At 50.0% G+C, this 141,776-nt stretch overlaps 2 protein-coding genes, 1 long non-coding RNA gene and 2 other non-coding genes across 16 annotated transcripts; 2 read left to right on the top strand and 3 right to left on the bottom strand.

Annotated features, from left to right (window-relative positions):
• Nucleotides 1-24,382: 24,382 nt before the first annotated feature.
• On the bottom strand, nt 24,383-28,724 carry LOC115636001 (zinc finger protein 251-like). 5 transcript variants are annotated; one of them, XM_030535555.1, is made up of 3 exons: nt 27,619-28,509; nt 26,456-26,572; nt 24,383-25,086 (listed from the first exon to the last, which is right to left on the bottom strand). In XM_030535555.1, the coding sequence occupies exons 1-3, from the start codon at nt 27,650-27,652 to the stop codon at nt 24,752-24,754; spliced, it is 486 nt and encodes a 161-aa protein (XP_030391415.1). In that variant the 5' UTR covers nt 27,653-28,509; the 3' UTR covers nt 24,383-24,751. The 5 variants fall into 5 exon arrangements, 4 of the variants coding, with proteins under 4 accessions (XP_030391415.1, XP_030391413.1, XP_030391414.1 ...); XM_030535553.1 differs by having other exon boundaries at nt 24,383-25,089; nt 27,619-28,507; XM_030535554.1 differs by having other exon boundaries at nt 24,383-25,089; nt 26,456-26,569; nt 27,619-28,483.
• Nucleotides 28,725-48,476: 19,752 nt separating this feature from the next.
• On the top strand, nt 48,477-119,861 carry LOC115635995 (gastrula zinc finger protein XlCGF8.2DB-like). 6 transcript variants are annotated; one of them, XR_003996764.1, is made up of 7 exons: nt 48,477-48,508; nt 59,064-59,152; nt 78,966-79,079; nt 79,441-80,626; nt 86,323-86,430; nt 91,367-91,455; nt 92,109-92,147. XR_003996764.1 is itself a non-coding variant. In XM_030535536.1 (5 exons), the coding sequence occupies exons 1-5, from the start codon at nt 48,501-48,503 to the stop codon at nt 80,565-80,567; spliced, it is 1,086 nt and encodes a 361-aa protein (XP_030391396.1). In that variant the 5' UTR covers nt 48,477-48,500; the 3' UTR covers nt 80,568-81,270. The 6 variants fall into 6 exon arrangements, 2 of the variants coding, with proteins under 2 accessions (XP_030391396.1, XP_030391395.1); XR_003996765.1 differs by lacking the exons at nt 91,367-91,455; nt 92,109-92,147 and adding an exon at nt 119,487-119,861; XR_003996763.1 differs by lacking the exons at nt 86,323-86,430; nt 92,109-92,147 and adding an exon at nt 102,616-104,441.
• On the top strand, nt 52,801-52,882 carry TRNAS-GCU. Its single transcript has one exon. It is a non-coding gene; the product is annotated as a tRNA-Ser (tRNA).
• LOC115636003 lies at nt 115,829-119,218 on the bottom strand. Of its 3 annotated transcripts, none has more exons than XR_003996769.1 (5): nt 119,047-119,218; nt 118,016-118,111; nt 117,295-117,379; nt 116,541-116,741; nt 115,829-115,868 (listed from the first exon to the last, which is right to left on the bottom strand). It is a non-coding gene; the product is annotated as an uncharacterized LOC115636003 (long non-coding RNA). The 3 variants fall into 3 exon arrangements; XR_003996770.1 differs by having other exon boundaries at nt 116,541-116,633; XR_003996768.1 differs by having other exon boundaries at nt 116,541-117,379.
• Nucleotides 119,862-127,331: 7,470 nt separating the features above from the next.
• Nucleotides 127,332-127,413, bottom strand: TRNAS-GCU. Its single transcript has one exon. It is a non-coding gene; the product is annotated as a tRNA-Ser (tRNA).
• Nucleotides 127,414-141,776: the final 14,363 nt, after the last annotated feature.

Raw genomic sequence — 141,776 nt, 5'->3', positions numbered from 1 at the left:
GGTCCTGGGGGATATAGGGGGTTTGTGGGGGGCACAGATACCTAGGTCCAGGCTGTCGGTGTCCCGGCGAGATTAGACGGTTCACTGAGGGCTCAGATACATCCAGGCTGGATGTGTCCCGAGGAGCTTAGGGGGTTCGTGGGGTGCTCAGACACCTGTGTCCAGGCTGTAGGGATCCCTGGGGGCTTAGGGGGTTCGTGGGGGTCACAGGTAGTTACGTCCAGGCTGAAGGGGTAATGGGAGTGCTTAAGGGATCGGGGCTGACACAGATACCTACGTCCAGGGTCTAGGGGTCCCGAGGGGATTAGGGGTTGAGGGGGGAACAGATACCTACGTCCTAGCTGGAGGGGTCCTGGGTGGTTTAGGAGGTTCGTTGGAGTCACAGATACCTATGTCCAGACTGTAGGGGTTCCTGGGGCGTTAGGGGGCTTCTGGGGGTCACAGATACCTACGTGCAGACTGGAGGGGTCCCGGAGGGCTTAGGAGATTTATGGGGAGCACAGATACCAACGTCCTGGCTGTAAAGGTCCTTGGGGGGCTTTGTGGGTTTGTGGGGGGCACAGATACCTACATCCAGGCTGCAGGGGTTCCCGTGGGGATTAGGGGATTTATGCGGGGCACAGATACCAACGTCCTGGCTGTAGATGTTCCTGGGGCACATAGAGGGGCTGTGGTCGCACATAACCCTACATCCAGGCTGCTGGGGTCCTGGGAAGGATTAGGGGGCTCATGGGGAGCTCAGATACCTACATCCAGGTTGGAGATGTCCCAGGAAGGATTAGGGAGTTTCTGGGGTGCACAGTCTCCAGGCTGCAGGGGTTCCCGTGGGGATTAGGGGATTTATGCGGGGCACAGATACCAACGTCCTGGCTGTAGATGTTCCTGGGGCACATAGAGGGGCTGTGGTCGCACATAACCCTACATCCAGGCTGCTGGGGTCCTGGGAAGGATTAGGGGGCTCATGGGGAGCTCAGATACCTACATCCAGGTTGGAGATGTCCCAGGAAGGATTAGGGAGTTTCTGGGGTGCACAGTCTCCAGGCTGTAGGGGTCCCTGTGGGCCTTACGGGTTCTTGGGGGCAGAGATAACTATTGCCCATCTTTAGGGGTCGCTGGGGAGGCTTAGATGGTTTGTGGGGGGGCCAAATACCTACGTCCAGGCTCTAGAGGTCCCTGGGGGGCTTATAGTATTCGTGGGTGGTGCAGATACCTATGTCCAGGCTAGAGGGGTCGCTGGGGGATTAGGGGGGTTGTGGGAGCACAGATACCTGACTTCAGGCTATAGGGGTCCTGGGGGTGCTTAGGGGTTGGGGCAGGCACAGATACCTACGTCCAGGCTGTAGCAGTCTTGCGAGGCTTAGGAGGTTTCTGGAGGTCACAGATACCTCCGTGCAGGCTAGACGGGTCCTGGGGGGATTAGGAGGTTTATGGGGTGCACAGATGACAACTTCCAGGCTGTACAGGTCCCTGGGGAGCTTAGGGGATTGTGGGGGACACAGATATCTATGTCAAGGCTGGATGGGTCCCTGGAGGGCTTAGAGGTTCATGGGAGCACAGATACGTACGTCCAGATGAGCTTTTCCCTGGAGGCAGCCTGCGCGCAGCTGCGATCAGCTGTTTGCTGGGCAGGCTCCGCTCAACTGCTACCCCCTCCCTGCTCCTGCGGAGACTGAGTCCCCTCCCCAAACAGCCTTAGGGGTCGGGGTGGGCGGGGGTCAGCAGCAGCACAGCCCGCCCCGCTCCCTGGGGCTGCCCCGCACCTCTCGGGCTGATGGCTCTGCCATGGCATCCGCGTGAATCGCTGCTCCCTGCCCCGCCAGGCTCGGCTCCAGCCACAGCAGCATCGGGTGCCCCAGGGAGCCCGGCTGGGCTGGGGCTGGGGCAGTGGTAGGTTGCGGGGAGGAGAAGCTCCAGATACTGGCAGGGGGGGAGAGGAGCCGAGCTGGAGTGGGGGAGGAGAAGCCCTGGACTGGGCTGGAGCCACGCTGGGGGGTGGGAGGAGGAGAAGCCCTGGGCCCCTGCAGGATCTGCAGTGAGAGGGGGGGGGGGGGGAAGAGCCAAGCTGGGGCAGGGGAGGAGAAGCCACGCAGGGTTGGGAGGCGGGGGGCAGAAGCCCAGACCCCAGCAGGTGCTGCACTGGGGGGGATGGAGGGGGAGAGGGGCCACCCTGGGGCAGGGAGGAGAAGCCCTGGACCCTGGCAGAAGATATGGGGCTGAAGTCCCCGGCTCGGGAGCCCCAGCCACCTTAGTGGCAGAAGTTGCAGGGCTGAAGCCCTGACCCCACTCTGTGTGCAGCTGCCCTGAGCCCCTCTCGCTCCCATCCCCCCTGTGGAGCTGGCTCCCACTCTCTGGCTGTGGAGAAATTCAGCCCAAATCTCCCCATGTTGGGATCTCCATTTCCCCCACCATCACCCAGCCATGAATGGATTTAGCCCAGGAGGCAGGCTCAGCATTGGCCCCATTTGGCAGGTGGGCTCTAGGGCACAACGAGGTGCAGTGACCTTCCCAAGGCTAAGCAGGGAGTCTGTGGCAGAGCAGAGACTCAGACCCAGAACACCTGAGCCTGAGTCCTGTGCCTTAACCACAAGGCAACCTTCCCACCGAAGGAGAGGGAACCTCCTCTGCCACTTTGAGTGTGTGGGTGGGAGCAGCCACTGGACAGAGGTGCCAGGAGGTGGGGGGGGTTGGATAGTTGGGCGGGGTGATTAGCGGGTGGGGGGGTCTCTGGAAGGGGTGGTCATGGGACAAGGAGCAGGGAGGTTGGATGGGTTGAGGGCTCAGGGGGTGCCTGGTGGGGGGTGGAGCGGGGTTGGGGCAGGCAGGGAGCAGAGGGAGTTGGTTGGGTCGGGAGTTCTGGGGGTCCTGTCAGGGGGCAGGGAGTGGTTGGATAGGAGTGGGAGTTCTGGTGCTCTGTCTGGGGGTGGGGGTGTGGATAAGGGTCAGGGGGACAGGTAGGGGGTAGGGTCCTAGGAAGGCAGATACAGTTGGGGGGGGCTCTCAGGAGGGAGAAGTCAGGGGACAAGGAGCCGGGACGCTTAGATAGGGGGTTGGGTCCTGGAGGGCAGTTAGGGGCAGGGTCCCAGGAGGGGGCAGTCGGGGGACAAGGAGCAGGGGCAGTTCCGAGGGGGGCAGCAAGGGGGGCAGGAAGGGGGAGGCAGTGGATCAGGTGGGGCTCCCTGGGTGCACACCCTAATGAAATGTGCTGCATACGCCTATGGTCACGGTGGTGAGCTACTTGCATCCTTTTCCTGTTTGTGCCATTTCTTTCCATCTCAAGACCTGATAACAATTCTCTCTAGTTCTTCCCCTTCTCTCTCCCCTCCCCACATGTGGCTAGAAAATCCAAGGAGATTCCCTCCTTTTCCCTACAATTATTGACTCTCTAGTCTCTTATTTTCTCCATAATTCTTAAATTCTCCTCAGATTTGGGATGTGAACTCAGCCCGTTTTATCTGAAGTAATTTGTCCTTAGTTGGGGCAATGACACAGGACAGCAAATTCCACCTAACGTAGGTGGTGGTTAGTAGGTGCTGGTTGGGGGAGCCCGCAGACATGGCTGCCTCTGGGGGGGAGATGGGGTGGCTGATCTCTGCCAGAAATAGGACATGACCGAACAGGAGGGGAAGGGAGTGCAGGGAAAGATCCCGGGGGATCGTGATGTGACATGAACTAAAGCCTGTTCTGAAATCTCCACAGTTGCCCTTCTCGCCCTGCCAGGCTGCAGGATGTCGTCCATGTTTCGCTCCAGCTCATCCCATCTTCCCATGGGACAGGGAAGGGAAATGGCTGCCGAGGAGCCAGTTCCAGTAGGGATTATTGAGAGGGGTGGGAGGGTTCTGGTGGATTCCTGCTGGAGGGGAGGGACACCAAATACACAGGAGGTGGGAGGCTTGGGCAGTCTGGATTGGAGGTTGGAATAAACCAAAAAATTCCCAGGGTGGAGAATGGGAGGAGGCCAGAGTGTAGCAAACCTGTTGGGACTGGTTTAATATGCGGCTTCCATTCTAGGAACAGATCCATGAGGTTAGAGGGTGGAAATGCTCTAATTTGTGGGACAGGAAACAACCCCTCTAGGTGGGGCTAGGAAAACGGACCAGACTCATAGTGCTGGAGCCCGACCTGATTAACCAGTGGCTGCTGTGACATGTGAGGGGGCACCCACCAGTGAGGCTTGGGGTTGGGGGGGTTCTTAACCTTTTTCTTTCTAAGGCCCCCAACGTGCTATAAAAACTCCACGGCCCTGCGTATGCCTGGTTCTCTGCATATAAAAGCCAGGGCTGGCGTTAGGGGTGGCAACCAGGGCAATTGCCTGGGGCCCCAGGTGACAGGCCCCCCCCACCCTGCAAAGCTAATTGTTCAAGCTTTGGCTTCAGCCCCTGGTGGCAGGGCTCATGGCCCCATGCTTCGGGCCCAGGCAGTGAGGTTTGGGCTTTCTGCCCTGGGCTCAAGCAAGTCTAACACGGGCTCTGCTTGGAGAACCCCCTGAAACCTGTTCACAGCCCCACAGAGGTCCAGGGACCCCTAGTTGAGAACCACGGCCTTAGGGGATGTGACTCTGCCCCATACTCAGCTCCAGGGCTGGCCTTAGAGAAAATGGCGCCCTGGGTGAACTTGTATTTTGGTGCCCCCTCACCTCTGGCCCTCACAGGCTCCCCACCATCACGTCCAGACCCTGATGCCTCCCTCTAGTGCTTAATCTGTATTGAAAGAGACGCCAGAGCTCAGCCCTGGCACAAATTCAGCACTGGCAGGGCGCCTCACAGCAGCGGCTGCTGGCCGAGCGCCCAGCTCTGAAGGCAAAGCCACCGCCAGCAGCAGCGCAGAAGTGAGGGTGGGCTGGAGTGTGGTGTATTGTGCAGCCTTTTATTTTATGTGAAGTGCAGTTTGTAATGCGGCATTGCACTGCCGCGGGGTTGGCTCTGGTGGCGACAGTGTCAAGCTTAACAGAGTGAAAGTCACCTCTGGTACTTGCTTCAAATGTACAGTCTCTAGGAACACACACAGAGCAAGGATAGTGACCATACAGACATTCACCAGCACAAGATCTGGTCAGTTTTACAAGTTTTATTAAAGTTACAGTTAAGGCTAGGAATACCCAAGCGCATAGACATTCTATAAAGACCTGTGCAAAAATTACAACTCTAGTTCTACTCACACCTGAACAATAGTGCTGGTGTCTGATGAGTCTCTCGTGGATTGATCACCAGTAGAGGGATGGTTCCTGCTGGAGTTTCCCATAGGGAGCTCCATTTTCCCGCTCTGGCCCCCCTTTTTATAACGTGATTCTGATTATACCTTATTAGCATTGACACACCACCTGTAGCCTGTGGTTAAGGCACATTTGGAAACAGAGGTGTCTTTACAGAATTTAATTTAAAATTAATCTTCTGGCTAATTGTTCATCCTGTTACCACTTGGTACCTCTTCTCCCATCGTCTTAGGGCATCAAGTTATTCCTCGGCCATTTACTTCTGTCAGCGTTTCTTAGCTCCAAGGCCTAAAATAGCGAAGCTAAAATCTTGCAGGTCTCAGCCTACAGGCCTTGCGTTTCAACCCTATTTACTTAGATACCTAAAATACATGATTATTCTCTCTGCATACTGATCAATCGATTCTCTATTTAGCATATAGTGATTCTATATGACATAACGTGTTAGTTATTTATAACACCACACAGTATATAAATGGTAAACTAAAATCACTGGCTGCCGTTCCCACCCTTACTCTTACGCTGCTGCTGTGGCTTGTGGTGCCCGGCGCTCTGCCTGCAGCCCAAGACGGGCTTTGCGCGCTCACACGGGAGCTGCCTCTTGCTGGAGTCCCAGATACCCTGCAGCTCTGTGGCTGCTCCTGGCTCACCAGGGGCCATTTCAGATTTTGGGCAGTGGGGCAACTTTAACTGTGATTCCAGGGGCTACTGATGCCCTGAAAACTGTAGGGCTTTTTGCAGAAAATAACTTAGAAATTCACTGACAAGCAGTGTATCTCATTGTTATATAAAGAAAGATCAATGTATACTGACTCCAATTACAGCCACATATTAAATTTAAGAGTAAATTTAGAACAATCAGGAGATAATACAGCAAGATATTCCCATCCCAAGCCTTGAGGTATCAGTTCTGGAGCTTTAATGCAGGTGTCAGAAACACAAGTGTGATGCTTTGCACCCTCTCTTTAGCAGAGATAAATAAATATAGAGAAAGGAAGCAGATTTTACTGAACAGACACACTCTGTGTTACTGCCGCCATCTCTTCTGTTTTAGTCAATTGTTTTTCACTCCACTGAAAACATATTTACTTAATTTTCCATACGTGATTAAGGTTTTTTCTCTTTTATTAAGAACAGGAATTTATTTTCTAGTTATTTTGGCATTTATGTTTACTAATCACAATCATGTATGTGGCTCACTAGCATTTGACTCCATCTTTGCTGTTAGTATCGTACTTGGAACTGCATTTATTTTCATAGAAATTTTAAGTTACTTTCCAGATTTAACTGTACCATGAAGTTTGGGGGAGTCAGGGCCTTGCACCTCCCCCACTTCCTGCCATTCACTCTGACTCTCAGCCAGCCAGTAAAACAGAAGGTTTATTAGACGACAAGAACACAGTCCAAACCAGAGCTTGTAGGTACAGACAACAGGACCCCTTGGTCAGGTCCATCTTGTGGGGGCAGGAGGCCAACCCAGTTCTGGTCTCTCTCCATTTCCCCAGCCAGCTCCAAACCAAAAAAACCCCTCTAGCCGTCTCTTCCAGCCACACCCCCAGGCTCCTCCTCCAGCCTTTGTCCGGTTTCCAGGGAAGAAGGTGTCACCTGGCCCCATCCTCCCCCGGGCTCAGGTTACATGCTCAGCTATTGTCCCTCAAGTGAAGTCACACCCTGATATCCCATCCCCAATGCAGACAGTCCCAGTAAAACTCCCCCGCAACATCCCCAGGTCAATCCTCCCCACTCCCTGCTTCATCACAGACTAAAAATACAATCTGAAGATAAGTGATCTTCATCTGCACAGTGTCGGAAGTTTTGAGTTTAGCTAATTTTTTTCAGTCAAGCCCTGCTAAGGTAAGTACAAGCAAAATGTACAGTCTGTTGTTTGCTAGTAGCATTTGAAATAATGAATGACAAAGCACAATACGGTAAGAACAGTAATAATGATAATTACTGCAGCCAGGAGAGGTGAGGCATTTTAGAACTCATTACTCAAAGAACTGAATTTAAGCATAAGACAGAAATAAAATGATGAAATGCGCAGACCAGTTAAAAAGCTAAACTAACAGCACTGTCATCCTGACCAAATGTGAAAGAATAAAATTAGAGACTATATGTACTTTGCACATTTTGACAGGAAGTAAAAGAAGTAATAAGAGTAATTGAAGTGTCTGTTGTGGGGGGGTGATGTTGGGGGAGGGTGAGACACAGCCCACTGTCATTTCCAGCACAGCGGCACTCACTAGTCCGAAGGCTCGTTCACACAGCAGCAGGGGCCAGCAGCTCCCCTCCTGACCCAGAGGCAGCAGCACAGAATCTTGTCCCCCCAGCTCAGCTCAGCAGAGACTGGGCACAGAGGCAGGAGGGTGGGACCTCCCCGACATCAGCAACCCCCCCTGCGCATCACACAGGAGGCTCCTGGGAGCAGCTTGGCAGGGGCAGCTCCAAGTGTGGGGAGGGGGCAGGGCTGCAGGAATAGTTGTAGGGCAGACAGCTGAAGAGAAGTGGGGGGAGGAGAGACAGGACACCCCTGCTGGAGGAACCCCCTCAGCAAGGCCCCCCTGGACCGTCATGTAGCCTGCCCCCCACTAAGTCTGGTCCTGTCCAGCTCTTCACAATGAGACCAGCATTGGGCTCCCTGCCAGCGAGCTCTCCCTGCACCCTGCTAGGGCCTCCATCTCCTGTATCCGTTTGTGGCTAGTAGGGGGGTGATGGATCTGCTGGGAGCGACAAGGGGCTCTCGCTTCGTCCCCTCACCCTGGCCTTTCCTGGCTGCTCTGAGCATGGTGGGGGTGGGACTCCTGACCGTGAGCCACCCAGAGCTTCCATTTGATTGGCTTCTCTCCTCCATGAATAGTGGGGCAGCAGGTCCTGAGTGTTGGACTCTTGCTCTTTCAGGGGTCGGTGACCTTTTAGGAGGTGGCTGTGTATTTCACCAGGGAAGAGTGTGATCTGCTGGGCCCCACTCAGAGGGCCCTCTACAGGGATGTCATGCAGGAGAACTATGAGACGGTGACCTCTCTGGGTAAGGAGTCCTGTCCCCTGGGTTATTAGAAGCTGTGGGGTCTCTGAAGAACCTGAGCAGTAATAACTTTATACCTTTATTCATCATCCAAATTTCCTTGCCCCCCTCTTTTGCCTTATCTCCCACCCAGTAGAATCATTTGTAGACATTTGTCCTCAGTCATTTTGAAATTGCGTTTAATGTATCCTTATTGGCTACATTAATAACTGTAGCTTTCATGCTGCTTTCGCATTTTAAGAGGAAAATATTCCGCCTGTAGAATTCTAAATTGAGTAAATAGGTGTGTGACTGACGCATGGCTTGTGTGACATTCAAATGAGCTCCTCTTCTGACAGAAGAGAGGATAATGTTGTCATTCAGGAGCCCAAAGGTGAAAGGAGAACAGAGCCATGTGAGACGAGGAGAAGGGGGGGAGTAGATAATTCTGGGGTGCCTGGACATGGGGAGAGTGTGTGCAGGATTAGAGGTAAGATGGAGCAAGGAGGGATGAGGTTGTGAGAGATGAGGAGGGAACAGAAGATGCTCTCAAGGCGCCAGGAGGTGGTGACAGCTGAGAGTAGTGGGAAGAAGGGGAGGGAAGTGTGGAGGAAAGGCACCCAGGAAGTGGGCTGGGTGGGTCAGTGGGAGGGAGGAGAGGTTTGGGGATCTAGAGCTGTGGGGGATCCCAGACCTTTAACCCCCAATCCCTACCCAAGCCTTGTTGTCTTAGAGCCTACACTCCAGTTTTCTTTCTGTTCAGTTTCACTTACATACATGTTTTCCCCAAATATTATTATTTTAACTCTTGACCTCCCTTTCCCACTCATTACGCCCTTCCCATATAACTTCCCCATCTCTATGCACAGCAACCCCGGCCACCGATCCTGAGTCCTTGCTGCATCCTCCCTCCCACAGCAGGGCCACTACCCAGGCACAAATTGGCACATTGTTGATGATGTCACAGGGTAGTGGTGTAGCCAGTGCAATTTTTACACTTATAAGATTACTTATTGGGGTACAACTTGCCCTTGTACTGTTGTACAGACAGAACTACACAGGATCTTTTCAGGGGGAAAGACAAAGATGCCACATTTATTATGATAATTTGATTTATGACTAATAACTAATATCTTAATTTTTATACACACACATTATACCTAATACCTATACACACAGACAGACAGACACACACACACACACACACACAAACACACATCCATCAGATGTTGTGCAGCTGCTGCATAGTTGCCAGTCCTGAAGATAGCTTAAGTTCATGGCTTAATTTTGCAGCTTGGGTTTGTAGCTTGTGGTGGCTAACTGGCCAGGAAAGCCGGGCACAAGGACAATCTGGGTCTCTGTTGGGCCTGCGCCGATGTTCTCCCATGTTGGCAGCAGAATGTTACCCAGAGTCTCTCATCTCACCCTTCTTTTTTATAGGCTTTTAGTTTGGATTCAAAGTCTATAGGTCTTGCTGTGTCAGGCTGCCTCTGGGTTTGGATTGATCACCCGTCAATTGCAGGCTTGACTTTCAGCCTTGAACCTGACTTTGATCTTCCTTCTGTTGTTCTTTTGTCCTTTTCTTTTTAGGGTGGATGCTTCTTACTTTGTTTAGGGCTGTTGTCTAGGTCTTCAGCCATTGGTATTTGAACTTTATCTCACCAGGACAGGCTGGGGCTGAAGGTTGATTTAATCATCCATACGTGCCTCAGTTACACATCTAAACTAAACTAATAAGATTACAGCAGGGTTTGCAAAAAAATGAAGGTTGGAGGAAGCTTTTACAAAATAGAGTGAGTGTTTTAAAATGGGGTTTGAATTACAATATGGAACAGAAGTTACAGTGTAGGCAAGTGTAGTGAATGGTGAACAGAAGTTACATTAATAAAGTGAACAATTAAAAACAATTTCATTTATCAGTTCTACAGTACATTGCTACTCAAAATTAATTGAGAAGATGGAATTTGGTGAAATACACAGGAACTTGATTTAATACAGACAGATCCTTGTCTATGATTTAAATCTACATAATGTACCTGTCGCCAAATTGCCGCTGAATCCACGGAACTGGCGGACTTCCTGCAGACAAGCCGCAGAAGGCTGCCAGACTGCCACCGTCACAGGGACCACCAAGGCAAACCCCAGGGCTTGCCATCCTGGGCATGTACTTGGATAAGGACTCACAAGCCTCTCCTTTTTGACCAGGGTTTGAGGATTGCAGCTTGTCCTCCACTTTATTCACTGGACTAACATCCAGTTCCTGTGCTTTGCTTTCTCTTCAGGGGCTGTGAGCAGTGTGTGTTTGATAGAGGTGGGAATTTTGGTGATACTTGCATGATGCCAATACACACCTCAGTTTCCCTCTATGGTTGGTATTGCTATGATTAGAACGAGCAGGAGACATGAGGTGTTTTGTCACACACCTGTCACGGGGTGATATGAATGGGTCATTAAGGACTGGCTGGGACCAACCTATATCAATGGAATACCCGACAGAGACAAGGGAATAATTGTCACCTGTGTATCTCAGCTTGGCTGAGTGAAGCATACATAGACTTATGTTTTGGGGAGCAGGAAGAACTGGGCTCACAGATGCAGGGAGCTCTACCAGAGCGAAGACAAATGGACAGGCACAGTGAAAGGAAACCAAAATGTTTTCTTCAGCAGCCTGGCTCAAGGGCATTGGCCAGTATGGACTATATTGTCTTCTCTGCTTCTCTGTGCTAATCTAAGGACTTTCCAATGCTGTTTTTCAGTTGACTAATAAATCCTGCTATGTTTTAAAAGTCTGCCCAGTGTCACAGCAAAAACTTGCTCTGTACATTGAATGAGGAACAGTCTCTGAACAGGAGAAAGCTAGAAGCCTCTGGTAATTGGCTGAGCCTTAACCAGTGGGCGGGGCATTTACTCAGGCCAGGGCTTTATAAAGCTGCGCACAAGCGACCAGGGAGCTTAGCGAACAGGAGCTGCTAAAAGGGAGTTTTGCAAGGGGAGTAGGAAGGGAGGGGGGGTCCCTTGTCGGTCTCATCTGTGACCCATTGGTCCCCTGAACCTATAAACTGAGCCACATCCAAAACCTTTCTGTTTACAGCAGAGCAGAGCCTATAGGGAGCTGTGGATGGGAATTTGAAAGAGTTTGACAGAGGGAGGCTTACAATGGTGAGGAGGACCCACAACACCTGTGCCAGCACTGCTTCTGTCTCCTCCACCTGCGCCTGTAGCCAGACAGAGCACCAAAGCATGGATGCTTTTACCCAGATTCTGGTGTGGGCTTGCAAAGACTGTAATTTGCAATTCCCACTTACTGATATCCAGGCTGGAGGTGGCATCCAATGTGAAAGGTGCCTACTGGTGGAATCTCTCAGGCAGCAGGTGGGAGAGCTACAGGAGGAGGTGGCCAGGCTGAGGAACATCCATGTCCATGAGCAATTCCTGGACAGTATCCATGTGGAGACAGCTGATGGTGCTGTCCCAGTTGACAGGACTACCGACACACCAGTGGAGGAGGAGACGCCTCAGGGTGTATCTGACACACCAGTGGAGGAGGAGGCTCAGGGTGGACACAGCCAGCTGGTTACTTCTAGCAGCAGGCAGTGCTCCACCGCTGCTGCGAACCCTCCTGTTGTGGTAAAAGATAACCATTATGCTCTTCTTGATACAGGAGAGAAGGAATCACCCCCAACAGTTAAGGGGGTGAAGCCTCGTACCCCTAAGGCTGGGAGGTCTGCTGCCACCACTGATAAGAAACGTAGGGTAGTGGTGGTTGGAGACTCTCTGCTGAGGGGGACGGAGACACCCATCTGTCGCCCTGACCGTTCATCCCGGGAGGTATGCTGCCTGCCAGGGGCCCGTATCCGAGATGTTACAGAGGCTTTGTCGAGGATTATCCGGCTTTCTGACTACTATCCCATGCTACTCATCCATGTGGGCACAAATGATACTGCGAGGTGTGACGCTGAGCAGATCAAGAGTGACTACAGGGCTCTGGGAGTACGGGTGAAGGAGTTTGGAGCGCAGGTGGTATTCTCTTCGATTCTTCCTGTTGAAGATAGGGGTCCGGCCAGAGACAGATGCATCGTGGAGGTGAATGCCTGGCTGCGAAGATGGTGTCGCCAGGAGGGCTTTGGCTTCCTCGACCACGGGATGCTATTTGAGGAAGGACTGCTAGGAACAGATGGCGTTCACCTTTCGAAGAGGGGAAAGGCCTTATTTGCGCACAGACTGGCTAACCTAGTAAGGAGGGCTTTAAACTAGGTTCGATGGGGACAGGTGAGCAAAGCCCACAGGTAAGTGAGGAACAAGACCTGGGAGATGGGTTGGAAACAGGAGGGAGCACGGGCTATAATGGCAGAGAGGAAGGAGGGTCAGGGCAAAGCTGGGAGGCAAGATCAAACCAGTATCTTAGATGCCTATATACAAATGCAAGAAGTATGGCTAATAAGCAGGAGGAACTGGAAGTGCTAATAAATAAGTACAACTATGACATTATTGGCATTACTGAAACTTGGTGGGATAATACACACGACTGGAATGTTGGTGTGGATGGGTATAGTTTGCTCAGGAAGGGTAGACAGGGGAAAAAGGGAGGAGGTGTTGCCTTATATATTAAAAATGTACACACTTGGACTGAGGTGGAGATGGACATAGGAGACGGAAGGGTGGAGAGTCTCTGGGTTAGGCTAAAAGGGGTAAAAAACACAGGTGATGTCGTGCTGGGAGTCTACTACAGGCCACCTAATCAGGTGGAAGAGGTGGATGAGGCTTTTTTCAAACAACTAACAAAATCATCCAAAGCCCAAGATTTGGTGGTGATGGGGGACTTCAACTATCCAGATATATGTTGGGAAAATAACTCCGCGGGGCACAGACTATCCAATAAGTTCCTGGACTGCATAGCAGACAACTTTTTATTTCAGAAAGTTGAAAAAGCTACTAGGGGGGAAGCTGTTCTAGACTTGATTTTAACAAATAGGGAGGAACTTGTTGAGAATTTGAAAGTAGAAGGAAGCTTGGGTGAAAGTGATCATGAAATCATAGAATTTACAATTCTAAGGAAGGGTAGAAGGGAGTACAGCAGAATAGAGACAAGGGATTTCAGGAAGGCGGATTTTGGTAAGCTCAGAGAGCTGATAGGTAAAGTCCCATGGGAATTAAGACTGAGGGGAAAAACAACTGAGGAAAGTTGGCAGTTTTTCAAAGGGACATTATTAAGGGCCCAAAAGCAAGTTATTCCGATGGTTAGGAAAGATAGAAAATGTGGCAAAAGACCACCTGGGCTTACCCTTGAGATCTTGCGTGACCTACAAAATAAAAAGGCATCATATAAAAAATGGAAATTAGGTCAGATCACGAAGGATGAATATAGGCAAATAACACAGGAATGCAGAGGCAAGATTAGAAAAGCAAAGGCACAGAATGAACTCAAACTAGCTATGGGAATAAAGGGAAACAAGAAGACTTTTTATCAATACATTAGAAGCAAGAGGAAGACTAAGGACAGGGTAGGCCCACTGCTCAATGAGGAGGGGGAAACAGTAACGGGAGACTTGGAAATGGCAGAGATGCTTAATGACTTCTTTGTTTCAGTCTTCACTGAGAAGTCTGAAGGAATGTCTAGTATAGTGAATGCTTACGGGAAGAGGGTAGGTTTAGAAGAGAAAATAAAAAAAGAGCAAGTAAAAAATCACTTAGAAAAGTTAGATGCCAGCAAGTCACCAGGGCCTGATGAAATGCATCCTAGAATACTCAAGGAGTTAATAGAAGAGGTATCTGAGCCTCTAGCTATTATCTTTGGGAAATCATGGGAGACGGGGGAGATTCCAGAAGACTGGAAGGGGGCAAATATAGTGCCCATCTATAAAAAGGGAAATAAAAACAACCCAGGAAACTACAGACCAGTTAGTTTAACTTCTGTGCCAGGGAAGATAATGGAGCAGGTAATCAAAGAAATCATCTGCAAACACTTGGAAGGTGGTAAGGTGATAGGGAATAGCCAGCATGGATTTGTAAAGAACAAATCATGTCAAACTAATCTGATAGCGTTCTTTGATAGGATAATGAGCCTTGTGGATAAGGGAGAAGTGGTGGATGTGATATACCTAGACTTTAGTAAGGCATTTGATACAGTCTCGCATGATATTCTTATAGATAAACTAGGAAAGTACAATTTAGATGGGGCTACTATAAGGTGGGTGCATAACTGGCTGGATAACCGTACTCAGAGAGTAGTTGTTAATGGCTCCCAATCCTGCTGGAAAGGTATAACAAGTGGGGTTCCGCAGGGGTCTGTTTTGGGACTGGTTCTGTTCAATATCTTCATCAACGATTTAGATGTTGGCATAGAAAGTACGCTTATTAAGTTTGTGGACGATACCAAACTGGGAGGGATTGCAACTGCTTTGGAGGACAGGGTCAAAATTCAAAATGATCTGGACAAATTGGAGAAATGGTCTGAGGTAAACAGGATGAAGTTCAATAAAGATAAATGCAAAGTGCTCCACCTAGGAAGGAACAATCAGTTTCACACATACAGAATGGGAAGAGACTGTCTAGGAAGGAGTAAGGCAGAAAGAGATCTAGGGGTCATAGTAGACCACAAGCTTAATATGAGTCAACAGTGTGATACTGTTGCAAAAAAAACAAACATGATTCTGGGATGCATTAACAGGTATGTTGTAAACACGACACGAGAAGTCATTCTTCCGCTTTACTCTGCGCTGGTTAGGCCTCAACTGGAGTACTGTGTCCAGTTCTGGGCACCACATTTCAAGAAAGATGTGGAGAAATTGGAGAGGGTCCAGAGAAGAGCAACAAGAATGATTAAAGGTCTTGAGAACATGACCTATGAAGGAAGGCTGAAGGAATTGGGTTTATTTAATTTGGAAAAGAGAAGACTGAGAGGGGACATGATAGCAGTTTTCAGGTATCTAAAAGGGTGTCATCAGGAGGAGGGAGAAAACTTGTTCACCTTAGCCTCCAATGATAGAACAAGAAGCAATGGGCTTAAACTGCAGCAAGGGAGATTTAGGTTGGACATTAGGAAAAAGTTCCTAACTGTCAGGGTAGTTAAATACTGGAATAGATTGCCTAGGGAAGTTGTGGAATCTCCATCTCTGGAGATATTTAAGAGTAGGTTAGATAAATGTCTATTAGGGATGGTCTAGACAGTATTTGGTCCTGCCATGAGGGCAGGGGACTGGACTCGATGACCTCTCGAGGTCCCTTCCAGTCCTAGAGTCTATGAGTCTATAAGAGACCTGCTGGATAAAGAGCAGATTCAGAATCTAGCATCCAGTGCTGCCTTGCTGAACATATGTCCTCCTGTCACCTTTTGGTCAATCTTTTTTGTTAATGGAGAAGCCCAACTCTGGCTAGCCATACACCTGCTTGCAAAAGAAACGGGTCTTTTTGCTGACAAGTGTCAAAAGGAGGCATCGGATAAACATGGAAACAAGGTCAAGGTCCCTGTAACTTTGCTGCTTTTACAGATCCAGACTTATATGGCTACCCCTCTGATACTTCACCCAACTGAATGGCATGAATGCTCTATAAGCCACTCCTCAATTTACATAGAGAGACACCAGCAGATCTCCTCAGCCCTCAGCCTTGCGCCGCAGAAATGTCCTGTCTTATACTGCTCAAAACCTCTTAAAAAGTGCAAGCACATTATTTAATTCAAAAAGAAAGTGAACATGCACTAGCCTTTTTAATCTGAGCAGCTTTCCCAATTACTTTGGACAATTTCACAAGTGTAAAACATTAAAATAAGTTTAATAACTACAGAAAGATAGATTTTAAGTGATTATAAGTGTTAGGCACAGAATTCAAAGTTGGTTACATAACAAATGAAAATAGAATCCCAGTGTGATGTTCTGTACCTTTGGGGGAGCGTGCTGTAACCCCCATATTCCTCATTTTCATATAATCATCACCTTACATATAGAACATGTCTTGTAAGGTATCGGGGAAAGGATATGATCTGCTGAAAGTAATTTCTCTACCCATAGATGTTTACCATTCATGCATATGAAGTTATGAGAATTGTGCAGTGTGGTTGTCACTATGCTGTAAGGTGGGGGAGTCAGCCAAATATTAGCTCCCCAGTGACAACAGCAAGGAAAGTAACCAACGCCCTGACAGGGTGTCAAACAACCATCGACAGCCATTGTCCAGCAAGGGAGCTACAATGCAATGACTCACCTCCATGAGGACACCCCAGGGGAATTGCTCAGACTTGCTTGGAGAGACGCAGTGATGCTCACCTGACTCTGAAGGGGGGGCAAACCCAAGAGGGAAGAAAGGACATGATAAAAGGAGAGACATTTGCCATGCTTTATCTCTCTCTGTCACCTACATCTACAGACACCCCCACACCAAGCAACTGAAGCGCTCATGAAAGGGGAGAGCCTGGCTGAAAAGCCACCAGCCGGCCTGTGGTGAGAAGCATCTAAGTTTGTAAGGGCATTGAAAGGGTTAAAATCAGTTTAGACTGAATTTTGCTTTTATTTCACAAAAACAACGAGGAGTCCGGTGGCATCTTAAGGACTAACAGATTTATTTGGGCATAAGCATTTGTGGGTAAAAAGCCCACTTCTTCAGATGCATGGAGTGAAAATTGCAGATAGAGGCATAAATATATATTGGAACATGAAGCGACAGGAGTTGCCGTACAAGGGGAGAACCAATGTTGAAGGCTAATTCAGTCAGCGTGGATGTGGTCCAGTGCCAATAGTTGACGGGGAAGTGTCAATCCCACGAGAGGGAAAATTGCTTTTGTCATGAGCCAGCCACTCGCAGTCCCTCTTCAAGCTCAAATTAATGGTGTTAAGTTTGCCAATCAATTGTAACTCTGCAATTTCTCTTTGAAGTCTGTTTTTGAAGTTTTTTTGAATGGCTACTTTGAATGATTACTTTTAAATATTGAATGTGAATGTATTATTGACTCCACAAGTCCCATATGGTCTCGTGGTCAGGATTCCTTGCTTTAAGCTAGGTGGCCTGGGTTCAATTCTCAGTGTGGGAACAGTCTAGAGCTTTTGCTCAGAGGGGAGGCAAGGAATGGGAAGGGATCCTAGCAGCAGGAGAATTGGACAGTGTGGGGAGGGGATCCCAGAAGTGGGGGTGGGGGACAGAGGTTTGAGAGGAGATCAGGGAAGAGTCCCAGCTGTGTGGGAAGTTGACATTCCGGAGAGCACAGGCCTGGCACAGGGGGTGGGAAGAGTGAGTGTGTCCCTCTAAACTCACCACTCACCAACTGCAGACTAGGCAGGCTTGGAAGAATTACGTATTTGTTGGTAAATGTCAATTTCTGTGTAAACACACAACCCAATGGCAAAGTATTTCCATCAATAATAATCAAAATTGACAGATGGGCAAAGTAAGAAACATGCTGCTTGAGAATTTTCTAATCTATTCTTTTCTAATCCTATAGAGTTCCCTTCTGCCTTAGATGCCACCAGGGGGGTGTTTCATTTCCCTCCCCATTTTCACACAGAGAAACAATTTCCTTTGCATGGATCCATGAACAGCAAATCCTCCCTGTGTCTCTTGTCTGAGCCAGGGCATTCGATTCCATTGAAACCTTCTCTCCTGCAATGGCAATGGTCAGACAGAGGGGATGTGTCCACCTACTTCCCCGGGCAGTGAGATATTCCCTCTCCTGTTCATGCTGCTGTTGTTATTCCATGAGTCATCAAGGATGGAATAAAAAGCTGAGTTTACTCCAGGGTGAGGAAAGAAAGGAGCCACCAACGCCCTCAAAAATCTCAGCGCCCAGAGAAAACCTGCCCCTGCTATTGGAATCACAGAGGTGCTGACGATACGATGGGACAAGGGACTGTCTGAATTGAAAAGGCAGGAAATGAACAATCTACAATAACATCATTAACCACACACACAATCTCATCATACTCCAGCCAGAAGGGAAATGGGCAGGAATTCTTGCTGTTCAGCCAGGGCCACACATACAGAGCTGCATAGCAGTGAGTGTGCTGGGGAAGCTGCTCTGAGCAAACAATTGGAAATGACCTTTCAGTGAGAACAGAACCAGAGTGTAGAAAAGACCCTGTGTTAAGTGGTTGTGGCAGAGGCCTTAGGCAGCTGGGCTACAAAACCATGGGTGTTTTTCTGTGAAGGTTTGATCCTTGTCAGCTAGGCAAGGCTGGTGTGTGGTGTCTCCATGGCTGCACTTTCAGTGTCTGATCACCCCCAGTGCGACAGGGAGCCAAGTCTAGACATATTCAGGGGCTAAGGATAAGTCAACATTTCAAACATTGAGTCTATGCTGCTGCAGCTCAGTAATGGAGATGCTCTATGCCAGAGTTTCTCAAATGTCTTTCACTGCAACCCCCTTCTGCCATAAAAACTTCCTACATAGCCCTGGAAAGAGGGGCCAAGCACCAAGCCCCTCCACTTGGGGGGAGGGGAGGGAGTGTCAAAGACTGAGCCCCAGTGCGGGGAGGGCAAAACCAAAACCCGAGGGATTCAGCCCTGGGTGGGAGGGCTCAGACTTTTGGCTTCAGCCCCAGGACCCAACAAGTCTAACGCCAGCCCTGGTGACCCCATTAAAACAGGGTCACAACCCACTTTGCGGTCCTGACCCACAGCTTGAGAACCGGAGCTCTATGCTGATGGGAGAGAGTTTTCCTGTTGGAGCAGTCAATCCACTTCCCGAAGATGTGGCAGCTATGTCAGTGGGAGAAGCTATATTGCTGCGTGTGCAAGCTGTGGTGTTTACCACATTTCTGAAGTTTAATCAAACCCCATTTTTAAAACCACCTGTGGTCTGGGAATGGCAAAGGAGCTCGATGAAGCAAGGTCTGTCCTTCAAAGTCCTGGAGATCACGATTCCATGCTACTGTTGTAATGGGGGTATAGCTCAGTGGTCTAGTATTTGATTGCAGATCAAGTGGTTGTTTGTTCAAAGCCAGGTGCCCTCTTGAAAAAAAGAAAAACATTTTCATTTCCATTTCCATTCTCCATTATGTTCAGGAGCTCCACCATATGGGGATACTTGAAATGAATGTAAACACTCAACATTTCGCTGTCCAAATGCATAAAAACCTAGCAAACCTGTCCATCAGCAGAGAGCAGTTCCAAGCTTCTAAGTGTCTAGTTTATGTTTTCATCAATTAAACAAAGATATCATTCCCTGAAGTAGAGCACAAGTTTGAAATACGGGCAACATAGAGTCAATATTCATAACGTCAACTACAAAAATGAAACACATCTAGAGATAGCATCCTTATAACCAGCCAATCAGAACCTCTCCATAGACCCCTTAGACGACAACCTTTCTACAATATTGGCTGCAAATATAGAACAGTGGTCACAAGGGTGATCTATACAGTGTGATGGGGCAAGGCCAGATGGCTACAGTAAAGTACTGAGAAACAGGTACGTTAGCCCCAGGCTAAACAAATCCCTAGTACCCTGGTAACCAAATGGCAGTTGTTCCCAGTTAATCAAGGCACCTGGGACCAATTAAGATCTTTCTAGAAGGCAATGGAGATAGCTACGTTAATTAGAACACCTGCAGCGAATCAAGGCAGGCTAATCAGGGCACCTGGGCTTAAAAAGGAGCTCACTCTAGTCAGGCAGGGAGGAACCAGAGGAGAAGGAGTGTGTGTGAGGAGTTGGGAGCAAGAGGGCAAAGAGCTGAGAGTGAGAGAGTGAACGGCTGGAGGATTGAGGAGGACAAGTGTTATCAGACACCAGGAGGAAGGTCCTGTAATGAGGATAAAGAAGGTGTTTGGAGGAGGCCATGAGGAAGTAGCCCAGGGGGTTGTAGCTGTCATGCAGCTGTTACAGGAGGCACTATAGACAGCTGCGATCCACAGGGCCCTGGGCTGGAACCCGGAGTAGAGGGCAGGCCTGGGTTTCCCACCCCCCCAAACCTCCCAACTCCGGATCAGACACAGGAGGAGCTGACCCAGACTGTGGGTTCCACAAGAGGGGAAGATCACTGAGGTGAACAAATCTGCCAATAAGCGCAGGACCCACCAAGGTAGAGGAGGAACTTTGTCACAACATATCAGAGGGTAGCCGTGTTAGTCTGGATCTGTCAAAGCAGCAAAGAATCCTGTGGCACCTTATAGACTAACAGATGTTTTGGAGCATGAGCTTTCGTGGGTGAATACCCACTTCCTCAGATGCATGTCTGCTTTGCTGCTTTGTCACAACAGTTACAGATTATGTCAATAACGTCACAGGAGGTGACAGCATCAGTGAGACTGATATTGGAAAACTGCCTCCAGTTTTGGTGTCCTCATTTGAAAAAGATGTTGTGAAATTGGAGCTGGGGCAGCAAAGAGCCACCAAATGTTCTGAGGGCTGGAGAAAAATGCCTTCTAGTGAGCTATTGAAAGAGCTCAACCTGATTAGCTTATCAAAAGAAGATTGAAAGGTGACTTCGTTGAAGTGCTTTAATGGAGAAAAAAGATTGGGTATTTAAGGGCTCTTGAGTCTAGCAGAGAAAGGCATAACAAGACCCAATGGCTGGAAGCTGAAAAGAGACAAACTCATATTACAACTAAGGCACAAATAGTCAACAGTGAGGATGATTCACCACAGGAACAAGCTACCAAGGAAAGTGGTGGATTCTCGATCTCCCGATGTCATTTAATGAAGACTAGATGCCTTTCTGGAATGTGTTTGCTCCAAAAGTAGCTATTGTGTCATACAGGAGGCCTGTGATATGCAAGGGGTCAGATTAGATGCTCTAACAGTCTCTTCTGGCCATAAAGTCGACTAATTTCTGAAAAACTGAGTGTAGTGTTGGGAGCAGCATCTGATGTCTTCCTGTCTAGCCGGCTTGCTTCCTAGAACAAACGCTCCTTGAGTGGGGTGATCCACAGGGAGTAGCTCAAATCTCCAAAGGGCCTGGCCAGGGGCAGGACATTAGCACAGCAAGGGAGGGGTGTGGCAGTGACATTACAAAGGCCTTTTGCAGGACCTTAGACTATTGGTCCAAGGTGGTGGGGAGGTGCTAACCTCACAGAGAGATGCTGACATCAGCCAGGCAGGAGAGGGGGTGAGGGGCCAGGGAAACCTCAGAGACCCCTGTGGCGTTGCTTCAGCAAGTCTCCTTCTCCAGGTCTCTCTTTGAGGACTGAGAGAGTATTCGGGTTCATGCACACGAGCGCCAGGAGGAACCTCTTTCGAGTTTTCTCCTTCCCTTGTAGTGATTTTACTAGAAAACAGCCGTCCCTGATTAGAAGGCAAGAGCGTCCTGGAGGTTTGAAACCTGTTCAGTCTGATCCATCTGGTGAGAGTTGAATTCTAGGCATGAAAAACACGAGCTTAAGGAGGCAGAATTTTATTCTCCAACTGGGATTTTGTCCCCTAGACTCACTGGGGACATTAGGGTTTGTCCTTTTTGTTTCACCTTTTCCTCCATCCATCCCTCCCTCCTTTCTCTTCTTCTCTTGCTTCCTTTGTCCTTTTACCTGTTTCCCTCCCAAGACCAGGAGCTCTGTGTGTGTGTGTGTGTGTGTTTTGCAGGGGAGTGTTCTGCAGCTCCCACTGTGGGAGGTCCACCCAAAAATGTGGGGCTGAAATAGTGCTCGGGCAGTGACCCCACCAGTGACCTGGGCTATCCTTTGGGCTTCCTGGTGAGAACCCTCAGCCTCCTGTCCTCAGTCTCTACCCTGATTGGCTGAGCAGGGGGTTATTGACAGGGAGGAGACTCAGGTCCTTGTTGTCTTTTAAGACCAAGTAAATAAGTCAGAACCAGTTCTCTGTTTGATGAATTTTGCTACTTCTCTGCATTAATTGTCTCTGAGCAGTTCATGATTCTCTCTAACATTGCAGTTCTCCTCAAATACTTGCTGAATAATTACTGTGCACTGTTAGTCTGGAGCTCAACTAAGAGCACTTTACTCAGATCATTCAATGTCTGAAATTCAAGATCCGATGATTAGTTTGAAAATCAGGGCTCTTGGGTCCTATTCCCAACTCTGCCACTGGCTGGCTGTGTGACCTAAGACAGCTCAATGCTCCTTTCTTAGCCTTAGCTTCTCCCTTTTTCAAGTAGAGATAATAATGATCTGCTCTTACCCACCTCACAGTGTGTGGAGGCAGGGTCAGCTCTAGGTTTTTTGCCGCCCCAAGCAAAACAAATTTTGGTTGCCCCCACCCCCGCCCTGGGCTCCCCGCCACACACTCCTGCTGACCGAGCCCTGGGCTTCCCCCCACCGGCAGCCCCCTGCCACCCTAGCCCTAGGTACTCTCCCCCTACACACCCCATGCCAACAACATAGGTTTGTTCTCCCCAGTCCCCCCAGGCTGAGCTGCTCCCTTTAACTCCATCTTCAGTCAGAGCATGCCCAGAGAGGGTGAGGGGGTGTGGCCTCTTCAGCCCACAGGACGCAGTTAACCCTAGCAGTGCCAGTGCAGGGTTGATACACCTCATCACAGACAGCATTTCCCAAATTTTGGGATTAGTCAGGAGATCTCTTCAGGAGTAACCTCCTGTAGGGACTTGGTCACAAATACCTTGGGAAACAAATACCTGGGCATTTTGCCTAGTTCCAAGTCACTTGCTGTGGAACTCTATCCCTGGATCATCTGAGACAATATTGACTTAAACAATTGAACTACTCTGTGACCCTGTGCACTTATTTCCGTCAGTTGCACCATTTGGGGGTCAGCTGCTGTTCACCTTTTCAGAGTGGAGATTTAAAAACAGACTGTTTCTCTGATAATATGTCCAGCAGCTTGGAGTATTCTCTCCTGTTGACTGAACTGCATTTGAATTTTCTCCATGTCATCATGCAGCGATAGGGGAAAAAACAAACCTAAAGTAAAAAATAATGGTCATTTGTCTGAAATTTCCCAATAAATCTTAGCTACAATCTGTCAAACTACGCTAACATGTAAGTATATGACCAAGGAGACTTCATGAAAGATAGAAAACCCATATCACAGAGAGGTAGAAGACACGTTTAATTTAAAGTGAAATTCCAGACTAGGTTATATCTGATGTCTCAGAATCAGGGTGACAAATTCTCCCCTGATCCACTGAAACCTGCTTCACCCAGCGCAGTCTCATTAGTGTTATTTACAGAAGTTTTAGCACCTTCATAACGGGCGGAAAAAAAAGCCGAGCTTCACAGAAGTGGCTTTGCCAATAGAGGGAAAAGGGGATTTGAACAGTGCTTGGGATCTATTTGAAATCCCCTTCCAGGTCTGTGACACTTTCATCTCCTGCCAGAGTGACTCTGATTTAGGATCAAGGACGTACAAGCACCATTTCCAAGCATGGGCAGCCAAGAACATGACCTCACCAGACACGTTGGGAAGTGAAGGAATACGAAGGGGTGAACTGTGCGCATGGCTCAGGCACAAGGTAACAGTTCTGGGGTGATGGAGAGGGACGGAATCTCTGAGTCACCCCATCTCCTTCCAGTGTCACAGAGCCTGAAATGACCCTTATTTCCCTGACACTGCTCCAGCTCTTCATCATATTTAAATATATTTTAAGTGAGAAAAAAAGTCAACAAAATAACTGCTGTTCTGCACAATCCAGGGTAACATGAGAACAACTGGGAATCTGTCCTCAAAGAGGAACTTGACGTCTCTAACAATAACTTTGCACTGGGAGAAGGAGTACAAATGTGAATCTCCAGGTTTGTTCAGACAAGGAAATGTGACGGTGGTTACGTCAGATCAGGAGGAAATGTGCTAGATAACCCCACCCACTATCCATAGCCCATGTCTTTATTCCAAGAATAGCTGTCTTTTTACATCAGGAAAGTGAACTCAAGCTAGCTAACTCCATGGCAACCACAGTGATGAGACCCATGTAGATTTTACCTCAACATAACTGGCTGAAGACACCCTCCATTGCCCCCATCTGGGGTGATAGACATTCCTGGTAGAAAGGACACCCACTCCCATGACTCGCAGGAGAATGGAGCTGATAGAAAGGACCACAGGATCCACCCCAAAGACGGGCGAGCTTCAAAAGTGGGAAACTCATGTGTGGGAGCTGAGAGACTACAGTGGGCAAAAGATGCAAACAGCCTTAACACTCACTATCTGGGAACTGTCAAAAGAATTGAAGAAAAAAAATCTTCGACAGCTCTAGAGAAGGTTTTTATGAAGTTTATCTCCTTTACGGATTCTCTGATGTTTAGAAAGGCCTGAGCTATGAGTGAAGCTTTTCCCTCACTCACTGCATTCATAGGGTCTCTCTCCTGTGTGGATCCTCTGATGCATAGTAAGGTGTGAGCTCCAAGAGAAGCTTTTCCCACGCTCACAGCATTCGTAGGGTCGCTCTCCCGTGTGCATTGTCTGATGAGAGATAAGGGCTGATCTCTGAGTGAAGCTTAGCCCGCACTTGCAGCATTTGTAGGGTCACTCTCCCGTGTGGATTCTCTGATGAGAGTTAAGGGTATATCTCTGAGTGAAACATGTCCGGCACTCACAGCATTCATAGGGTCTCTCTCCTCTGTGTATTCGCTGATGCCTACTAAGGGCTGAGGGATGATTGAAGCTTTTCCCACACTCACAGCATTCGTAGGGTCTCTCTTTCGTGTGGATTATCTCATGTTGAATAAGGGCTGAGTGGTAATTGAAGTTTCTCCCACACTCACTACATGTATTCTCTCGCTTTTCCATGAGAATTTTCTCCTGGGACATAGTTTCCTTGAGGTCCCTGTGAGTTCCCTGACAATTAATGGGTTCATCCACTTCTCCTCTGAGTGGTTTCCCTGCTCTCTCTCTGGTCTGTGGTAACTTTCATCAGCTTTTTCCTGTTCACAGGGGCTGGACACGCTCCCTTTGGATCTTGGCAGTAACTCCCCATGCGCTTTGGTGAGCTCAGCATCTTCCTGGTGAGGATTCTGCTCCTCGCTCTCCAACAGCACCCCATCACCTGCTAGAAGGGAGGAGAAATCTCAGAATTGGGGATGGAAAGGCAGAGAGCAAACCCAAGTAAGTGCTGAAGAGACAGAAAATAAAAATTAGGGACTGAATTTCCCCAAACTCATCCCCATAGGGGAGAATGGAGGGGATCAATTCTGCTCCACACCCAGGACTGGCCTTTAGGGTGGCCATACGGGTGCCCCACCCAAGGGGATGCCGGGTGCAGGGTTTGGATTCCCATCTGCCCTGCTGCCGAGAGGCTCGCTGGGCTGCTGAAAGCAGCACAGGGAGGCAGATAAGCAGCTGCGTGGGGGAGTGGGAGAGACCTGAGTTGTAGGGGGCAGTTGGACGACCAGCCGTCAGAGCCAGGTGACTGCTCCAGAGCAGAGGGGCCCCTCCTCCGCCCTGCTCCACACAGTCCTTCACACACTCCCATCAACATACACACACTCCTTCATATCTTCCCTCAACACACACACACAGTCCACCAATACACACATCAGGGCTCCCTGCATCCAGGTCACTTCCCCACCTGGGCTATGCTGAGACATCAAGAGCAGCTGCTCTCCTACCCTCCCCTTACACAGCCTGCAGGGAAAGTGACCTGGGTGCAGGAAACCCTGAGGTTGCTCCTTGCTCCCCTCTCCCAGGCCCCCCAGGGCTGCATAGGGCAGAGGAGCAGCAGTTCAGTGGGGGAGCGAGCAGCAATGCCAGCTGCTTTGTGCATCTAGGTCAGGTTCCCCACTTGGGTGCAGGAGGATACAAGAGTTAGGGGCAAAGGGGGCACAGTGCAGGGGTTGGGGGCTCAGGAAGGGGCAGGTGTTAAGGTGCAGGGGGCAGAGTTTGGGGTGAAGGGGGTATACACCACGCATGGATTCAGGAGGGAGGTACAGGGGGTATGAGTGAAGGGGGCACAGTCCTGGGATTAGGGTCACATGAGGGAGGGGAAGGGGTTGGGGTGAAGGGGGCACAGGAGGGGGCAGGTGTTGGGAGGGGGCAGAAGTTAGGAGGGAAGGAGGAGCAGGTATTTGGAGTAAAGGGGGCACAGTGCAGGGGCTGAGGGGAGGGAAGGGAGGGTGGGGAGCCTGGGGAGCCCATGAGGGACAGAGGGAATGGGGGGTGCCATGCCCATGGGAGCCGGGGCACCAAAATGCAAGTTTGCCCAGGGTGCCATTTCCCCAAGGCCGGCCCTGCTCACATCCCATCCAAACACTCAGTAGGAAGGGAAGCAGCTCCAGCCGAGATGTCAATCACCATCTGTAGGAAGCCAGGAGTGAGATCTGCTGGGGACTGTCCTGAGCTCACAGAGTCTGTGTGGGGAATCCCAGCTGGGTCTCTCAGGCACTTATAGTTTCTGGGTTGATTTGATGGCTCCTCACCTGTCCAGGGACTTCTCAGGATCTTGCTTTCCTCTGAACCCTGGAGATCCAGGATCCACAGCTCTTCCCCTCCTTCCAGCTGGGAGATCACAGAGGGTTTGGAAACTGGAAACCCTGCTCAAGGGAAAGAAAACAAGGGAGGCAGGAGGATACTTTGCCCATCTCTGGTATAGATGGTGACAAAACTTAAACCCCTGCGAACCAGGAAATGAGAAGTTAATGTAAACGCCCCCCCCTCCAATGCAACCTTAACTTTGCCCCCAACCCTTAACCCTGCAGCTGGCAAGAACCACAGAGGATGGTTCTGTGTGGGCCATGCAAAGGTTAACAAACTGCCACAGGGACTCAGGTATTCAGCTCAATGCAGCAGTAACGGGATGAATTCTATGGTCTGTGGTATAAAGGACGTCAGAGTACATGACCTAATAGTCACATCTGGCCTTCAAAGCTATGAACCCATAATCGATCCGAGGAAAGACTAAGAACATGTCACTGCCTGTGTTGTGTTCACAGACAGGAATCCCAGCATCTATCCGCATGCCTCCAGCTGTGTGCACAGGGCTAGCTGTAGCTGTGACTGGCTGATGGAGGGATGGGTTGGAGCAGCTGGGCAGAGCTGTGCCTGTGCTACGCAGAGAGGTGCATGTGAAACTTGGGGGGGGCCCATTCTGCCTCATTTCGTGCTGAGTGTTGTAGTCTTTGTCAGCAAAGGTGCCCAAGGGTGTGTTCTTGCCATGGGGATTGTCAGCACCCTGGGGGCGTATGTTCGAGTGATCTGTGGGCTTAGTGAGGGGTAAGCGAAGGCAGAGACTCACAAAGAAAACTCAGGGTGAGGGCAAAGGGGTGGTAATACTTTGCAAGTCTCAGCTGGTCTGTGTGCAGGAGGTTCAGTACTGGAGAGCAGCTCAGGGGGAGGAAGCTTCTGTTTGCAATGATGGAGATGAACCCGATTATCTTAGCAAAGAGAAGTTGTGAGACTTTTTGCTGGACTGCTCTGTTCCCAGAAGGCTCTGTAACAGGGGAGGGCAGAGGGCTAGTGTGTGTGTCACTGGCATGTCGGGGTGCTGCTGAAATCGGGCAGAGCAGAGGTGGCATTGTGGGAGTGGTGTGAACCTTAACTTTTCATTTCCCCTTCTAAGAACCGAGGGGATGGGAATCCTTACCCAGCGAGGTCACAGTCTCATAGTTCTCCCGCATGACGTCTCTGTAAAGGGCTCTCCGAGTGGGGTCCAGCAGAGCCCCCTCTTCCCTGGTGAAGTACACAGCCACCTCCTCAAAGGTCACCGGCCCCTTAAAGAGCGAGAGTCCAACACTCGGCTGCCCCACTCACGGCCCCACTATTCATGGGGGAAAGGAGCCAATCAAATGGAAGCTCTGAGAGAGAAACAGTCGGCAGAGTCCTATCCCCACACTGCTGACAGCAGCCAGGGGCACCACGGTGAGAGAACAAAGAGAGACCCCTTGTCTCTGCCTGCAGATCCATCACACACCTACTAGCCAGAGGCTGATACAACCCCATGGTAGGAACCCAACACCCTCCCCACTGCCAGCAGCTGGATGTGAGGGGCCGGGACATCTTCCCTACAGCTCCCTGGTGGGTGCCCCCTTTCCATGTCACACCAGTCCCTGGCTAGCAGGCTGAGGGAAATCAGGTCAGTTTTCCCAGCCCTGCCCAGGGGGTTGGTTTCTCTATTTCCTGTTTCACAAATTAGGGAATTTTCTCCCCAACATCCAAGTGTTTGTTCCTCGAATCTAGACCCACGTTAAACAAGTCCCAACAGGTTTGTCGCACTCTGTCCCCCTCCCTTTCCTCACCCAGGGTATTCCCTGCCCCCTCCAGCCCTAACTCCCCAGAAGTTGCCACCTCTTTAGTATTTCCTGTCCCTCTCCCTCCAGCAGGAACCCACCAGCAACCCCCCAATAACCCGGACCTGAGCTGGCGACACAGCAGCCAGAGAAGCCCACCGGGCCGGGCAAGGAGGGGTTAATGCCTTCCTGTGCCCTGCAACTCCCCCTCCCCCCGCTGCTCCAGCCCCTTCCTGTGCCCTGCAAACCCCCCAGCTGCTCCAGCCCCTTCCTGTACCTTGCAACCCCCCGGGCTGCAGCGCTCGCTGGGAGGTAGCGAGCTGCTACTCCAACCCCTGCCCCCCTCTGGGCTGAGGCGAGTTCCCGCTTCCCCGCGTGTCCCAACCCCCCTGCGTGGGGCCCGGGGGCAGGGCCAGGCCCGGGGAGGAGCCGCCGCTTCCTGTCCCCCGCCCCTTTGTGCCGGCAGCGGGGCCATGGCCGGGGCTCGGAGCGCAGCGCGGGGGCAGCTCCAGCCCTGCAGCCCGCGGGGCAGCGCGGTGAGGCCGGGTGTAGCGCGGGGCGGGGACGCTCCTACCGGGGGGAGTCAGGGCTGGGGGGATGGTTATTACGTGGGGGTCCCAAGCCCCCCCAGCTCTGCCGCTCTCCGGGAAAAGGATCTGAGAGGCACCGGCTGGGAGACGGGGTGGGGCCAGGGGAAAGGATGAGCGGTGGGGGGAGGCTCAGGCTGGCCCCCGACACGTCCCTTCCCTGGGCTAGAGAGGGCGGAAGCGCCCCCGAGGCAGGCTGGGAGATGTAGTTTCTGACTGTCCCCGGAGCGGAAGGGACGTCGCTGGGAGGCGGAGCCGAGTTGCAAACGTGCGCGGGCCGCTCCGGCTCTGCCTGGTTCGCGCGGGGCCGTTGGAGCCTCTCCCGGGGCTGGAGAAGGGTTTGTGCCGTTGGGGCTCTGGGCATGCGCAGATCGCGGCGGGAGAGCCCTTCATTAACCCCCCCCCCGTGCCCGGCCCGGGCCCTGCCCCGCTGGAGCCGCCCTGGGGCCGCCCCGGGCTCTGCCCGCCCCGCTGCGGAGCTGCAGCCTCCAGGTCCCGGAGCGAGCCCCGGGGGCGGGGCCGGGGTCTGGGCCGGGCGGTGACTCTGCCCCAGTGTCGGGGGGGGGGAACCCGGCATCTCACAGCGCCGGGATCTGCTCCCGGGGGGGGGCAGCGCCTGCAGGGAGCTCGGAGCTGCTGTCCCCGCAGGAGCCCAGCGCCCCCCGGGCCCGGCCAGGCTCTGCCCTGGGGCCCCACGGGGGGTGCTGGGGGGAGGGGCCCGGCCCCACTGGGGTCCCTGCGTGGGGCTGGGGGGGGAGTGAGACTGGGCTGGGAAAGGGGCGGGTGGGAAATGTCTGTGCAGCCCGGACATGGCCGGGGGGGGGGGGAAGAGCAGGTGACCCCCCAGGAGCGGGGAGAGAAGGGGGGGGCTCAGATCCCCTCGGATTTACCGCCGCCCCCTCTCGTGGGGACCCCCCTCCTCTCCCGTCCTGCCCCCTTTCTCCCTAGAGAGCAACCAGCAACACCCAGGGTGACCCCCTCTTCCCTCAAATCCCTGAGAAGTTCCCTGTTCCCCTCACCCGATTGTGCCCTATTTTCTCTCCCCTTGGCCAATGGCCAGTTCAAATCTCAGGTTTGGGGTGTTTCCCCCCATTTTCACCTGCAGTGATTTGTCCTTGTGTAGGTGGGAAATGGTTCCCTGGAGCGATTTCTGAACTGGGCAGAGGGTTAATGGGCAGAGGCTGGGTGGGCCCTGAGACAGGGACACCTCTGGGCTGGGCTGGGGGGGCCCCTCTCTGCTGGCAACATGGCGTGGAAAGGGCCAGGAAGGGGAGGGAGGAGCAAGTGTTCCCCATAGAAAGGGGCCAGCCCCAGGTTTCCCAGTCCAGCTACTCCTCCCCTTCCCCCCCCATCACCTGCTAGTCACATTCCCAGACCCTATTGCCAGCCCCTCCCCACAGGCAGCGACCTTCTGACTGCAGCCCCACTCCTTTCCCCTGTGAAAAGACATCACCCAGGGCTCCCTCCTGGCCCTGTGAGTGTGAGGCAAGATGAATCTGTCCCATTCTGTTGTTGATTCAATATCCCTGTATAATTCCTCCAGTTTCCCCTCTTTTCCCTTGAACTGTTGAATGGTGACATAAAATCTCCCCACATGTTGATGCTTGTCCCTTATGTTGGCAAATGTTTAGTTTGTGCCCCATTTTCTTCTCAGTTCTGAAATACTAATATCAAATTCTCAAAAATCTTCCTGCTTTTCTCTCCAGGTGTGTGACTGAGATCAGGGCTCTTATCGTAGTGAGCGTGGCCCTGTTCTGCCAGGTGCTGAAGAGACCCCAACTGAGATCTGGGTCCTGTTCTGCCAGGCGCTGAAGAGACCCTAGCTGAGATCAGACCCCACTGTTGTGCCAGGTAAAACTGAGACCTGCACCGAGATCACGGCCCCCCTTGTGCCAGGCAGTGCATGACTGTGACCCAAACTGCTGCCTCCATTGTTCTGGGCACTTCAGAGACCTTGACTGAGATCTGTGTCCCCGTTGGACCTTGCATTGCACTGACCCTGTCGAAGATCACACCCCATCACTGTACTGGGCACTGCACAGACCCTGACAGAGATCCTGCCCCCACATTTTGCCAGTTGCTGCAGGGGCCCTAAACAAAATCAGGGATCCTGTAATGCTGGGAGTTGCAGAGTCCCCAACTGAGATGAGGCTTCCTATTGTGCAGGGCTCTGCACAAACACTGACCAAGATCAGAGTCCCCATTCTGACAGGTGCGGAAAAGACACCAAGAGTATCTCTACCCTGCTGTCAAAAATCACCAGCTGGTTCCATGCCAGCTGACTCAGGCTCACAGGGCTCAGGCGAAGGGGCTGTTTAATTACAGTGTAGATGTCTGGGCTTGGGCTGTAGCCAGGCTGTAGGACCCTGTGAGGTGGGAGGATGCCAGACCTTGGGCTGCAGCCCCAGCCGGAACATGGACACCACAATTAAACAGCCCTGCAGCCTGAGACGTGTGAGCCCAAGTCAGCGGGCACAGGCCAGCCGCCGGTGTCTGACTGCAGTGTCGAGATGCCCACAGTGACAGAGAGGCCTTGCCTCTAAAAGCTCAAAGGCTAACTAGGCCAATTGTGGGAGGGGACTCTCCATTTTACAAATGGGGAAACTGAAGCTCAGAGAGCTGAAGTAATTTGCTCAAGTTTGCATGGAGAATTTGGGGCAAACTGGGAACTGAACCCAGTTTGTTTCAGTTCTTGCCTCTCCCCTTAACCCCAAGCCCAGCGTGTGTGTGTACAGTGTTGTTTTTGCCTGTGTTTGCCTTGCATTGGCTTCCAAGGGAGGCTGTGGAATTTCCTTCACTGGAGGTTTTTAAGACCAGGTTAGAGATACACCAGTCTGGGAATGTCTAGGGATACTTGGTCCTGCCTCAGCACAGGAGGCTGGAGTAGACGCCCTCTCAAGATCCCTTCCAGGCCTACATTGAAATAATTCTCTTTTGTGCTGTGCCCTTGTCATAAACAGATAGTTAAGGGTTAATAGAACAGGAGTACTTCATGTGTCTTTTGCCTGTAAAGGGTTAACAAGTTCAGTGAGCCTGGCTGTCACCTGACCGACCAGAGGACCAATCAGGGGACAGGATACTTTCAAATCTTGAGGGAGGGAAGTTTTTGTGTGTGCTGTTAGAGTTTGGTGGTTATTCTTTCTGGGTTCTGAGAGTGACCAGATGTGCAACCAGGTTTCTCTCCAATCTCTCCGAAACAGGCTCTTATGTGCTCAGAATAGTAAGTACTAGATAGATCAGGCCAGTTAGGCTTATATTTGTTTTCTTTATTTGCAAACGTGTATTTGGCTGGAAGGAGTTCAGATTTGTATTTGGCTGAAAGGATTTTAATTTGTACTTGTATACTTAGGCTGGGAGGGTATTCCCAGTGTCTATAGCTGAAAGACCCTGTAATATATTCCATCTTAAATTTACAAAGATAATTTTTACTGTTTTTTTTCTTTAATTAAAAGCTTTTCTTGTTTAAGAACCTGATTGTTTTTTTATTCTGGTGTGAGACCCTATGGGGCTGGGTCTGGATCCACCAGGGAATTAGTGGGGAGAAAGGAGGGAAGGGGGAGAGAGAGGTTAATTTTCTCTCTGTGTTAGGATTACTTTCTCTCTCAGGGAGAGTCTGGAAGGGGGAGAGAGAAGAAGGGGGGAAGGTGAATTTTCCTCTCTGTTTTAAGCTTCAAGGAGTTTGAATCACAGTGATCTTCCAGGGTAACCCAGGGTGGGGAAGCCTGGGAGAGGCAACGGTGAGGGAAAGGGTTTACTTTCCTTGTGTTCAGATCCAAAGGGACTGGGTCTTGGGGGTCCCCGGTCAAGGTTTTGGGGGGACCAGAATGTACCAGGCACTGGAATTCCTGCTTGGTGGCAGCGCTACAAGTTCTAAGCTGGTAATTGAATTCATGCTGGTACCCCATCTTTTGGACGCTAAGGTTCAGAGTGGGGGTTTAAGCCATGACAGCTCTGTTCTACGCTGAGCTGTTTTGCATGGTGCCTTTTGGACCTATGATGCACCATGTTGTGTTGGATAGTTTTATGGTGCGCTGTTTTGCCTCAGCTTGTTTTGTGTCTGTGGCCATGGCTACACTGGCACTTTACAGCGCTGCAACTTTCGCGCTCAGGGGTGTGAAAAAACACCCCCCTGAGCGCTGCAAGATACAGCGCTGTAAAGCCTCAGTGTAATCAGCGCTGCAAGCTACACCCGTAGAGGATGTGGTTTACGTGCAGCGCTGGGAGAGCTCTCTCCCAGTGCTGGCGCTCTGACCACACTCACACTTCAAAGCACTGCCGCGGCAGCGCTTTGAAATTTCAAGTGTAGCCATAGCCTGTGTTATGTTGGTTTGAGTTGAGCTATTTTGCAATGTATACTTTTGTCCTAAGGTGTGTTAGTTTGCATTGTGTTGCTTTCTTCTCCTTAGTGTTGTGTCATTTTATGCAGTGCAATGTAGTTTTTTGTTTTGTTGTTGTTTTTTTAATGGCCTGACATCATGTTGTTGTGTGGTTTTTCTATGTATGTTGTTTTATACGTATATATTGCATAGCATCCTAGAAATGTAGGGCTAGATAATGACATCTTGAGGTCCTAAGTCCAGCTCTCTCTGCTGAGGCAGGACCAAGTATATGTTGATTATCTCTGACAGAGGTTTGTCCTACCTGTTCTTAAAAACTTCTGGGGAAAGAGACTCCACAGCCCCCGCTTGTAAGACTATTCCAGAGCTGAACTAGCTCAGCTCTGGTGACACGCCCACAGATTTTAGTGGTGAGCAGCTGTGGAGAGAGAGGAGACCCCAGTGAGTGGGCAGCTGGGTAAAGAGACTAAAGTTGGGAGGAGAAACATTGATGTGTGCAAGGTCTGTGACAGAGCTAGAACTAGATCTCAGTTCTAGTGCCACCGTGCTGCCGTTTTGGGCACTGAAGGTCTCTGCCACACTGGTGTTTTAGGCACTGGTGCAAACCCTTAGTAGAGACAGAATTTACACTAGTGCACTCTGGCACTGGTGCACCATGTCCCTGTTTGAATGTTTGAAGTGGTGGGGTGGGAAGGGCAGTGACCTTGCAGAGGCCTGGGTCTGGCTGAACAGTGCAGCTGGTAAGGGAGGGGCAGCAGTGAGTGCTGGAGGGATGAGCCAGGAGCACAGCCACACAGGACTGGACACTGAATTCTCCTGACCCATGACACACACACCCAGCTGTGTGCAGGGACTGCAGCTGAGCTGCCCTGCCAAGACAGCCTGTGCATCCATGGACAAACCACCTCTTCCTGCAGCCTAATACAGTGAGGTCTGGGGACCTTTCCAAGCTGCGGGTGATGTGGCTCTGGCGTTAACGGGGTCTGTTCCTGGCTTTGTCCCTGACCTGCTTGGTGACCTTGGGGAAGTCACAGCCCCTCTCTGTTTTCCTCCTACCCATTGTCTCCTTGGATTATGATCTCTTTGGGGCAATTACTGTCCCGCTCTGTCTGTGCAGTGCCCAGCAGAATGGGGGTGCTGATCTCAGTCAGGTTCTCTGCCATGTGCTGCACGATGGGGCCCTGATCTCCATCAGTGTCTGTGCAACACAAAGCACAGTTTATAGACTCACAGACTTTAAGGGCAGAAGGTAGAGGTGTATTTCAGATGAGGTCTCATCGGTGCCTTTTATAACAGTACTAACCCTTTCATGTGTCTGCTGGAAATACCTCACCTGATGTATCCTAGGACTGCATTAACCTATTTCATGGCTGCATCACATTGGCAGCTCATAATTATCCTGTGATCAACCAGTCTCTTCCTCTGTCACTTCCAATTGACAAATCCCCAGCTTATTGCAAAATTATGCACTTGGGGACTAACAACTAGAATTTGTGCACTATTAATTTTCATCCCATTTCTATTACTCCATCTTTCAAGGACATGCAGATTTTCTTGTATGATTTTCCTGTCCTCCTCCATATTGGCAATCCCTCCTGGCTTTGTATCCCACTCCCACTTCTTGTGCCAAGATCACTAATAAAAGTGTTGAGTAAGATTGGTCCCAAGACTGATCTGAGGAACTCCACTAGTAACTCCCTCCAGCCTGACAACTCACTGTTCAATATGACCCCCTTGTAGACTCCCCTTTAACCATTTATTTATTGACCTTTCGGTTCTCATATTAATCCCCATCGTCTCCAATTTAATGAATAGTTTCCCATGTGGAACTGTATCAAAAACCTTACTGACATCCAGGTCAGGTTTCTCTGGCACAACCTACCTTTTGTAACACCATATTTTATTTATTTATAGCGCTGAAGGCTGGGAGGAACTGTTAGCAATAGGCTGAGAATGGCCATGTGGAGGTGGGGGAGGGGATGGCAGACAGTGGGGAGGCAGGGAGGGTGAGGCATTGGAGGTGTATCTGGGAATGTGTTTTGTAGGAGTCCATGTCTCTGCTCCCTGTGGCCGTGGTGCCTTCCGTGCCAAAGCAGCATGTCAGCAGAGCAGACGCACAGACCGTAGCTCTGCCTGGAACACGCAGCGTTCACTGCCAGACGGGCTGGGCAATTTTTCAAGAACCCAGCTTGTTATGCCTGGCTGGGGTGGGTTCAGCTGGATGGGGGTCTGGGGCTCTGATAGTTTGAGATGTTCCTTTTTTCATAGTCAGTTCTTTCCATTTATTGTTTTACCCCCACCTATGCACGATGCCGCTCTCTTCTTAACTTGTTTCGGTTATTTCACTTCCAGTTTTTAAATGGGATCTAAGAATTGCAAAGCTGATTGAAAGATAAACAAACAGAACCATTTGAATGTTGACCCGTAGCTGATGGAACTATACCTAGTGACGGTCAGCTGTAATGACCGGGTTCCCTATAGCGTTTTTGGTGGGGCTCGTTTTTAGGGTGAAAGGGCTCGTCAGGTGTTAGCCCTCTAAAGAACATGTCACCGGCCAGGGCTTGCAGTCTTTCAGGAGAGGTGCGCTGGGTTGTATTTAGGAATCTGAAAATAAAAGGTTAAGATGGCTGGTTCACAATATCCAATGAAATCTTGCAAACAATTATACAAATGGACCCTGCTGCTATTAAAAGAACATGGTATTAATAGTGATTCAAAACTGACATTAAAATGATGAGAGAAACGCATGAGAAATGAACTGACACCTACTTACCATTTCTTAATGCCTAAAATTTTGACACTCCCTCATGCCATCTTTTTTTAAAAGCGCTGCACAGCACACAGTCAAGTTAATGAATGAAAGCACACCCATTATTGACTGCTTTGTGTTGCATAAGCATCTGATTAAGCATCTAATTACAACTGTACCACTGTAAGTGGAAATGCATCAACCTAGCTTAGCTCCAAGGTGTTTAGATGGGAATGAAAAGTTTCTGAATTAAATACATGGCAGAATGGTTAATGGAGCAAATACACTGAAATGCCTCTATCCAGTCCTGTTGACTTCTCCTAAACCCTCCATGAGTTCTGGCCTCTTGGTCAACTTGGCTCCCAGTCTCACGTCAGCTGTGCCCTCTGCCAGGCTAACCCATTTTTACTGAAATTCTTCATCCTCCTCATCCAGGCAGGGGCCCTTAAGGTACCTGCGTTAATCACAGTCTCTTGGAGTGGGGCTATTTCGATTTCAGGGAACGATTTCTCAGAATTACTGACTCTGGGAGGTGGGAGAGAGGAGAGGCTCAGAGGGGGTTTGTTCTTAGGGCCAGGTTCAACCCTGGTAGGCTCCATGTTACCTCATCCTCCATCCTCCCCCATGTGTGTCTGCTCATGTGTCAGTGTGTCACTTGATCATAATGCCACTGGCCTCAGCAGAGCTCCCAGACAGGAGCTACATCACAAGAGGGTTATGGTACTGAGAGTAAAATACATCACAGGGATGGTGTAATTATCCTGAAATGAAACATTCCAGTCTAGGAAGTGAAAGAATTCAAGTACTTCATTACTTAAAATTATGCTTGAAATGATTAGATTTTTATGAATAAGTTGCAGTAAATGTTGATTTCACTGTACACACACACACATGAAAAAATATTTGTATAAGTAATATACAGAAATGCTTCTGGAGAAAGTGAAATTTGATTTAAGGATATTTACACTGTAAATTTTGGGTGTGACATTGACAATTTCTCTTTGAACAGTTATATGATTTGGCTTTTGGAATCTCAGCAGTTACTATAATTAAATAATTGTTGTCTGACTACTCCCATAACTTCCCACAGCTCTGAACATTGAAATTGTAAACATTGAAAAAAGGGCTTAAAAATAAAGATGGCTATCTATTGAAATTAAAAGAAAGAAATAGACAAAATGAATTTTATCAAACCCACTTAACAGCAATTGCAATATGTTAGGGGATGGAAATTCACAACTAAGGCACCAACCTTAATTCTGCCCTATAGTGACACTAGTCAATCACCGTAGGGCTACGAATTAGGCATTTTAGTGTATAAAGTTCCAGGTTACAAATGGATGTGATCTAAAGACACATGACATCTTTTCCTCAGGATATCACCGTCACTGAGTTGTTTCTCTTATGGGTAATTCCCAGAAATGAACAGATTAATAACATTTTATCAGTTATGAAGTGACCATTTCAGATATCTGGGGAGTGTCTGTTATTTTGCACTAGGGGCCAGGTCCTTGGAGAGACGGAAGCTTGGTTTCATTTAACTTCTCCATGCTCAGCAGCTTCTGGAATTTGGTTCAAAGTATTTACATGTTTCCCTGCCCTGTTCTTAAAAGTGCTGCTGTAGAAAGTGGGGAAGAGCAGGAACTGACTGCAGGATCAGTAGCTGAGTCCCTTAGATATTTATAGCTCATCAGAAGGAGGATGGGGATTGCTGGGTGTCTGGGGATTTAATAATAAACACACAAATATCATTGTTCTTAGTGAATTTTCATCTTCTAATTCCCATAACCCACTAATTATCCCTGGCTGCCCCCGGCCGTCTGGGGAGGGAGAACTAGTAAACTCCTGTGGCCAGTGTGGAACCGAAGGCACAAGGATCTTTCCGTGGCTGACTCAAAGTCACCCAGAGTGAAATTCACTTCACTGGATAAGGCCCTAGTTGCTGAGCTCTGCAGAGGGGTAGGGAGGTGAATTCCATCCCCCATTCTTGAGCATGGGCCCCCCTCCAGTTCTCAACCTGATCTCAGACACTACCCCAACCTTCCCCTGCAGTGATGGACCCACTTGATGCTGCCAGAGCCATGTGCCATGGGAGCTAGAGAGGACAGAGGCCCAGCTCCAGAACTGCTCCCCCTGCCCACAGCCCCCAAGCTGTGCTAGAGTCGCCCTGACTTTCCAATCTGCAGATCGGTCCAGCTGTACCCAGCCCGTGCACCCACCATGCACAAACTGTCAAAACAAACATGCTAGGATTGGGAAAGACCATCTGGGGCTGGCTTCAGTCTCCCTTTGCTGCTGTGAGGGGAATGGGGTGGTCCCTCATGTAGGATACAAACATACCCAAGGGCAGAAGGGAAATGTAGTTTCTTCCAGGGGTTTGCAATGTTTGGTTTAGAGTCCTGAGCTCTGTCTTCCTGTTTGTCTCCTTGTGCCACTTTCAGATCTCTTGGAGAGACAAGGTGGGTGAGGTAATTTTTTTAGAACCAATTAAAAATACCTTTTTGCTATCCTGGGACCAACATGGGTACAACAACTTTCCCCTTTGTAATCCCTCCCCATCTCACCTCCCCCTCAGCTGAGACTGTCCCATGTGATAGGAGAATAAGGGTTCAGTCCTGTCACTGGATTGGGTCTTGCTAGGACTAACGGGAGTAAAAGCCTGTGTGCATTAATGACAGCAGCAGCTCTGGGACTCGACACATAGGGAGAAGAGATGGGAGTGAGCAGGTTATGTTTGTGCCAGGTGTGAGTTACTCGTGGGAATTCTGCACCGCTGCGTATGCATAGAATTCACGTCCAGCACAGAATTACTTTTTTTGGCTTGAAGAAAATACATTCTACCTGAGAAGTGCTACAGTTGTGCCTTTCACCCACCAGAGGCCCCTGTGGCACTAGAACAAGCAGCATTCAGCTGGGTTCATCTTGGTGGCAATTTGTTGCCCCGAGCTATACCCCAAATGGGGAGAGAGCTAGTGCGTGCAACTTGGGAGAGTCCTGAGACACGGCTGGCTCTGGGGGTGGGGACAGGGTGGTCATTCTCTACTCACAAGAAGGTGTGGAAAGGGCACAGGAGGAGCAAATGTCCCCTATGGAGACTGCCCAGCCCCAGATTATCCAGTCCCAGTCACTTCTTCCCCCACCATACCCCAAACCTCTTTACCCCTCAAACCATCAGTTGCCAGTCTTCCCTCGCTGCTAGCCCTTCCTGACTGGCAGAGACCCTCTAAGCCAGTAGTGTGTCAGGGCTCAACCTTCTGCCTGAGTCCTCCGGGCACTTTCTTCCACTTTAGCTTTCTGCCCTGGACCTCAGTGAGTCGAATGCTGGCCTTGCTTGGCGCCTGCCCTGAAACCTGCTAGTGGCCCCCGGCTGGCCCAGGTCCCCTGGTTCAGAACCACTGCCTTTGCCCATGAATCACAGCAATGTTCAGGTTACTGCCAGTCATAGAATCATAGAATATGAGGGTTGGAAGGAACCTCAGGAGGTCATCTAGTCCAACCCCCTGCTCAACGCAGGACCAATCCTCAACTAAATCATCCCAGCCAGGGCTTTGTCAACCTGACCTTGTCCCAAAGGACCAGTCACGTACTGAGGTCAATTGAATCTTAGATCTCACAACAAAGACAATACTTGTAGCCAGTCCTGTAATAACCTGTATTAAGACTAATATAAAAGGAAATGAGAGTTGTTTACGAAGTTAAAGCAGGTAATCCTATAGATGCAGAGAAGTTACAGTCTTAAATTTCAAAAGGTAATAGAAGCTTCTATAATAAGCAAGCCCTATATCTTCCTTAGGACTAACACAGGCTAATCAGCTGGGGATCTCTTGCTTATGCCTAGAAACTTCGCCTCTCCCCCCCACCCCCCCGAGTCCAAGCAGCATACAGATAATCAGTTCCTTCTGTATGGGGTTTTTCATCCCTTTCCTGCCATGTGCTGTGAGCTGCAAACTCAGCTAATGGGAAGTCAAGAGCACAACAACAGTCTTTTGTCATCTTTAACATCGCATAATAGTCTATCTGGTGTTGATGGACCTTTCCTGCCAGACAGGGTGTAATGCATTCGATTGCCAATCAGCACTTCACCTAGGTAAAGTCTCTGTTCTGTCTGATAATTTACAGAGCCACAGAGGCTCACAATGCAGTAGTCAGATATTAACCCAGGCAGCAACTCACAAGCATTCAATAAAGTGTAAACACATTCTTATAGTCCTAATACCTGTTTTAACCATACTAACACAGGTGAGTCAGACTGATTCCACTGTGTGTTTGTCCCTGTTCAGTGAAGACATGGGGACTTTTGCAAGAGCTAACACCTCATCTGCCAGTGTCACAGGCAGGATGGGCAGGAATGGTGTCTCTAGCCTCTGTTTGCCAGAAGCTGGGAATCGGTGATGGGGTGGATCATTTGTTGGTTACCTGTTCTGTTCATTCCCTTTGTCGGAGAAAAACGCAGTTCTCGCTTTTTCTTTGGGTGCAGCAAAATCAAATACTTTATTATTTCTCAAGCAATTGCAATAGAGAGACGGAGTGCCCTAGGACACAGGGTTGCCCCAGTCCCGGACAGGTCTCTCAACAGGTAAACAATTACAGCAAGCACTTATATCTTTGTTACAGACAATAACCAAGCAATAATACAGACAATAATGAGCAACGGCTGCATTTTGTTTATACATAGGCTATCCTGCTATCTTATTTTTCTCACCTCTAGGCACCAGTCTACGTATTTGATTATCAGTGCAAGGTCGTGATAACTTCTCACACAGTTCTTTCCTACTTGCCTCACACTATCCTCACTTCTACAAGTCTCACGTCATTAGGGTTACAGCTGGCCTAACTCTTGCTAACACAGCGACATGCATTAAGATCCCCTACAAATCCTTGTCAATTCTTTCCCTTCTTCCACACTCCCCCCTTTTGTACTTCTAGTACAACAGATATTCTCAAATCTCTATTTGCATTAAACCATGGATTTCTGATTCTACATCAGATGTTTCAACCTTAGGGGTTTTCATTGGATATAATGAGAATTCATGATTAGCATGGACATGAAAGGTATTACTATTATTATGTCTTTTACAACAACAATAACATAATCCTAAACTAACTAACAGCAATGTAAGCAATAACATTCCCATAGCAATAATATGATGAGGTTGTTGTACAGTTTTGGTTACAAAGCACAATGCATCATACTTAGTACACAAAGTAGACACTCTATAAGCTGTGTGAAAGGCATTCTTTTCAGCTTGATATATATTTTGAAGCATGTGAATTTGCTCTTATATTTCAGAGATTCTTTGAACCTCTGGTAACAATGAAAGCAAATTTTGAAATCGATCAGGTACTAAGCTGCTCCAGTTAAAGGGTATCTGAAAACTAAGGGCTACTTGCAAAATTCTATCTGCAGGCCAATAAACAATATGATTGCCTGCAGTGGTAATGAGATTAACATGTATATCTTGCAATGTGGTGGTTTTAACGTACACACAGCTATCATTAGCTTGAAAAAGTAGGTGTCCTGTCAGGATATTCTTTGTCTTCTACCCTCCCAGTAAACGTTATCATGAACAGCGACAACTTCCCCTGGCTTCAGTTTATGGATACACTGAAGCTGTAGGGGTTCTAACAGCCAAAATGTCCATTGACTCCCTATTCCTATCCAAAATATCAGGTGTTATTCTAGGGGCACTGACTGTAAATCAGTAAGGTATACCAGATGGTCTATTTTCCCAGATGTCTCGATGAATAATCCAGTCCCACATGCATCCTCCCCATGGAGCCATCAGGATTCGGTATGTGGGAACCCACACCCCCCTAACTGGTCCAAATGCATGGAAGGAGCACTGTGAATGTCCACACTTCCACTCAGAAAGTGTCCAAGTATGTCTCCATGACCACAGATCAGATGGTACTCCTGATGTGTCTGTAAGGGCAGTGGGCAAAGTCTGGTGCTCAAGATCACTCCGAATGGCCATTAGCTGGTCATTCAGGAAATCCTGAATTTCTGAACATGCTAGATCCCACTGCAATGCCTTCCCAGCCTCAGTGATATTCAATACCATCTCTCTCAATAACTTCTGGGTCATAGAACTAAGGGTGGAAATGACATGTAACTCACCAACTCCAGCCTGTACTTGGTTTAGCTGAGCCTCAGAGATAAGACTGGTGGCCTTTTCTAGTTGGTCCAATTTCTCATCATGTTCTTGGCTTTTAAGAATATTCCGAATGTCTGCTGAACTATTGGCCCCATCCCATGGGGATCTGGTCAAGACCCTCTTTTTCCAGAGGAAATAACCCCGGTCCTCTGTTGCGCTAATCTAATGGCAGCCCCTTGTGAGCGATTTGGGTATGTAGAGGTGATTTGGAAACTGGATAAGGGCAATGTAAATTTGACAGTCCCTAGTGTTGTATTAATCATAGTCCATTGATATCCTAATACATCTCTCTTTGGTGTAGAGCTATACCACATCTGTTGGTTGTATACCTTTATATATTTCTAGGAGGCATTAATGTTAATAGCATAAGAGGGTGTGTATTGCAATAAGGTACAGGTTACATTATCAGTCACTGGAATGATTTCAGTACAGGTAAAATTTCCAGTGGCAGAACAAACTCTTTGGGTATTCGTTTGATTATTCACTAATTGGGTAACCAAATAACAATAAGGGCTTCTTTCATGTAACACAGTACAAATTCTAGGAATAGCCATCATATCTACTTCACTATGGAACCCATCAATTTCAATTACAGATTCTTGGGTTCATTTGTAATGATAACATAGATTTCTATTTCCACTGATCCATTTATTCTCCACTCAATTATTCACTTATATGGGATATCCTGAACTTTAAAAATATTTCTTTTTTTTCCAAACAATCTTCAAATAAATCACTAAAGTGTGAAGGCCTTGGCCATTGGTTTTATCAAATATATGACATTGTCTGTATTTGGATGTATTACAGGGGTAATATTGTAATGGAGGAGATGGCAGAGGCAGTGGCAACAAAGTGCCTTTGGTACTTGTCATTTAAAATCCAATTAGAGAGAGCAATACATACTGAAGTATTTATCCAAAAAACAGGACACAGCCTGTAGAATAAACCCCAAAATCCAATCAATACCACATTCCCAAGCAGGGTCCCACAAATTTCTTCCTGCCAGTGTATAATTCTTTTTCTTCACCAGGATCAGTTCTTAATGTCCTTTCTAGTCAGGAATTCCTGGACTTTGGCAATTTCAGTGGAGTGAGTGTTCCTTCTTCTTTCCTGAAACAGTCGTAGGTCAGCATCCTACAGGGGAGAGGTTACCAGCACATCACCCTGTAATGGTTTTGATTCTTCCAGAAAAATCCAAAGGCAGAGTAGGTCTGTCAGTGGACAAGGGAGAGGTTACTAGCACTTCACCTTATCCTTTTTCCCTGCTGTTCAGAAGACACACAAGGAGAAATAGGCTAATCATCAGTAGGAGAATTCTCCCAAGATGGAGGGGTCTTTTTGCAGTGAGAATCATGGGTACAGGCAGTCCGTCTTTGGCACTTCACAGCGGTGTTGGTAGTCAGCGGGACTTAATAAGGGCCTTTCCAGCATGGAGCCAAAGTAGTCTTTCGTTGGTGGACCTTTACATAGATCCAGTCTCCTGGTTCCAAGGAGTGGCAGGGCTGCTAGGGTCTTTGGGTAGCGCTTCTTTACCTGTGAGAATAGAAACCTAACACATTTCATTAGCGCCTGGCAGTGTTTTGCAGATCTCATAGCTGCTTGGGCACATTCAAGCCCCTCCTTTTCTTGGTTGTCAGCCAAGTCTTAACTGTAAGCAGTGTCCTTGAATGGGGCCAGTGTCTTATCTTTAGCCTGAGCTTGCTAGCTATTTTTCCCAGTTAATTCATTCTGTTCTTTTTCCTTCTCCCCTTCTTGGCTTTTTTTAACCTAAAAAGGAAACTTCCACTCTTCACTCATACACCTTTTTCCCAACAATGAACACACAAACATTGCCATTATACAGTACATTAGTCTTCTTATTCAATGTATGCCACATATACCCTTCCACTAAAATACTCTTATTACAGACCTTTGGAGCAACAAGCCAGGACAAGCACATGCACTTTGAGGAGTTCATTCAATACAACCTCTAGTCCAATAGCGTCCCACCTTCCCCAGTCCTCTGGCTAGAAATCTGAGGTAGCCAGAAGGATCCCATGTACAATATGGGAAGTGGGTTAACTTTTCAAGTCCTTGCTTCCAAAGACTGTTGGTATGCAAATTTTAATAACAATTTTCAATTAAAAGATTTGGCCAATAAGGTTTCTTTTCTTACTTAAGGAAATGTATTAGACTTTAGTATATCACATTTTCCTGATTTATCCAAACAGTTTGTATTCCAAGTTGAACAAAACAAGTATCTGCATTCTAGTCGGACCCCGCTGCCTGATTCCAATCCAGACCATCCCATGAAAACACTAAACACAATAATTCTGGCCACGAGACAAACACCACAAGACGGAACATAGAACACAAAACATAATTCCTATTGTGCCAGTAAATGCATGATACGTTGAATGCTGTTTAGCTGATAACAGTTTTCTCTGATTATCTGAAAGACAAAAAACAGAGGTCTACCCTCCTGGGCAGTCAATCATCGCTTAAATATGCAAATACCCTTGTTGACTTCAGGCAAAACAGAAGAATTACCCCATATTTTCTTGTATTTGTTTCATAGGCATCCCAGGTTTCAGTGGCTTCTACCTGATCAGTTAGATAATTTACATCAATACGGATGCTTTCTGGCTTGCTTTTGGATCCAAAGCTATCCACAGCTTAAAGATTCTTACCTTAAAAGGGACATAATTAACTTTACCAGAATTTATTTACAAACATTTTAAAGACACCAAGAACTTTCCTCTTTAGCAATCCTTTCTGAACACCGGGTAAAGACCATTTATTTAACATATAATCCAAAGGACTATCCTTAGAGGGTTTCTGCTGAGACCCACCCATCCCCTTTTCTGGCACTCAAACAGAATTAAACAGAAAGAAGGGGGGAATAATGGTCTAATCCAAAAAAATCCAAGCCAGCAATCTCTGCTTACACTGACTGCTACAGGGGATGGAACAGAAGAATCTTAATAGGACCTCAGGGCTTCTTCGCAGGCTATGGTTTCCACCCTGAGGAATTACGAACAAAAAGCTCAGTTCTGCCTAACACCAACACCCAAAGGTATAAGACAGGGAAACAGTAACCAGGTAACCAGAATATAACCAGAACCCTCTTATTTCCTTATCCTATTAGGGCTCACCTTTAATCATGCAGTCCTTAACATATAACACCAACAGTACCAAGCAAAGCAAACATAAAATAACAAGGGTAAAACAAATAGATGGTGTAAATTCTGCAGGGCTCTCCCCTTCTCAATTGCTCACCAAACTGTGACAAATTTCTGTTACCAATCTATCCCTCGTGTCAGGTGATCAGGTTGACACTGCAGGACGTTGGGGAAGATAAAGAAAACACACCATATGGCTGAATTTTAAAGCTTCGTTAATAAAATAATAAAACAACAATGAAGAGTGTTGGGAACGCTCCAGCATCACTCAAGAAAAACATTAATGCCCCAGGCCCTAGGCCATTTTCATACTCACACATGTCCAGACTGGCCACGTCTGTGTATAATGTTCAGAGAAGGGGGAGAGGTAGACTGGAGATTATCCTGTATACAGCTTGCCCAGAATTTCCAACATGCTTCCGCTCTTGGGAGGGCTGTTCTTTTCCACCCTGGAATCTCCTGCGGCGTCTTTCAGAGATTCCAGTCCAGGTCGGCTGCCTGTGGCTTCTTCGGTGTCACCAAGCCAAACCGGCTCCGGGGTCACAAAGGCACACTGTTGGATCTTACTGGACAGTTAACCTTTGCAAATGTAATCTCAGTTCTGTAATTTATATTGCCTTTGGTTTGCCTCTGTCTATATTTTTTTTTCACAGCCAGCTGGGCCGAAAGCAGTTTTTCTTTATACTTAGCATAGTCTGCGTTGATTCTTGACCTTGAACACAGAGCAACTTTCTCTTTATCTCTGGGCCAAGCTGAATTTCAAATTAACCTGTTCCTTTCCTCAGTAGACAAATTGCTCACACTGTCAGAGGCTTTTTGGTGATTAAAAGCTCCTCTTAGATGTATGATCTTATCTAGATTGAAGGTACCTTCTAGTGGGCACTGTTTAGATGGATTTTCACGCTTGTAAAGATTCCAATTCTCTAAATATCTGCAGGATGTTGGACCATAATGTACGTACATGAAATAAGATGGGGTACCCTTAGGGGGTGAGGTGGAATGTTTAGACTGTCCCCCACTCTTTTTCCACACACACACACAGGGAGGATGCCCTGTCTGCGCTAGCGGCACATAAACTAAGGATCTCTCCCTATAGGGTACTCACACAGGAGAGGCTAACGAGGATGCCCACGACCCTCCTACACCTCCCTTCAGCAAAGAGCGTCGGCTAGTCTCTGGGAGACGGCGCTGCTTACTCTGATTGCATCCAGTGAGATGATCAGACTGTTAGTAGCCCACATGGAAAGGAAAAGGGGAGGGAAAATGGGTACACATGCTCCTAGACCCAGATAGCTTCCTCACCGGACGATGCCAGGCCGAGTCAGCCCACCATGGATTGGATCTCCTAAAGATCCACTGGTTACCGGGCTTGCGTTAGAGTAGTCCTGGTCACGAACTTTCACTTCACAGGGTACTCTGGGCGTCTTCCGGTAACAGTCACTCACACTGGTGTAGACATGCACACGCCAAGGCCTTTATTCCAAATACCACGATGCATCTGTACCTTACGTCCGGACACAATACCATGAGGCGGTATAACAACCCCTCTTGAGGCGATAAAAACCCCTCAGCACCGGTGCATACCTAATGCATTTCCCTATGCATTACCTTGTTGGCCAACCCAGCAGTTTCCCAGTACTGCTATAAACTAACCTTATTGGGGCTTTTCCCCAAATGCCATTCTGCATCTGATCTTGCTGCACAGTCAATAAGTTCAGATGGCGTGAGCCCAACAGAGACAGACATCCCCACAGACAGTCGTCCTCCGACACCCCAATAGAGATTTCGAAAGGTCTCATACCTCTCTTGTGGCGCCATGAGGTTCGAAGGGGAACGATCCGTAGCAGCCGTCTGTGGGTCTGTGAGCGTTGCCATCCCAGACAAGCCCCCAAATTGTCGGAGAAAAACTCAGTTCTCACTTTTTCTTTGGGTGCAGCAGATTCAGATACTTTATTATTTCTCAAGCAACTGCAATAGAGGGAGGGAGTGTCCTAGGACACAGGGTCGCCCCAGTCCCGGACAGGTCTCTCACAGGTAAACAATTACAGCAAGCATTTATACCTTTGTTACAGACAATAACAAGCAATAACACAGACAATAATGAGCAACAGCTGCATTTTGTTTATAGATAGGCTATTCTGCTATCTTATTGTTCTGACTTTCTGGGCGTCAATCTACGTATTTGATTGTCAGTGCAAGGTCGTGATAACTTCTCACACAGTTCTTTCCTACTTGCCTCACACTATCCTCGCTTCTACAAGTCTCACGTCATTAGGGTTACAGCTGGCCTAACTCTTGCTAACAGACTGACATGCATTAAGGTCCCCTACAAATCCTTGTCAATTCTTTCCCTTCTTCCACAGGGCTCTGCCCCTCCCTTCATAAGAACATAAAAATGGCCATACTGAGTCAGATCAAAGGTCCATCCAATCCTACATCCTATATGCCAACAGTGGCCAATGCCAGGTGCCCCAGAGGGAGTGAACCTAACAGGTAATGATCAAGTGATGTCTCTCTTGCCCTCCATCTCCACCCTCTTGACAAACAGAAGCTATGGATACCATTCCTTACCCATCCTGGCTAATAGCCATTCATGGACTTAACCTCCATTAATTTATCTTCAAGAGGAACGAGGAGTGCTTGTGGCACCTTAGAGATTAACAAATTTATTTGAGCATAAGCTTTCGTGGGCTAAAACCCACTTCATTGGATGCATACAGTGGAAAATAGAGTAGGAAGATATATATACACACAGAGAACATGAAAAAATGGGTGTTGCCATACACACTAAAACGAGAGTGATCAGTTAAGGTGAGCTATTAGCAGGAGAAAAAAACATTTTGTAGTGATAATCAGGATGGCCCGTTTCCAACAGTTGACAGGAAGGTGTGAGTAGCAGCGGGGGGACAAATAACCATGAAGAAATAGTTTTACTTTGTGTAATGACCCATCCACTCCTAGTCTTTATTCAAACCTAATTTTATGGTGTCCAGTTTGCAAATTAATTCCAATTCAGCAGTCTCTCGTGGGAGCCTGTTTTTGAAGGTCTTTTGTTGTAATACTGTGATTTTAAAGTCTGTAAATGAGTGACCAGGGTAATTGAAGTGTTCTCCAACTCATTTTTGAATGTTACAATTCTTGATGTCTCATTTGTGTCCATTTATTCTTTTACATAGAGACTGTCCAGTTTGGCCAATGTACATGGCAGAGGGGCATTGCTGGCACACGATGGCATATATCACATTGGGAGATGTGCAGGTGAACAAACCTCTGATAGCGTGGCGGATGTGATTAGGTCCTATGATGGTGTCCCTTGAATAGATATGTGGACAGAGTTGGCAATGGGCTTTGTTGCAAGGATAGGTTCCTGGGTTAGTGTTTTTGTTGTGTGGTTGCTGGTAAGTATTTGCTTCAAGTTGTGGGGCTGTCTGTAAGCAAGGACTGGCCTGTCTCCCAAGATCTGTGATAGTGAGAGATCGTCCTTCAGAATCGGTTGTAGATCCTTGATGATGCCCTGGAGAGGATTTAGTTGGGGGCTGAAAGTGATGGTTAGTGGCATTCTGTAACTTTCTTTGTTGGGCCTGTCCTGTAGTAGGTGACTTCTGGGTACTCTTCTGGCTCTGTTAATCTGTTTCTTCACTTCAGCAGGTGGATATTGTAGTTGTAAGAATGCTTGATAGAAATCTTGTAGGTGTTTGTCTCTGTCTGAGGGGTTGGAGCAAATGCTGTATCTTAGAGCTTGGCTGTAGACATGGATTGTGTGGTGTGGTCTGGGTGAAAACTGGAGGCATGTAGGTAAGTGTAGTGGTCAGTAGGTTTCTGGTATAGGATGGTGTTTATGTGACCATCACTTATTAGCACTGTAGTGTCCAGGAAGTGGATCTCTTTTGTGGACTGGTCCAGGCTGAGGTTGATGGTGGTGTGGAAATTGTTGAAATCATAGTGCAATTCCTCAAGGGCTTCTTTTCCATGGGACCAAATGATGAAGATGTCATCAGTATAGCGCAAGTTGAGTAGGGACGTTAGGGGACGAGAGCTGAGGAAGCGTTGTTCTAAGTCAGCCATAAAAATGTTGGCATCCTGTGGGGCCATGAGGGTACCCATAGCAGTGCCGCTGACTTGAAGGTATACATTGTCCCCAAATGTGAAATAGTTGTGGGTGAGGACAGAGTCACAAAGTTCAGCCTCCAGGTTTGCCATGACATTATCGGGGATACTGTTCCTTATGGCTTGTAGTCCATCTTTGTGTGGAATGTTGGTGTAGAGGGCTTCTACCTCCATAGTGGCCAGGATGGTGTTTTCTGGAGGATCACCAATGGATTGTAGTTTCCTCAGAAAGTCAGTGGCATCTCAAAGATAGCTAGGAGTGCTGGTAGCATAGGGCCTTATTGCCAAGGAACGGAGAAACTTGGCCAGCAGCAGGGAGTGCAGAACACCACGCTAGTGTGGGGGTGACAGCGCCTCTGGGATCTTGACATCCCAGCACTTTACACACCTTCCTGGAGCCTCCCAACCCCCCAGGCTGTTGGGACTGCGACCCCAACCCTACTGATGAGAAACAGGCCTGGTGAGGGGAAGCTACTGGCTCAGGGTCACACCAAGTGTCAGAAGTATGGATGGGACCCCATAGTCCTTCTTTCCAGGCCCCTTCGCTAACCAGTGCTGCACACCCCCTCCCACAGCTGGCAATTACAAGCAGGCCCTCATGGCTGTTCCCCCTGCCTTTGAGAGGGAGTGTGGCAGTGGCATCATAAAGGCCTTTTGCAGGACCTCAGACTATTGGTAAAAGGTGGTGGAGAGGTGATGACCTCACAGAGAGATGCTGACATCAGCCAGGCAGGACAGGGGTGAGGGACCAGGGAAACCTCAGAGACCCCTGTGGCTTTGCTTCAGCAAATCTCCTTCTCCAGATCTCTCTTTTGAGGACTGAGAGAGTATTCGGGTTCACGGATGTGAGCGCCAGGAGGAACCTCTTTCGAGTTTTCTCCTTCCCTTTTAGTGATTTTACTAGAAAACAGCCGTCCCTGTTTAGAAGGTAAGAGCCTCCTGGAGGTTTGAAACCTGTTCAGTCTGATCCATCTGGTGAGAGTTGAATTCTAGGCATGGAAAACACGAGCTTAAGGAGGCAGAATATTATTCCACACCTGGGATTTTGTCCCTTAGAATCACTGGGAAAATTAGGATTTGTCCTTTTTGTTTCACCTTTTCCTCCATCCTTCCCTCCCTCCCTCCTTTATCTTCATCTTTTGCTTTTGTCCTTTCTTCTGTTCCTCTCCCAATGCCAGGAGAGGGTGTATGTATGTGTGTTGCAGGGGAGTGCTCTGCAGCTCCCACTGTGGGAGGTCCACCCAAAAATGTTGGGCTGAAATAGTGCTCAGGCAGTGATCCCAAGCAGTGACCTGGTCCATCCTTCGCACTCCCTGTCAGACTCCTGTCCTCAGTCTCTATCCTGATTGGCTGAGCAGGGCGTTATTGACAGGGAGGAGACTCAGATCCTTGTTCTGTTTGTAAGTCATAACCAGTTCTATATTTGATGAATTTTGCTGCTTCTCTGCATTAATTCTCTCTGAGCAGTTCATGATTCTCTCTAACATTGCAGTTCTCCTCAAATACTTGCTGAATAATTACTGTCACTGTTGTTGGTCTGGAGCTCATCTGAGAGCACTTTATTCAGGTCATTCAATGTCTGAAATTCAATATCCGATGGTTAGTTTGAAAATCAGGGCTCTTGGGTCCTATTCCCAACTATGCCTCTGACTGGCTGTGGAGACCTAAGACAAGTCAATTCTCCTTTCTCAGCCTTAGCTTCTCCCTCTTTCAGGCAGGGATAATAATGATCTGCTCCTACCTACCTCAACACACTCACTCTTCCCGAACACACACACTGTCTCTCCCCACACACAGTCTCCACACTGCAGTTGAAAAGCAGCTGGCAATCTAGTAGGAGGCCCCTGGAACAGTGGGATAGAGAAACCTGCATCACTGAAAGTACAGCCATAAAGACAGCACACAGCAGCCTTCCCTAGCAGGGGCAGGGGAGTGGGGCAAGAATGAGATCATCCGAGCTCCCTGCATCCAGGTCACTTTCCTCAGCTGGGCTGCATAAGGGGAGGGCAGAGAGCAGCAGCTTTTGATGCTCCCCTCACAGCACAGCCCAGGTGGGGAAAGTGACCAGGACGCATGGAGCACATAGTGCTGTTCCTCGTCTCCCCCGAACCCTCTCTGGCCCCATGGAGGAGCATTGGGGCAGGGGAGAGCAGTGAGCACCTTTGCACTGCCACACGGTGGCCTTTGACCCCTTGGAGCCCTGGGTGACTACCAGGGGGCCCCACCCCTAGTGCCGGCCAGGCTCCCCAGCTCAGGCAGCAGAAAACACAGAGAGACGGGCCACCCACTGAGCAGTGGTAGCCTGGGCAGCTCCTAATGGAGGTTCGGGGGGGCTCAGCCTCCCCAAACCTTGCGTTGCCAAGGGGACAGTGGGGCCCATGACTAGAGTCCCTGGCCAAATTGGGTCCCCCTGGAAAAGTCTCCCCCACGGTGGCCCCAGGGCTGGAGGAGCTACCACTCTTTGCTAGGGCCCAGGGGCTGCAGCAGGGGCACAGAGCTTCTCTGGTCTCAGGGTCGCAGCGGGGCAGGGATAAAGGAGTGATAGGGTGGGGCCAGTGGGGGAAGGGGTGGAACAGAGGTGACAGTGGATGGGGCCATGTGTGGAAGGGGGCGGAGCCACAGACTGGGGTGGGGGGGCATGGTTCTGGTTCTGGGGCTCTTGCACTTGTTCTCCCTTTCCCTGGGCTTTGGCATCACTAGCCCCTGCTTAGCGAGTAGTGTTCAGTGGTCCCCATAATGTGGGGTGTGATACTAGGGGGACACAGAGGAAGATTCATGGGGGCACCTCAGGGCCTGAGCCAGCCCTCATGGAGGGCAGGGAGGAAGCACCACTCAGCACCACTCTGTCCCAGTTCTTCCCCAACCCTACCCTCAGCCTGAGACTCTGGCTCCCAGCCCGGCGTCGACTCCTTTACCCCTGTCCGCACCCCTCTCCCCAGGAAGCAACAGCCCCTCTCCTCCCAGCTCCGGTTCTCGACCGTGGCTTCCGAGGGGCCACAGCCATGGCTAAGAGGGCACAATGTGAAATGTTTGGGGACCACTGGTTTAGGGTGACATCCTCAATCACTTCTCTGCAGTGCAATAAAAGCTATTCCTCACCCACCTACCCCTCCATCAGGACGGACTAGGTATGTTCTGCTGCCCTTCACTCATACAGGAAGGAGAATAACATTTTATTCCACTCAATCCTAAAGTGATTTTTAACCCACCACCATCCCAAACTGGTCATTTTGGGGAAGCGGCCCCATCATGCTGCATACCTAGGCAGAGTAGGTGTGTCTATGCAAACACGGTCTGTTCCTGAAGTCTTTCCCCCAGTTCCTCACTAGATGTGAGAGGGAAGCTCATTCTGACCCTGCTTACACTTAGTATTTAAAAACTCCTTAGTGTCCCTATCTCTGCTGGCCTTAGATTTCTCTTCCTGTCCCTTTCCTGACAACTCAGATGAGGTGACCGAGTGGTTAAGGTGCTGGACGGCTAATCCATTGTGCTCTGTATGCGTGGGTTCGAATCCCATCCTCATCAGAGGCATTTAGTCTTCGCCCTCTTTTATAGACAACCATCTATACACAATTTGAAGACTTCAATAACTCTGACATAGGTTAGGGGTTTGTTATAGAAGTGGATGGGTAGGGTTCTGTGGCCTGCTTCATGCAGGAGGTCAGACTAGATGATCATATTGGTCCCTTCTGACCCTAAAGTCTATGAGTCTATCTCCCCCTTTGGTACAATAACTGCTCTAGCAATGTTCCTTCCTGCAAACAAAAACCTTCTGAGAAACTCAGACCCCCCATTGCTTCAAATAAAATGTCTAAATCCCACATTTCTAAAAAATTTTTCTCTAGTCCTGTATTTATTAGCTTTTCTCTCAAAAGGGAACATCCACATAATCTCCCCCAACCACCCTGGGATCTGCCCAAGTAATTAAAATACCCTCATCCTGAGCAAGGCCACAGCAGTGAACCAGAGCTAGTGTGTACGCCAAGCTGTTCTGAAGGAGGCAACTCAAACATTTTCTCCCTGCTTCCCTTGGCAAAGTCTGACTGGGAAAAGAAAATTCCCCAAACTGAACATTTTCTGCTGAAAAATCAATACTAGTCTGTTTGAGGACTTTGGTTTGAATGTATTAGTATTCTTCTCTTCTGATTTCTGAATTATTTCAGTTCAGTGTTTGTCCTCCAGATGTGTTTCCAGCTGTTGAGTTGCGGGGGAGAGAAGCCAAGTCATGATGTCTCTTCCCCTCTTTCATAGTTTCTTCCAACTTTCTAGAAAGCTCCTTTGCTAGGATATGAATCAAGCAGTGTCCATTGTCTCCGTGATATCTCGGAGAAGTCTGCATTGTACACGGTTCCTGGGATAGTCCTTGGGAGTGTGGATACCTTCAATGGGCCAGCAGCGAGTCTGGCTCCTCCCTTGTCGCACCTGAAAGGCTTGTGGTGGACAATTCCCAACCTCATAACATATCTCAGTAACACACACAGAGCAAAACTTGAGAATTTCCCAACCAATGTGAGCACACACAATCCAACATATTAAGTTTCAACAGATCAAGACTTTTGAAATGATACCTCACTAGGCAGACTTTGTACAAACCATGTCATCATTATATGAGAGTGGTGAATGGGCATAGCGTGCCACACCTGGGCTTACATTGCAATGGAGACGTACCCTTAGAGTCCATCTCTCCTTGGATAAAAATGGCAGCACAGCTGGCCTGGGTCATCTGACTTGGGCTCATGGAGTTAAAGCTGAGGGGCTAAAAACTGTGTTGCAGATATTTGTGTTCACACTGAAGCCTGGGTTCACAAACCCTCACCCCTGCTGGGGTCTCAGAGGTTGGGCTCAAGTCCATATGTCTGCTCTGTAATGTTATAGTCTTGCAGCCCAAGCCCCATAACCCTGAGTCAGCTGGCCCGGGCTTTGAGACAGGTGTCCTGGGTATTTTAATCACAGTGTAGACATACATTAGGCTACGTCTCCAGTGCAATGAAACATCACTGCCTGGCCCTTGTTGCATTAATCCAGGATAGCGGCTTGGGCTGTAAAGTTACATTGTACGTGTCTTGGCTCAGGCTCAGTCCCCTGTTCTAGGAGCCCAGAAGGTCGGGAGGGAGTTTAGCGAATGGAAATGGTAAAACCACAGTGAAGTATTACTCTGAACTCATGGCATTTCTCCATTGTTCTGTCTCCTTTGGGACAGGGACAAAAACACATCCTGCTGCATTCGTTATTTCAAAGGGTAGTTTAGGATTTTCATTCTCAAACATGGTGCACAAAGTAGGACTCAATCCTCAGTGTAAATAAACAAGCTACCAACACATCAGGGATTCCAATAACAGGGGCAGGTTTTCTCTGGGCACTGAGATTTTTCAAGGAGTTGGTGGCTCCTTTCTTTCCTCACCCTGGAGTAAACTCAGCTTTTTATTCCATCCTTGATGATTCATGAAATATAACAGCAGCAGCCTGAAGAAAGAGGAAAGTGAATATCTCACTGCCAGGGGTGAAGGTGGTCACGTCCCCTCTGTTTGACCATTGCCATTGCAGGAGAGTAGGTTTCAGTGGAATCGAATGTCCTGGCTCAGACAAGTGACACAGGAAGATTTTGCTGTTCATGGATCCATGCAAAGGAAATTGTGTCTCTGTGTGAAAATGGGGACGGAAATGAAACACCCACATGGTGGCATCTAAGGCAAAAGGGAACCTTATAGGATTAGAATAGGATAAATTCTCAAGCAGCATCTTTCTTACTTTGCCCATCTGTCAATTTTGATTATTATCAATGGAAATATTTTGCCATTGGTTTGTGTGTTTACACAGAATTGACATTTGCCAACAAATACATAATTCTTCTAAGCCTGCTGGTGGGGAGTTTAGAAGGACAGAGTCACTCTTCCCTGCCCCCATGCCAGGCCTGGGCTCTCCATGCTGCCTACTTCCCACAATGCTGGGATCCACCCCTGATCTCCCCTCAGATCTCTGCCTCCCACCCCCACTTCTGGGATCCTCTCCCCACTCTGTCCAAATGCCCTGCTTCTAGGATCCCTCCCCTTATCCCCGTCTGAGCAAAAGCTCTGCACTATTCCCATACTGGGAATTGAACCCCAGGCCACCTGGGTGAAAACCAGGAATCCAGATCACTAGACCACATGGGACTGGGATTGTGCTGTTGGTCTACTAAGCCAACCCCTCATGGGAGCAGCAGCGCCACCCAGCAGGGATTGCACACGGCTGCATCAACCCTTCAGGTGCCGAGGTTTTCCCTCTGTCCATTCCTAGCGCCTGTGATCAGGAAACAGACGTCAGGGCTCCCAGGTGCTGCACAGACCATGACTGAGATAGGGAGCCCATATTGCGCGGGTGCTGTACAATCCCTGGCCGACACTGGGACACCCAGGGGGTTCCCCTCAATTTCCCTGAGCCTCTGCTGCCCAACTTCTTCTGACTTCCTCTGGCTCACCCCCCCGCAAAAAACCCACCTTTCCAAACAGTCCTCCTTTCCCTGCACCCTAATTTTGCTTGCACACGCTGGGACCATCTCCTCTCTTCCTCCCTCTCCGCCCCCCGAGGTGAGCAGAGATGGAGGCAACTTCAGCCACTGGAGACAACCCCAGCGAGCGCTGCAGCCCACCCCGGGGGATGTGTGCAAACACAGGAAGGGACCAGCTGGGAGTAGGGGGTGCTGGGAAGGAGGCAGGAGACAGGAGAGCAAAGCCCAGAGCCTGGGGGTGGGGCAGCTCCTGAGGGCGGGGCTCTGGCACAGCCCAGGGGCGGGGCAGATCCTGGTGGTGGGGCTTTGACACAGAGCGGGGGCAGGGCAGCTCCTGGGGGCGGGGCTCTGGCACATTGTGACACGGAGCCCGGACTGAGCAGCTGCTCCCTGGTTCTCCATGTGCTGCCAGCAGCGCTGGAGCCACCGGAGCTGGAGCAGAGCCGCTGTTCTCAGCTACAGCCAGGATCTGCCCCCGGCCCCGCTGGGATCCAGGTGGGGACAGAGACTGGGGTCTGGGGGTTCCCCTTGGTATGGCTGACCGGGGTGGGAGGGGAGGGGAGGGGAGAAGCCGGAGCTGCAGGCGGGGGAAGGGCGGTGGGCCAGGCAGGGGGTTGGACGGTCTCTGGGCAGCCAGGAAAGTCCAGGGGGAGAGAGTGTGTGTGTGTGTGTCCGTGTCCTGGGCATAGGCGTGCGCATGGGGTGAGCGCTGGCACCCCAATGCCCTGAGCTCCAGCTGGGGAGGCTGCTTCTCCCGCTCCCGTGGAAGCTCAGGGCGAAGGGGAGGAGGCTGCGGCGGCTGCAGGTGGATGCTCAGCACCCCCCCCGGGAATGACTCGCTGTCAGCAACTTGTGGTGCCTCCTCCGCTGAGCTTTTCCCTGGGGGCAGCCTGCGCGCAGCTGCAATCAGCTGTTTGCTGGGCAGGCTCCGCTCAGCTGCTCCCCCCTCCTTGTTCCTGCGGGAGCTGAGTGAGTCCCCCCCCAAACAGACTCAGGGGTCGGGGTGGGCGGGGGTCAGCAGAGCACAGCCCGCCCCACTCCCTGGGGCTGCCCCGCACCTCTCGGGCTGATGGCTCTGTCATGGCATCTGCGTGAATCGCTGCTTCCTGCCCGCCAGGCTCGGCTCCGGCCACAGCAGCATCGGGTGCCCCAGGGAGCCCGGCTAGGCTGGGGCTGGAGCAGTGGTAGGTTGGGGGGAGGAGAAGCTCCAGATACTGGCGGGGGGGGGAAGAGGAGCTGAGCTGGAGTGGGGGAGGAGAAGCCCTGGACTGGGCTGGAGCCACGCTGGGGGGTGGGGGAGGAGAAGCCCCGGGCTCCTGCAGGATCTGCAGTGGGAGAAGCCCCAAGCTGGGGCAGGGGAGGAGAAGCCACGCAGGGTTGGGAGGTGGGGGGCAGAAGCCCAGACCCCAGCAGGAGCTGCAGTGGGGAGGGGGAGAAGCACCAAGCTGGTGCAGGCGGGGAGAAGCCTCGCAGGGTTGGGAGGTGGAGGCAGAAGCCGAGACCCCAGCAGGAGCTGCACTTGGGGGGATGGAGGGGGAGAGGGGCCACGCTGGGGCGGGGAGGAGAAGCCATGGACCCTGGCAGAAGATATGGGGCTGAAGTCCTGGCTCGGGAGCCCCAGCCACCTTAGTGGCAGAAGTTGCAGGGCTGAAGCCCTGACCCCACTCTGTGTGCAGCTGCCCTGAGCCCCTCTCACTCCCATCCCCCCTGTGGAGCTGGCTCCCACTCTCCGGCTGTGGAGAAATTCAGCCCAAATCTCCCCATGTTGGGATCTCCATTTCCCCCACCGTCACCCAGCCATGAATGGATTTAGCCCAGGAGGCAGGCTCAGCATTGGCCCCATTTGGCAGGTGGGCTCTAGGGCACAACGAGGTGCAGTGACCTTCCCAAGGCTAAGCAGGGAGTCTGTTGCAGAGCAGAGACTCAGACCCAGAACACTTGAGCCTGAGTCCTGTGCCTTAACCACAAGGCAACCTTCCCACCGAAGGAGAGGGAACCTCCTCTGCCACTTTGAGTGTGTGGGTGGGAGCAGCCATTGGACAGAGCTGCCAGGAGGTGGGGGGGGTGTTGGATAGTTGGGCCAGGTGATTAGCGGGTGGGGGGGGGGTCTCTGGAGGGGATGGTCATGGGACAAGGAGCAGGGGGGTTGGATGGGTTGAGGACTCAGGGGGTGCCTGGTGGGGGGTGGAGCGGGGTTGGGGCAGGCAGGGAGCAGAGGGAATTGGTTGGGTCGGGAGTTCTGGGGGTCCTGTCGGGGGCAGGGAGCGGTTGGATAGGAGTGGGAGTCCTGGTGCTCTGTCTGGGGGTGGGGTGTGGATAAGGGTCAGGGGCACAGATAGGGGGCAGGGTCCTAGGGAGGCAGTTACCGGGGGAGTCTCAGGAGGGGGAAGTCAGGGGACAAGGAGCAGGGGCAGTTCTGAGGGGGGCAGCCAGGGGGCAGGAAGTGGGAGGCAGTGGATGGGGTGGGGCTCCCTGAGTGCACACCCTAATGAAATGTGCTGCGCACGCCTATGGTCACGGGGGTAAGCTACTTGCATCCTTTTCCTGTTTGTGCCATTTCTTTCCATCTCAAAACCTGATAACAATTCTCTCTAGTTCTTCCCCTTCTCTCTCCCCTCCCCACATGTGGCTAGAAAATCCAAGGAGATTCCCTCGTTTTCCCTGCAATTATTGACACTCTAGTCTCTTATTTTGCCCTATTTTCTCTGTAATTGTCCAATTGCCATTTCAGTTCTGCTCAGCTTTGGGATGTGAACCCAGCCCGTTTTATCTGCAGCAATTTGTCCTTGGTTAGGTGGGAATTTGCTGTTCTGTGTCATTCCCCCATTGTGGGTGGTGGTTAGTAGGTGCTGGCTGGGGGAGCTCGCAGACATGGCTGCCTCTGGGGGGGAGATGGAGTGGCCGATCTCTACCAGAAACAGGACATGGCTGAACAGGAGGGGAAGGGAGGAGCCAGTGTCCCTATGGAGCCTGCCCAGCCTCTTTGGTTCTACTCCTTTCTAGAGGAGACTTTATTACTGGGGAGGCTGAAAAATCTCCCTGTGGGCTTAGCCTGGCAGGAGGGGTCAGGTCTCCCCTGCAATAAAGAGATGGAGCATGTTCCCAGCATGGCAGAATCTAGGCTGTGTCTGTGCAGGGAAAGATCCTGGGGGAATTGTGATGTGACATGAACTAAAGCCCGTTCTGAAACCTCCACATTTGCCCTTCTGGCCCTGCCAGGCTGCAGGATGTCGTCCATATTTTGCTCCAGCTCATCCTATCCTCCCATGGGACAGGGAAGGGAAACGGCTGCGGAGGAGCCAGTTCAGGTAGGGATTATCGGTGGAGGGGGCTGGTGGGTTCCTGCTGGAGGGGAGGGACACCAAATACACAGGAGGTGGGCGGCCTGGGTAGTCTGGATTGGAGGTTGGAGTTTGCCAAAAAATTCCCAGGGTGGAGAATGGGAGGAGGCCAGAGTGTAGCAAACCTCTTGGGACTGGTTTAATATGCGGCTTCCATTCTAGGAACAGACCCATGAGGTTAGAGGGTGGAAATGCTCTAATTTGTGGGACAGGAAACACCCCCCCAGGTGGGGCTAGGAAAACGGACCAAACTCCCAGGGCTGGAGCCCGACCTGATTAAGCAGCAGCTGCTGTGAGATGTGAGGGGGCACCAACCAGTGAGGCTTGGGGTTGGGGGGGGTTCTTAACCTTTTTCTTTCTAAGGCCCCCAACGTGCTATAAAAACTCCACGGCCCTGCATATGCCTGGTTCTCGGCATATAAAAGCCAGGGCTGGTGTTAGGGGTGGCAACCAGGGTAATTGCCTGGGGCCCCATGTAACGGGCCCCCCGCAAAGCTAATTGTTCAAGCTTTGGCTTCAGCCCCTGGTGGCAGGGCTCATGGCCCCAGGCTTCAGCCCTAGGCAGTGAGGTTTGGGCTTTCTGCCCTGGGGCCAAGCGAGTCTAACACTGGCCCGGCTTGGAGGACCCCCTGAAACCTGTTCGCAGCCCCACAGAGGTCCAGGGACCCCTAGTTGAGAATCACGGCCTTAGGGGGATGTGACCCTGCCCCATACCCAGCTCCAGGGCTGGCCTTAGAGAAAATGGCGTCCTGGGTGAACTTGTATTTTGGTGCCCCTCTCACCTCTGGCCCTCACAGGCTCCCCACCATCATGTCCAGACCCCGATGCCTCCCTCTAGTGCTTAATCTGTATTGAAAGAGGCGCCAGAGCTCAGCCCTGGCACAAATTCAGCACTGGCAGGGCGGCCTCCCAGCGGCGGCTGCTGGCTGAGCGCCCAGCTCTGAAGGCAAAGCCACCGCCAGCAGCAGCGCAGAAGTGAGGGTGGGCTGGTGTGTGGTGTATTGTGCAGCCTTTTATTTTATGTGAAGTGCAGTTTGTAATGCGGCATTACACCGCCGCGGGGTCGGCTCTGGTGGCGACAGTGTCAAGCTTAACAGAGTGAAAGTTGCCTCTGCTACTTGCTTCAAATGTACAGTCTCTAGGAGCACACACAGAGCAAGGGTAGTGACCACACAGACTTTCACAAGCACAAGGTCTGGTCGGTTTTACAAGTTTTATTAAAGTTACAGTTAAGGCTAGGAATAACCAAGCATGTAGACCAGGGGTCGGCAAGCTTTTGGAAGCAGTGTGCCGAGTCTTCATTTATTCACTCTCATTTAAGGTTTCGCGTGCCGGTCATACATTTTAATGTTTTTTAGAAGATCTCTCTCTCTAAGTCTATACATTATATAACTAAACTAGTGTTGTATTGTAAAATAAACAGGGTTTTCAAAATGTTTAAGAAGCTTCATTTAAAATGAAATTAAAATGTTGATCTTACGCTGCTGACCTGCTCAGCCCACTGCTGGTCTGGGGTTCTGTTCACCTAGGCTGGCAGTGGGCTGAGCGGGGCCTGCAGCCGGGACCCTGGCTGGCAAGGGTCTGTCAGCCAGAACCCCAGACCAGCAGTGGGCTGTGCGGGGCTGGCGGCCAGGACCCAGAGGGCTGGAGTCAGGGCTGGGGGTTGGGTATGTGAGGGGGTGTAGGTGTCAGGACAGAGGGGGCGCTGGGTATGGGTGGGGGTGGCAGAATCAGGGCTAGGGTTGCGGGTGGTGGGGGGGATGAAGGAGTCAAGCAGAGAGCTGGGTATGTATGAGGAAGGTACAGGGCTCAGGGCAGGGGCCTGGGGCGGGGTGCGGGGCTCAGGGCAGAGGGCATGGTGTGTGTGTGTGTGTGTGGGATCAGGGCTCAGGGGAGAGCGCTGGGTGACTGCCCCCCTAACAACTCTCAACCCCGCTGCTCCTTGTCCCCTGAGTACCCCCTCCTGGGACCCCACCCCCTATCTAAGCCTCCCTGTTCCTTGTCCCCAGACTGGACTCTACCTCCTACCTGTCCCCTGACTGCCCCAACTCTTATCCACAGCCCTGTCCCCAGCCAGACACCCGGGACTCCCATGCCTATCCAACCACTCCCTGCCTCCTGACAGGACCCCCAGAACTCCCAACTCATACAACTCCCCCACTCCTTGTCCCCTGACCACCCCCTTCAGAGACCCCCCCCACCCTAAATTCTTCCCCCAGGACTCTCCTTGCTCCCGGTCCCCTGACTCCTATCCACTCCCTGCCCCCTCACAAACCCTGGGACTCCCAGGCCCCACTGAGACGTTATTTATATAAACTGGAACCATATAGAACATGGGTTGCAACCAAGGTCCTGTAGTGGCACCAGATCTTATGTAAAGGGGGTCATATAAGGTGTCTAAGACCAAGTTATGAGTTACTGGTTATGGTTATGCTGTCTGTAGGTCTGTATCATTTTGTAGTTGAAGTTATAAGTATTGGCTCTATACTGTCTATATTTCAAACTTGTGCTGTGTTACTGGGAGAGATCCCAGACAAGTGGGTGTTGGCTCTGCTTAGCCTGCTTGATGGCCCATTAAGGACCATCAGTTACACAATTGACCCATTGAGAGGAGGCAGATATGCCTTGTGACTCAGCAAAGTATGCAGGGACTTGCCCATGTGACTCCAAACTCCATTTTGCTGTAATTTTCCACAGTAAGAACAAAGAAGTGTTCTTACACCTGGAAAAGAGACTATATAAGGCTGATGCCTCATCCCCATCTTGTCTTCAATCCTGCTTCCTACCTCTGGAGGGACTTTGCTACAAACTGAAGCTCTACACAAAGGACTGATGACCCATCCCAGCGGGGGATGTTCTCCAGAGACTTGATTTGAACCTGCAGTTTACTCCATCACTGCTACAAGCCTGAACTAAGAACTTTGCCATCACTGTATGTAATTGATTCCATTTAACCAATTCTAGCTCTCATCTCTATCTTTTTCCTTCTATGAATAAACCTTTAGATTTTAGATTCTAAAGGATTGGCAACAGTGTGATTTGCGGGTAAGATCTGATGTGTATATTGACCTGGGTCTGTGGCTTGGTCCTTTGGGATCGAGAGAACCTTTTTCTTTTACTGGGGTGTTGGTTTTCATAACCATTCATCCCCAGGATGGGTGGCACTGGTGGTGATACTGGGAGACTGGAGTGTCTAAGGAAATTGCTTGTGTGACTTGCGGTTAGCCAGTGGAGTGAAACCAAGGTCCTTTTTATCTGGCTGGTTTGGTTTGCCTTAGAGGTGGAAAAACCCCAGCCTAGGGCTGTAACTGCCCTGTTTAAGCAATTGGTCCTGAATTGGCACTCTCAGTTGGGTCCCGCCAGAACCGCATCGTCACAGTGGCGTAGTCCTGCTTGGATCCACAGAACCAGGTCAATTAAGCTTTGGCTCAGAACCCCACGCTATCCAAATTTGAAATTGGGATTGAGAATTTGATTGGTTAAAGATCAGTGACCATGAGCCAGAAAGCATCAGCAAAAGCAATGAAACTGCAAGCCCTGATGGACAGCCTGCAGTTTGAATATGAGCAAAAACTGGCAGAAATTCGAATGAGAGAGAAGCAAGCCTTGGCCCAGCTGGAGGAAGAGGCCGCTGAACGAGAGAAAGAGGCTGCTGAAAGAAAGAAGGAGGCTGAGGAGAGAGAAGAAAAAGCTCGTAAGGGGCATCTGGAACTGCTGGCTGCTGAGGAGAAAGCTCGACAAAGGCAACAGGAGCTGGAACAGGAGACACACAAGATGCAACAAGAAACTGCTAGACTTCAGCTCCAAGTCAAAGAAACAAGGGAAGAACAGCAAAAACTGTATCCTCTTAAAAATCCAGTTTATAACAATGTTGGTATGTTGTATAACTCTGAGCAGTTGTCGGGGTGTAACCAAATCTACCCCAACACTGCCACCTTTTATGTCAATGCTGTTACTGTGGGTTCAGTTGTTATATCAATTATATTAGACCAGTAAAAACCAGCAGGATCTTATTAAAGGGGACAAGACAAAGATGCCACATTTAATATGATTACAATTTGATTTATGACTAATAACTAATATCTTAATTCTTATACACACACACACACATTATACCTAATACCTATACACAAATACACACACACACACACATTCACATTATACCTAATACCTATACACACACACCCACATTCATCAGGTGTTCTGCAGCTGCTGCATAGTTACCAGTCCTGAAGATAGCTTAAGTTCATGGCTTGATTTTGCAGCTTGGGTTCGTAGCTTGTGGCGGCTAACTGGCCAGGAAAGCTGGGCACAAGGCTGAGCTGGATCTCTGTTGGGCAGGCACTGATGTTCTTCCATGTTGGCAGCAGAATGTTACCCAGAGTCTCTCATCTCACCCTTCTTTTTTATAGGCTTTTAGTTTGGATTCAAAGTCTATAGGTTTTGCTGTGTCTGGCTGCCTCTGGGTTTAGATTGATCACCCATCAATTGCAGGCATGACTTTCAGCCTTGAACCTGGCTTTGATCTTCCTTCTGTTGTCCTTTTCTTTTTAGGGTGGATGCTTCTTACTTTGTTTAGGGCTGTTGTCTAGGTCTTCAGCCGTTGGCATTTGAACTTTATCTCATCAGGACAGGCTGGGGCTGGAGGTTGATTCCGTCATCCACACATACCTCATTCACACATCTAAACTAAACTAATAAGATTACAGCATAGTTTGCAAAAATGAAGGTTGGAGGAAGCTTTTACAAAATGGAGTGAGTGTTTTAAAATGGGGTTTGAATTACAATATGGAACAGAAGTTACAGTGTAGGCAAGTGTAGTGAATGGTGAACAGAAGTTACATTAATAAAGTGAACAATTAAAAACAATTTCATTTATCAGTTCTACACAGTAGAAGGTGGCTCCATAAACTGTGCCAGTGCTATGTATGAGAGTGGTAATGAAAAATTCATAGAGAGTGTAAAAGTCAATGGTAAAAGCTGTTTAGGGCAAATTATGGCATCTAACATCACTCTTGTTAAAGCAGATCTGGTCAAAGAGGAAGATTATTTACCAAATCAGAGTGTGAATGTTGTGATCCTCTATGAGTTTACTGTCCGTGTGCCTTTAGCTAGAATCCATCTCAAATGAAATGGGGCTAAGCATGAAGTTATAGCTGGGGTAAGGAAGTTATTGCCTAAAGATCTTTTAATTGGGGAAAATGTTAAAACTTTGTTCAGTTCAGGTAACCAGTCACAGGACAGGAATAATCTTACACCTGTGTCTATTGTGGGCAGTGGTTTGCCTGAGGATGGTTGCTCCAAAGGTTTGTCTGTGCAAAAAAGCAGTGAGTCTGTAAATGGAGTTTCTGAATGTCTGCCTAATGTCTCAGGAGTGAATCTGGAGTTAGATTAAGAGCAAAAAGATCTCATTGGGGAGGAACGTGTGCCTTTAGCTAGAATCCATCTCAAATGAAATGGGGCTAAGCATGAAGTTATAGCTGGGGTAAGGAAGTTATTGCCTAAAGATCTTTTAATTGGGGAAAATGTTAAAACTTTGTTCAGTTCAGGTAACCAGTCACAGGACAGGAATAATCTTACACCTGTGTCTATTGTGGGCAGTGGTTTGCCTGAGGATGGTTGCTCCAAAGGTTTGTCTGTGCAAAAAAGCAGTGAGTCTGTAAATGGAGTTTCTGAATGTCTGCCTAATGTCTCAGGAGTGAATCTGGAGTTAGATTAAGAGCAAAAAGATCTCATTGGGGAGGAAAATGTTTCTCAGGAGCAGATTAAAGTAGATGGTCAGGTGAAAACCCTAACTGAGGGAAGAAAGGGTAGATTTGTAATGGGTAATAAATTGGTGGTTAGTACAGCTTATAAAAGTGAACTTGAAATGGGTAACTGTAATTTGCTGGAAGTAGCTCAGTGTAGTGAAAAAAGCAGCAGCTTGTCTGTGGGGAGTGGCAATGTGCCTGGTAGGGAAAGTTTGGATAAGCCTAGGCAGCCTTGTGAGCCAATGGCTTTGTCTAGTCAGCAGTTTGGGAAGACAGGGATAGTGGAAAATGTGTGTCCCTATCTCTTACCTGTTTCCTGTGTGGAGAAATGTGACAGTGAAGGAAATGTGCCTGTGTCTGTCAGGGGTATTGACTTGCCTATGGAGGAAGCTACCTCAGTCTCCAAGCAGTTGACTGTGAATAGCCCGCTGTGCTGGAAGAAGGGAAATAAAATCCCAAGCTGTGTGTCTGGTAAAGGAGAATGTGTCTCCGGCTCTTCTGTGTCTGTGCAGCAGACAGAAGGTGCCTTTCAGCCTGTGATTAGTATCATAGCAAAATCCCAGAGACCAGACAATTCTGGTGCTTGTAATTTGCCAGTTGCTAATGTGTGGTTGGAAAAGGGTGTAGCAGCTATGTCTAATCAGGGTGATACCCTAGCCAGGGCACAAGGAGAGCAAAAAGGTGATTTAATTGTGTTACCTGCTGACAGTTTGACAACTTGTAGCAAGAAGGAAAAAATTCCTGAACCTGTTCATGGGCAAGGGAAGGAAAAGGCTCCTATCCTGTTAGCTAGAAAGTCTGTAAGTTTGCCTAAAAGGGGATTGTGTAAAGATCTGCCTGATGGGCCTGAGGTAATTCTGAATATAAGTGAAACCCAGAAAGAGTCTGTTGGGGCTCAGGAAAGTGTTCCTTTAGAGCAAGCCCTAGGTGAAGAAGGTAAGAGCAGAAGTTCCGAGAGGGTTGAACTGCTGCTTAAAGAAGCTCATAGGGAAAGGAACCCTCCTGGTAACCTGTGCAAGCAGTTTACTGCAACTGAAGAGTGTGAAAGTGATTTAGTCAAGGAAGTTTCAGTTCCTAACAGCCAGAAATTTTCTGTGGTGAATGGATCCACTGACTTTCCTTTTGAAAGATGCAGTGGGGGTAGCTTTGAAAAGGTCTCAGATAAAGTAGAAACTGTTAAGAAAGTTGAGCAGCCCTATAACCGCATGGCTGCATGTAGCCAGCTTGTTGGGAAGACAATGGTGTTGGGACAGGAATGTCTCCATGCTAATTCTATAAGGGTATGTCTACATCTACAATTTTGCAGCGCTGGTTGTTACAGCTGTATTAGTACAGCTGTATAGGGCCAGCGCTGCAGAGTGGTCACACTTACAGCAACCAGCGCTGCAAGTGGTGTTAGATGTGACCACACTGCAGCGCTGTTGGGCGGCTTCAAGGGGGGTTAGGGGAACGCGAGAGCAAACCGCGGGGAAGCAGGTCTCCTTCCTCGCGGTTTGTTCTCGCTTTCCCCGAACCCCTGTGCAAGCAGGTCTCCTTCCCAGCGGTTTGCTCCGGTGTTCCCCGAACTCCCCTGCAAGCAGGTCTCCTTCCCAGCGGTTTGCTCCGGTGTTTTTTGAACCCCCGTGCAAGCAGATCTCCTTCCCCGCGGTGTGCTGTCGCGTTCCCCGAACCCCCGTGCAAGCAGGTCTCCTTCCCAGCGGTTTGCTCCGGTGTTCCCCGAACCCCCCTGCAAGCACGTCTCCTTCCCAGCGGTTTGCTCCGGTGTTCCCCGAACCCTCCTCCAAGCAGGTCTCCTTCCCAGTGGTTTGCTCCGGTGTTTTTTGAACCTCCGTGCAAGCAGATCTCCTTCCCCGCGGTGTGCTGTCGCGTTCCCCGAACCCCCCTGCAAACCGCGGGGAAGGAGATCTGCTTGCACGGGGGTTAGGGGAATGCGAGAGCAAACCGCGGGGAAGGAGACCTGCTTCCCCGTGGTTTGCTCTCGCGTTCCCCGAACCCGTCTGCAAACCGCGGGGAAGGAGACCTGCTTGATTACCAGAGAGGCTTCCTCTGGTATGCTGGGATACCTGTTTATTCCAGGAGGTCAAGAAAAACGCTGGTGAGTGTTTATACCTGATGACCAGCGCTGGATCACCAGCGCTGGATCCTCTACACCCGAGTTTCAACGGGTGTACGGCCAGCGCTGCAAACAGGGAGTTGCAGTGCTGGTGATGCCCTGCAGATGTGTACACCTCCTAAGTTGCAGCGCTATAACTCCCTCACCAGCGCTGCAACTTTGTGGTGTAGACAAGGCCTAAGTGAGCAGCCTGTGCTTCAGGCTCTGAGAACAGATTGGGTTACTGGTGTTTCAAAGCAGAATAGTTTTATGGATAAAGGCTTGAGGATGCAGGGGAGAGCAAGCAAACTCTCACCCTCAAACCCTTTGAATTTGTGTGGTATCTCTGTAAGACAGAGTCCAACATTGGAATTGGTAGCAGCTAAGAAATTAAAAGCTGGTGATTGTGTTAATGCAAATTACTTGGCTGGCAGGGAGAAGAATTTGCTAATAGATGTTAGCACAGGGAGCCCACCCCATCAGCCAGTGAATTTGGTTAAGCAAGAGAAATCAGGGTTTGATCCTGCAGGACAAGGAGAAGAAAGAAAACTGAATTTTGCAAAGGGAAGCAACAGGTTAACCCTAAAATGCCCAAACTCCAATGGTATTAATCCAAGGGTGTGGCATGACAAACAGAATTGTAAATGGACACTTGCAATGAATTTGTTGTTATTGCTAATGGTGATTGTTGTAACTAATGTGTTGCTATTACCAAGAATTGTAAGAATGTACAGTGTGCCTAATTCTTTGAACATGTTAAGAGTGATACATAAGAACACACTTTGTGTTAAAAGACACTGTGATATGGATGCTGCACAGTTAGTGCCTGTAAACAGTCTTGGAACATTTCACAGGAGAAAAGACATTCCAGACTTGATGTGCTGTATGAAAAGGGAAACTAAGGCACACTACTAGATTGCTTTCATGGCAAAATGCCAGGATTCCTATACTATGGGCAACATTAATATTTACATTGTCTTGATATTAATTGGGTTCCAAATATTTGCCAGAGCTTGTATGGATAAAGTAGCTATGTTCTTTAGCTCTTGGCAAAATCACATGAGACATACAGGAACCATACTGCAAAAGCAGATCCAATCCACTATTGTTCTAACCAAGTTTTACCTTCAGTTTGTAAAGAGATTCAGTTAGGTTATTAAACATGACTTTGATATACCATTTCAGTTATACACTGATACAGCTTCTAACCTAATACTAGCTGTAGTAAAACAGAACCAAGAATGAGGAGCTCTTGGGATGCAGTCAGTGATGTCTGTGTCATCCCTTCCTGCATCAATTTTGCATTGGGCGTGTGACGTTATTTATATAAACTGGAACCATATAGAACATGGGTTGCAACCAAGGTCCTGTAATGGCACCAGATCTTATGTAAAGGGGGTCATATAAGGTGTCTAAGACCAAGTTATGAGTTACTGGTTATGATGATGCTGTCTGTATCATTTTGTAGTTGAAGTTATAAGTATTGGCTCTATACTGTCTATATTTCAAACTTGTGCTGTTACTGGGAGAGATCCCAGACAAATGGGTGTTAGCTCTGCTTAGCCTGCTTGATGGCCCATTAAGGACCATCAGTTACACAGTTGACCCATTGAGAGGAGGCAGATATGCCTTGTGACTCAGCAAAGTATGCAGGGACTTGCCCATGTGACTCCAAACTCCATTTTGCTGTAATTTTCCACAGTAAGAACAAAGACGTGTTCTTACACCTGGAAGTGCCTATATAAGACTGATGCCTCATCTCCATCTTGTCTTCAATCCTGCTTCTTACCTCTGGAGGGACTTTGCTACAAACTGAAGCTCTACACAAAGGACTGATGACCCATCCCAGCGGAGGATGTTCTCCAGAGACTTGATTTGAACCTGCAGTTTACTCCATCACTGCTACAAGCCTGAACTAAGAACTTTGCCATCACTGTATGTAATTGATTCCATTTAACCAATTCTAGCTCTCATCTCTATCTTTTTCCTTCTATGAATAAACCTTTAGATTTTAGATTCTAAAGGATTGGCAACAGTGTGATTTGCGGGTAAGATCTGATGTGTATATTGACCTGGGTCTGTGGCTTGGTCCTTTGGGATTGAGAGAACCTTTTTCTTTTACTGGGGTGTTGGTTTTCATAACCATTCATCCCCAGGACTGGTGGCACTGGTGGTGATACTGGGAGACTGGAGTGTCTGAGGAAATTGCTTGTGTGACTTGCTTGTGTGACTTGTGGTTAGCCAGTGGAGTGAAACTGAGGTCCTTTTCGTCTGGCTGGTTTGGTTTGCCTTAGAGGTGGAAAAACCCCAGCCTAGGGCTGTAACTGCCCTGTTTAAGCAATTGGTCCTGAATTGGCATTCTCAGTTGGGTCCCACCAGAACTGCATCGTCACACCCATCCAGCCCCCCACACTTTTAACCCCCCCATCCAACCCACCCTGCTCCCTGTCCCCTAACTGCCCCCACCCCTTATCCAACCCCCCCAGCTCCGGGCCCCTTACCATGAGGCTCCACACAGAGCTAGATACGCTGCTCCACGGGAGCACACAGCCCCCCCCTCCAGTTGAACGGGGAGCATGTCTGCCCCCCTGCGGAGCCAAACGCTGCCCTCGGGAGCGCGCAGCCCCAACCCCCAGAGCGCTGCGCATGGCGGCAAGGCTCCAGGGGAGGGGAGAAGGGAGAGGAGCAGGCAGCTTGCTGCGCTCGGCTCTGGAGTGCGGACCCCACGGCTTGCCGTGCCGGAAGAGTGGGGCCATTTGCCCACTCTGTGCGCATGGCTATTCTTCTGCTCCCTGCCTCCGCAGGGGAAATGGAGGCAGAGGAGAGCATGCTGGGCTGGCCAGGATTTTTAGTGGCATGCTGGAGTCCTGGCAGGCTCCAGCGTACCATTAAAAATTGGCTCGCGTGCCGTCTTTGGCACACGTGCCATAGGTTGCCGACCCCTGATACAGACATTCTATAAAGACCTGTGCAAAAGTTACAACTCTACTTCTACTCACATCCTGAACAATAGTATTAGGGTCTGATGTGTCTCTCATGGAATGATCATCAGTGGAGGGATGGTTCCGTAGGGAGCTCAATTTTTTTGCTCTGGGCACCCCCTTTTTATAATGTGATTCTGATTATACCTTATTAGCATTGACGCACCACCTGTATCCTGTGGTTAAAGGCACCTCTGTTTCCAAATGTGCCTTACAGAATTTTTTTATTTAAAATTAATCTTCTGGCTAATTGTTCATCCTGTTACCACTTGGTACCTCTTCTCCCATTGTCTTAGGGCGTCAAGTTATTCCTCGGCCATTTAATTCTGTCAGCGTTTCTTAGCTCCAAGGCCTAAAATAGCGAAGCTAAAATCTTGCAGTCTCAGCCTACAGGCCTTGTGTTTCAACCCTATTTACTTAGATACCGAATACATGATTATTCTCTCTGCATACTGATCGATCAATTCTCTATTTAGCATACAGTGATTCTATATGACATAACGTGTTAGTTATTTATAACACCACACAGTAAATGAACAGTAAACTAAAATCACTGGCTGCCGTTCCCACCCTTACTCCTACACTGCTGCTGTGGCTTGTGGTGCCTGGTGCTCTGCCTGCAGCCCAAGACGGGCTTTGTGCTCTCACACGGGGGCTGCATCTTGCTAGAGCCCCAGATACCCTGCAGCTCTATGGCTGCTCCTGGCTCACCAGGGGCCATTTCAGATTTTGGGGAGCAGAGCAACTTTAATTGTGCTTCCAGGAGCTACTGAGGCACCTGAAAACTGTGGTTTTTTTACAGAAAATAACTTAGAAATTCACTGATGAGCAGTGTATCTCATTGTTATGTAAATAAAGATAAATATATACTGACTCCAATTACAGCCACGTAGTACATTTAGAACAATCAGGAGATAATACAGCAAGATATTCCCATCTCAAGCCTTGAAGTGTCAGTTCTGGAGCTTTGATGCAGGTGTTAGAAACACAAGTTTGATACTTTGCACCCTCTCTTTAGCAGAGATAAATAAATATAGAGAAAGGAAGCAGATTTTACTGAACAGACACACTCTGTGTTACTGCCGCCATCTCCTCTGTTTTAGTCAATTGTTTTTCACTCTACTGAAAACATATTTACTTAATTTTCCATACGTGATTAAGGTTTTTTCTCTTTTATTAAGAACAGGAATTTATTTTCTAGTTATTTTGGCATTTATGTTTACTGATCACAATCATGTATGTGGCTCACTAACATTTGACTCCATCTTTGCTGTTAGTATCGTACTTGGAACTGCATTTATTTTCATAGAAATTTTAAGTTACTTTCCAGATATAACTGTACCATGAATTTTGGGGGAGTCAGGGCCTTGCACCTCCCCCACTTCCTGCCATTCACTCTGACTCTCAGCCAGGCAGTAAAACAGAAGGTTTATTAGACGACAGGACCACAGTCCAAACCAGAGCTTGTAGGTACAGACAACAGGACCCCTTGGTCAGGTCCATCTTGGGGCAGAGGGTAGGGAGCCAGACTCAGTTCCCCAGCCAGCTCCAAACTGAAAAATCCCGTCCAGCCTCCTCCTCCAGCCACACCCCCCGGCTCCTCCTCCAGCCTTTGTCCAGTTTCCAGGGCAGAAGGTGTCACATGGCCCCATCCCCCCTTGGGCTCAGGTTACATGCTCAGCTATTGTCCCTCAAGTGAAGTCACACCCTGATATCCTATCCCCAATGCAGACAGTCCCAGTAAAACTCCCCCGCAACATCCCCAGGTCAATCCTCCCCACTCCCTGCTTCATCACAGACTAAAAATACAATCTGAAGATAAGTGATTTTCATCTGCACAGTGTCGGAAGTTTTGAGTTTAGCTAATTTTTTTCAATCAAGCCCTGCTAAGGTAAGTACAAGCAAAATGTACAGTCTGTTGTTTGCTAGTAGCATTTGAAATAATGAATGACAAAGCACAATACGGTAATAACAGTAATAATGATAATTACTGCAGCCAGGAGAGGTGAGGCATTTTAGAACTCATTACTCAAAGAACTGAATTTAAGCATAAGACAGAAATAAAATGATGAAATGCGCAGACCAGTTAAAAAGCTAAACTAACAGCACTGTCATCCTGACCAAATGTGAAAGAATAAAATTACAGAGACTATATGTACTTTGCACATTTTGACAGGAAGTAAAAGAAGTAATAAGAGTAATTGAAGTGTCTGTTGTGGGGGGGTGGTGTTGGGGGAGGGTGAGACACAGCCCACTGTCATTTCCAGCACAGCGGCACTCACTAGTCCGAAGGCTCGTTCACACAGCAGCAGGGGCCAGCAGCTCCCACTCCTGACCCAGAGGCAGCAGCACAGAATCTTGTCTCCCCAGCTCAGCTCAGCAGAGACTGGGCACAGAGGCAGGAGGGTGGGACCTCCCCGTCATCAGCAACCCCCCCTGCGCAGCACACAGGAGGCTCCTGGGAGCAGCTTGGCAGCGGCAGCTCCAAGTGTGGGGAGGGGGCAGGGCTGCAGGAACAGTTGTAGGGCAGACAGCTGAAGAGAAGTGGGGGGAGGAGAGACAGGACACCCCCTGCTGGAGGAACCCCCTCAGCAAGGCCCCCCTGGACTGTCATGTAGTTTGCCCCCCACTAAGTCTGACCCAGTCCAGCTCCTCACAATGAGACCAGCTTTGGGCTCCCTACCAGCGAGCTCTCCCTGCACCCTGCTAGGGCCGCCATCTCCTGTATCGGTTTGTGGCTAGTAGGGGGGTGATGGATCTGCTGGGAGAGACAAGGGGCTCTCACTTCGTCCCCTCACCCTTGCGTTTCCTGGCTGCTCTGAGCGGGGTGGGGGTTGGACTCTGACTGTGAGCCACCCAGAGCTTCCATTTGATTGGCTCTTCTCCCCCATGAGTGTGGGGCAGCAGGTCCTGAGTGTTGGACTCTTGCTCTTTCAGGGGCTGGTGACCTTCAAGGAGGTGGCTGTGTATTCTCCCAGAGAAGAGGGGGCTCTGCTGGACCCCACACAGAGAGCCCTCTACAGGGGTGTCATGCAGGAGAACTATGAGACGGTGACCTCGCTGGGTAAGGAGTTCTGTCCCCTGGGTTATTAGAAGCTGTGGGGTCTCTGAAGAACCTGAGCAGTAATAACTTTATACCTTTATTCATCATCCAAGTTTTGACAAGTTTCCTTGCCCCCCTTTTTTTGCCTTATCTCCCACCCACTAGAATAATTTTTAGACATTTGTCATCAGTCATTTTGAAATTGCATTTAATGTATCCTTATTGTCTACATTAATAACTACATTAATAACTGTTTTTAAATTAATTAATAAAATTATAAATAAATGTTTTAAAAATTATTGAAAATTAAATCTTTTTAAGAGGAAAATATGCTGCCTGTAGAATTCTGAACTGAGTAAATAGGTGTGTGACTGACGCATGGCTTGTGTGACAGTCAGATGAGCTCCTCTTTCGATAGAAGTGAGTATAATGTTGCCATTCAAGAGCCCAACGGTGAAAGGAGACCAGAGCCGTGTGAGAAGAGGAGAGGAAGGGGAGAGTAGCTAATTCTGGGGTGCCAGGACATGGGGAGGGTGTGTGCAGGGTTAGAGCTAAGAAGGAGGTAGTAAGAGACGAGGAGGGAACACAAGAAGCTCCCAAGGTGGCGGGAGGTGGTGCCGGCTGAGAGTAATGGGACGAAGAGGAGGGGAGTGTGGAGGAAGGGCACCCAGGAAGTGGGCTGGGTGGATCAGTGGGAGGGAGGAGAGGTTTGGGGATCTAGAGCTGTGAGGGATCCCAGACCTTTAACCCCGAATCTCTACTCTAACCTTGTTGCTTTAGAGCCTGCACTCCAGTTTTCTTTCTGTTCAGTTTCACTTCATTATATGTTTCCTCCCCCAAATACTATTTTAACTCTTCACCACCCTCTCCCACTCATTACCTCCCTCCCCATATGACCTCCCCATCTCTATGCACAGCGACCCCGGCCACCGATCCTGAGTGCTTGCTGCATTCCTCCCTCCCACAGCACTGCCACTACCCAGGCACAAATGTTGATGATATCACAGGGTGGTAGTGTAGCCTGTACAATTTTTACACCTATAAGATTACATGTTGGGATACAACTTGCCCTTGTACATGGCTCCTCAAAGTTAACTGAGAAGATGGAATTTGGTGAAACACACACAAACTTGATTTCATACGGACAGTTATAATTGAAATCATAGGCAAGGATCAATACACGTAACAATTAGACTAAGATCAGTATAGTAAAGAGGGTCTTGCACTGTGCATACTTTCAAGTTATGGACACCATTGGAAACAAGGATCGAGGGGCAAGGGAGGCCATCAGAAGGGAGGCCCTGCTTCAGTTTACACTGTCTCAGGGACCCGACAAAGTGAAAAAAATGGTCACTTGGAGAGGTAATTTATCCACTTCCTTATGGTAATAGATTGGCTATATACCATATCTGCTCCTTTACTCTGATTACAGGAACGTCAATAGCTGCCCCAACCCATATGTGGCCTTTGGGAAGTCCATCATTTAGCATCAAGCCTTAATACTCATGATTTACATCACTTAATTACTAATAATTCCAATATATATATGTGTCCAACTGCTCAGATAGCGCATAGCAACCTAATTGCTAAAGCCTGCCCCAAACTTCCTTCTTTCAGAATCCTGTGGTGTATTGCACCTGTTTGTAGTTACTCCTTAGTCTGTCAAAATGAAGGTGCAAAATATCTGACCTGTGATTCTCTCCTTAGGCCTGTTCAGGTAAATCCCAGACTTCAGCATAACTTCTCCCACAAAGCCTCCACCTAATATAAGGCCCTTAACTGTAGCAAGCTTAATAACCCATTTATCTATGTTCACCTCCTTGCCTCTCCATGCATGTTCCAAGCTAATAAGCAATACTCAGATGTTTACCTCTAGCGAGCATAAAATTACCCAGATGACATGGGAGTAGGTCATAGATGATAAAATCAGGTCAGGGTCAACGGGAGTGAGAGTTTGGAGAGAGTCCTGTGTCCTCCTCTCCCCATCTGCAGCAGCCACAAGCTGTCTTCCCTCCAGACTCTTTGGATCTCTGGCCTGTCCCTTCTGAGGTTGCGTGGCCCAGTTCTTGTTTCTTACAGTCAGCTTTTCCGGAAGAATTAGAGGCTGTTGCTCCTGAGTTTTAGTGTTTAATTCCCCAGCCTTCTCCACGCACTGGGGGAGTTTAATTCTCCCTCCCATTACACCTGAGTCACTGGATTTCCTAATTCTCCAAAATGTGCTTTTGCAATGTCGCAATTCAGGGGTAGCTAAGCCTTTCACCTGCCTCCATGATCTATTCAAGGAATGGCCCCTTAGCTATCAGGCCTCTAGCCAGCCCCTCTCTATGGGCAGGGACCCGCATGCCTCTCCTTTTTGACCAGTGTGTGAGGATTGCAGCTTGTCCTCCACTGTGTTTGCTGGACTAACGTCCAGTTCCTGTGCTTTGCTTTCTCTCCAGGGGCTGTGAGCAGTGTGTCTGAGATAGAGGTGGGACTTTTGGTGATACTTGTATGATGCCAATACAAACCTCATTTCCTGCTGTGATTGGTATTGCTATGATTGTAAAGAGCAGGAAACGTGAGGTGTGTTGTCACATAGCTGTCATGGGGTGATATGACTGGGTCATTAAGGACTGGCTGGGACCAACCTGCAACAGTGGAATACCCAACAGAGACAAGGAAATAATTGTCACCTGTCCATGGGAGGATCTCCACTTAGCTGAGTGAAGCATCGATGGACTTGTTATGTTCTTGGGAAGAGGAAGAACTGGGCTTGCAGATGCAGGGAGTTCTACTGGAGTGAAGACAAATGGACAGGCAAAGTGAGAGGAAACAAAACAGTTTTCTACAGCAGCTTAGCTGAAGGGCATTGGTCAGTATGGACTATATTGTCGTCTTTGCTTCTCTGTGCTAATGAAAGGACTTTCCAGTGCCGTGTGTCGGTTGACTAATAAATCCTGCTATGTTTTAAAAGTCTGCCCAGTGTCACAGCAAGAACTTTCTGAGGTGAATTGAAGCATGGCTGAGGAACAGTCTCTGAACAGGAGTGTAGTTCAGCTGGACCTGCTGGCAGATCTCACAGGCTGAAATGGGAGTGTTGAAGCCAGATGCTCAGTCTCAGGTGTTGAAGCTACATGGCCTGTCCTTGTGGAAGAGTGAGAGCCCTTGGGAGTCTGGCACACATAAGGGGCACCTCCCAAGGACTGTTTAAAAGCCAGGCATTGCACAGATCCTATGGATCCATGACAGTGTGCCAGAGGTTAAGCCTTATGGGGATAAGATATAAAACCAAGAAAAGGATCTAAGTGTATATTTACCATGGCCCTCTCATCAGTCCTCGTGGGAATCCCTGATCTGTTCCAAAGTGTATCAAAACCTTCCTTAAAGATTTACTTCTTAGTTATCAGGTCATGTCAGTTTTGTTAGTGTTGTCCCTTCACCCTCCCGCTTCTCTGGTTCTTTTCATGCAGACAGCAAGCAGGAAATGTCCAGAAGTCTGAAACGCGGAGAATGCAATGTTTATTGGGGTTAGTTTCCAAGCAAGCATATTCCGAAGCCCTTCACACCAGTTGGGCTTATCTCTATTTGTCAATAGAGACGGTTCCATAGTGTTCCATTCCCTGCTGTGACGCCGCAGAGTGTCTACCCCGTGTCCCCTGTGACGTTGCAAAGTGTGGGCCATTATTTTAAGTTTAGAATCTTGATGGCTCCCATCAACTAGGACAATTGCTCTGTTTACTTGCAAGCCTGCCTGTGAGTCAGGCCGGGAAGAAGGGGCCTCACAGGACATGTGACCATGTCACCTGGTACTGGAATCCATCTTAAATCTGGTGCTTTTCCATTTAGAAGGAGACAGGGACCAAAGAGAAAAAAGATTCACGCTTTGTGCCAAAGGTGTGTAAAGGGGTGGAACAGAACAAAGGGGGCTGCAGTCATGAGAAATCCCCTAGCTACCACCTGAGCTAGAACAAGGACTGTACCAGGGGAAAGGATTGGGCCCAGACTAGAAAGGAGTCTGGTCTGTGAAAGAAGCTTATTGGAACATCTCTGAGGGTGAGATTATCATCTGTATTCAGTTGCTACTGTATTTGGTTTAGATTTGCGTGTTTTTGTTTTATTTCCCTTGGTAATTTACTTTGTTCTGTCTATTATTACTTGAACCACTTGAATTCTGCTTTTTATAGTTAATGAAATCGCTTTTGCTTATTAATTAACCCAGAGCAAGTAATTGGTACTGGGGGAGCAGACAGCTGTGCATATCTCTCTGTCAGTGTTAGAGAAGGTGGATACTTTATGAATTTACCCTGTATAAGCTTTATACAGAGTAAAATGGATTTGTTTGGGGTTTGGATCCCATTGGGAACTGGGTACCTGCTGGAGAGAGAAGCACTTCTTAAACTGTTTTCAGTTAAGTCTGCAGCTTTGGGGGGACATGGTTCAGACCTGGGTCTATGTTGCAGCAGGCTGGCGTGTCTGGCTCAACAAGACAGTACTGAAATCCCAAGCTGGCAGGGAAAATGGGCTCAGAGGTAGTCTCAGCACATCAAGTGGCAGTCCCAAGGGGTTTCTGTGACCCAGCCCGTCACATTCCCCTTCCCAGCTCTGACGCCACAGACCATTTACCCTGTATCTACCTGCCCATCTGTGATGCTAAAGAGCATTTACCCCGTGTGCCCCTTCCCATCTCTGACACCGTAGAACCTTGCCTGTGTCCCTGTTTTCCTTCCCCCCACTTAACAAACATGATTCCAATTTCCTTTCCCCCTCCTGTTTGACCCCAGTTTATATAGTAATAGTCTCAGCTACACCTAGCACAATTAATTGTATAGAAGAGAGAAACAATTAGAGAACCAGACACATAAACAACAGAAAAGTGGGGACCATAAAGATAGAACAATACAGAAATGAGGGTTTCACAGCTGGAGCCATTGATAAGTGATTTCTTGCCAGACTGGATGCTGTCAAACTAAGTTTCCTTTATCCATCTTAAGAGCTGTTTCTTTATCTGTTGGTGTTGGGCACTATCTGGACAGGATTGTATTCCTAAGAGCCCAATACCACCTTATTCCAATGTGACTGGTTTGAGATGTCAGGATGTGACCCTTTGCTTCCCAGCTTATGGCTGCCCCTGCTGCTTAGACAAAGGCCTTAGCCCAGGGGTCTCTAACATGGAGTCTGTGGGTGCTATGGCGCCCTCCAGGGCATCTGTGTGCACCCATGTAGTGGCCGGCGGAGAAGCATCCGCCGAAATGCCACTGAGAAGCAGCGTCATGAAGAGGCGTCGCCGCCAAAATGACGCCGAAAATCAGTAGCATTTCGGCGGCGATGCCTCTTGATGTTGCCGCTTCTCGGCGGCATTTTGGCGGATGCTTGTCCGCCGGCCACAATCCTTGGTGGTTCATCGTCCTGTGCCCGCCAGACGAAAAAGCTTGGGGACCACTGCCTTAGCCTAAGATCAAGTCCTCAGACTAGTCTAGTGAGAGAAGGCCCACACGCTGGCGGACTGAGATTTTGATTCTTTCTTTTCATACTCCTGTAACTAGCTAAGTGATAAAAATACTTGTAAGTTCTTAAAAGTCTAGGCTTTACAGGCAGGCCTGAATATCTCCGTTCTAACAGTGAGTTCTATCCCTTCCTCCATTCTGTGTCTGTCTTGTCTATTTAGATTGTAAATTCTTCAGGGCGTGGGCCATCTACTATTCTCTGTTCATATTTTGCCTAGCACAGTGGGGACCCACTATTAGTTCGTCCCTAGGCACTAAGGTAATGAATATGATTTATTATAAATATAACTTTCCTGGCACTTTGAGCCAAGGAAGCTGGCCTTGGGATGTTACTGCTTAAAAATGAGCTGGGCTTAAAAGGATGGAATATGTTTTGTAACAAGTATCCCACCAATTCCACTGACCTCCCTTCTTTTCTTTGCCCTGAATAGAGTTTCCAGTTTCCAAACCTAATGTCATTTTGCAGCTGGAACGAGGGGAAGAGCCGTGGGTCCCAGATCTCCAAGTCTTTGAGAAAGAAGTGCTCCCGAGAGCTGCCTACACAGGTGAGGAAGTGGTTAAACCAACTCAAGAACTGTCTGTGAATACAGGAAACATTTGGGATGCCCTACAAAGACCCTGTGAGCTCTCCCAAGTTCAGGATTGTTCCCTGCAGATGTGGAATCATTAGGTAGATGTCACTCATGGCTTACCACGTATCCTGACTAACAACTGGCAGCAGGTCCCTCCCCAATCTCGGTTTCCCCTTAGAGTTCTGGTGAGATGCAGACCAAAACCAATCCCTTCCTCTCTCCTCTGGAGAGGGACTTGGGGAAAATCAGCTCCAGATAGGTTTGATCTCTCCCACCCATTTTGGATTGTTCATCCCTTTTTCCATTCCTCTCTCTGAGATTTCCTTTCTCTCAGGCGCAGGGAGTGATCTGTGTCTGGATTCTCTCTGTCTCCCATCAGGTGATGGGATGGTGAGTGATAACGAGGAGGAGAAACCTCAGCAGGAAGATGCTGAGCAAGTAGAAGCACATGGGACATTATCAGGAAGATCCAAAGGGAATGTTTCCGGGATTTGTGCACGCCTAGAAAAAGCAAAAGCCTGTGAGACTGAGCAGAGGCCAGAGGAAAACTTCAGTAGCTTCTCAGACCATATTTCAAGTGAGAGAATCAATTCGGAAGACACACGTTACACATGCCATGAGTGCGGGAAATGCTTCAATTGGAGTTCATACCTTATCAGACATCAGATAATCCACACAGGAGAGACTCCCCACACATGCTCTGTGTGTGGGAAAAGCTTCAACCAGCGCTCAAACCTTATCACACATTGGAGAATCCACATGAGGGAGAAGCCCTACACGTGCACTGAGTGTGGGAAAGGCTTTAGTGAGCACTCAAACCTTATCACACATCGGAGAATCCACACAAGGGAGAAGCCCTACACGTGCACTGAGTGTGGGAAAAGCTTCAAACAGCGCTCACATCTTATCACACATCAGAGAATCCACACCGGAGAGATGCCTTATAGGTGCACTGAGTGCGGAAAAATCTTCAAACAAAGCTCAAACCTTATCACACATCGGAGAATCCACACAGGAGAGACGCCCTACACATGCTCTGAGTGCGGGAAAGGCTTCAATCAGCGCTCAAACCTTATCACACATCAGAGAATCCACACGGGCAAGACGCCCTACACGTGCTCTGAGTGCGGGAAAAGCTTCAAACAGCGCTCAGACCTTACCACACATTGGAGAATCCACACAGGAGAGACTCCCTACACATGTTCTGAGTGTGGGAAAGGCTTTAGTGAGTACTCAAATCTTATCAGACATCGGAGAATCCACACGAGGGAGAAGCCCTACACTTGCACTGAGTGTGGGAAAAGTTTCAAACAACGCTCACACCTTATCACACATCAGAGAATCCACACAGGAGAGACGCCTTTCACATGTTCTGAGTGTGGGAGAAGCTTCAATCAGCGCTCAAATCTTATCACACATTGGAGAATCCACACAAGAGAGAAGCCCCTACACATGCTCTGAGTGAGGGAAAAGCTTCAATCAGCTCTCACACCTTATCAAACATCAGAGAATCAACATAGGTGAGAAACCTTATGCTGACCTGCACAACTCGTAAAGCGGTGAGGGCCACGTTACTCCAAAGAAAACAGCTGAGGGCCGAAACCTCCCAGCTCTGTAGAAACACCCCGCCCCAGGGCTGCCCAGCCCTGTGGAAGTAAACCCTTCCCCAGCGCCATCCCACCAGAACAGCGGTGGGACAAAAAGGGAGGTTGGGGGAGGGGAGGTGATACTTTATTTCAGGGGTCGGCAGCCTATGGCACGCGTGCCAAAGATGGCATGCGAGCCAATGTTTAATGGCACGTGGCTGCCTGCTGGGACTCTGCATTCCATTAAAAATCCTGCCGATGCAGCAAGTTGCGGGGTCCGCAGTCCCAGGCCGGAGTGCTGGCCCCGAGCGCAGCATGCCACTGCCACCTCCCCTGCCTTCCCCTAGAGCCTTGTCGCTGCACGCGCAGCGCTCTGGGGACTGGGGCTAGGCACTCCCATGGGGCAGCGTTTGGCTCCGTGGGGAGGGAAAGACGCTCCCAGCTCATCTGGAGCCCTGCTGTCGCGTGTGCAGCGCTCTAAGGGTCAGGGTAGGGCTGGTCTACGCGCACAGGGGCGGCGGTGGCAGGGTTCCGGTTGAGTGGGGAGCCTCATAGTAAGGGGGCCAGGTTTGGGGCCAGCGGGGGGGGGGTTGGGTAAGGGGTGGGGGCAGTCAAGGGACAGGGAGAAGGGTGGGTCCTGGGGGAGCAGTTAGGGTGTGGGAGGGTCTCTGGAGGGGGTGGTCAGGAGACAAGGAGTTGTCGGGGGTTGGATGAGTCGGGAGTTCTGAGGGTTCCTGTCAGGAGGCAGGGGTGTGGAAAGGGGTTGGGGCAGGCAGGGAGCGTGGGGGGGGTTGTATGGGTCTAGAGTTCTGAGGGTCCTTTCAGGGGGCGGGGAGCAGTTAGATAGGCGTGGGAGTCCAGGGGTCTATCTGGGTGTGGGGGTGTGGATAAGAGTTTGGGCAGTCAGGGGACAGGTAGGGGGTAGGGTTCTAGGGGGGCAGTCAGGGGATAAGGGGCAGGGGTCCCAGGACGGGGTAGTCAGGACAAGGAGTGGGGGAGTTGGGGGTTCTGAGAGGCAGTCACTCAGCCCTGAGCCCTGACCCCCTCCCCACACACTTAGCCCTCTGCGCTGAGTCCTGCATCTCCACACACACCCACAGGCCCCTGTCCTGAGCCCTGTACCACCCAGCCCTCTGTTGACTCCTTGACCCCCCCCATGACCCCAGCCCTGACTGGCACCCCCACACATACCCAGCCCCCTACCCTGACACCTGCACCCTCTCATGCCCCCAGTCCTCTGCCCTGACTCTTGCACCCCCTACATCCTCAGCCCCCCCATCCCATGTACCCTGCACATCCCCACCCCCACCCTGAGCACCAAACGGAGCCCCTGCACCACCACTCACATTCCCACCTGCACCCCTCACACCACATGGGAGCTGCCCAGGTGAATGCCCCCACACCCAAACCTCCTGCCCCAACCCTGATCCCCCCTCCTTCATTCTAGCTCCTGGTCAGACCCTTCTCCCTTAGCCCTGGTCCACTCCCACCCTCAGCTCAGTGCAGAGAGAGGAAGAGAGTGGGCCAGAACCAGGGAGAAGGTAGGTCCCCACTGTATGTGGGCAGAGCTGGGACCCCAGACGGGCACCAGGCTGAGCGGGTCTGGCAGTTGGGATCCCGGCTGGCAGGAGCCGGCGTGTCATAAACGGATAGTTAAGAGTTAATAGAACAGAAGTACTTCATATCTCTTTTGCCTGTAAAGGGTTAACAAGATCAGTGAGCCAGGCTGTCACCTGACCAGAGGATCAATCAGGGGACAGGATACTTTCAAATCTTGAGAGTGGGAAGTTTGTGTGTGTGCTGTTAGTGTTTGGTTGTTGTTCACTCTGGGGGCTCAGAGGGACCAGACGTGCAACCAGGTTTCTCTCCAATCTCTCCAATACAGGCTCTCAGAACAGTGAGTACTAAGCAGATAAGGCGAGTTAGGCTTATGTTTGTTTTCTTTATTTGCAAATGTGTATTTGGTTGGAAGGAGTTCAAATGTGTATTTTGCTGAAAGGATTTTGATTTGTACTTGTATACTTAGGTTGGGAGGGTATTCCCAGTGTCTATAGCTGAAAGACCCTGTAACATATTCCATCTTAAATTTACAAAGATAATTTTTACCTTTGTTCTTTCTTTAATTAAAAGCTTTTCTTGTTTTAAAAACCTGATTGTTTTTTTATTCTGGTGTGAGACTGGGTCTGGATTCACCAGGGAATTGGTGGGGAGAAAGGAGGGAAGGGGGGGAGAGAGGCTAATTTCTATGTGTGTTAGGATTACTGTCTCTCTCAGGGAGACTCTGGGAGGGGGAGAGAGAAGGAGGGGGAAGGTAAATTTTCCTCTCTGTTTTAAGATTCAAGGAGTTTGAATCACAGTGATCTTCCAGGGTAACCCAGGGAGGGGAAGCCTGGGAGAGGCAACGGTGAGGGAAAGGGTTTACTTTCCTTGTGTTAAGATCCAGAGGGTCTGGGTCTTGGGGGTCCCTGGGCAAGGTTTTGGGGGGACCAGAGTGTACCAGGCACTGCAATTCCTGGTTGGTGGCAGATCTACAAGTACTAAGCTGGTAATTGAGCTTGGAGGAATTCATGCTGGTACCCCATCTTTTGGACGCTAAGGTTCAGAGTGGGAAATTAAACCATGACACGATGGATGGAACCCCTGAACAGCTGTGGGCTGAGCCGCTCAGCCCGCTGCCGGTCTGGGGTCCCGGCCGCTGGCCCCGCACAGCCTGCTGCCGGTCTGGGGTCCCAGCCGCAGGCCCCACTCAGCCCACTGCCGGCCGAGGTGATCAGAACCCCAGACCAGCAGCAGGCAGAGCGGGCCGGTGGCGTAAGATCAACATTTTAATTTAATTTTCAATGAAGCTTCTTAAACATTTTGAAAACCTTGTTTATTTTACCATACAACACTAGTTTAGTTATATAATATATAGACTTGTAGAGAGCGACCTTCTAAAAAACATTAAAGTGTATGACCGGCCCGCGAAACCCTAAATTAGAGTGAATAAATGAAGACTTGGCACAGCACAGGAGCAGGTGGGAATGTGACTTCTGTTTGGTGCTCAGGATGGGGATGGGGATGGTGTGGGGTGCATGGCATGTGGGGGCAGGGCTGGGAATGTAGGGTGTGCAAGAGTCAGGGCAGAGAGCTGGGGGCATGTGAGTGGGGTGCTGGTTTCAGGGTAGGGGGGCTGAGTATGTGTGGGGGTGCCAGTCAGGGCTGGGGTCATGGGGGGGTCAAGGAGTCAACAGAGGGCTGGTGGGTACAGGGCTCAGGGCAGGGGCCTGGGGGTGTGTGGGGTGCAGGGCTCAGGGCAGAGGGCTGGGTTTGTGTGTGTGGGGGGGGCTCGGCTCAGGGCAGAGGGCTAAGTGACTGCCCCCCCAAAAACCCCAACCCCCCCACTCCTTGTCCCGACTACCCCCTCCTGGGACCCCACCCCCTATTTAAGCCTCCCTGCCCCCCTAGGACCCTACCTCCTCCCTATTTTCCCCTGACTGCCCCAACCCTTATCCACACACCCACGCCTATCTAATCGCTCCCCGCCCCCTGACAGGACCCTCAGAACTCTGGACCCATACACTGCCCTCCGGTCCCTGCCTGCCCCAACCCCTTACCACACCCCTGCCTCCTGACAGCCCCCCGCAGAACTCCCGACTCATCCAACCCCCCACAGCTCCTTGTCCCCTGACCACCACCCCCAGAGGACCCCCCCACCCTAACTGCTTCCCTAGGACACTCCTTGCTCCCTGTCCCCTGACTGCCCTGACCCCTATCCACCCCCAAACAGACCCCGGGACTCCCATGCTCCATCCAACCCCCCTGTTCCCTGACTGCCCCCTCCAGAGACCCTCCCCCTAACCACCCGTGGGATCCCACCCACCCTTCTCCCTGTCCCTTGACTGCCCCCATCCCTTAGCTAACCCCCCGCCCAGCCCCGGAGACGGCCCCCTTACCATGAGGCTTCTCGCTCAGCCGGCGCCCTGCCTTCGCCGCAACCCCCCCCCCAGCCCTGCTCCGCCCTGCCCCTCAGAGCGCTGTGCGTGCTGCAGCAGGGCTCCGGGTGAGCGGGGAGCGTCTTTCCCTTCCCACGGAGCCAAACGCTGTCCCGCAGGAGCGCGCAGCCCCAGCGGGCGGCGGCAGGGCTCTGGGGGAAGGTAGGAGAGGGGCCGGCGGCTTGCTGCGCTCAGCCAGCGCTCTGGCGTGGGACCGCGGACCCCAGGGCTTGCCGCATCGGCAGGATTTTTAATGACATGTGGAGTCCCAGCAGGCAGCCGCGTGCCATCAACAATTGGCTCCTGTGCCATAGGTTGCTGACCCCTGTAATAAGCATTTCTTGTCAATTTTATCTTACTTTTTCTACAGCAGGTTACAGTGGATCAGTATATTTGATTTGGGAGAAATGAAGTAACAGTTGCCCAAATTGAGCTTGAGCACTCCTGAATTTTGAGGTGTTCAAATCTGGAAGGCAGATGCTAGCAGGGGGGGTGGCTGTGGGCTCTGTGGGGGGGAGCATGGCAGCAATGTGTCTGGAGCTGCATGGAGCCAGACACGCTGGTCTAAGTTGCCCGGTAAGGGGGCTGGGGGTTGGAGAAGGGGTAGGAGTTTCTGGGGGGCAGTCAAGGGACAGGTACCGGGGGGGTTGGATGGGGCGGAGGTTCGGGGGGGGCAGTCAGGAGACAGGCAGCAGTTGGATAGGCACAGAAGTCCCAGGGGTTTATCAAGGGACAGGTAGCAGGTGGGGTCCTGGGGGAAAGTTGGGGGGGTGTCAGGAGGAAGCAGCTGGGGACAAGGAGAAGGGAGGCTTAGATAGGGGCTGGGATTCCAAGGGGCAGTTAGGGGCAGGGGTCCCGAGAGAGGGGTATTAGGGGAGAAGGACCAGCAGTGTTAGGAGGTATGGGTTCTGGGGGGCAGTTGGGCAGGGGTCCGGGTAGGGGGCAATCAGCGGCTGTGGGCCAGGTTTCAAAGGGCTTTGGGCTGCCCGCAGAACGCCGTGTGCGGGGGAGAAGTCGGAGTTGCAGGGGCGGAAGGTCAGTGGGGCGCAGCGGGGGGTTGAACTGTCTCTGTGCTGCCAGGAAATTCCCGGGGGTGGGATGTGGCGAGTGGGGGAAGGGGGAGGAGTTAATTGAATCTTGTCCCTGTTTGTGCCACTTGCCTCTCACCCCTGATACAAATTCATGTTCCTCAATCCCAGCAACTTCTCCTTTCTTGGAGGAAACCTGTTGCCCTGAATTATTCTCCATCCTGGAGGTTGCAGCGGGTTAAATTTCCCAGTGTTGATCTTTCCCCTCTCCTTTGAGAACCATTTCTTCCCCCCTTTATCTCTATTAAAATGTTTGCCGATGAAAGAGACCAGCCACATCTTTAATACATGTCAAAGCCAGAGGCCTCCCCTTGTTTGGGGATCAGTGGTTCCCAGCTGGTAATGGGAGAGTTGGCTGGACCCTTTTCTTTTCTCCAGCTGGCACTGGATGAGGAGGTCACTCTGAGTGCAGCGGGGTCCAGAAGTATCCCAAACCCCATGGCAAAGGGTCTGTGTGAGCGGTTGATTCCCCCTGTGCTAAGCTGTAGCCACCTCTGGGGTGGATCCATGGTGGCCATTATTTGCTAGTGACAGGCCACGGACATTTCTTACCTTTCTTGCCTTCCAGGCCTTCCATTGTCCTGTTAAAGAGGCATCCCCCAGGGCTTCCTCTGCCTGTGTGACTGGCCAGCAAGGGGTGGTGGTAACTTTCTATCCACTTCTCACACTCTGTGAGGTAACACTGTTGCAGGGGCGGGGAAGGTGTCTGTGTGGGGAGATTGCATCTGAAGGGGGATTGTGGTAGGGGGAGGTGTTTGGGTGGCTGGGCAGGGGGTATCCTAGTCAGGTTGGTGGGTTGTGGAGGTTTGGGGTTTTGGGGGGTGGTGGTTGTGATGTGCCCATCCCTGAGGCTATGGGTCCTGGAGGTGGGTATCGCTGGGGGCCTGGTGGCTTCAGAACCGTGGGGGTGGATGTCTCTTGGGGAGGTGGGACAGGGGGTTAGAGGGAGCCTGATTCTGTGCCAGGGACTCTGTCTGAGCTTCCCCCACTGGCTCCTGGGATCGTTGCAATGCCCAGTGCACAGAGCTGGGGAAGAGGATCTCTGGCACTAGGTCAGGGAATGCCAGGGAAGCAGAGTGAGGGGTCCCACTGTAAAGCATCAAGGGGTCTTGCTGGGTGGAGGAGGGGGTTCCAGACAAATGGCATGGCAGATCCTACTGGCGGTGGTGTGGGGGGGGGGTCCTAGGCAGGCAGTGAGGAACTGAGTTCCCAGTAGGTGGGTCTCTGGCTGCTGGGGGCTCTTGGTGGGGGGAACCCTTTGGGATTCCCAACCTGACAGTCATGGTCTGGTGGGGATTCCCTGGCTGGTGGGGCTTTGAGGGGTATCTGAGGTCCCTGCCAGGGACTCTAGGGGTTGGATCCCAGGGAATATCTGGTGGGCCCCTGGCTGTGGGAACTTCTACTAACAATGATCCTTCTCTCTGAACAACTTGTGCCAAAGTCCTGGCTCCAAGCACTGCCCGGCATTCCCCAGTCACGTGCCCTGTCACTGTGCTAACTTTCTGTCCACTTATCAAACACTGTGAGTGTGAAATCAGATTTTGCTTTTCTCCTCTTTTGACAACTGCAGGAACTTTTGGTTCCATTTAGAAAATTTGTGCTCCCAGTCCTTGTTCTCGATCTGGGGGTTGAGGGAGGTGGGAAGGGGGTCAGAACTGCCACACAATGGTCTTTTCCACAGCATTCTGGACTCATTCTTTCTGAACTCTGGTGTCATTGAGACCATTGTTAATCCAGAGTCACTGTATGGAAAGACAAGAAGTGACTCCAGATGGATAGTGGGGCAAATGAGATCAGCAATTTTCCCTGTGAGGAGGGGCTCTCATTAGCTGCTCTCCCCAGAGAGCTAAAGGAGGGAAGCTGCTCAGATGCTCTGTCCTTCTCTGCTCAGGATATTGGGGTTCAGCTTTCTGGGTCAGACGCTGCAGCCTCCATTGTGATCTGGGAGACCAGGCTTGGCAGCTGCTGCTCCCCTAGTGGGGCTCTGTGCTGGGAAGTGACCTTAATTAAAGCTTCTTTGCCCGGCCCAGGGGATGACTTTCTCCAGCTGGTCCTACCCCCTAGGGCAGCCCTGGACCTTATTAATACTAATTTCTGAGCCAGACATTCCAAGTAACTGAAAGGAATGAAGGGAAAATGCTGGAGTCTGGCCTTAAAATGACTCCACACAAACAGACCCCCCTCATTTCTCGTCCCATTAGCAATTGCAGGATAAAATCCAGCCATGGGGGAGCAAACTACCCAGGAATAGGACTTTCCTACCAGATGGGCAGGGAGAGGGGACAGGGAAAAGGAGATAGAAGGAGAAAGAGACTGATAGGGGCCATGGGAGAGAAGAGTTTGGAGAGAGATTTCCAGATCTCTAATCTGCCCAGAAAGATGTATTGCTGCACCCTGGGTAGAGTCACTTTTCTGTAGAAAAGATGAGAATCAGACAAGAGGAAAATCCAGTTCCTGACTCCATATTCCCCCTGCTGGGGTGTGCAGAGGTGTAGTGAGCGCCCTCCGACCAGAGGGGGCCCCGCTTGGAAGGGGGCCCCTAAAAGTGGCAAAAAAAATGTAAGGTATAACTAGGTAAGTGACATTTATTGACGCTATTGCACAATCCATGTCGGTTTTACTGACAAAACCGTGAAGTCATTATGATACATCATAATGCTATTGGCTACATCAGTTGTCTGTCGGTCAGTTTCGAATTTTAGTTGGACCCATTCAAAGAATGTGTATTTGCGTTCATAATGGCGGTCGGCGGATAAATGTTATTAATTTAGTTGTTTAGTTTATCGTTTCCAACGCAGAAGCGTGCTTTGTGATGTCTAAGAGAATGTATAAGAGCGGAGCTAGTAAACGAAAGGCAGCAAAAGATGCCGAGAAGGAACTTGAGAAAATTCCAAAGTTGTCAATGTATTTTGCGCTGCAATCCAATGTACAGGTACAGGCACATGAAACGGACAGCGCTAGCAGTGACGAATCGTATCCAGAAGTATCCAGAAGTGCTTCAAGTGAGGTCGAAGGTGAAGCCAGTTGTTCTACCAAACAAACTGTGACAGATATTCCAGCTGCTGCCGGGAAAGTAGTATCTGAATCTGAACCACTGACTGATGATCCAAGAGATTGGCCGTCTATAATATCAGACAGGCAAGTGTGTGACATTGTTGCACGTGGCCCACCGGAGCAGAATGAAAGTTACGAATTTCCATTTAATGAGGAAAGACGGAGGTTCACAAGTACTCATTTCTATTGAACCATGGCAAATGGCGAGAAAATAAGACGTTCATGGTTAATGTACTCAGTTCAGAAAAATGGTTTGACCTTCGGTCAGGCATAGTAAACCGTACATCTATTGACCAACTCGAATTGCAGGCTTTTCTGAAAGAAAAAGATTTCTGGAGAAATGTTGTCAAACGCATGGTTGATGCCGTTATTTTCTTATCCGAAAGAAACTTGGCATTTCGAGGAAGTAATGAAAAGCTCGGCGATCCTTCGAATGGCAACTTTTTGGGATTGTTTGAATTGCTTGCAAAGTATGATACTGTCCTCAGCAAACTTTTACAGAGGATTAAGAAGGCAGAAACACATGTTCAGTACCTCAGTCCACAGATCCAAAACGAGCTGATTCAACTTGTTGCCAGTAACATTCAAGAGGCCAACATAGCACAGCTTAAAAAAGCAAAATATTATTCAGTTATTTTGGACTGTACTCCCGATGTGTCACATGAAGAACAGATGTCTGTGGTGTTATGCTTTGTTGAATGCAACAGTGAAGATGGTGTCAATATTCGTGAAGCATTTGTGGTTTTCTTAATGTTCATGATACAACTGGCGAGGGCTTATTAGAAGCGTTTCTTGAAAAGGCAAACAACTTAGGAATAGACATTGCTGACATGAGAGGCCAAGCTTATGATAACGGTGCAAATATGAGAGGAAAGAATAAAGGAGTTCAAGCCCGCATGCTAGAAATAAATGACCATGCCTTGTATGTACCATGTGGAGCTCACACTTGGAATCTTGTGATCTCAGACACGGCAAAGTCATCGAAATATGCCATTGACTTTTTCGGTCTGATTAACAGAATATACGTTATCTTTTCTGCTTCACCTTCACGTTGGGATATACTTCAAGAACATATGCTAATATCTGTGAAAGGGTTATCGGACACTTGTTGCTGTGAAGCCATTGCGTTACCACCTTGAAGAATTGTGCAATGCTTTGTCATCTTTGCGAGAATATGCGCTCGAAAAGAAAGATGGCAATACAGCAACAGAAGCCGGTGCGCTTTTAGACCATGTTACTACATGGCCTTTTGTTCTGACTGTGTACACGTGGTATGATATACTATTTCACGTCAATAAAACCAGCAAATTAATTGTCACCAGATGTGTCAATTGACGTACTGCAGGCAGAAGTCGGTGCTACAATGAAGTTTTTGGAAGACTATCAAAATACAGGATATAACTCTGTTGTCACAAATGCACGTGAAATAGCAGAGCATATGGGTATTGAGCAGGTGTTTCCAGAAATCAGGGTGCGACGTAAGAAGAGAATGTTTGATTACGAATGTGCTGATGATTCGAGTCGTCTTTCTGCCGAAGAAAAATTCAAATAGCAGTTCTTTCTTGTTCTCACTGATCAGATCATATCTTCTGTTTCATCATGATTTGACCAACTCGTGGAGTGGTATAAGTTGTTTGGATTTCTGTACAACACTAACAGCCTGAAGCAGTGTCACAGAGAAGATGAACTGGAGAATCACAGCAAAAATTTTGAAAGAAAAATGGGAGACATTGATGCCAACGAACTCATAAGGGCATTAAATCGTTTTATTTATGTCATCAAGAAAGAGAGAGGACTTGTCACGGCAAACAATTTTTTAACGTACATATACAAGAACAGCCTTCAGGAGATATATCTGAATCTTTGCATTTGCATGAGAATTCTTCTGACTACACCAGTTACTGTCGCTGGTGCTGAAAGGAGCTTCAGCAGAATGAAACTGATCAAGAATATCCTGCGCTCAACCATGACAGATGACAGGCTTTCTGCGCTTGCAGTTATCTCAATCGAAAACAAGATTGCCAGATCTCTGGACTATGACGCATTGATTAACCAATTTGTGGAGAACAAGGCTCGAAAGAAGCGCTTTGCGTAAATAAGGAATACATGTACACTGTAGGCCTATGTATACATAATATGAACCCTGTATATTGTATAAAATAAATACCGTATTCCAGTTTCTGCATTGTAAGGGGCCCCGGACATATGTTCGGAGGGGGCCATGTTCTTTGTTGCTACGGCCCTGGGGGTGTGGCTGCCGTGGGGTCAGTGTCTGAGGGAATCCCCCACAGTGACTCCTTTGATTCTGCGTTTTTCCTGCCTTGTGTTCAGAGACTTTGTCATGGGATGGGGGGAGGGAGAAGGGAGGTTAAACATATCTCTGTGAGCTTAGCTTGGCAGGAGAGGCCAGGTCTACACTGTACAAAGAGACCAAGCCTTTCTCAGCATTGCAGACTCTAGGGTGTCTGTCTGCAGGGAAAGGGCCCGGGGGAATCATGCTGTGAAATGAATTAAAGCCTGTTCTGAAACCTTCACAACTGCCCTTCTCACTCTGCCAGGATGCGGAATACTGTCCATGTTTCGCTCCAGTTCATCCCGTCCTCTCGTTGGACAGGGAAGAGAAATGGCTGCAGAGGAGCCAGTTCAGGTAGGTATTATCAGGGGGTTGCTGGTGGGTTCCTCCAGGAGGGAGAGGGACAGCAAATACACCGGAGATGGGAAGGTTTGCACAGTCTGGTTTGCAGGAAATGCACAGGGTGGAGAAAGGGAGGAGGACAGAGGTGTGCTAAACCTGCTGGGAGTTAGTTAATAAGTGGCCTAGATTCTAGGAAGAGACCCAGGCGGTTTGGCGGTGGAAATGCTCTAGTCTGTGGAGCAGAAAATAACCCAGCTCCATGGGGCTGGGAAAACTGACCAGACTCATAGTGCTGGAGCCCGACCTGACTAACCAGCGGCTGCTGTGAAATATGAAGGGGGCACCCACCAGTGAGGCTGAGGGGAGATTCCCATCCCTTCATATGAGGGTGTTGGGCTTCCTACCAGGGAACTGTCCCTGGACCCTGCTAGGGGCTCCATCTCCTGAATCAGTCTGTGGCTAGTAGGTGTGTGATGGCCCTGCTGGGAGAGAGGAAGGGCTCTCTTTTTCCTCTCCCCGTGGTGTTTCCTGGATGCTCTGAGCAGGATGGGGGTGGGACTCTGACTGCAATCCACCCAGAGTTTCTGTTTGGCTCCTGTCCCCCATGTATACGGGGGCTGTGAGTGGGGCAGCAGGTCCTGAGTGTTGGACTCTTGCTCTTTCAGGGGCCGGTGACCTTAGAGGAGGTGGCTGTGTATTTCACCAGGGAAGAGTGGGCTCTGCTGGACCCCACTCAGAGAGCCCTCTACAGGGATGTCATGCAGGAGAACTATGAGAATGTGACCTCGCTGGGTAAGGGTTCCTGTCCCCTCTGTTCTTGGAAGGGGAAAAGAAGAGAGATGGTTCATGCCAGCCCCCAGTGCCACCTCTACTCTGCCCTGTTTCAGAATCACCCCAATATGCCAGTGACACACACGCTACCAGAGACCCTCCCCTGCTGCAGAACACTTTGGGAACAGAGCACAGGAGCCGTATCGCAGAGTGTGCTGTTTGCTCAAGTAAAACTGAGGGTTAGGTGCAGCATAATCAGCAGAAGCTTCCTACCCCTGACCTCTCAAACCCTGAGCCTTCTCCACCCAGACCACAATTATGCTTGGGGTGTAACGAGCAGGCTGCTGGAGTCAGAGCTGCTGGTCCAGGGTTACTTATCACACAGACAGTCCGTGTGTCCTTGAATGCTGGCTGGGGGTATCCAGAGAAGGAAGTTCAGTGGCGGATTTAGCGTAAATGCGGCCTTGTGCTCAGGTCCATTTTAGGGATCCCTCCTTGGGACACAGGCAAGAAAAAGAACATTCTCTCATTTTCCTCCCACCCCCATTTTTCATTTTTTTCTTCATCCTCCTCCTATAGGTAATAGGAAGTAAATGAGGCTAAAGTGAGGTACCTTGATTGTTTTTGTAGTCTGAGTTTTCCACAGACCACTTGAAAATCGCTGAGCATCTCATTGCACCACTTAATGATCTTTCCAAATATTGTTTGTACTGTTAGCTAGCTATTGTAAAGCACTTTGGATAAGAGCCCTTTATTAAAAAAAAAAATTAAAAACGTTGGAGTGCAGGGTCTGGCCAGGAGTTAAGGTGTGGGAGGGGGCTCAGGGCTGGGGCAGGTGGTTGGGGTATGGAGCACTTACCTGGAACAGCTCCTGTTTCATGCTAGCAATGTAGGTGGGGATATGGTGGGCAGGAGTCAGGGTTGGGGATGTGTGAGGGGCATGGGGGTGTGGGGGAAGGGGTTATAGGTGGTGCAGGAATCAGGGAGGGCAGGGAAAAGACAGTTACTCACCTTTGTAACTGTTGTTCTTCGAGATGTGTTGCTCATATCCATTCCAGTTAGGTTTGCGCGCTGCGCGTGCATGTTCGTCGGACTATTTCTACCCTAGCAACTCCGGCGGGCCGGCAGGTCGCCCCCTAGAGTGGCGCCACCATGGCGCCTGATATATACCCCTGCCGGCCCCTCCGCTCCTCAGTTCCTTCTTGCCGGCTACTCCGACAGTGGGGAAGGAGGGCGGGTGTGGAATGGATATGAGCAACACATCTCGAAGAACAACAGTTACAAAGGTGAGTAACCGTCTTTTCTTCTTCGAGTGATTGCTCATATCCATTCCAGTTAGGTGAATCGCAAGCCTTACCTAGGCGGTGGGGTCGGAGTGAGAAGTCGCGGCATGGAGCACAGCGGAGCCGAAGGCCGCGTTATCTCTGGACTGCTGGACCAGGGCATAATGGGAAGTGAAAGTATGAACGGAGGACCAGGTCGCTGCCCTACAGATCTCCTGGATGGGCACATGGGCGAGGAAAGCCGTCGATGAGGCTTGAGCCCTGATAGAGTGCGCAGTCACGTGGTCCGGAGGGGTATGAGGCAAGTCATAACAGGCTCGGATACAGGACATCACCCATGATGAGATTCTTTGAGATGAGATGGGCAACACTTTGACACGTTCCGCTACCGCCACAAAGAGCTGGGGGCATTTGCGGAATGGCTTGGTTTGCTCTATATAAAAGGCGAGCGCCCTACGGACGTCCAGTGAGTGCCCTACGGACATCCAGTGAGTGAAGCTGCTGCTCCCTGTGGGACGAATGGGGTTTCGGGAAAAAGGCAGGGAGAAAGATCTCCTGGTTGACATGGAAGGCCGAGACCACCTTGGGGAGAAAGGCTGGGTGCGGTCTCAGCTGCACCTTGTCCCTGTGGAACACAGTATACGGGGGATCTACCATGAGAGCCCGGAGCTCCGACCCCCGTCTAGCAGAGGTGATGACCACCAGGAAGGCGGTCTTCCAGGAGAAGTAGAGAAGAGAGCAAATTGCCAAAGGCTCGAAGGGAGGAGACATGAGCCGGGCCAGAACCAGGTTCAGGTCCCAGGTGGGGGCGGGGCAGCGAATCTGTGGGTAAAGACACTCCAGACCTTTAAGGAACCTAGTCACCATCAGGTGAGAAAACACCGAGCGGCCATCCCTTCCTGGGTGGAAGGTGGAAATGGCCGCCAAGTGAACCCTTAGAGATGACACCGCCAGGCCCTGTTGTTTGAGGGACCAGAGGTAGTCAAGGATAGTAGAGATGGAGACTGCAGTGGGAAGGAAGTTCCGATTAGCACACCAGCACGTGAAGCGCTTCCATTTGGCCTAATACGTCGCTCTGGTGGAAGGCTTCCTGCTCTCCAGGAGCACCTGAAGCACCGGGGTAGAGCAACGCATTTCAGGTCGGGTCAGCCACTCAGGAGCCACGCCGTGAGGTGCAGCAATTGAAGGTCCGAGTGATGGAGCCTGCCGTGGTCCTGAGTGATCAGGTCCAGGTGAAGAGGCAGGGGGACAGGGTCGGCCAGAGACAGGTTCAGCAACATGGAGTACCAATGTTGCCGGGGCCACGCTGGAGCTATCATGATCAAGCGGGCCCTGTCCCTGCACACCTTCAGAAGGACATTGTGGACGAGCGGGAACGGAGGGAATGCGTAGAACAGGTGTGTCGTCCACGGAATAAGGAAGGCGTCCACTACCGAACCCGGTTCGAGGCCTTGAAAAGAGCAGAACATCTGGCACTTCCTGTTCCCTCGGGATGCAAAGAGGTCCATCTGGGGACATCCCCACCTCCGGAAGAGCGAAAGGGTGACGTCCGGGCGAAGGGACCACTCGTGGGAAAGGAAGGATCTGCTCAGATGATCCTCCAGCGTGTTCCGAACCCCGGGAAGGAAGGATGCGATGAGGTGAATGGAGTGGGCTATGCAGAAGTCCCAGAGCCTCACGGTCTCCTGACACAGGGAAGGAGACCTCATGCCGCCCTGCTTGTTTATATAATACATGGTCGTTGTGTTGTCGGTGAACACCGAGACACAGCGGCCCTGAGGTTGTTGACGGAACGTTTGGCAAGCAAGGCGGACCGCCCTCAATTCCCGTACGTTGATGTGGAGGGTCAGCTCTTGAGGTGACCACCGGCCTTGGGTCCGCAGGGTTCCGAGATGGTCCCCCCAGCCTAGATCTGAGGCATCCGTTGTCAGGGACACCGAAGGCTGGGGCGGTGGAACAGGAGCCCTGCGCACACCACAGACTGATCCAGCCACCACTGCAGGGAGCCTAATACGTCCTGGGGGACAGTGACAATTGCGTCCAGAGGGTGCCTGGCCGGACGATACTGAGTGATGAGCCAGGACTGGAGGGGCCTCATGTGAAGCCACGCATACCCTGTGACAAACGTGCAGCCCGCCATGTGGCCCAATAGAGTCAGGCAAGTGCGTATTGAGGTCAAGGGTGCTGCCTGCAGTGGTTGTATGGTGGCCCTCAAGGTTTGGAACCTTGATAGAGGAAGAACGGCTCTGGCCAGAGTAGAGTCCAGAAGGGCTCCAATAAACTCTATCCTCTGAGTGGGGATTAGTGTTGACTTTTCTACATTGAGGATTAGACCCAAGCTCGCGAAAAGTCTGTTGACCATGGGGACGTGGCTGAGGACTTGTGCCTCTGAGGATCCCCGGATCAGCCAGTCGTCGAGGTATGGAAATACATGTATGCGTCTGTGACAAAGGTGGGCGACGACTACAGCCATACACTTGGTGAACACCCGTGGGGCCGTAGAGAGGCCGAACGGGAGGACTGTGAATTGATAGAGGCGGTGGTTGACCACGAACCGAAGGAACCGTCTGTGGGGTGGGAAGATGGCTATATGAAAGTAGGCGTTTGCATGTCGAGGGCGGTGTACCAATCTCCAGGATCCAGGGATGGGATAATGGTCCCCAAGGATACCATACGGAACTTCAACTTCACCACGTATCTGTTGAATTCCCACAGGTCGAGGATAGGCCTGAGGCCTCCCTTGGCTTTGGGGATCAGAAAATAACGGGAATAAAACCCCTTGCCCTGCTCGCTCTCTGGGACCTCCTCTATGGCTCCTTTGGCGAGGAGCGTTCGCACCTCCTGAAGGAGGAGTTGCTCGTGAGAGGTGTCCCTGAAGAGGGACGAGGGAGGGTGCGAAACAAAATACAGATGGTATCCAAGTTGCAACGTGCGTAAGACCCATCAGTTGTATGTTAGCTGGGACCATGCAGGGAGGAAAAACGAAAGACGGTTGGAAAAGGGAGGGGACGGATCCATGAGGGAAACTGGTGCAGCGCCCTCGGGCGCACCTTCAAAATGAAGGTTTCGGGCCGGAGGGAGCCTTGGAGGAGCTCTGGTTTTGTCCTCCTTGGTTGCCCAATTGTCTGCGTCAGCCATTTCTACTTCGTTGTCTGGTGAAGTCTTGCCTCTGCTGGGGTTGGGGGTAGGGCCGGCATTGTTGTTGAGGCTGGAAGGGTCTGCGCTGGGTGACAGGTGTATGCATCCCCAGTGAGCGCATAATGACCCTATTGTCTTTGAGGCTTTGTAGCCTGGGGTCAGTCTTGTCCGAGAACAGGCCTTGGCCTTCAAACGGGAGATCCTGGATGGTATACTGGAGCTCCGGAGGGAGGCCAGAGACCTGTAGCCAAGAAATGCGGCGCATGGTAACGCCAGAAGCTAGAGTCCTGGCGGCCGAATCTGCGGCGTCCAGAGATGCTTGTAGGGAAGTTCTCGCTACCTTCTTGCCCTCTTCAAGGATCGCAGCGAATTCCTGACGCGCATCTTGCGGAAGCAGCTCCTTAAATTTCTCCGCTGCCACCCAGGTGTTGTAAGTGTAGCACTAAGGATAGCCTGTTGATTGGACACCTGAAGCTGGAGGGCGCCCGCAGAATAGACCTTTCGGCTGAGCAGGTCCATGCGCCTCGCTTCCTTAGACTTTGCTGCCAGGGCTTGTTGGCCATGGCGCTCCCTCTCATTCACAGATTGTACGATGAGGGAGCACGGGGGGGGGGAACATATAGATACTCGTACCCCTTCGAGGGCACCATGTATTTGCGCTCCACTCCGCATGCAGCTGGGGGAACGGACGCCGGTGACTATCAGATGGTATTGGCATTGGCCTGAATGGTGCGGATGAAAGGAAGGGTGACTCGAGTGGGTGTATCGGCAGATAATATGCTCACCACCGGATCCTCAATTTCTGAGACTTCCTCAGCCTGTAAGTTCATGTTCTGCGCCACGTGCCTGAGGAGGTCCTGATGCGCCCTGAGGTCAAGCAGAGGAGGGCTGGTGGATGTCGTTCTGGCCACTGCTTCATCCGGGGAGGATGATGAGGAAACACCCGGCAGGAGTGGATCTGCAGGAGGCTCTGCCTGGAGCACTGCATCCAACTCTGGAGGGAGATGAAGGTCCTGATGGTGAGACAACCCCTCCTCTGCAGGGGAAGGGGGAGGACGAGACAATGTGGCCTCCGGAGCCGTGTTCAGATGCCGTCGAACGCGGGGAAATCTGCTGAGGGCCCAGGGAGTCCAGAAGGCCCACTGTTGTGGTCCATGTTCCTGAGGGGGGGATCATGGAAGAGAGCAGTAGGCCTGTCAGTGTCCATGGCGTACGCGCTGTCTGCTTGGGAGGAGACAGACGGCTGTCGGGACAGCCAGGGAGGAGCCGAACGGGACTGATAGGGGTCCCTCGCTCTAGACGGCGGAGACCTCCTTGGTGCTGGGGACTGGTGCCGGGAGTCATAGCGGTGCCGGGATCGAGACCGGGACCTGCCACCAGCGCGGTGCTGGGAGGTTGACCGGGATCTAGAACGCTGACGTTGGGAACGGCTTCTCGAATCTCGGCACAAGTAGCGATGGCTCGAGCCAGAGCGGTGCCGGGAGTATTGGGACCGGCACCGCGAGTACGACCGGTACCGCCTCGGAGAGCAGTGCCGGGACTGCGAGCGGCGCCTTGATCAAGACCGCCCACGGGACCGGGAACGGTGCCGGGACCGCGATGGGGATCAGTGCCGGCTCGGTGAATCCAGAGACGGCGCTCGCATGGCCACAGGCTTGCCTTTATATTGTAGAACCCACACCGGAGGCACTGGGGGTGAGGCCGTGTAGACTCAGTTAGTGCTATCAGGTCCCTAGCCGAGGAAAATGTCTCAGGCTTCGAGGGGACCATTAGCTCAACCCCGGACCTTATGGGGGAGCTGTGAGGGACCGGACTCGACGGACCCCCCCGGGCCCGGAGTTGACATCGAAGGTCTTGCGTTGGGGCCCGGTTCCGGGGAAGGTCGGTGCCGAGGTGTTTTCCCAGGCCCGGCGCGGTCCAGTGCCGGAGCAGAGCCGGCACGCGGTGTTGAGGATGGAGGATTAAGCACTGCTTCCGTGAGGAGAATCTTTAAGCACTGATCTCTCTCCTTCTTGGTCCTTGGCTTAAATGCCTTGCAGATGTGGCACTTCTCGGAAATATGCGATTCCCCGAGGCACTTTAAGCAGGAGTCGTGGGGATCGCTCGTGGGCATCGGCTTCTTGCAGGCCGAGCACTGTTTGAACCCCGGCGAACCGGGCCTGAGGCCGGCGCGGGGGAGGGCTAGAGCCCAAGCCCGCTAACTATATACAATAAGTAAATACAACTATCAACTAATATTCTATACTCTAACTGCAACTAAATACAACTAGTAGAACAACGATACAATGGGGACGTGGAGGACAGCTATGCTGCGCTTCACAGTTCCAACGACCGACACGGCGGTAAGAAGGAACTGAGGAGCGGACAGGCCGGCAGGGGTATATATCAGGCGCCATGGCGGCGCCACTCTAGGGGGCAACCTGCCGGCGCACCGGGGTTGCTAGGGTAAAAATCATCCAAAAAACGTGCATGCGCGGCGTGCACACCTAACTGAAATGGATATGAGCAATCACTCGAAGAAGAACTGGAGTGTGTTTGAGAGGGGTGAAAGAGTAAGGGCTGTGTGAGAGGGGGTGAATATCTCTGTGTACTCTGCCATTCATGGTGGGGAGTTTCATCTTTGAGAACATTTCTTCCTGGGTTGGAGAGGGGAGAGAGAAGAGGCGTTTGTTCTGTTTCATTCCTCTCCATTTTCCTCTCCATTTTCTGTTCCTCCCTTCTCTTCCAGGGTCCTCCCTTCCATTTCAGACTGTGCAGTGACACTCTCCTCACACCCAGGACTCTGGAGCCTCTGGAGGGAGGGAGAGGAATTATTTAAGCTTAGTACCAATGTGGACACAAGAACAAATGGGTATAAACTGGACACTAGGAAGTTTAGACTTGAAATTAGATGAAGGTTTCTAACCATTAGAGGAGTGAAGTTCTGGAACAGCCTTCCAAGGGGAGTAGTGGGGGCAAAAGACATATCTGGCTTTAAAACTAAGCTTGATAAGTTTATGGAAGGGATGGTATGATGGGATAGCCTTATTTTGGCAATTAATTTTGGCAATTGATCTTTGATTATCAGCAGATAAGTATGCCCAGTGGTTGGTGATGGGATGTTGGATGGGATGGGATCTGAGTTACTGCAGAGAATTCTTTCCTGAGTGCTGGCTGGTGAGTCTTGCCCACATGCTCAGGGTTTAGCTGATCGCCATATTTGAGGTCGGGAAGGAATTTTCCTCCGGGGCAGATTGGCAGAGGCCCTGGAGGTTTTTCGCCTTCCTCTGCAGCGTGGGGCATAGGTCACTTCCACTGCACTTCTCTGCAGCTTGAGGTCTTCAAACCACAATTTGAAGACTTCAATAACTCAGACATAGGTTAGGGGTTTGTTATAGAAGTGGATGGGTAGGGTTCTGTGGCCTGCTTTGTGCAGGAGGTCAGACTACATGATCATAATGGTCCCTTCTGACCTTAAAGTCTATGAGTCTATGAGTATGATCCCATGAAATCCTCAATGATCAAGGGTCTTTTCCAACTTCCAGGAGACCCCAGCTTGACTCTAAAGGAAGCTCTCTTCCTTCCTGGGGATCCTCTCTCCCTTCATGGAGATCAAGGTCATGAAGGTCTCTGCCTGGCCTCCTGGGTCTGAATTAATGTCCCATTTCCCACTATCTGCTCGAAAGAAACAAATGTTTCAAACCCAGGTGAGAGGAGTTAATTCAGCTGGAATCCTTCACCCACATTCCTTAGGAGATACAGACTCTCTGTGACACAGGCTGACTGGGGTTCATCTCTGCATGTCCCCAGTGGGGAAGGAAAGACACTAAGGGGGAAGGAAGAAGACTGGCAGAAGGAGTCAAATGGCGCTAGACCAGAATAGAGGAGATTTGCTGCTTGTTAAAATGTAGTGGATTCTCATTGCTTAAAAGAAAACAAAACCCCATCAGCCTCTGCTGGGTTTGAACCATCAGCCTTTCACATAGCAGCCAAAGTGGTGAAGCACAGACACATGTAACCATCTGCAGCCCAAGTTTATCTCTTAAGGACATATAGTGGCACATGCAGGGGGAAATACAGCTGTGGGTGTGTGTTCAGGCCTCACCCAGAGCACTGGTTTTCATTAGCTGTGTAGGTTCCCACACTTGCTTTGTCCAATTCACATGGGAAGTGCCATATGAGGGTGATGAGAGTAAATTCTAAACTCTGAAATTCGGCAGTGGGATAAGGGGTTTGAAGAGAAAAAGCTCTAAGAGTATAAAACCAGACAGTGTCCAGGGGCAGGTATGGTACAACGCCTGAACAGGGAGCCATGGAGGGGGGAAGGGTTTCACTCCCTCTGTTCAATGTCCTGAGAGGTATTTGAAGATGAAGATAACACCATGGCTAATAGTTGACTGGCACGTCCTGGGTTAAAGAAAGGAAGGGACTTGGGTTAATAGTCTAAAGATTTGTGTTACTGTCACTATCTGACCAGGGCCGGTGCTACTATTAAGGCAAACTAGGTGGTTGCCTAGGTGCCAAGATTTGGGGGTGCCAAAAAGCAGTGCCCCCAATTTTTTTTTACACTGTTCTTCCCCGAGCGCACAGTTGCTGCTCCACTTCTCCCACCTCCCAGGTTTGCAGTACCAATCAGTTGTTTGGTGCCGCAAGCCTGGGAGGAGGATTAGAGCAGGAGTGGCATGCCCAGGGAGGAGGCAGATCAGAGGTGAGCTGGGGTGAGAAGGTGCGGCACGGCTCCGGGAGTCAGGGGAAGCTGCTGCAGGGGGGGGTGCTTCACGGCAGGGAGGGAGCTGCCACTGGTGGGTGCCTCAGGGCGGAGGGGGAGGCGGGGAGCTGCCGCAGGGCTGGTGGGGGGGAAGCAGGATGGAAGTTTTGCCTTGAGTGCAAAACTTCCTTGCACCGGCCCTGTGTCTGACCCCCCTTCAGTTTGGAGCAGGTTTGTATGTTACTGTGTGGAACGCACAGACTCCTGGAGAGCAGGGGCAGCTGTTCCCATGGCAGAGAGCCTGGCCCTTAGGAGACTTTCTACACTTGCTGTTTTGAAGCAATTCAATAAAATAACGGTGGAGCTACAATGTCCAGTCCAAAATTTCAGCCCCCCTGGTGCAAAAATGCTATTTTAGGATGTAAATAGGAGGCTCCCGGCACTAGGACACCTGACCAGAGAGCTCAGTGGGGGGTGTAACAGCTGCTGACTCAGGGTCCTGGGCTAAATCCACTTGCAATTGGAAGTGTTTTGATTTATTTGATGGCTAATGAGCACCAGCTACCAGGGGAGAAGCCCTGACAGTCACTGCCACTCTAACTGCTGCTGGGGCAGGGGGGAGCCCCAGGGGGCCAGCTGCTGCTCCGGCCACCCCAGAAGTGCTGCCGGGGGCCACCAAGCTGTGGCTGCTCCTGCTGCCCTCGGAACCGCTGGTCAAGCGGTCCCCAAGGCCAGCCGCATTGGCTGCTGCTTGGGCGGTCCCCAGAGCCAGTTAATTGGGTGTCCTTGGAATCAACCACTGTGACAACTGCAGAAGTCGTGGAGGTTGCAGGAAGTCACAGAATCTGTCACTTCCAGCACCTCCATGACAGACATGAATCCCTTACAATGAGACAAAGCCCTCCCTGCTGTGACTGCAGTTCCTGGAAGGAAAGAAGAACAGAAAGTGACGAGAGAAGGAAAAAGAGAGACTCCCTGTCACCTCTCTCCCTGCTGCCTCCCCCCTTGTATTCTGTAACCCCAACTCACTGGATTCCCTTGCTGGTGCCATGGGGGTGACACTAGAGGTCTAGGGATTTGGGGGAGGGGAAGGGGGCTGTTCACTTCTCAACATTTCATACAAATTTGTCTTTGGGCTGAAATTTCTGCTGTGAGGCCTCTCAGTCAGAGCTGTACCCCACCCTCTGCAGTGGGGGTGTGTGTAAATTGCAGAGTAGGCAGAGAAATTGCCCATAAAGGGTCATATTGTTCTAGTGACTGGTTCTGACCTGGATCGCACGTCCTCTGACACAGGATCATGTGCAGAACATGGAAGATCTGGCTTTCCCTAAATGCCGTAGAGTGTGAGTTCCTGGGCAAGGACAGGGGAGAGGGAGCAAGAGGAGAAAGGCAGAGACATTGGAGAAGAGACAGAACACAGAGAGACAATAAATGATTGAAGCAGAACAGTCTCCCAACTTGATCCTGCTCATCACAGGTGTTCACAGACACAGGTAGTTGCAGGTTTTCCAGTATCAAGTCTGAATTTTGATTCTAACAATTTGAGTTCAAATATCAAGGGGATTTCCACAGACCTGATCTCGTCCCCCTCCCCTTTTTAGTATTAATTTTTATTTTGAAGTGTTTGGCTTAACCGTGATCTTCTCTTTCCCCATCTGTATTACAACTTGGGGTTTATGTTTATTTTGCCTCCCTTTTGTTTGTAACAGCAAAGGAATCTGCAGGAGCAAAAACTGCCTCTCAACTTTATTTCCCCATCATGCAGGAACATCATACAAACAGCTCACACAGCTGGAATCATAACACAGAAGGCCAGGGGATGGGAGATGCAGGTTTCCAAGTGTTCTGTCTTTCTCAGATGACACATTCCAGCCCCTTGTATGCCTCCATCCTGTAGGACCTGCTGGATTTTGACACATTTATTATCTCATTCTATTGATAACGTGATTGTAACACAATATGAGTGAAATTAAACCACTTCTAGACAAGGAAATAACAGAAGAGAGACGCCATTATTGCATTGGCTGGGAATCCAACCCAGCTCAACTGCTTGGAAGGCAGCTATGCACAACACTATACCACCAACACATCTGGCAGGAGGAGCTTTCCTGCAGGCTCTGTGTGCTGGCAAGGGGGTGACATATCACCATAGAGTTAATGAGCAGGGTGGATGGGCTGGAAGCTCCCTGACAGCTGGGAGCAGAGTTAGGATCCCAGAGTGACTGAAAGAGGGCAAAGGTGAAAACAGATCTCATTGGGAGCTGGTCCCCGCGCCCCCAGGAGAGGGGAACTGAAGCTCAACTTCACTCATAGAAAAATCTTCCCTCAGAAGGAAGCAGACAGCTTGTTTTAAAGACAAGGCTTGTGTTTGTTCCTGCTACATACGGAGGGGCTGGGTAGTGCTGATTCCAGGCCCCCGACTCTGGGAGGATAAGGAACAAATTCAGGCTGCCAGTGACCTGCAGGAGGGAGATGATCTTTTGACAGTGACAGATGCCTCGTCCTAAAGGCCTTTGTCTACCCCCTTCCAGTGACTATTTGGTACAGGAATGCAGCCACCACTCCTGGGTCTCTCCTGGGGAAATAATGATTCTGTGCAAAACACCAAAGCTTTTAACAGAAAGGAAGAAAAGGAAATGGCAACACGATGGGACTAGCATGTAAGGAATGAAACACAAGATGCTTCTCCCATGTGCATTGACTTTTAACCTTGGTTGTAGTGTTGTTGTATCCCTGTTGGTCCCAGGGGTCCTCTGGGGCACCTGACATTGGTCATTTTCAGAAGACTGGACAGTGGGCTAGATGAACTGCTCTGACTCAGTATGGTTGTTCTTATGTTCTAACTGCTGTTTATGAAAGAGATGGCCTTTCAGGCTACACAGAACTGAAGCAGGGTGCTGGGTTAGCTCCAAAGCTTGTCTCTTTCACCAACAGAGGTTGGTCCTCTACAAGCTCTTACCCCCCCCCCCCTTGTCTCTCTTGGCCTCTGAAAAGTGTTTTCTCTCCACTCCCTTTGCAGAGAAGTTAAGTTTCCCTTTGGGCAACTGTCAGGCTGAAGCAGTTGTATTGACTGTGACACTAGAATGGAAGCTTTATTATAATAAATAAATGAGTCTAAACCTGAGGTTCTGGTTTTCACATTGGTTTTTCTAACTCAGTTCCCAATTTTCTTCTAGAAAGGTCTCCAGGATGCCTGCCCAGCCCAGCAAAAGCGGGGGAGAAAGCCCACAATGCTGCTCTTTCAGGTAGTTGAAGGCTGCTATCAAATCCCTCCTCACTCAGTCAGTCCCCAGTCTGTGGCAGTGCATAGGATTCTTCCGTCCTAAGTGCAGGACTCTGCACTTCTTCTTGTTGAACCTCCTCTGATTTCTTTTGGCCCAATCCTCCAATTTGTCTAGGTCACTCTGGACCCAAACCCTGTCCTCCAGCACTTGGATTCTTTACATGCTTTCACAGAGCAAAGAGCATATGTTCCATGATTTCATAGGGCAGAATTTTGTGCTATCGGGAGTTTTCCCTATGTGAATTTGACAAGTGAATCAACATAGAGACACATTGTTACCTTTCTCAGGGTACTGAGGACTGTGTCTCCTTCTTGCCCCTTGCCACAAGGAAGAGAGAGTTTTGCATTTGGCAGCTGGATGTTAGTGACCAAACTCACCAGCCTGCTGGAACTCAAGGACCCTCCTCTCAGCTACAGCAGCCACCCTAACCCCTGAGTTCCTTCAATGTGTCCCCCTCTGGGGTCCAGCCTGGATCACCAGATACTCAGTGAAATCCCAGATCCTCTCTTCCCCAAGTATCCCAAGTTACTAGTTTTACTGTGGACCATTGCTACTGTATCTCACACAGCACTTGAGTACAGTTATCGAACAAGTAAAAAAAAAACTTAACAACAGATAGAGATTTAAACAAACGTGAGTGATGGAAACCAACTGTTACCAACTAAATAAAGGCAGAAAATGATAGAATAGAAAGGCCAGCACAAAAAACAGAGAGAGGAACAATAAGATACTAAAAGGACAATAGTTGGAACTCTCCATTTCTCTCAGTCTTTGGATTGATGGATACTAGAGCTGTAGCAACAGTTGAGGAACCAGGGTAAATTAAATCAAATTAACTTTTTAAGATTAGCCATCATTTCCTGTATGACTAACAAAACACAAAAACAAGACAACTTTCAGTTTTCCAAAATAATTCAGATTATCACACAGTCTCTTACTCTTTAATCAATAGCTTCACCTATAATTTCATTTTAATTGGTAACAAGAACATATTGTGGCAGAGCTCTGACCTTGCTCCCGTGGGTCCTGCACTTCTAGGCAGTTTATGCTAGCCTCAGTGGCTCACTGTGACCCTCCACGTAGCCCTTCTCTCTCTAGGGCCAGGGTTACAGTCTACTGAGCCCTTTTCACCATAGGCCTGCAAGGAGGTTGCTGAGAGAACTCCCACAGTCTCTGTTCAGCCTCCTGTCCTGACAGGGGCCTGACTTCCCCTCCCAGTAGATGTTCCTGTAATGGTGGGTTGGAGGGAACCCGGGCCCGCCCTCTACTCTGGGTTCTGGCCCAGGGACCCTAATGGTAGCAGTTGTTGGCAGCCAATCTTTCACTGCCAGAGTTGCTACGTTTCCCTGGGCCACTTCCCCACAGCTCTCCTGCTTCTCCCTTCTTCACCCTTTCCTTAGGGCTCCCTTGATGGTCTGAGGGTGTCTTCAGTAACCAGCCCTTCAGCCACACTTCCTCACCCCTAGCTCTTCTCTGTCTGACTGGAGTGAGCCCTTTTTATAGTATCAGCAGGGCCTTAATTAGAGTCAGGTGGTCACATTAACTGAATGACCTCACCTGACTCTTTGCAGGTTAATTAGAGTCAGGTGTTCTCATCAGCCTGGAGCAGCCCCTTCTCTGCTCAGTCAGGGGACAGAAAACTGTTCATCCAGTGGCCAGTTTATCTGCCTTCTGCTATACCAGCTGGCCTGGATCTATCACAATATTCAAAGATCACAAATTCTTGTCATATATGTTTTCTTTTAATCCTCATTGCCAACAACTGAACCCTGGTTCTTATTGTGGTTTGTCCCAACGTAGGTCCCAACCACTTCTGCGAGTTCACATATCTCAGGATCTTCTGCCATACATGTTGGTAGAAGGGGTCTTCTGTGTTGGAATATTTGCATCATGGAGAAAAATACCTCTCTTTTCACACTTTTTAATCTTTCAAAGTAGGAGGAGGTAGAGAAGTAATGTAAATGCATAAAGCACAAGAGAAACCTCTCTGGTCTACACTAAAGACATTTATCGGGATAACTATATTGCTTAGGGGTGTGAAAAATCCACACAGCTGAGCAACGTAGTTACACAGCCCTAACCCCGTGTAGATAGTGCTACATGAGCGGGAGAGCTTCTCCTGCCAACAAAGCCACCGCTGCTTGCGGGGGCTGCACTACTCAAGTCCGATGAGAGAAATCTCTCCCATTGGCTTAGAGCACCTGTAATAGCAGTGCTACAGCAGCGCAGCTACATTGGTGCAGCTGTGCCAACATGAGCTTAATTGTGTAGCCACAGCGTCAGACACAAAACCATAGTATCAGGACTCAACATGCGGGTATCTAGAAGTCTGAAAATGGAGGCTGCCAAATTCGTTGCCTCATTGGTTACCATCATTTCTACAGCCTAAAAGCCTTTGTTACCCAACGAGGCAGCCAGTTTGGGATCCACAGGGAAGGAATGTCCTATAAAGCACTCTCTATTTGCATCCAAACAGTGAAGGATGACTGTTCTCAGTCTAACCCTGGCATACTTTGGAAGTGTAATCAGTGACATTGAACTAGGAAGTGGACTTGTACAAACAATTTTCCTTGGGTTACCATAGCTTCCTTTACTGGGGTGGAAACCAAGAACTGGGTGTGGACTCTTTCAACCTCAGCTCTTTCCAAATCATTGGTCTTGGATAGGGTAAAGTTACACTTCTCGGAAGTAGAATCCTTTACAAAACCACTTCAAATCTCAGCAGTGTTAATGAGGAATGGCTTCCTGAAACATGCCCAGCTTTTCTTTAACTCAGTGGCACAGGTCTAGGGAAGGGACTGGACATAGGCCTGGATCAGAATCTTCGTTAGTTACCACAGCTGGACATTCTATTAAAAAAAGGCTATTTTTCTGAAGATATTACATTTTCAATACTGGTTTTATTTTATAAACATCTTTAGAGCCTACAAAGGATAAATTCGACAAAAACTCCACTTGTATTTCCTCAACATCTGTGTCATGAAGGCCTGCATTTCCCATAGCATAGGATTAGCTAGGAGAGATCTTCTGTAGAGCCTGGATTACAAATGCTTTGGGAACCAAACACATGGCCATTTTGCCTAGTTCAGAACCACTTACCATGGAATTCTCTTCCCAGATCATCGGAGACAATATTGCCTTAAACAACTGAAATACACTGTGATCATATGCACTTCCTTCAGTTAGTTGGGGTTCTGCTGTTGTTCACCATTTCTGAGAGGAGATTTTAAATCACTGCTTGTAGCGAGGCGGTGTGGCTCCCCTCCTCCCCAGGGAGGGTCGAGCCCCATCAGATGCCAAAAGGGGCGGGGCCACTGAGCGGTAGTCCTGCCCCTCAGAGGGTCAGGAGGCGCCCTGGAAGTATAAAAGCAGGCCCTCAGCCCTCAGCTGGAGCCCTGCCACCGTTGGGAGCAGACCTGCTAGAGGGTGCTCCTGACTGGGAAGCTGCGGAGTCCCAGGGCTGTTGCCCTGACTGGCCAGAACTTCCCTGCTACAACGAGGAGCTGCCCGAGCTGCCCCGCGCCCGCTACGATGAGGAGCTGCCCAAGCTGCCCCGCGCCCGCTACGATGAGGAGCTGCCCGAGCTGCCCCGCGCCCGCTACGACGAGGAGCTGCCCGAGCTGCCCCGCGCCCGCTACGACGAGGAGCTGCTGGAACTGCCCCGTCCCTGCTACTAGCCCGAGGAACCCCCGGAACAGGCCTGGCTGGACTTTCCTGAGGTACTACTGGATCTACCGCCCAGCCCTGGCCAGGAGGAGCCCATGCTACTAAGCTTCCCAGGGACTGATGGCCTCGATCAGGTAGGACCAGAAGGGGAGATAAGAAGTAGCCCGGGGGTAGCTGACCCCAGTCAGACTGCAAGTATGCCGGAACCCATGTCAGTGTGTTTCGGTCAGGATTCCCCACTGACCGGTAACGGCGTTAACCGCTGCTAGGGCCCCGGGCTGGAACGCAGTGGAGTGGGAGGGCCGGCATTCCCCTTGCCACCTTCAAGGGTGGCAGACTCCCCCTCCCCTGGCCTGAGGAGGCCATCCACGGTGGTTGTCACTCAGCCCCTGAGTCACAAGGGTCTGAACCATTGTAACTGTGGGTTTGGTGCCCTGCCCGAACCAAGGGCTGGGCTCCCTTTGACTGGGCCACTGCTCGGTCCCGTCTACAGGGCCCGAGTGGCCTGAACTGATAACTGCTCAGCCCCTGAGTCACAAGGGTCTGAACCATTGTAACTGTGGGTTTGGTGCCCCGCCCGAACCAAGGGCTGGGCCCCCTTTGACTGTGCCTGTGTTCGGTCCTGCCTACAGGGCCCGAGCTGCCCGAACTGTTGACCGCTCAACCTCAAGGGCAGAGGCCCTCAGATGACACGTAGCGAGGTGGTGTGGCTCCCCTCCTCCCCAGGGAGGGTTGAGCCCCGGCCGCACGCCATCACACTGCTATTTCTTCGTTAGCCTGTCCCGTAAATTAGAGAGTTCTCTCCTGTTGATAGAACTGCACTTCAACTTCTTCCATGTCATCATGGAGGGATGGGTAAAAAGCAAAGCTGAAATCATAAATGAGGACTATAGCAAAGGGTCATTGTCTTCAATTCTTCCATAAATCTGAGCTACATCCTATCAAACTGAACTAATATCCAATTGGGTGACCAAACAGCCTTCAGGAAAGATAGAAACCCACATCACAGAGAGAGAATACATTACAAAGAAAGTGTCAAGTGAAATTCCAGAGCAGGTTACATCTGATTATTCAGAACTGGGACAAGAGATTCTCCCACCACATTGTCCTCTGATCCATTCAAACCTGCTTCACTCAGCCCTGTCAGTTACGTTATTTACAATTTTTTTAGTATCCTAGGAGTCCCATAATGAGGGAAAAATAGCCCTCTTGCCAGAAGTGGCTTTACAATAGATGGAACCTGGGATTTAAACTCTAAATGATCACACTGTATTTGGGATCCATTTGAATTCCCCTCCCAGGTCCTTTGACACTTTCATCTCCAGTCATAGCGACTCTGATATAGGATTAAAGAAGTCAAAACATCATCTACAAGCACAGACAATGGAGAATGCGTCATCACATGACACTTTGAGAAGTGGATGGATAGAATGTGATGAAGATAAACTCTGCATGGCTCAGGCAAAAGATAAAAGTTCTGCAGTGAAGGGGAAGGAGGGAATCTTTGCATCACTCCATCTCCTTCCAGTGTCACGGAAGCAGAAATTATACTTTTTTCCTGCCCCAGCTCCTCTTCATTTACATCTAATTTGAAAAATTCCCAACATAACTGCTCTTCAGCACAACCCAGAGCAACGTGAGAACAACTGGCAATGATACAATCTGTATCACTGGTGACTCTAACAATAACTTTGCAATAGGAGGAAAGGTATAAATGTGACGCGCCCTGGTTCCTCATAGGAAGGGCACACTCAAATTACTTTTGGGACAATAGAAAGGACAAATAGGTCCATCTCAAAAGAAGGCGAACTGCAAAAGGCAAAAATGGGCCACTCATCTGGACAAGCTGAGGATAATGGTGCTGCACACAGATCAAAGAGCTTTAAAAGTTACTATGTGGGAATTAGGAAAAGTATTAAAGAAAAAGTATTGATAGCCCTAGAGATTTTTACAATGTTGCTCTCCCTTGCAGATTCTCTGATGGCTAACATGGGCTGAGTGCCAAGAGAAGGTTTTCCCACACTCACTGCATTCATAGGGCCTGTCCCCCGTGTGGATTCTCTGATGCTCAGAAAGGACTGAACTCTTAGTGAAACATTTTCCACACTCACAGCATTTATAGGGCCTCTCCCCTGTGTGAATTCTTTGATGGGTAATAAGGTGCGAGCTGCGATTGAAGGTTTTCCCACACTCATGGCATTCATAGGGTCTTTCACTTGTGTGGATCCTCTGATGTCTAGAAAGGGCTGATCTGTGAGTGAAACTTTTCCTACACTCATGGCATTCATAGGGCCTCTCATCTGTGTGGATTCTCTGATGAACAGAAAGGGCTGATCTGTGAGTGAAGGTTTTCCCACAATCACTGCATACATAGGGCCTGTCCCCTGTGTGAATTTTTTGATGGGTAATAAGGTTTGAGCTGCGGCTGAAGGTCTTCCCACACTCACTGCATTCATAGGGTCTTTCACCTGTGTGGATCCTCTGATGTCTACAAAGGGCTGATCTGTGGGTGAAGCTTTTCCTACACTCACTGCATTCATAGGGCCTCTCATCTGTGTGGATCCTCTGATGAACAGAAAGGGCTGATCTTTGAGTGAAGCTTTTCCTACACTCACGGCATTCGTAGGGCCTGTCCCCTGTGTGGATTCTCTGATGAACAGAAAGGGCTGATCTGTGAATGAAGTTTTTCTCACACTCACTGCATGTATTTTTTCTCTTTTGCCTAAGGATTTCCTGTTGTGTTGTGGTTTCCATGAGGACCTTCTGAGTTCCCCAACAGGAAATACATTTATCCAATTTCTCCCCTGGCTGGTTTCCTTGCTCTCTTTCTGGTCTGTGCTGAATCTCAAAGGAGTTTCCCTGCTCATTACTCCTGGACACATTCCTTTTCGATCTTTGCGATAATGCTCTGTGTTTATCCATTTGCTCAACATTTTCCTGCTGAGAATTCTGCTCCTCTTTCTCACATGCCATTGCATCACCTGCTGTGATAGAGACAGAAACCTCAAACAGGGATGGAAAGGGGAAGACCAAACCAAAACAAGTGCTGAAGACAGGTCAAATAAAAATCAGGAACTGAACACCCCCAAACTCTTCCCCTAAATAGGACAGAGGAGGGGGATGAATTCAGCCTTCACATCCCATCCAAATATGCAGGGGGAAGGGAGGAAGCTAATGCCTGGTGTCTGCTAGGATCTACAGGAAGCCATAAGCTTTATTTACCCTGAGGATACGACCCCTGCTAGGGACTATAATGAACTGAGAGACCTCCCAAGGGCTTTGTTGGGCATACCAGATGTTTCCTTTAGGCACTTACAGATTCTGAGTTGGTTTAATGTTTTCTCACCTGTGCGGGGAGCTCTCAGGATCTCTCTTTCCTCAGAGCCCTGGAGGTCTGGGACCCATGGCTCTTCCCCTTGTTCCAGCTGGGAGATCACATCATGTTAGAAAACTAGAAACCCTGCTCAGATGAAAGAAAACAAAGGAGTTCAATTGATTTCATAAGACTTGGTCATAAAAAACATTCCGTTTAGTTAACTTCAGTGCTTAGTGTGACCTGGCGGGCCAGAGGCAGTTCTCACTGAAAATGCCAAGATCAAGGCAGGCTGAAAAAGAGATCACCCACATGGGTTATCGAGAAGCTGAAAAAAGAAATCACACAGCCCCCTTTATTGCATCCCAGTTCTCTGACTCCCAATCAGCACCTAGATTCAGCACAGTGAAAGGTTATTTAAAAACTGCTCGCATAAACAAAAGGATCTTTTGACCCCAAAGGTCAGCCATGTTACCAGGTCAGTATAGGTTTGGATCTTACTGAAAATACCACACTGCCAGCCAATCCTTTAGCATCTAAACTAAAGGTTTAAACAAAATAAGATAGAATGAAGTTTCAGATACATTCCAGAATGGACAAATCAGGTTCTTAGCAGTATTAGTGAGTTGCCAGTGTGAAAGTCTGTCTGGAACACATCCACAGCTTGGATGGGTCATTCAGTCCTTTGTTCCAGGGTTTAGGTTGTAGAGAAGTTGCTCCAGAGGCAGGAAGGGGGATTGACGACAAAATGGAGATGATGCAGCTCCGCTTTATATTCCTTTTGCTATGTGGCTTGTTCTTCCTGTGTCCCAAACACAAGATTCACAGCACATGGCATGGGAAAGCCTTGGAGGTCTCATTACACAGGCTTACGCGGGAATGTCTTGCTGACTCAATAGGTGTATCCCCTTGGTCCTTTCCATGGGCTCATTGTACAGCTGATGATCCTCAATGGGCCATCAAACAGGCTAGGCAGTGTTGATGCCAATATGTCTGGAGGTGTCACCCAGAAACACTGCACAAGTCTGGAAATACAGATATACCCTACATATCTATAACTCACAATACAAAGGTGATAGAAAGATAGAAACAAAATGATCATACTTGGAAAATCATAACATTTTCACTGACACCTTCCATGGCATATCTAGCATGATTCATTGCAATTTTATCAGATTTTATTATTTTATTATTAATACCAAAGTGTCTCACAATTCCATAGAGTGTCACACTTGGTAAACCAGTGAATTCCCAGGACCAGTTCCCCAGGTCCATGAAGATGCTGAACACTATGCTTAGAGGGATTGAAATACCCACATATCTGCTGGGAACACACACACAGACACTGTGTCAGTCTATACCCCTGTGTTCACTCTTCTAGAAAATTATGATCAATTTTGTACACAGTATGGCTTGTGAGGTATCATTTGAAAACCCATAACCTACTGAACATTATCCTCCTGTTAAAATGTGTAGTAACACTGTATGTAAAGTTATGAGATTTTACAGTATGATATTACTGAAAAATTTAACAGTTCTGGGGAACACTCACAGACCAGTTCCTCAGAGACAGCAAGGCAAACAGCTGGTCAAACAGCCATTCTCCTGCAGGGGGAAGGTGTGAAGAAGACATTTACATTCCATCACAGGGACCTCTTGAAGCTGTTGTGGAAAACGACCACAGGATTGATTTTGAATCAGCTCAGCCTGAGGCTCTTTTCTTGTTTACAAGCGCGCAGGGGGCGACAGCTATTGGAATCCTCTCCCCCTGAGCTAAAAATCACACAAGCCTTTTAAAGCTTAAAACCACAAATAGTGACACATTAATTACCTTATTTGGAATATATTGCAAAATATAATGCAGGTCAAAAGCAAGCTGAACAATCAGTTTTCCATATTTGGCTGTTCCTGTTATTGTTATTCCTAGTCTAGTTTGTGGTTTGACTTTTCTAACACTTCCACTGTGGTTATGTTTCACAATCTCGGTTATTGCAAATCAGTGTGTTTGGGGACTTTCCACTTCACCTGCTTAGGCCCCTTCGGCACACAGAGCCATTGTTCCCCAATTTGGGGGATTTTCCATTCCACTTTGCCTTTCTCTGCCCTTTACACAGAGAAACAAGCTCAGCTAATACTTTACGCCTACTAGCTTGACCAAAGCTCCAAAGCTCTTTCTGTAGACTTTCCCGCACAATTCTCATATCTCCAACAGACAGCCTGTCACCATGACTGAGCTGAGAACTGAAGTGGTTTCTAGTACAAAGGACTGAATTCTAAAAAGAGACGAGGAAAATGCTTCTCTCTCTCTCTCTCTGCCCTTTCCCTCTGCTCATGACAACTCCTGAAGAAGCAGCAAAGAATCCTGTGGCACCTTATAGACTAACAGACCCACTTCCTCAGATGCATGTAGTGGAAATTTCCAGGGGCAGGTATATATATGCTAGCAAGCAAGCTAGAGATAACTGTGAATGGCTTGCCAACTACAGAACCAGTTTCTCCTCTCTTGGTTTTCACACCTCAGCTGCTAGAACAGGGCCCCATCCTCCCTGATTGAACTGACCTCGTTATCTCTAGCTTGCTTGCTAGCATATATATATCTGCCCCTGGAAATTTCCACTACATGCATCTGAGGAAGTGGGTATTCACCCACGAAAGCTCATGCTCCAAAACGTCTGTTAGTCTATAAGGTGCCACAGGATTCTTTGCTGCTTTTACAGATCCAGACTAACACGGCTACCTCTCTGATACTTAACTCCTGAAGAGCTGAACGTGGGCGGCAGGGTGGGTTAGGCCGAGACCTGGTGAAAGGAAAATCAGCCTGTCTCAGCACAGGGTGAGAGAAACATTTGCCTTGAATCCGTTTCAGCTTGTTAACTTAGACATTAGTTTGTGTTTTATCTTGCATTTCTTTTGTAAACAATTCTGAGCTTTATGCCTCATTATCTGTATCTTAAAATATGTTTTTTGATAGTTAACAATCTTGTTTTATTCTTTATCTAACCAGTGTGTTTGTATTAAAGTGTGTTGGAAACTCCATCTGGGATAACAAGGCTGGCACATGTCATTTTCCACTGATGAAATGAAAGACTTCATATGAGCTTGTGTTGTTCAGGAGTGAGCTGGACAGGGAAAGATGCACATTTCTGGGGAAAGTCGGGGAGCAGAGAATTTTCTGGGGTTCTCCTGCGAGGTACTGTAATTTGTGAGTCACTGACTAGCAGCACTCAAAACTGTGTAGCTGGGAGTGAGTTACATGCTGGAGACTGTGTGTGAACTGCCCAGGAGTGGCTGCTCTCACAGAAGAGCCGTGGAAAAGGCACCCCAGCTTGGGAACTGAGGGGACACAGCTGTTCAACAGTCCAGATTGCACTGTGCTTAATGTCACAGACACTCAATTTCAAAGTGTCTCCTAAAACACAGAGAAAGTAAATCTATGTCCCAGAAATCAAAGACTCCAGAGAGAGGGCATGTCTCCCTGGTACTGCTTCTTGCTGACAGAGAGGTCCAGAGACAGAGACAATGAGAGAGTCTTGGGGAAGCTGGGAACAGTAACCATGGGCTGGTGGGGTTCGGTGGAGAAAGGGAACAGGAAGGGCAGGGATATCACTGAATTCAGGATCTCAGCAGTACTAGACGTCAGGATAACACATACTGCAGCTCATTGGAAAACATATAATCCCAACTACACATACAGAATGATGGAGTCTAAATTAGCTGTTTCCACTCAAGAGAGAGATCTTGGAGTCACTGTGGATAGTTCTCTGCAAACATCCACTCAATCTGCAGCAGCAGTAAAAAAAAGTGAACAGAATGTTGGGAATCATTAAGAAGGGGATAGATGATAAGACAGAATCTCCTATGGGCGTACCATGGATTTATATAGAGGCAATATCTCGAATATTCCGTGCAGATATGGTCGTCCTATCTCAAAGAAGTTCACTTGAGCAAACAGGAGCTATTTGACACTGTGTGATATGGCTCCTGTGCTCTGTTCCCAAAGCGTTCTGCAGCAGGGAAGGGCCTGTGGCAGTGCGTGTGTGTCACTGGCATATTGGCGTGATGCTGAAACAGGGCAGAGTAGAAGTGGCATTGTGGGGTTGGCATGAACCTTATCTCTTCATTTCCTATTCCAAGAACAGGGGACGGGAATCCTTACCCAACGAGGTCACATTCTCATAGTTCTCCTGCATGACATCCCTGTAGAGGGCTCTCTCAGTGGGGTCCAGCAGAGCCCACTCTTCCCTGGTGAAATACACAGCCACCTCCTCAAAGGTCACCGGCCTCTGAAAGAGCAAGAGTCCAACACTCTGTACCTGATGTCCCACTCTCAGCCCCACTATTCATGGGGGACAGCAGCCAATCACAGTCAACAGAGTCCCACCCCCACCCTGCAAAGAGTATCCTGGAAACACCAGGTTAAAGGGACCAAGAGAGAGCCCGTTGTCTCTCCCAGCAGATCCATAACCCCCCTACTAGCCACAGAACGATACAGGAGATGGATCCCCTAGCAGGGTCCAGGGAGAGCTCCCTGGTAGGAAGCCCAATAACCTTCTCATCGTGAGGAGCTGGATATGAAGGGCGGGGCAGCTCCCCTAAACCTCACTGGTGGGTGCCTCCTTCATATCTCACAGCAGCTGCTGGTCAGTCAGGTCAGGCTCCAGCACTGGGAGTCTGGTCAGGTTGACTAGCTCCATGTAGGTGGGTTATTCTTGGTTTCACAGATTAGGGTATTTCCACCACCTAATCTCATGGGTCTGTTCCTAGAATCTAGGCCACTTAATAAACAACTCCCAGCAGGTTTATCTCAAGCTGTCCTCCTCCCTTCCCCACCCTGTGCATTTCCTGCCCCACTCCAACCTCCAAACCAGACTGTGCAAATCTTCGCATCTCTGGTGTATTTGCTGTCCCTCTCCCGCCCTGCAGGAACCCACCAGCAACCTCCCAATAATCCCTACCTTAACAGGCTCCTCTGCACCCATTTCTCTTCCCTCTCCCATGGGAGGATGGGATGAGCTAGAGCGAAACATGGACGTCATTCTCCAGCCTGTCTGGGGGAGAAGGGCAGTTGTGGGGGTTTCAGAACAGGCTTTAGTTAATTTCACAAGATGATTCTCCCAGGCCCTTCCCTGCAGACAGACATCCTAGATTCTGCCATGCTGGGAAAGAGAACAAGCATGTTATTACACTGTAGACCTGGCCCCTGCTGCCAGGCTAAGCCCACAGAGACATTTTTAATCTCCCTTCTCCCTCCCCTCACCCCATAACAAAGTCTCTGAACACAAGGCTAGAAAAGAGCAGAACCAAAGGAGTCACTGTGGAGGATTCCCTCGGACACTGACCCCACCGCAGCCACAGCCCAGCAGGGGAATATGGAATCAGGAACTGGCTTTTCCTCTCTCTGATCTTTGTTTTGTTCACTGGAAAGTGGTTCTGCCCAGGGATGCAGCAATACATGTGTCTGGGTGGACCAGAGAGCTGGAAATCTCTCCCCCCAATTCATTTCTCCCACTGCCCCTTTCAGTCTCTCCTTCCCCTGTCCTCTCTCCCTGGCCCCTCTGGCTGGGAACGTCCCATTCCTGGGGGCTTTGCTCTCCCATGGCTGGATTTGCTCCTGGCAATTGCTAATGGGAGGAGAAATGAGGAAGGACTGTTTGGGCAGAGTCACTTTCTTGCCAGACCCCAGCACTTTCCCTGAGGTCTTTCAGTTACCTGGAGTCTCTGGTAGAATTTGTATTAACAGGGCCCAGGTCTCCCACAAGGGGCTAGTACGAGCTAGAGAAAGTCATCACGTTGGCTGGGCAGAAAAGAAACTTTAATTAAAGTCATTTCCCAGCAAAGAACCCCGCTGGGGGAGCAGCAGCTGCTAAGCCTGGTCTCCCAGATCACAATGGAGGCTGCAGCGTCTGACCCAGAAAGCTGAACCCCAATATCCTGAGCAGAGAGGGACAGAGCATCTGAGCAGCTTTCCTCCTTTAGCTCTCTGGGGAGAGCAGCTAATGAGAGCCCCTCCTCACAGGGAGAATTGCTGATCTCATTTGCCCCACTGTCCATCTGGAATCACTCTTTGTGTTTCCATACAGTGACTCTGGAGTAACATTGGTCTCAATGTTCAGAGTAGCAGCCGTGTTAGTCTGTATCCGCAAAAAGAACAGGAATACTTGTGGCACCTTAGAGATTAACAAATTTATTTCAGCATGAGCTTTCACTTCTTTGGATACAGAAAATTGGTCTCAATGAAACCAGATTTCAAAAAGAATGAGTCCAGAATGCTGTGGAAGAAACCATCGTGTGGCAGTGCTGACCCCCTTCCCACCTCCCTCACCCCCTAGATCTAGGATAAGGGCTGGGGGGGAAGGAATGAATATTCCCAATGGAACAGGAAGTTCCTGCAGTTTTCAAGAGAGTAGAAAAGAAAAATCAGTGATTTCACCTCACAGTGTTTGACAAGTGGATAGAAAGTTATCACAGTAACTGGGTCTGGCCGGGGACTGCCTGGCAGTGCTTGCAGTCAGGATTCTGGCACAAACTGATCAGGGAGAAGGATCATGGTTAGCAGCAGCCCCCAGACACCCCCCAGTACCCAGAGCCCAGACTCCCAGCCAGGGTCCCCAGACACCCCCACAAACCCAGCCAGGGTCTCACCAGATATTCCCTGGCACCCAGTCCGCAGAATCCCTGGCCAGGGATCCCAGATACCCCTCAAACCCCCACCAGCCACAATGAGAGCTGGACACTGGCAAAATCGAGAGAAAATGGGGCACAATCGGGGGAGGGGAACAGGGAACTTCTCAGGGATTTGAGGGGGGGGGTCACCCTGGGTGTTGCTCATTGCTCTCTAGAGAGAAAGGGGGCAGGACGGGAGAGGAGGGGGGGTCCCCACGGGCAGTGGTAAATCCGAGGGGATCTCAGCCCCTCCCTTTCTCTCCCCGCTCCTCAGGGGTCACCTGCTCTTCTCACCCCCCCCCCCCGCCATGTCCGGGCTGCACAGACATTTCCCACCCGCCCCTTTCCCAGCCCCCCAGCCCAGTCTCACCCCCCACAGCCCCCACCCGGCCCCACGCAGAGACCCCAGTGGGACCAGGCCCCTCCCCCCAGCACCCCCCGTGGGGCCCCAGGGCAGAGCCTGGCCGGGCCCGGGGGGCGCTGGGCTCCTGCGGGGACAGCAGCTCCGAGCTCCCCGCGGGCGCTGCCCCCCCCCCCCGGGAGCAGATCCCGGCGCTGTGAGATGCCGGGTCCCCCCACCGGACACTGGGGCAGAGTCACCGCCCGGCCCAGACCCCGGCCCCGCCCCGGGGCTCGCTCCGGGACCTGGAGCTGCAGCTCCGCAGCGAGGCGGGCAGAGCCCGGGGCGGCCCCAGGGCGGCTCCAGCGGGGCATGGCCCGGGCCGGGCACGGGGGGGGGGTTAATGAAGGGCTCTCCCGCCGCGATCTGCGCATGCCCAGAGCCCCAACGGCACAAACCCTTCTCCTGTCCCGGGAGAGGCTCCAACGGCCCCGCGCGAGCCAGGCAGAGCCGGAGCGCCCAAGGGTCCTTCGTAGCGCGGCTCCGCCTCCCGCCGATGTCACTTCCGCTCCAGGGAGAGTCAGGAACTACATCTCCCAGCCTGCCTCGGGGCCGCTTCCCCTCTCCAGCCCAGGTAAGGGGGGTCCCCGGGGCCAGCCTGAGCCTCCCCCCACCGCTCATCCTTTCCCCTGGCCCCGCGCCCTCTCCCAGCTGGTGCCTCTCAGATCTCCCCCTCCGCCGCCCTTTCCCGGGGAGCGGCAGAGCTGGGAGGGCTTGTGACCCCCACGTAATAACCATCCCCCCAGCCCTGACCCCCCCCCCGGCAGGAGCGTCCCCGCCCCACGCGCGTCCTCGCCCCCCGGGCCCTGCCGGTGTAACGATGGTTTCTTTATTGCAGCAGAAACCGCAGCTAGTTGCAAAACGGGAATGCTGCGAGCAGGTGTCAGTTCAGCGCTGGAGCTGGGACCCAGCACGTGTCAATCACTTGCCTCTAAAGCCTCTAAATCCCCTGGGCAGAGCTCGCCAGGGCACAGCTTGGGAGGTGCGCTGGGAATAGATCCTGCAGGAAGCGTCTCTCTCACAGCAAAGTGGTGCAGGGGGAGCGTGCTGGGCCCATAACCCTGAGATCGACGGCTCGAAACCATCCTCCGTTAGCTTGGGTGCTCCCTGCGTGTTCTCTGCACGAAAAAGAAGAACAAATTCTCTCCCCATTTACCCTTCCAGGGTGATTAAAGTGTTAGGCCTGAATAAAGATATAGCAGACAAAACCAAAGTCAGGCTAACAGAGGTTTGTGGGTAATCCCTGAGTGGAAAACACTGAGAAGCAGCAGCATGTCTCACAAGCGCTGGGAAAAAGTAAGATAAAAGTGAAGCTGCATTCCTGGCATAGTAACAGATGTGCTGTGTTCGGGCAGCTCCTTCGAAGAACTGATAAGAGCCCTAGTTTCCCAGCCTCCTTGTTTTCACTCCCTGGTTTTGTTCTTTGTTTGTTTTTAACTCCCCTACATTTCTAACTTTAGGCATGCATGTATACTAAAGGTGTCTAGTTTCTAGTTGTTAAAAGAAGGGGGTGGGTTGCTCCAGTAAATAATTTATGACGCGATGGAACTGTCTATATAGGCTTATACTAAGATGTAAAGAGGGGGCTGGTTCTCTCTGGAGATGAGCTGCTCTCTATTGATGCGTGCACTTGTCAATAAAGAGCTTTTAATCGGACCTTGCTGGTGTTGCCTGTCTCTCTCGCGGTCAGACAACGAACTTTGCCGTCGGGGTTAGAGTCCCTGACAAAAGGAAGGCATAAAGCCCCAGCAGAGCCCTGCCCCACAGAGTCCCCTCTTGGAAGGTGAGAGATGTGCTGTGACTGGGGCTCCAGCTCAGGGTTGCCAGGTTTATATCACTTTTGGTGATGCCCAGAACAGGTCCAAGTCCTGCCCCTGCCCCTCTCCCTCCCCCCACCTCTGCCTAAGGCTGTGGGAGGGAGTTAGGGTACATGAGGTGCAGGTTCTGGGATGAGTAGGGGAGGCAGTGGCAGGCTCTGGGAAGGAGTTTAGGTGCAGGAGGGGGTGTAAGCTCTGGGAGGGAGTTAGGGTACATGAGGTGCAGGTTCTGGGCTGGAGCAGCAGGTTGGGGTGCAGGAGGGGCAGTGGCAAACTCAGGGAGGGAGTTTGGGTGCATGCAGGGTGCAGGATCTGGGCCGGGTCAGAGTGTTGGGGTGTGGCACCTACCTTGGGCAGCTCCTGAAAGTGACCCGCACCCACATCTGGCAGCGACTTCTACATGAAGGAGGCCGGGGGGGATCTCCTGGGGCCACTGCCGACAGGCACCACCCCTGCAGCTCCCATTGCCACAGTTCCAATGGCAGAGTTGGCGCTTGGGACAGGGGCAGCGTGTGAGAGGTGCACCTCACAGGGACGTGCCAGATGCTTCTGGGAATGGTGCTCCGTGCAGAGCGAGGGTGGGCAGGAATCTGCTTTAGCCCCACTGTGCTGCAGGTAGTAGTGGCAGGAGCCCCCAGGCCCTTTCAAATCGCCCAGGGCCAGCTGATCTGACTGTCTGAGAGGGAAGCCACAGGAGTGGTCATGCACTTCTGGGAAGTCTTTTGGGGGCTCCTGGAGTAGGCGGCAGAGAGATGCAGCCTCACCAAGTCTGTTTCCCTGGAGGAGAGAGGGGACTGCAGGGTGATATCCCACCTCTGTGCAGCCAGGAGCCTCTGCTCCCCTCTACCATGCTGGAGCCTCCACATTTATTTATTGACAAATAAAATTTGCAGAATTTAAAATATTGTGCACAGAATTTTTATTTTTTTGGTGCAGAATCTCCTCAGGAGTGAAACCGACTCAGGAAACCTCCTTGGATCGTCACTGCTTGGTTAACCACTCAGCCACCACACCAGTGTACAGACAGAGTGCCAAGCCCCACTGCTATGTGGGGCTGGGGGCTGGGGTCGGGTCACACAAATTCAGACTGTACGTTCCCCCAGCTACAAAGTGCCGCTGATTTCCCATTTAAGACATTAGCCGTTAGTGACAAGGTTTGTCCGCGTTCTTTTCTTTATCTCATGCTGCTAGTTAGAAAGATCAGTATGGATTTTTTTTTTCAAAATACACAACCCCCTATACCTGCTTTTAGCAATCAGAATAATTGTGTCACCTTATTTTTGCCTGCTCCAGTACAGAAGAAGAGGCCTTTGTGGGTTTCCTGACTCAGAGGATGAAAATGAATGTGTGTCGGGCCGCACTGCTGTGAATTGTTGTCGAGCGGAGCCCATTATTGGCATTGGTAGTGTAGACACGGCCTCAGACTCGGTGCTGGGGAGGGGAAGTATTGCCTCTAGAGACACCCAGAGGTGGTGTGGGATTGTCCCAGGTTACTGGGTGGGGGCTCGAGCGGGCTCTGTGTTGTGTTGTTAAAAAGGATCCCCAAGATATTGAACCCTGTGCCATGTTGCTGCCGACTCCAACTGGCAGAAGGGTCACAGAAAGAAGCAGGGGGAGGGGAGAAGCACCAGTGAGTTTATGCAATTATTCAGTGAGGCAGAGGCCTGGCAGAAGGAACTACCTGTGCAAGCCCCCTTGCCAGAGAGGAGGATCTGTGATGTCCTCGGCACTGGAGATAAAGCCCAGGGATGGGGCAGAAAATGGAGCAGGGAAGATTTGTGAGCTGGGAACTCCTCTCCCCAGGTATTTCCCCTGCAGGCCTGTTTCAGTGTCTCTCTTTGCTCTTTCCCTGTGTAACCCAGTGGTTCTCACACTTTCTGAACTGGTGACCCCTTGCACAAAGCAAGGTGCTGAGTGCGACCCCCCGATCAATTCAAAACACATTTTTTCATATTTAACATTATTTTAAATGCTTAATTTATAACCCGATTCTTTAGAATGAGTTTAACTTTTCTCACCACTTTTAAATTCAGCCTAGAACACACGTTGATGGAATTATTGTTATACACAGAAAAGGGGTTTAAAATAGTTACTGTTTAACACTGGGGGTGTGAAGACATTTGTCAATATCACTTTTCACAGCAGACTTTGCTCCATTGCCACCCTCACTTCTGCTGCCTGCAGAGCTGGGCGGTTTGTGACCCCCACATAATAACCTCACCCCCCCCCCACGAGGGGCTGTAACCCCCAGTCTGAGAACTCCTGGGCTTACCCCTTCCTGCTCTGGCTGGGACACTTGACCCGTGTCCCATTCCCAGGGGGCACGTGCTCTCCTGGAGCTGGATCAGCTGCACCTGAGGGAAGCCAGAGCCGGAGGGGGGATGTCAGCGGGGCCAGCAGCGCTGGGAGCCACAGACACAGGGGGGCAGAGATGGGCTGAGGAGGGGCCGCTTGTGCAGAGTCACTTCCCTGCCTGCCCCCAGTGCCCCCCCCACTCCCGCCATCCCCTGGGGCCTGCCTTAATTCAGACAGTCCCTTTCCCGTCATATCCCCAGCACATCAGTGATTGCAATAGCAGGGGGCAGGTTTTCTCTGGGGCACTGAGCTTTGCCAGGGGGTTAGTGGCTTCTTTCTTTCCTCACCCTGGAGGAAAGTCAGCTTTTTATTTCATCCCTGATGTGTCATGGAATAATAACAGCAGCATGAAGAAAGACGTGGGCACAGCAGGTCTCGGGAGGGGCAGAGAGGCGTGGATGGCAGGCAGGATGGGTGTCACGGGAGGGGCAGAGAGGTGTGGGTGGTGGACAGGGCAGGGGACAAAGAGGTGTGGGTAGTGGGCAGAGCAGGTCTCGGGAAGGGCAGAGAGGTGTGGGTGGTGGGCAGGATGGGTGTCACGGGAGGGGCAGAGAGGTGTAGGTGGTGGGCAGAGCAGGTCTCAGGGGAGGGGCAGAGAAGTGTGGGTGGTGGGCAGAGCAGGTCTCAGGGGAGGGGCAGAGAGGTGTGGGTGGTGGGCAGAGCAGGTCTCAGGGGAGGGGCAGAGAGGTGTGGGTGGTGGGCAGAGCAGGTCTCAGGGGAGGGGCAGAGAGGTGTGTGTGGTGAGCAGGGCAGGTCTCAGGGGAGGGGCAGAGAGATGTGGGTGGTGGGCACAGCACGTCTCAGGGGAGGGGCAGAGAGGTGTGGGTGGTGAGCAGTGCAGGTCAGGGGAGGGGCAGAGAGGTGCGAGTAGTGGGCAGAGCAGGTCTCAGGGGAGGGGACAGAGAGCTGTGGGTGGTGGGCAATACAGGTCTCAGGGGACGGGCAGAAATGTTCAAGCAGTGGGCTGGGCTGAGCTGGGCAGGGGAGGGGAGGGGCAGAGAGATGTGGGTGGCAGGCAGGATGGGTGTCACGGGAGGGGCAGAGAGGTGTGGATGGTGGACAGGACAGGGACCAAAGAGGTGTGGGTGGTGGGCAGAGCAGGTCTCAGGGGAGGGGCAGAGAGGTGTGTGTGGTGGGCAGACCTTGGGGCAGAGGCTGTAGAGGCACGAGCAGCAGGCAAGGAGGCCTCAGGAGAGGAGAGGAGCGAGCAAGAGGTGGACTAGCTTCTAGGGAGCTTCCAGCGCTCATGCCCAGCCTCCCTACATGGAAGAGTCATGGGCCACCTGTTCTCTGGGTCTTCACTAACCAAGCCCCTCCCCAAGCTATGTTGATGGGAGAAGCCCTCCTGTTCATACAATGCTATCTGCGTTGATATAACTGCATTGCTTGGGGATGTGTGAATTTTTTACACCCCTAGATAATGTAGTTACATCCGATTTGTAGCATAGACTTGTCCAAAGAGAGTCAGGTGTGGGCACACACAGGGCTTTGCACAATAGCAGGCACCATGGCTTAGCTGGTTAAAGCACCTGTTTCAAAAGCAGAGGCTCCTGGATTCAGCTCCCAGGGATACCTTGCAGAGCGGCTGTTGGAGCACCTGGCATTAGCTACTGTCAGAAAACAAGGTACAGAGCTAGATGGACCATTGGGCTGACCCTGTGTGATTTTTCTTGTGGTTTAAATTACACTCACAGGCACTGATAACAGAGTTCCTGAAATTTTGGGTGTTAGGATTTGGTAGGTAAGTGGTCCAGTCCCCACACAGATGACCCCCCTCCCTCTGGGGCAAGGGCAGGTCTGAGCTCTCACACCAAATGCCTCATTGTGGCTCCCAAAATCTGTGGGCAGCTCATGTAGTTTACACCCAGGGTTGAGACCCACTTTGTGTACCGTGTCTGGGAATGAAAATCCTATACCGCCCTTGGAAATAACAAATGCAGCAGGACGTGATTCTGTCCCTGCCACAGAGCAGACAGACCAATGGAGAAATGCCATGAGTCCAGGGTAATACTTCACTGCAGTTTTACCATTTCCACTTGCTAAACTCCCTTTCAACCTTCTGGGCTCCTAGAGCAGGGGACTGAGCCTGAGCCGAGACACGGACACTGCAACTTTACTCCAGACCAAGCTGCATGACCCTGATTAATATGACACGGGCAAGCCATGGGTGTTTCATTGCACTGGGGATGTAGCCTAATGTTATGTCTACACTGTGATTAAAACACCCAGGGCACCTGTCACAAAGCCTGGGTCAGCTGTCTCAGGGTTATGGGGCTTGGGCTGCAAGACTATAACATTACAGTGCAGACATATGGACTTGAGCCCAACCTCTGAGACCCCAGCAGGGGTGAGGGTTTCTGAACCCAGGCTCCAGTGTGAATACAACTATCTGCACCACAGTTTTTAGCCCCTCAGCTTTAACTCCATGAGCCCAAGTCAGATGACCCAGGCCAGCTGTGCTGCCATTTTTATCCAAGGAGAGATGGACTCTAAGGGTACGTCTCCATTGCAATGTAAGCCCAGGTGTGGCACGCTATGCCCATATTCACCACTCTCATATAATGATGATATGGTTTGTACAAAGTCTGCCTTGTGAGGTATCATTTCAAAAGTCTTGATCTGTTGAAACTTAATATCATGTTGGATTGTGTGTGCTCACATTGGTTGGGAAATTCTCAAGTTTTGCTCTGTGTGTGTTACTGAGATATGTTATGAGGTTGGGAATTGTCCACCACAAGCCTTTCAGGTGCGACAAGGGAGGAGCCAGACTCGCTGCTGGCCCATTGAAGGTATCCACACTCCCAAGGACTATCCCAGGAACCGTGTACAATGCAGACTTCTCCGAGATATCACGGAGACAATGGACACTGCTTGACTCACATCGTAGCAAAGGAACTTCCTAGCAAGTTGGAAGAAACTATGAAAGGGGGGTAGAGACATCATGACTTGGCCTCTCTCCCTCACAACTCAACAGCTGGAAACACACCTGGAGGACAAAGACTGAACTGAACGGATTCAGAAATCAGAAGAGAATAATAATAATACATTCAAACCAAATTCCCCTACCAATTTAGTACTGGTTTTTCAGCAGACAATTTTCAGTTTGAGGAATTTTGTTTTCTCAATCAGACTTTGCCAAAGGAAGCAGGGAGAAAATGTTTGAGTTGCCTCCTTCAGAACAGCTTGGCCTAAACACTAGCTCTGGTTCACTGTTCTGGCTTTACTCAGGATGGGGGTATTTTAATTATTTGGGCAGGTCCCAGGATGTTTGGGGGAGATTATGAGGATGTTACCTTTTGAGATTAAAAAATCTGGGATTTAGACATTTAGTTTAAAACAAGGGAGGAGGTCTGAGTTTCTGAGAAGGCTTTTGTTTGCAAGAAGCAACATTGTTCCGTCTGTTATTGTACCAAAGGGGGAGATGGTTGTTGTCATGGTACAATTCCCCACTCTGGACCTTAGCATCCAAAAGATGGAGTACCAGCATGAATTCCTCTAAGCTCAATTACCAGCTTAGAACCTGTAGCGCTGCCACCAACCAGGAATTCCAGTGCATGGTACACTCTGGTCCCCCCAAAACCTTGCCCAGGGACCCCCAAGACCCAGACCCCCTGGATCTTAACACAAGGAAAGTAAACCCTTTCCCTCACCATTGCCTCTCTCAGGCTTCCCCTCTCTGGGTTACCCTGGAAGATCACTGTGATTCAAACTCCTTGAATCACAAAACAGAGAGGACAATTCACCTTCCTCCCTCCTTCTCTTTCCCCCTCCCAGACTCTTCCTGAGAGAAAGTAATCCTGGCACAGAGAGAAATCAGCCTCTCTCTCCCTCTTCCCTCCTTTCTCCCCAACAATTCCCTGGTGAATCCAGACCCAGTCCCCTGGGGTCTCACCAGAATAAAAAAAACAATCAGGTTCTTAAACAAGAAAAGCTTTTAATTAAAGAAAGAAAAAACAGTAAAAATTATCTTTGTAAATTAAAAAAAAAAATGGAATAGGTACAGGGTGTTTCAGCTATAGACACTGGGAATACCCTCCCAGCCTAAGTATACAAGTACAAAGTAAAATATTTTCAGCAAAATACCAATTTGAACTCCTTTCAGCCAAATACACATTTGAACTTCGTCCAACCAAATACACATTTGCAAATAAAGAAAACAACCATAAGCCTAACTCGCTTTATCTACCTAGTACTCACTAGTCTGAACTTATAAGAGCCTGTATCGGAGAGATTGGAGAGAAACCTGGTTGCACGTCTGGTCCCTCTGAGCCCCCAGAGAGAACAACCACCAAACACTAACAGCACACACACAAACTTCCCTCCCTCCAGATTTCCCTCCCTCCAGAAAGTATCCTGTCCCCTGATTGGTCCTCTGGTCAGGTGACAGCCAGGCTCACTGAATTTGTTAACCCTTTCCAGGCAAAGAGATATGAAGCACTTCTGTTCTATTAACTCTTACTTATCTGTTTATGACAGTTGTCTATAAAGGGGAGGTGAAGACTAAATGCATCTGATGAGGATGGAATTTAAACCCATGCGTGCAGAGCACAATGGATTAGCAGTCCAGCACCTTAACCGCTTGGCCACCTCATCTGAGATATCAAGAAAGAGACAGGAGGAGAAATCTAAGTCCAGCAGAGATGGGGACACTAAGGAGTTTCTAAATACTAAGCAGAAGCAGGGGCTGAATGAGTTCCCCCCTCCCATCTAGTGACAAGCTTGGGGAAAGACTTCAGGAACAAACCGTGTTTGCATAGACACATCTACTCTGCCTACCTATGCAGCGTGATGGGGCCACTTTCCCAAAATGACCAGTTTCAACTGGTGGGTTAAAATCACTTAAGGATTGAATGGAATGAAATATTATCCTTCCTCCATGAGTGAAGAGCAGCAGAACATACCTAGTCAGTCTTGATGGAGGGATAGGTGGGTGAGGAATAGCTTTTATTGGACTTCGTAAAAGTGATTGAGAACATCATCTTAAAACAGTGGTTCCCCAAACATTTCATTCTGTGCCCTCTTATCCATGGCTGTGGACCCTCGGAAGCCACAGTCAAGAGCCAAAGCTGGGAGTGGGGCTGTTGCTTACTGGGGAGAGGGGTGCAGACAGGGCTAAGGGGGTAGACGCCGAACTGGGAGCCAGAGGCCCAGGGTGAGGGTGAGGTTGTGGAGGAGCTGGGACAGAACGGGGCTGAGTGGTGCTCCCTCCATGGGGCTGGCTCAGGCCCTGAGGTGCCCCCATGAATGTTCCTCTGTGTCCCCGTAGGAGTCATGCCCCACGTTTTGGAGACCACTGAATCCTACTTGCTAATCAGTGGCTAGTGATGCCAAAGCCCAGGGAAAAGGAGAACAAGTGCAGGGCCCCCAGCACTGGAACCATGTGAAGGGGCTGCAGGAGAGGGTCATGGCTGGTGGCACAGGGAGTTAAGAGCAAAGGGGGCTTGGGACGGGGCAGGAGTTAGGGGTGAAGGAGACGCAAGGACTGGGAGTGCAGGAGCTAGTGGTAAAGGGGGAGTGGGGATCATCCAGGGGCAATGGGGAAGTGCCAAAGTACAAGCTTTGCCCAGGGCTCCATTTTCCCTAATGCTGGTCTGAGCAAACAATTGGAAATGACCCTTCAGTGAGACCAGAATCATAGTGAAGAAAAGCCCCTTTGTTAAGTGGTTGTGGCTGAGTGCTTAGGGAGATGGGTTAAAAAACACTGGGCATCTTTCTGTGGAGGTTTGATTCTTGCCTGCTAGGTAAGGCTGGTGTGTGGTGTCTTCATGGCTGTACTTTCAGTGTCTGATCACCCACAGTGCCACAGGGAGCCAAGTCTAGACATATTCAGAGGCTCTATGCCAGGGTTTATCAAATTTCCTTTCACTACAACCTCCTTCTGCCAAAAAACACTTACTACATAACCCTGGAAAAAGGGACCAAGCCCCTCCCCACTGGGCAGAGGCGGGGAGACTAAGCCCTGCCCCAGTTGGGGGAAGGCAAAACCAGAACTTGTGGGATTCAGCCCTGGGTGTTGGGGATTAGACTTTTGGCTTCAGCCCCAGGACCCAACAAGTCTAACGCCAGCCCTGGCGACTCCATTAAAACAGGGTTATGACCCGCTTTGGGGTCCTGACTCACAGTTTGACAACCACTGCTCTATGCTGAGGGGAGAGAGGTTTTCTGTGGGTGTAGTTAATCCACTTCCCAAGAGGTGGCAGCTATGTCAGTGGGAGAAGCTATATGGGTGGGTGTGCAAGCTGTGGGGTTTACCACATTTAAGAAGTTTAATCAAACCCCATTTTTAAAACCACCTGTGGTCTGCGAATGGCAAAGGAGCTCGATGGAGCAGGGTCTGTCCTTCAAAGTCCTGGAGATCACAATTCCATGCTGCTGTTGTGGTGGGGGTATAGCTCAGGGGTAGAGTGCTTGACTGCGGGTCAAGTGGTTCTTGGTCCAAACCCAAGTGCCCTGTTATAACCAACCTTCTTTCTTTTCTTTTTTAAAGAAAAAGAAAAACATTTTCATTTTCATTCTCCATTATGTTCAGGAGCTCCACTATACGGGGATGCTTGATATTAATGTAAACACTCAACATTTCACTGTCCAAATGCATAAAAAAACTAGCAAAGCTGTCCATCAGCTGAAATCAGTTCCAATCCTCTAAGAGTCTAGTTTATGTTTTCATCAATTAAACAAAGGTATCATACGAATGTACATTTGCAGATCCCTCTTCTCCAGGAGCTATGCTGTGCAGAAGAACTAGAACCACATCCAGCTACAGTTCAGGAGTCTGATGACCAAAGAGCCAACTAATGTTCTGAGGCTGGAGAAAAATGCCTTCTAGTGAGCTACTGAAAGACCTCAACCTGTTTAGCTTATCAGAAGAAGATTGAAAGGTGACTTCACTGAAGTGTTGAATGGCCTTAATGGAGAGAAAAGATTGGGTATGAAAGGGCTCTTTAATCTAGCAGAGAAAGGCATAACAAGACCCAATGGCTGGAAGGTGAAAAGAGAAAAATTCATATTACAAATAAGAGACAAATATTCAACAGCGAGGATGATTCACCACAGGAACAAGCTACCAAGGAAAGTGATGGATTCGCCATCTCCTGATGTCATTTAAGGAAGACTAGATGCCTTTCCGGAATGTGTTTGCCCCAAAGGTAGCTCTAGTATCATACAGGAGGCGTGTGATATGCAGGGAGTCAGATTAGATGCTCTAATGGTCTCTTCTGGCCATAAAGTTGACTAATTTCTAAAAAACTGAGTATAGCATTGGCAGCAGCAACCGATGTTTTCCTGTCTAGCCGGCTTGCTTCCTAGAACAAACGCTTCTTGATTGGGGTGATCCACAGGGAGTAGCTCAAACCTCCAAAGTGCCTGGCCAGGGGCAGGACATTAGCACAGCAAGGGAGGGGTGTGGCAGTGACATCACAAAGGCCTTTTGCAGGACCTCAGACTATTGGTCATAGGTGGTGGGGAGGTGGTGACCTCACAGAGAGATGCTGACATCAGACAGGCAGGACAGGGGTGGGGGCCAAGGAAACCTCAGAGACCTCTGTGGCTTTGCTTCAGCAAGTCTCCTTCTTCAGGTCTCTCTTTGAGGACTGAGAGAGTATTTGTGTTCACGTATATGAGTGTCAGGAGGAACCTCTTTCCAGTTTTCTCCTTCCATTTTCCTGGTTTTACTAGAAAACAGCCGTCCCTGTTTAGAAGGTAAGAGCCTCCTGGAGGTTTGAAACCTGTTCAGTCTGATCCATCTGATGACAGTTGAATTCTAGGCATGGAAAACACGAGCTTAAGGAGGCAGAATTTTATTCCGCACCTGGGATTTTGTCCCATAGAATCGCTGAGGACATTAGGGTTTGTCCTTTTTTGTTTCACCTTTTCCTCCATCCATCCCTCCATCCTTTGTCTTTGTCTCTTGCTTCTTTTGTCCTTTCGCCTGTTCCCCTCCCAACACCAGGAGCAGTGTGTGTGTGGGGGGTAGTGTTGTGGGGGAGTGCTCAACAGCTCCCACTGTGGGAGCTCCACCCAAAAATATGAGGCTGAAATAGTGCTTGGGCAGTGATCCCCACCGGTGACCTGGGCCATCCTTTGGGCTCTCTGGTGAGAACTCTCAGCCTCCCATCCTCAGTCTCTACCGTGATTGGCTGAGCAGAGGGTTATTGACAGGGAGGAGAGTCAGGTCCTTGTTGTTCTCTTTTAAGACCAGGGAAATAAGTCATAAACAGTCATATGTTTGACAAATTTTGTTGCTTCTCTGCATTAATGATCTCTGAGCAGTTCATGATTCTCTCCAACATTGCAGTTCTCCTCAAATACTTGCTGAATAATTACTGTGCACTGTTGTTGGTCTGGAGCTCATTTGAGAACACTTTACTCAAGTGATTCAGTGTTTGAAATTCAAGATCTGATGGTTAGTTTGAAAATCAGGGCGCTTGGGTCCTATTCCCAACTCTGCCACTGGCTGGCTGTGTGACCTAAGACAAGTCAATTCTCCTTTCTCAGCCTTAGCTTCTCCCTCTTTCAAGTAGGGATAATAATGATCCGCTCCTACCTATCTCACAGTGGGTGGAGGATGAGGATCCACTGGAGAATGTCACTAGGAGTAGTGCATAATATGAGGTGTCCTATCACATTTACTCAGAGCAGATTATGACATAATAGACTAGCTGAAATAGTCTATTATATTTGTATTTTTTTATTTTGAAATTATTAAGAGCATCAACTACTTAGCTCAGATCGAAGCATCTTAGCTAATGTTTGTGATCTAAGTGTCTCCTCTTTGTGTGCGACAAGACAATTTAACACACTCTGACAAACAGGAGATGCTTTTGTTTTGCAACAAAATATTTTTTGCAAAGAACTTTCATCCCACTTGTTTTGATTTCGAGAAACAAACTGGTTTAGTCTGAAGGGGATTTTCTGACAGAAATGGTTTCAATGAAATTTCCCCACCATCTCGATTCCTGGGCTCTATCCCTGCCTCTGGGGGGGTTTGCTGTTTGTTAGAACAGGAGTCAGGACTGGTGGCTTCTCTTTCTGGCTCTGCCACTGCCTTGCTGTGTAGGCCCTTGGGTAGGTCACTTCCCTTCTCTGTACCTCAGGCTCCTCCCCATCTGTCCAATGGGAACAGGGACAATTCTCAAACTCTGGGCAGTCATGAGCTTGAGTGAGATAAGGGGCGTTAAAACCCTCTGTGAAGGAGAAAGGGGAGTTTCACGGTGTTTAGCACCAAGGAATTCTAAAGTTTGCTAAAATGTCTAGTCTGTGGAAACAAGAAATGGTCGGGACCAAACTTTTTAACCACTGCCTTTTTTAAGTCCATTCAGGGATGTGAGTCCCTGTCTCTTAGGTACCTGGGGTTCTTTGCCAGCAGGACAGAAGAGGTTCCTGCCTCTGTTTTTGTGGCCTAAACAAACCAGGTGTTGTGCCCCAGGTCTCCTCTGAGATACCTGAAAAAGAACATCTTCCCATCCATGAACAGGACAGGACCTATCTTTGAAAGGGGAACAAAGAGACCCCTGAGACTTACAGACTAGCTAGCCTTACTTCCATAGCTTGAGAGATACTGGAATACATTCTTAAACAATCAGTTTGTCAGCAGCACCTACAGGATACTTTGGTTCTTAGGATTAGTGAGCGTGGATTTGTCAAGAACAAATCATTCCAAACCAATCCTCTTTCCTTCTTTGGCAGGGCTCCGGGCCTAGTGGAGGCTGGTAAACAGTAGATGGGATCTAGCTCGGTGTTATTAAGGCTTTTGACAGAGTCCCGTAGGACATTCTCACAAGTAAACGAGGGAAATGCGGTCTAGATGCAATCAGTGTGATGTGGGTGCAGAGCTGTTGAAAGCCCAGACTCCAAGAGCCCTTCTCCATGTCTGGCTGTCCAACAGAGAGGGTGTACCTGTTGGGTCCGGCAGGGATCAGTCCGGGGTCTGGTACTATTCAATATTTTCATTACTGATTTGGAAAATGGAGTGGAGAGCATGCTTCTAAAATTTGCAAATGACACCAAGCACTTTGGAGCACAGGACTGGAATTCAAAATGCCCTTAACAAACTGGAGAATTGGTCTTCTTGAGCCAAACTCCATAGCTGGGCCCCTCTCTCTAGACTGGGATGAAGTGAAACCCCAGAGCCAAACACTCCTCCTCCTCCTGGGCAGTGCGCTCCGCCCTTGAATGGTCAGATGCTGCTTAGCACTGTCAGAGCAGCTTTGGCTGGGGGATTCTCCCAGCACTTTCCAATAGCGGGAAAGTATGAAATCCCCATCAATGGAACTCAGGAGTCCTGACTCCCAGTCCCCTGGTCCAGTGACTCCAGCGGAGCACACTCCCTCTCATAGGCAGGGGGAGCGGCCATGAGGGCCTGCTTGTAATTGCCAGCTGTGAGAGGGAGTGTGCAGCAGTGGTTAGCAAAGGGGCCTGGAAAGAAGGACTGCTGGGTCCCATCCATCCTTCTGACACTTGGTGTGACCCTGAGCCAGTAGCTTCCCCTCCCCAGGCCTGTTTCTCATCAGTAGGGTTGGGGTCACAGTCCCGACAGCCCAGGGGGGTGGGGAGGCTCCAGGAAGGTGTGTAAAGTGCTGGGATTTCAGGATCCCGGAGGCGCTGTCACCCCTGCACTAGGGTGATGTTCTGCACCCCCTGCTGCTGGCCAAGTTTCTCCTTTCCCTGGCAATAAGACAGACTCTTGTTTTCCCAGCCAGCCGATCACCCAGTGTCATCACCCTGCCTGCTGGCTGGGCAGGGTAACTCCTCAGGTCACCACCCCCCTCTCCAGCCTGCCTTGGGCTTGGAGAGTGAGGAGAAGGGCGAGGGATGATATTGAACATCCTCCATCCATCACTTCATCACCAGAGCAAGTGAGTGGCATTAGGGTTCCTCGGTGACGTCCCCTGTCTGTCTGGGGAGAGGCAGAAAGAAGGGGAGAGAATCTCTCCCAAAGGAGATTGGATTTGCAAAGAGCCTCCAGGAGCCCCTCACTCTCATACCGGGGAAGGGCTTCTCCAGAGCCGTCTCCAGCGTGTTTGGCAAGATCCTAGCAAAGGGGCTCCCAGCCCTTCCCTTGTGGGAGACTGTTCCCCAGGCTGAGAGTCTCTGAGCTGGACCAGACCTGGGGAGCTGCTGAGCATAGAAATCAATGGGAAACGAGAGGGCTCTGGCCTTGCTATGCCTAGGGACTTTAAAGTGGGGAATGGTTTCCCAGGAGAAGTCCGGATTCCTGGGTTCTGTTCCTTCTCCAGCCTGGGCAGGGGGTGGGATGGGGAGGTGTGAGTGTGTCCTGGGCTGGCAGGAGGGAGCTGCTTGTCCAAAGTGACTGATGGTCTTTGTGACTGACCCCAGTGCTCGAAAAGGACGAGACTCCCCGGTTCTTGCAGCCCCAGGGATGATGAGGGGGAAGGTTGAGGGGGAGCAGATCATGCAATGAACTCCTGCCAGTGTGTGTAGCCTGCACTCCCTGCACCTCTGTGTGGGGAGGAGGAGCTGCTCTGGCTGGGGCAGGGATGGAGAGAGACCAAACAGGCTGGTTAGTGAGAGGCTGCCTTGACCCCAGACTTACACCTGCTCCCCACTCGGTTCCAGGATGGCCAGGATCCTGAGGATTTTCAGGAAGAAGGCTCCGAGGTGGCTCCAGAGCCTGAGGGAAGCAGCTGCCATCTTCCCCAGGAGTGGAGCAGCCCCTCCATCCCCACTGGCGGGGAAGGAGCTCCTGGCTGGGCTGGGAGGTGGAAGTGCCCAGCCTTCTGGAAGAGGAAACCTGCTCCCAGCGCAGGCGCCGAGGTGGGAGAGGCACTAGCCAGGCCAAAATGGAGCTGGGCCAGGATGCGGCTGGGCAGGCGGGACCCAGCCCAGGAGCAGAACCAGGCAGGTTGGTGTCAAGGCTTGTTGTGTGGGCAGCAGCGGCCCCAGGAACCCAGCTCTGATTTCCAGCAGGAGGCATCACCCTGCCTGGTCAGTGGGGACCTTCCAGCCTTCCCAGGGCAGGAGGTGGAGGATCCCAGCCCCAGCAGCTCGGCCTGCTCCCCATGGGACAGCAGCAGCACCTGGTACTAGGACAGCAGTGAGGCCGACGGACACTTCTGCTTTGTTCCAGGTGAGAAGCCAGGCTGGGCTCAGGGAGAGGTGAGGAGGGGGCTGTGAACACCTCAGGCCCAGGCCCTCGAGCAATGCTATGGGGGCGGGTCCTCAGATCAGGTGTCTGGCCTGAGCCACTGAATCCCACAGACACTAGATGCTGCCACCTTAACCCTTGGTGCTCCATTGGGTGGGGGTGGGAGGCACCTCCCAGGGAGTCCAGGACAGTGAGGGAGGGGTCTCTTTGCTAGGGACTCCTGAAGGAGTTGGGGGCTGATGACACTGAGGCTACTTGGAATCAAATACATTTGAGACACAAGTACACAGCCCATATTCATAACTTCAAATACAAAAATGGTACACACATACAGCCAGCATAATTATAACCAGCAAATCATAACCTTGTCATAGACACCTCACACGCCAACCTTTGCACAATATTTGCTGCACATATATAACAGTGGTGGCAACAATGATCTCTGTGGTCCCAGTTCATATTAATAACATCACAGAAGGCTATAGAGAAGTGGGAGGGAGGCATCTTCCAGCCGGGGTGTCTCATCCGTTTCTCCCCTGCCGCTTGGGTCAAGGTGAGAAGGGAGTGAAACTTGCCCAGCTGAAAGTTTTGCGCTCGGCCTTGAAGATTAAGCCCGAGCCCCCGGCATGGCTAGGTCGGGGTTGTCCTGGGCTCTGGGGGGGAAGGCTCAGCTTGGAGAAGGGGCAGGCGAGGGGATTTTGTCTCTGATAGATAAGGGCTTTGTCAGTAGGAAGCTGTAGGTCACATGCTGGGGGTGACAGTGGGGTTTGAGCTGGGGCAGCAGCAGCAGGGGAGCAACGTGTGTGTGTGTGTGTGGGGGGGGATTCAGTTGGTAGAAATGAACCTGCCAAGCCGCTCCCTCTGCTGGAGCAAAAGTCTCTCATTTATCTCCTCAACTCCCCTCAATGAAAGTCTCCACCCCTCCCCTGGCGCTGAGAGACCCCCTCACTCCCAGGGAGATTTGTAATTGTTCTAACTCTTCCTTGGCCTTCTCCAAATAGTTTTCCCAGAAAAAGAATCAAGGACATTTCAAATGAGAAAAACAAAACAAACCAGAGAAACCCCCACCACACACAGTTTGGGTCTGAATTTTTCTACTGAAATTTGGAGACAATAAAACTCATCCCTGTGTTGGCCAGAAACCAAAGCTAGACCTCCCCTGCTGTAGCTGTGACTTCTGCTACCAAACAACCAATGCGCTGACTCCTATTGTGAGACATTTCTCTGCACAATACTGCTGCTAATCCAGTTACTGACTCCAGGGAACATTTTCCTTAGCCTGGTTCCATGTGTCACTGGTTTCTCTAGCAAAGATCAGTCCCTGACCCTGTGGTCCAGACATCTTCATTCACATCAAGCTTGAAGTTGAGAATCATTTCCCATTCCCGCTCTGTGGGAGGGGAGACTTTTAAACGCGCTCTCTGTGCGACTGCACATGGCTAAGCAAAGAGAACAAACCCAAATCCCCCCCTGTGCTTTGGGAGCCAGGTTTGCGGTGGGAATTCTGTAGTTCAGGTGACTTCAAGCCTGGGCATTGGGATTCTTTACCAGTTTCTCTGGCATTGGGGCATTTTTGTGCTCACAGCTGTGATGGCTGCGTGGTTAAGGCATTTGAGTCAAAATCCAATAGGGTTCTTCTGCTCAGGTTTGAATCCTGATCACAGTGAGGCCTGTGTTTTAGCCAGTCTTTCACCCAGGCAATATCTCTCTACAACCCCTAAGACACTCTCAATTCTCTCCCCACCCCAAGTAAATCCTGTTCTGCTCCTTTCATAGAGATGCCTGAGACACCACCTCACACTGTGTCCCTGAGGTGTCAGGCAAACTCTCAGCACCTGACGCCTCTGCCACTCACCTGGTGCCCCATAGATTAGGCATAGCCCTGGTTCTCCTCCTCCCCCTAGAGTGCGAAAGGAGCCAAGTCAGTGACTCCATGGGAGCTATGGGGCTGGAGAACCAACAGAGAAAAAATAGGTGCTCAGCACCCACTGGCAGCCAGCTCCCCCCCGCCCCATTACAGACCTTGCTGACAAGCTCCTCCTCTTCCCCTTCAGCACCTCCCACCTGCCAGTGATCAGCTGTTCAGTGGGGTTCAGGAGGCACTGGGTGGGGAGTGGGAGGAGCAGGGAGAGGAAGAGGTTGGGGAGGGAGAGGAATGAGGCAGGAAGGTGCAGGATGGGAAGAGATGGGACATGGGTGGGGGCTTGAGGGAAGGGGTGGAGTGGGGGCAGGGCCTGGGGTGGGAAGGGGAGATTTGTTCTGGACCCCAGACCCTTCTAGAGCCGGCCCTGAAGGGAAACTCTGACTATCACAGTGACAATAAAACTGACCACCATTGCGGGGGAGACAGAGGGAGATCCACACTCATCAGGTCCCTTCTGATAAAGAAAACTAACCCCAGGCCCAAAAGCCGGGTCTTGATCAAGCTAATAATTACATCAAGGCCATAGGCCTCAATCATACTAACATTTAAAGAGTAAGGAAGATAATTTTTACTAACTCACCTGAGGCTCACTCTCTGATTTTAATATACACTATCATAACACTATTAAATGCTGCTAACACTACTATAACAATCAAATGCTGCTATAAGGGGATAAACTAACATGAAATCCCTTAAATAACCTTAAATAACCAATCTATCACTGCCAGAATAGACTAACAGCTGTTGGGCCATCATAGTTCATTAAGTAGCTCATGTAAGCATAAAAGATAACTCCTAATAACTTGGCCAAAAGAACAAACAACATGTATTTTTGGACCCAAGTTCCTCAAAAAAGCTTAAGTAACAGCTGTATGACCACAAGTAAAGGATAACCGGAGTGTCAAGGTCTTGGCAAATGCGAGAACTTCCTATGGGGAAGTAGAAAAGGACAAGCTTTGCAATTTTTAGCTCTTTTTGCAATATATAAAAATAATTAATTGTTTTGAAAAGATGTCATATATTAGCCAAATAAGGTAATGACGGATGTATAAGCTCATATGATAATTTGTAGTTTTAGGCTTTATAAGCACAGGTATCACTGCTGTAAGGTAGAGCGACTTACCCCTTGCTAGGGGACCTGTCGTCTCTCCGTGCATATGCATGTATTCTCTGATTAATCAATAAAGGAGCCTCAGGCTGTCTGATCAACTCAACACGGTGGTGGTCATTTTCCACGACACTTCTCTCCCCCAAGGTGAACCAGACACTGCTCTCTCCTGGCTCTCACTCTAGCAGCTGGACGCCAAGGAGCCATTTCCCCACAGAAAGTGCATTGAGTGCCCCTGTGGTGCTGGGGGGCTGGCGCTGCTGCTGCTTGTGGGGCTGGCGGGGGGTTGATGTCTGCACAGACTCTCAGCTGCCAGGCCGGAGGGGGCACTTGGGACCTTACCAGACTGGCGCAGTGAAGACAGGGGGTTGACAGAGCAATACAGACGCTCTCAAGAGCACGGAGCAGCAGCCGCCCATGCAGCCAGGGAATGAACATTTCTCACAGCCTGGAGCTGAGAGGGAGGTGGCAGTTGCTTTTCCAGCTCTTCGGGGACAGGCCTGGTCAGCCAACAGACACTTCTTACTCACTACAGCTAAGGGCGTTGGGTTCCTCCGGTGGGAGGAGTATGGAGCAGCCATTCATTTTCCTGTTTGCACTCCTCTGCCGTGTGAAAATCAGGGAGGGGAGGAAGAAGCCCCACTTCCCTCCTGGAATGACGTCCAGTGAGGGAAGCCAGGACAACAGGGTGGGGCGGCAAGTGGGGGCCAGACTCTCATCGCCAGGGTCTAGTCTAGCTCAGGGTCCAGCTTAACTTCCTCCCTGCACCACTGCCTCCCAGTCCCTTTCCACCACTAGGTCAACCCGGGCACTAGGGCAGGAACAGGGTGAGGAAGCAAGTCAAGTGGAGAAAGGGAGGCAAAAGCGAGTCTTGTCTTCATGGGCCGCTCACAATGACGTTGTTTTTGTGTGCAACTGCTGCAAAAACATCCTGGACAGAGAAGCAACAGGCCAAAATAAACACATATGACTGCCAAAACAGATCTGCTGGGTGAGCATTAGTCTGAAAAGCTAAGGGTCCATGGATCAATCCCAGGCTTTGGCTGGTTCTTGCATCATCTTTGTGCAGGGGCAGCTTGTTTTCTATCAATGCCTGCACCCAAAGTGAGCAGGGCTGTCCTGGGGCAAAGCAATTTTGAGGGCCCCTTCCATTAAAAAAAAGTTGCAATACTGTATTCTCGTGGGGCCCCTGGAGGGCCTGGGGCAAATTGCCCCACTTGCCTCCCTTCTGGGTGGCACTGAAGGTGAGTCTCTGATCTTAGGCTCTGCAGTAGGAAAACATAGAATGAGCTTCTGCCGCTAGTTGGCCCACCTGACCTTTAAGGATGAGAGCTGTCTTTCCCAACATGGCAGGAAAAGAGCAATGCAGGGTGACCCTCAGGAATGGTGCCAGAGGGCTGCTGGGCAGTGACAGGCAGGGATTAGGGATGAAAACTCCTCTGCGCAGCTGAGCAAGGGCAGTAGCAGGGAAGGGTCATCTGTGAAAATGACTGTGTGGAAGGTGGAAGGGATTTGGGGGCCCAGGAGGTGCTTGATGCTCAGTGCCTTGGAGCAGCTGGACTTGGACATGATGGGTGTTCAGGAAATGCATATTAACAACTCTAGGGTAGCTCAATAGGCAGAAGGTGATTGGAGAAAGGGCCTCCTGGCCAGGGAAGAATGATGGGGCTGGAGTCTTGTTTTTCACATTTGCAGTGCGAGTACAGAAGGTGGTGGAGCTCCAACCAGGGAGGGCATTACTTGTGCTCTGTGGCACTGGTTACTGCTAAATTAGTGTGTATGGTCCCCAGTTAAGGCATGAGAGGGAAGATCAAAGGCTCCCTTCCTCTGGACTGCATGATGTTTGTTGTTGAGGATTTTAATTGTGTCAGCCGGCCTGAGGACCGCTGGTTGCGTTTTCCCGACTGTCAGAGGAGACATTTTTACAATGAGCACTACCTGGCACAGGTCTGTAGTGAGGTCAGCTTAGAGTCGCTCACTCCAGCCACAGAGGGGGTTCACTTTTCTGCAGGGACAGACCAGGACTCTCATTGACCAGATTTATGTTTAGCTTTTGTGTCTTTAGCATGTTGCTTCTCAGATTCTTTCTTGGCCTGACTTGTTAGACTTTGACACTTAACAGGCCAGAGTTTGTGCACCTTCCTATTATCTTCACTAGGATTTGATTTCCAAATTTTGAGGGATGACCTTTTGCCTCTAAAAGCCTCCATTACTCGGCCTTTTACCTAGGGTGGTGAATTCCCATGTGAGCACACAGTGCCCCTGTCCACCACACATGCTGAACACACATCAACTGCACCAAAAGAGACACAAACTGCACACTGAGGAGACAGTTGGTTTGTTTCCAGGTTGCTTTTATTTCCAAAGATGCTGAAGTGTGATCTCTCTTCTTTTTCCGTGGGCAGAAATGCAATGGAGGAGACTCTCACATCCCTGAGCTGCCAGGAGACCGTGGCAGGAAGAAAATGCATTGCAATGAAATTTAAGAAACATTCATAAATAATTTAACAATGAGAAGTAATTAAATAAAAAAAATCCAATGGACACACATGCTGGTGTCTTGTTCCCACCCCAGAGAGCGAGGGGCAGGGAGTGTGTGAAAGGCAGGTGGTTAAATCTGAGAGAGCATATTCATATTTCATACAAGTTAAACAAATTATAGCAGCCAGCTACAAAATACTCCACTTGGTAACATCAATACAGAATATATAAATCTACAAGCAATACAGCCATACACAGCTAAGACAGGGTGTCCACTTAATACCAGAGTTCCCACGGCCAAATAGCTGGAAGTGCCATCACAGTCACTGCTAAACGAAACAACATTGTGCAGAACCAGGAGCAGGCTTGCTGTGCCATTAGGAAGGCCTGCAGGAGACTCAGCAAATCAATCTATGATTCTGTGCTTCTGCTTAATAGTTACCAAGTGTGATTAGTGAAAGGGTGGGCGGGTAGCTCCCTTGTTTGGACACCCAGACAGCCAGTAGCTATAAAATCCCTCTCAGGCCTGGTCAACACTATGACTTTAGGTTGAATTTAGCAGTGTTACCTCGATTTAACCCTAGACCCACCCACACGACAAAGCCCTTTTTTTCAACTTAAAGGGCTCTTTAAATTGATTTCTTTACTCCACTTCCAACGAGGGGATTAGCACTGAAATCGGCCTTGCCCGGTCGAATTTAGGGTAGTGTGGATGCAACTCAATGGTATTGGCCTCTGGGAGCTATCCCAAAGTGCTCCATTGTGACCGCTATGGACAGCGCTCTCAACTCAGATGCACTGGCCAGGTAGACAGGAAAAGGCCCACAAACTTCTGAATTTCATTTCCTGTTTGGCCAGCGTGGCGAGCTGATCAGCACAGGTGACCATGCAAAGCTCATCAGCATGATGTGCACATTGCCGGGACACATTGCCCTGCCCGTACTTTGTGAGAAGTCTATGACCATGTCTATGTCCTCATCACGCTCGTCACTGCACTGCTGTAGCCTCCTTGCTTGGTTTTGCTTTTGCAGCTTCTGGTTCTGCGCTGAAAAAAGGCATGAAACAATTGTCTGCCAAGGCTCTGATGGAAGGAGGGGCGATGATGGCATGGCTTACAGGGAATTAAAATCAACAAAAGGGTGGCTTTGCATCAAGGAGAAACACAAACAACTGTCACACAGCATGGTCCCTCAAGGATTGAACTCAAAACCCTGGGTTTAGCAGGCCATTGATTTCACAGAACAAATCAGGTCAATTTCTTGTTTTGACCCATCCGGCTTTTACATCTTAGGCTGGTTGTACAACTGCTAGCCATCGTCATCTCCTGGTTGCTCACCAGA

Source organism: Gopherus evgoodei, chromosome 16 (genome assembly GCF_007399415.2).
Source record: "Gopherus evgoodei ecotype Sinaloan lineage chromosome 16, rGopEvg1_v1.p, whole genome shotgun sequence".
Taxonomy (NCBI): Eukaryota; Metazoa; Chordata; order Testudines; family Testudinidae; genus Gopherus; species Gopherus evgoodei.
This window is presented reverse-complemented; position numbering and strand designations above follow the sequence as displayed.

Bases quoted from the DNA above. Each gene is read 5' to 3' on its own strand.
- LOC115636001 (XM_030535553.1), bottom strand. From the start codon at position 27,652: ATGCGGGAGAACTATGAGACTGTGACCTCGCTGG. The intron at 26,573-27,618 runs GTAAGGATTCCC...CTTTCCCTTGAG, and splicing joins TGAGACTGTGACCTCGCTGG to CAGGGTTTCCAGTTTCCAAA. The intron at 25,090-26,455 runs GTGAGGAGCCAT...CCTCCCTTCTAG, and splicing joins CCTGAGAAGTCCCTGGACAG to CAGGTGATGGGGTGCTGTTG.
- LOC115635995 (XM_030535535.1), top strand. The intron at 59,153-78,965 runs GTAGGGATTATC...TGCCCTGAATAG, and splicing joins CTGCGGAGGAGCCAGTTCAG to AGTTTCCAGTTTCCAAACCT. The intron at 79,080-79,440 runs GTGAGGAAGTGG...CCTTTCTCTCAG, and splicing joins CCCGAGAGCTGCCTACACAG to GCGCAGGGAGTGATCTGTGT.